The sequence below is a fragment of the Chelonoidis abingdonii genome, chromosome 1 (assembly GCF_003597395.2).
Source record: "Chelonoidis abingdonii isolate Lonesome George chromosome 1, CheloAbing_2.0, whole genome shotgun sequence".
In the NCBI taxonomy this organism is placed as follows: Eukaryota; Metazoa; Chordata; order Testudines; family Testudinidae; genus Chelonoidis; species Chelonoidis abingdonii.
Genome location: NC_133769.1, coordinates 109,813,044 through 109,956,516, shown reverse-complemented (window position 1 = coordinate 109,956,516; position 143,473 = coordinate 109,813,044). Strand labels below are relative to the sequence as shown.

At 44.9% G+C, this 143,473-nt stretch overlaps 3 protein-coding genes across 6 annotated transcripts in view; 2 read left to right on the top strand and 1 right to left on the bottom strand.

The window, feature by feature from the left end:
* Positions 1-18,408, top strand: part of DENND2A (DENN domain containing 2A) — a 95,207-nt gene extending 76,799 nt beyond the window's left edge. For both annotated transcript variants that reach the window (XM_032783173.2, XM_032783174.2), the window contains exons 14-20: positions 2,949-3,097; positions 10,944-11,121; positions 12,791-12,832; positions 14,400-14,517; positions 15,327-15,566; positions 16,737-16,823; positions 17,647-18,408. In XM_032783173.2, the coding sequence (XP_032639064.1) occupies positions 2,949-3,097; positions 10,944-11,121; positions 12,791-12,832; positions 14,400-14,517; positions 15,327-15,566; positions 16,737-16,823; positions 17,647-17,678 (846 nt within the window). In that variant the 3' untranslated portion in view covers positions 17,679-18,408. The remainder of the gene's footprint in view (positions 1-2,948; positions 3,098-10,943; positions 11,122-12,790; positions 12,833-14,399; positions 14,518-15,326; positions 15,567-16,736; positions 16,824-17,646) is intronic.
* Positions 18,409-29,060: 10,652 nt separating this feature from the next.
* LOC116826442 (uncharacterized) lies at positions 29,061-93,594 on the bottom strand. The gene is made up of 21 exons (XM_032783172.2): positions 93,451-93,594; positions 91,076-91,179; positions 89,976-90,090; positions 87,719-87,893; positions 85,506-85,617; positions 84,312-84,418; positions 82,720-82,846; positions 76,072-76,192; positions 75,170-75,255; positions 74,231-74,355; positions 72,700-72,759; positions 54,415-54,481; positions 52,205-52,299; positions 51,395-51,523; positions 48,343-48,457; positions 47,357-47,494; positions 45,799-45,965; positions 44,130-44,218; positions 39,090-39,261; positions 32,312-32,438; positions 29,061-29,182 (listed from the first exon to the last, which is right to left on the bottom strand). The coding sequence occupies exons 1-21, from the start codon at positions 93,579-93,581 to the stop codon at positions 29,142-29,144; spliced, it is 2,403 nt and encodes an 800-aa protein (XP_032639063.2). The 5' UTR covers positions 93,582-93,594; the 3' UTR covers positions 29,061-29,141.
* Positions 93,595-105,671: 12,077 nt separating this feature from the next.
* On the top strand, positions 105,672-134,513 carry MKRN1 (makorin ring finger protein 1). Of its 3 annotated transcripts, none has more exons than XM_032783164.2 (8): positions 105,672-105,858; positions 121,162-121,290; positions 123,123-123,349; positions 130,914-131,140; positions 131,637-131,851; positions 132,573-132,683; positions 133,163-133,301; positions 133,625-134,513. In XM_032783164.2, exons 1-8 carry the CDS (start codon positions 105,713-105,715, stop codon positions 133,835-133,837), a joined length of 1,407 nt encoding a protein of 468 aa, XP_032639055.2. In that variant the 5' UTR covers positions 105,672-105,712; the 3' UTR covers positions 133,838-134,513. The 3 variants fall into 3 exon arrangements, with proteins under 3 accessions (XP_032639055.2, XP_032639056.2, XP_032639057.2); XM_032783166.2 differs by having other exon boundaries at positions 105,673-105,858; positions 132,573-132,616; XM_032783165.2 differs by lacking the exon at positions 132,573-132,683.
* Positions 134,514-143,473: the final 8,960 nt, after the last annotated feature.

The following is a 143,473-nucleotide window of genomic DNA, read 5'->3' as shown; positions in this document are numbered from 1 at the left end:
CTTCCGTGGTTCTATCACAGTCTTCCTCAGCATCCCAGGCAGTCCTTAAGTCCGCTGCCCTCGCTAAGTAACTCCCTCACTGATGGAGATGGATAGTGCCAGATGGTCCTCAAGGTCATTGCCCAGATTGGGCCACTAATTCAGTGGCTGGTAGGGGAACCCAGGCCCACCCTCTACCCTGGGTTCCAGTCCAGGGGCCCTGTCTCTGGTGGCCAAGGTCTGTACTACCCCCAAACATTCCTACCTCTCTCTTGTACTACTTCCTACATTGCCTCTCCCAGGCTTTCATTCTCCACCCTTCTAGCCAAACCCTTTTTCCTCTGAGTCTGCTAGACAAACCCTTCCTCTGGGGTCTAAATCTCTTTCTCTTCCTTGTCCCATGAAGAGTGACTGAAACCCTCTTCCTGGCAGCACCCCCTTCTGCTCCCAGCTCCCTGGTTTTATAGAAGCCCGGCCTATTCCTGCACAGGTGAGCTTCCCTTAATTAGGGCTTTCCTCTCAGCTGAAATGTCCCCTAGTCTGCAGCCTAATACGTTAATTAGCCATCTGGCCTATGTTAACCCCTTTAGGGCAAATGGAGGAAGCACGCTCCATCACAGGTCCCTCCATGTGAGCTTGTTATCAGATATCACACCTAAGAATTTGTCCTTTTTCACTATATCTATCTACTGGTCATATATTTATATAATTTCTGAATCTTCCATGTTGTGCAGATCATTCATTTAGTTTTGTCAGTGGAGAACTTGAAGTCTCACCTGTTTCCCCATTCTGTACTCCTGCAAAGTGCATCGCTGATTCCTTTGGTGGCACGTCCAAGGTTTCTGCTTTTCGTCCCTATGGCCTGGTCACCAGCAAATCATGTGATGCCTATTCCTGCACTCATTTCCTTTAGAAGGTCATTTATCATGATTTTAAAAAGAGCTGGGCTAATGGCAATCCCCTGTAGAGTTCAATATATAGTAGAAAAGGCTTTCCCCACCCGGACCCATGTAGTTCTTTGTGCAGGAAATCCCTTGTCCATTTGTATATTCTTCCTACCATACCCATGGTTGCCACTTTATATAATAGTCACTCTCTCTGTAACACATTGCAGGTTTTCTCTATGTGCAGGAAGGTTACTCTCATGTATTCTTTCCTTCTCAAGCTTTTTTGTGTTTCTTTGTCTATTGGTGTCAGCTGCACCCCTGCTGTCTGAACCCACATTATGTTCCATCTGTGAGCCTATTTCCTTCTGAGTGTGCGGCTCATCTCTCCATCCCCAGTTTTTTCATGGTTTTGGCTAAACATGCTGTGAGGGCAATTGGTCTGTAGGCCTCAGGCCTAGAGTGCCTCTTGCTGAGTTTCCTCACTGAGGCACTAAGCACATGTTTCCAATTCCTAGATATTTCCCCTTTTCTCTGTACGCTATTCTGTCATTTTAGTATTACACTCAGGCTTTCATCGCCTAGGTATTGGAGCACTTCAAAGCTTACTAGCCCCCTTCTGCTACAAACTTCCTCTCTTTATGTTAGCCAGCCTGTTCCTGCCCAGTCCCGGGCTTCATGATCAGTTAAGCCTGGCTCTCCCTCCAGATGTAGCCTGCTATGTAAATTGGCCATTCAGGCACACATTAATCCATTCAGTGCCATGTGGAGTAGAGCCTTGCTGGGCCCTGAGGGTAAATTATGTGGCCTTAGGGTCTCTGGGAAACCCATATAGAATATCTGTAGTGGAGCATGCCCCAGCCACACCCTTGGACTGCTGCCTACACCAGAGAGCTTCACTGCACAGGGGTTATTCTTAAGGGACTGTTTCTGCTAAGGCCCTTTAAGCTGCCACAACAGCACATGAGGCCTTAGCCTACCTGAGAACTGGGTCCAAAGTCGAGGGTGGGTCATGTGACATGCTGTGGAAGAATGGGCAAGGTGCTTTGAAGCTGGTTGCACCAGAGAAAAGATGGTCTATCAGTTAGGGAGCTGGCCTGGGATATAGGTGACCTGGCTTGAATCCCCTGCTCTGTCACAGACTTCCTGTGTGACCTTGGGCATGTCACTTTGTGCCTCAGTTCCCCCTCTGTAACATGGGAATGATAATACTGCCCTATCTCACCGGGATGTTCTGAGGAGAAATACACTAATGGCAGTGAAGTGCTATGGTGAGGACTGTATGCGTAGGTAGAAGCAAAGGCAGTAGTCTGTGTTGTAATTGCTATCAGAGTGGATAGTCTACAAGTTAGACCTTGCTCCCCTCTCCTTCCCTTCCAGATTCTCATAGTGAAAGTGATCTTGGCTGTTTGAACTGACTGAAGAATTAGAAACATCCCCTGCCTCCATCCTTCCCCCTGTACCGTGCAGAGTGTTTCCCAGAATCCATTCCTGTTGGGAACAAAATTCCACTCCCTGGGACTGCCCCATGTCAAAAGACTAAGCATAAAAGTCTGTGTGGGCATCACACACATAGAGAGGGAGCTCCCTGTGCCTAATTCAGTGGGAGAAATCTGCACTGGATTTCTTCACTCACCTGGAATGGACTCTGCATAGAGCCCCTGGGAGAGAGCAATCTGAACTGTTCCTGTGGCCTACTAGAATATAGGCCCTTGCACAAACTGAACTCCAGGTTCTACTTGTTATTAGCCCAGTCTGCTGAACCTCATGTTGGGAGAACCTGTCCGTCTATGATAGCCACCTGCTTCAGACTGCCTCACCATCACTGCTCAAAGGGGTGGGAAAAATATGATGGGAAGCCAGTGCTGCCCTTCAGCTTCATCTGCAGGCTGCATTTGTGGGTCCTGTAGAAAGACTAAATCTTAAGGCTTGCCACTCACTAACATAAAGTCTCCTTTAGCTCCAGCAGCAATGCTGTTTCTTTTGGTTGAGAGGGTCCCTGGTTAAAGTCCTGGGGGAGTCTGGCCCCTTGCTTGTCAGTGCACTGATTGAGGCCGTGACCTGTGTTTTGCTTACTTCTGGCAGGTAATTGAGCTGCGGCGGCCTCTGGACTCGAGACTTGAGCATGTTGATTTTGAGTCCCTGTTCTCCTCTCTCAGCATCCGGCACCTGAGCCGAGTGTTTGCATCCCTGCTTCTGGAGAGAAGAGTGATCTTTATAGCAGACAAACTCAGGTACCCACCTTTGCATCTTTCTCTTGCATTCTTATAAACCAAATGTTAGTTAAGGAGAGACTGAGGAGTACTGGCCCCTCTGTGGTGTTCTTTTGTTCTTCTCTGTTATTTCCCATCAAGTACAACCGATGCTCCCCAAAGGGCAGGAGCTCTGACGAAGTGACATGCCCTCTACTGGACATGCTGCGACACCTCAGCCCAGCTCTGGAACTTGCAAAAACTGAGCTTCCTCTGGTGCACAAAGGAAACCAAGTTCCCTTTACTCAGAATCTCACCAAGGCAGAGCTTCTTGCAGTAAGGAAGCAGAGCCCTTCTTATTGCTTGGGAGGGGAACAGTGTTCCCTTCTCAGCAATGCTCTGGCACCCACAGGAACCAAGCCCCGGGGGGAGGAGAGAGGGAACTCAGTATCTCTTAGCCCTTTCACTGAGGTTCTCAGATTCTGTTGACTAATTTTTTAATATTGATTCTTGAGGCTTGGGGTTTAAACTGATTCACTCCCACAAGTTCAGCACAGGGGTCCAGGTCTCTTTAAGATTTTATGCAGCTGGTGCCTGGCAGCCATCCAGCCCTTAAGCACTTGAGGATTCAGAGAGAAGAGTTCTCAAAGCTCGGTGACGGAAAAGCTACAGATGAGTAATGACACTTCTGAGCGCGATCAGGTTTCAGCAGCGTACAATACCCCCAAGCTGTCTGTTTTCACAGATCCCAGCCAGCCGGGTTACAACCCTGGGACTGGGGGAGGGAAGGCAAGTGGAGAGGCCCCTTTTATAGGGGAGCAAAGGAACAAGGTGCCCTGCAGGGGTCCAGAGATTTGTAAGGGCAGAGCACATACAAATCCATCACACCAATGGGGAGGCTGGGTGGGTTGTAGCATACAGGCTGCAACTCCCCACTTTCACTCCTTTACTGCTGCTTTGGGTCAAGGAGGGGAGGATCTATTTGTTTACATTTGCTTGACATGTTACATACATAGATTTTTTTCATATCCTCTTAAAAGTGCATTAATATGCAAGGCATGAAAGCACCAATGCTGCCCTTAGCCTGAGACAATCCTATGTTTCCCTTGTCTAAACTACACAAATAATTTTGGTAATCTTTATAATGACAAGGTTTTCTCTGGGAGATTTTCCCTCCCATATAGGATAAGTGCAGCATTATGACTGGATTCATTAGGGACAGAGGCATAGATTAACCTTTACATGATGATAGCCAGTGAGAATATGTGATGCCATGCAAGGATTTTATTGGTGTAAGTTTGGAATCAGCACATTGTTAGGCAGCTCGTCCCCAGTGAGTGCCAGTAAAACCCTTATATCATATTGCACTGTCATGTGGCATATCCAGAATACGTGTGTTACAGAAAATATTGCAAAAATGTTTTCTATCAGTATTCTTCTGTCAGTAAAGCCAGGTGCCTTCGTACTGAGTCCCACTGTCCAGGACTTGAAAAAAGAGAGAAAGTATTACAAACTGTAGAACCCTCTAAAAATTATATACAATAGCTTTCCTATACGTAAAGGTTTTACGGTCCAGTTTCTATGAATCTACAAGAGCTAGAATCAAGTACTATGTGCCATGTTGCCAACGCTCATGATTTTATTGTGAATCTTGCAATATTTGGTATTTTTCTTAGCGCCCTAGCTCCTGGAGTCAGTTATTTCACGAGAATCTCAGCTTTCTTTTTTTACCATCAGCTTAAAATAAGTTTCTAATCCACATAGTTGTGGAGACGAGTTTGAAAACATGACCCAAGAGTACCTTAAAGGCTCAGAAACCAAAAGTCAAAGAAAATAACCCAAATGTAATATTAAAAACAAAAAATCCTTGATTTTTAAAGCCAAGCTCATGATTTTTGGGACCTGACTCATGATTTTGGAACACTGGGCATTGGCAACAATGTAGTGTATCATAATGAGAAGCTGAGAATCTTCTCCATCCTTTGATGGAAAGCTCCTGTTCCTATCAGTGATGGCTTTTGAGATATTGGACTTCAAATCTATCACTGATTCAAGGTTGACAGTCACTTGTCCTGGAACAGGGGACAAGGAAATTGTTAAGTATTAAATAGTGTTTACTTTGGGAATGGGAATTGCACGTTTTGGGTGAAAGAAAACAAACATTTTTATCTGGCAAATAGATTTTTTTAAAAAGTAGAAAAGACAGCTGTTTGAAGCTACTCAGGGGTTTGGAATGCTAGTAGGAGTCCAGGAGGGATGGATTAGTGGTCAGAGTGCAGGTGAAGTGGTGAAAAGTGTGTGATAAATTGCATTTATTGCACACCACTCTACTTTATCATGTGGATGTCATCACTGTGTTTATCTGTACGTGTACGTGTTTGTGAGGGTATGCATGTATATATTTAGAGAGAGAGAGAGAGAGAATGATATACACACAGTTTTTTTACGTGTTTTAATTGCTACAAAATCTGAAGTCTCTGTGAAAGGAAGTGGAAAGGACTCTTGCCAAGTACTGTGTGAATTATTAAATGTTTTCAAGCTGAGCCAAAAACACATCTAACAAGTATAAAGCAAGTGAAATGCTTTTGCCTTTTCCATCTTTGGAATGAATATTGAATGTTTTTTAAAAATCTGTCAATCCAAAGCTTGGCAGTGGACAAAGAGAGAATTTGGTTGTTAGTTGTATTCCCCCTGGCCATAGCAACAAGAGTAAACATTCCCTTTCAACCCAAAAAATGACTATCCCAAAAAATTGTTGATCTATTGAGATAATCTTTCTCCAGCTTTGCTCAGGCCTGTATAGGCCTTCATGTGGTCATGGTAAAACACCAGTATTTAAGGTCTGCTATGTGACACAAATGGATTAAACTATCTTTGTAGTGAGATTTTGTTTTCAAATCAAAGTGCCAGAGTGACAGTCCTGGACATTAAAGACCAAGATTTGCAAAAACAGATGTCTCAGAGTCAGACTCCTTAAACCCAACCTAAGTAGGTGGCCTGATTTCACCAAAGTGCTAAGAATGTGGCAGTTCCATTGGGCTGAGTGGAAGCTGCTGAGTACTCAGAACTTTAGAGATCAGAACACTTATCCAGGAGCCTAAATATGGATTTAGGAGCCTACCTTTAAGGTACCTATTTTTGAAAATCTTGGTCTAAAGTCCTGTGAGGGCCTGGAGGTCACCCTGGTGCACCCCATTATGGTCAGGCATGGCACTGTAGGTGCACCCCATCTCACGTCCCTTCAGCTGGGTTATAATCAAGTCAGAGGGATCTTTTTAATCAAAAAGCACCCTCCTTGCAAGGGTCTCATTTATTAGTGACAGCCACAAGCACAAGTAGAAGCTCATTCAGGTACACCCAGGGATATTCGTTGCCTTGAGCTTAGTCTAGCGAGCCGTCTCGGGCTCCTTCCTTCAGGAGACTCTTTATTCCTGTGCCTGAAAACAGCTTCTGGTCCAGCAACCCTTCTTGATTCATTCTGAGGGTTACCCCTTTTCAGTGCTTCCTTAAGCTGGAATCCCCAGCTCTTCTCCTGGGAACTGGGCTGTATGAGTTAATTCCATCCTTTCCTCTCACCTAGGAGCCTCACCAACTCTCCTCGCTGGAGATGGGTGGGCTCTGTTAGATTTTGTGGTCTTTCCTAAGCAGGATTCCTTAGCTCTCCTCTCTGGAATGGAGTCATGGATTAGCCAGCTGTGGGACCTTTACCAGCTTCACCCCCAGCTGGATCAGCTTTTCCCTGCTGGTGTCACCTACTGTCCACTCTGCTATGAGAAAGGAGGAAGCTTTTATGCTGTTCCCCTTCTTTCAGCTCATCCCAATTGGCTGGGGGAGAGGGGAGCCTTGCCCCTCTCTCTCTCTCTGAAAGGCTTCTGGCTCAATGTCCTTAAAGAAACAGTAATGGGATTTCATCCCAAATGCTTTTTACTCCTGGGACCACTTCCTCTCGCTGTGTCTCCCCCAAGTCCCTATATATAGAATCGGCCTTTTCACCCTCTTAAAGGGCCAAGCCATGTGATGGGGTGGGTTGACCATTAGGTACCACTACTCTTAAAGGACAGATTACCCCGTCACAAGTCCTATAGATCCCTGCCGGGGGCTGCAGCTGTGTCAACAATGCTTCAGGGTGAATAGTATCAAAGGCAGATCTAAAAGAATTAGCATGGACACTTGATTTTGATCATCATCAGTAGGAGATGACAAACCAACAAAAGCCGCACATGCTCCATGCTGTACCTAGGTCTAAAATCAGACGATCCGGGCCCAGGCGATCTGAGCACTCTGGAGTTGCTCTTCTCTCTTCTCCCTAACCTCAACCTGAAGGAGAAGATTAGAGAACAGATGATAACTAATAGAATTCCTAGCCTAGAGAGTATGTGCCTAAAAATCATTTCAGCATCACATGCCACTAATCTGCCATGCCAAAGGGAGGCATTGACAACCTCCACAAATAACGGACCCGTGTCTTCCTGCTAGATTTTAATCATTCTAAAGCTTCCATTTTGCAGTTGAAAGGCTGAAGTTCCCTGAATGCATCCAGCACCACAGCAAGCAATATTGGCTGAAACTCAAGCAGAGGAGACTCCACATTTGTATTCTCCTCCACGCCCCTGCTCCCCAAAGCAACTTCTGTGCACTCCCGGATGCTGATGGATCTGAAGCTAAGCAATCTGATCCACAAAGTAGATTGAAAACTCCGCAATGGGAGAAATGTTCCACAGTGAGCGCAGATGACCAGAATTAACCTGGGAGAGTTCTGGTGACCAGGATTTCAGAGAAGCTACGGTGAAAGGGAAGGAAACCTTCTTTGCTTCCTGTACAGTCACAGCATACAACTAAAAAAAAAAAAAATTGTCATAACCAATGCAACTGAGTCTCTGACTTCCACCAGCTGTCCTCTGGCTCCCAGGCATCTTCCCTCGCACTTCTGCTGTCACATGCCCTCTGTATTCCACTGTGACTCGCAAGCAGGGGAAGAGGGACTGGAGAGTCACTGTAATGCTGGTAGAGGACAAAATGTTTAATATCAGGTAGAGTAATGTTTTGGCTGCACAATGTCCTTCCTTAGAGCTGTCTGGAACCAGACCAATTAGTTTTGTTAGTCACTAAGGCCAACCTTTCACATCAGTTCCTATCCATGGATGGAGGAGCTGGCTGTACTACGAAAATGAAGGAGACAGAGGTTGGTTCACGACAAAGAAGTAACCTCTCCCCTTGCCACCTGCATCCCAACTCAAAAAAAAAGAGCTCCAATGCTAGCCTCAGAATAATGCCATAACACTACTGATAATTGGTGACAGTGCTTCCACACAAACGCTGCTAGTATTTCTGCAGGTTATAAAATTGGGGAGGTGAAAAATATGCTAGGAAATAAAGAAGAAGGAGGAGGAAACCCCTGCTTTTCAGTCTCTGATAATGTTGCCCCCAAAACGTGTGAGGAAAAGCAACATCTCCTTAAAGGAGACAGTTTTAAAGGGACACAGTCAGGCTAATGTTCACACGGCAGGCATACTTTTGTTACAAGTTTGCTGTAAATGAATGCAATCAAAGAACATTTATTTTCCACCTTGTTTGCCTTGTGCAATTGACAGGACTCTGTGGAGAGTCAGTATCAGTAGCTGTGGTTGGTGGAGGCCCTGCAAAAGGGGACTTGCTGGTGAGAGCAGAAGCAAAGTGCAAGTGGAGGTGAAGGGGCAGCAGGCTGGAATGTGCACAGAGAGCAAGAAGGGGGCAGGAACATGCTTTAGTGGTTAGGCTCCTGCACCCTTCTAAACATCAGCTGGGGAGTAGAGCCCTCTGCCCTTCTTTAAAAATCCAGGAGACGATATTTAAAGGGCACTCCATCAGAAATGTCAATTTTTTTTTACAGCTGTCAGTTAGAAACAAATCAAGTTGGTAGTGTCCCTTTAAGCAAGGAAATGAACATCTGGGCCTGTTTTATAAAGAGAGACTCCCTCCATGTGGAAGTCCCTTGAAGTAATTCCCTAGTATATTCTCTTCACCAGTTAGAGTCACTGTAAAGCCTAAAGAATAACAAAACCCTAGCACTTTTCATCAGTAGATCTCAAAGCACTTTACCACTATCCCCATGTTAAACTGAAGTCTTAAACGAATTCCTCTCTTTGCCTTTGGATCAGAATTCACTTATCCTCTGACTGCCATGAACTTCTGTATAAACCGTTCAGAGCGCTTCTTCACCTGGTTACTGTGATGTCCCAGCAACAGAAGTCACACTTTGCCAAATGGAATGTATCCAGTGAGAATAGGGTGCCCAGATGTCCCGATTTTATAGGGACAGTCCCAATATTTGGGACTTTTTTTCATATGGGCTCCTATTACCCCCCACCCCCTGTCCCGATATTTCACACTTGCTATCTGGTCACCCTAAGTGAAAAGCAGCCAAAACCTGTAGCCCAACCGTGATATTTTCCTAAACACACTCTGCTGTCATGCTGGAGGGACTTAAGTTTACCAGACTTGGAACAAAAAATCAGGCCTCTTACTTTCTGAGCAAGCACAAGACCACATCTACCAAACCCCCTTCTCTCTCTCTCTCAAGTCAGCAACAGCTGCCAGAGCCACACTTCTCACTGTAAATTCCCCCCATGGAGTTTAATACAAGCCAGCTGTGAGTGATTTCCTGGCCATGTGATTCCTTCAGGCCAAACTAGCCTTTCTCCCCTCCCCCATTCTTTCAAGAGCTGGCTGCTAGTAAAACCAAAATGATGTTATGTACACAGCTTGTTATGGCAAGCCTCCCCATCCCCTGACATGCACAAACACTTCCAAAGCCAGAACAGATGAGTAACCAATGTCCCGCAGCGTGCTCTGCATAGCCCCGTGAAACTGACCACATGCCCCGCCCACCTCTCCTTCCAGCCCTTGGAAGAGTTCTCTGGCCAAACCTTCTTGGAAGTCGTCCGTGAAGGAACTTTCAGCAGAGTCACTGGTGTCATTTGAATGGGAAAAGCATGAACTATCCCAGCTCCTCAGGGTATGTCTGTACTGCAATCAGGCGGGGTGATTTCAGCACTGTAGGCATCTAGATAGATCAAAGCTAGCTGGAGTAACAATAGCAGTGTAGCTGCGGCAGCATGGCATGGCCGGTCACTCGCGCATGTGCTCCAGGTCCTGGATGGCGTTGCATGCAGGAGGCTAGCCCATGCCACTGTCCGGCTGCCACAGTGACCCTGCTCTTGTTACTGAAGCTGGTTTTGATCCAGCTAGAAAAAGGCAACTCGAGTATGTCTACTCCGTATACAGTCAACCTCCCAACTGCAGTGTAGACATACTCGCAATCTAGTCCCTCCCCAACATCCTCTTGGGTCAGCCTGGCCTTTTGAGGCCCTGTCCTGAGCAGGACCGGTATGGTAGTATAGTATTTTGTCCTGGTTTCTGTTGAGTATTTAGTCTGTTTTCTCTGAACAGTTCATTATATGTGCATTGATACCCTTTTCCCCTGCAGCCTTGTTCTTCGCTGAGGTGTATGCCGAGTGTCAGAAAGAGAAGATGTTGTTAATTAAAAGAGTGTTATTGGGTTGGGAAAGAATTAAGCATCAGAACAAGCAGTGCCTTCAATACTGTAACTCTGTTCTCTAAATAAAGCAAAGTTGCACATTTAGCCATTTCTGTGTGTCCTATGCGCAGCAGCTACTAGAGGCAGTGGGAAACTGCCCCTTGTTATGTGACAAAGGAATAGCTTTCAGTAATCCTTATCCATTGCATGTGTCTTTAGACCAGGAAGTAGAGATTGGGGACAAGAGTTTTGAAAATGACTAGTGACTGTGGGCACCCAACTTGAGACACCTGAAGGGGGCCTGATTGTTGGGTGCTCAGTGCTTACCCTCTGCCTTGCCTCTACTGCTGTGTGCTTTGTGTTGTCTTCCAGCACCTTGTCAAAGTGTTGCCATGCCATGGTGGCTCTCCTCTACCCCTTCACCTGGCAGCACACCTATATCCCTGTGTTGCCGCCTTCCATGATTGACATTGTGTGCTCACCAACCCCCTTCCTGATTGGCCTGCTCACCAGCTCACTGCCTCGCCTCAAGGAGCTACCGGTGGAAGAGGTGAGCCATGAACTCAGATGAAATTGTTGTTTTTAAAAGCCACAGGCATTGGCTGCACTGTCTTCTCACCCAGAAGGGTTTGCTTCTTAGATTGTGTCACTGTTTTAAGGCAAGGTGGCATTATAATTACCTGTGGCTGCAGAAATACAGCTATCCCAGTTGTCAGTGAACTGCATCATGAATAGAACCCGTAACCTTTGGCTCCAAGACACACAGACTGCTACCTAGTGAGCAGGGACTTTGCTGCAGTTGATAGGGGGAACTGACATAATGACCTTCATTTTTCCTTCCTGTCCCACAGGGAGTTGGGAGAAGGGCTCCAGTGGTGATTTTGCTGGTGGAGTTTATTATTACAAGTTTTATTATAGCTGTAGTGCTGGCAGGACAGTGCATGCGGAGAGTCAATTGCTGAGTCTGTCATGTATGAATTGTTCTTTTTAGAGATTGTCCAGGGCCTTGGACGGTTGTAGTTAGTACAGACATCTGTCTGACTGGCTGTATCAATCTGTTGTCTCTTGTCTTATACTTATCCCTAGCCTCTGCTTGCCAGTAGCTGGGAATGAGCAACAGGGAATGGATCACTTGATGATTACCTGTTCTGTTCATTCTCTCTGAAGCACCTGGCACTGGCCACTGTCGGAAGACAGGATACTGGGCTAGATGGACCCTTGGTTAGACCCAGTATGGCCATTCTTATGTTCTTATGTAAATTACAAGCTCTTTGGAGCAGGGACTGTGTTTTAGTTCTGTTTGTACAGCAGCTAGCATAATGTGATCTGGTCTGTGACTAGGGCTTCTAGGTGCTCCCACATTACAAATAAATAATAATTATAGCAGGCCTGTAAATAAATGACTAACTCTGAACAGGACTGATGAGTGGTGTGCAAGGGCAAACACACACACACACACACAACGGTCATGCATCCAAAGTGTTCCTACACTCCAGTGCAGGAAAAGCCTTTGGGGAGGCTACAACCTTCTGCCCATTAGTGGCACTGATGGTAGTGAGGTGTTAAGAGAAATAATCTTTTAAAGACAAGCTTAGATCAGACACCCTGTTTTCCTCCCCACTTCACACCTGCTCTATAACTACCAACACTGTTCATTCAGATCTAATCTTTGCAGTCATACTAAACAATTACTTCCAATATTCCTGTGGCAACGAGGTCCACAGATTACATATGATATGTTAAAAAAAAATTTAAAGTTGCATTGCTTTGTTTTATGTGACAGAGTAAAAGGCGAAAGATTTATACGATCTGAAGAGAAACCAGAGTATTACTAAATAGGAGTTCATGATAAATCCCCATATTATTTTGGTCACTCACTCATCATTGACTGCGTAAAAGAGTCTGTGGCTTCTTTGTAAAGATTTTCGCTGAGACAATAGAGCTGATTGTGTTCTAGTCTAAGGGTTTGGGATGTGTGGAGGAGAGGCGAAGGCAGGAGGGTTCGGGGCTGCCAGCTTCTTTCAGTTCAAGCTGTCATTTTGTGGCTTGTGGCGAAGTGGTCAGAAAACCACAGGAGAAGCCCTGCTGTTGACCAGTGTTTTATATCTCCTGCTGCTGCTGTGGTTCTGTGAGAGGGGAGGAGTTTCCTGGAGAGCCAGGAAGGCTTGGGATAATCTCTGGTAACAGGAAATAACAATTCCCCGTTCTCTCATTGGTAGGTCCTTGTGGTTGACCTTGTTAATAACCGGTTCCTCAGACAGGTGAGTACAGCTGGCCCATGTGGGGCTTTTTTCTCCCACTTCCTCCATCTCCTTGCCTTGACCTGTCTTTGCTTATTCTGCTTGGCTGTCTGAGCCAGGAGCACCTGCCTTGACCCAGGCTGGGAGGCAACATTTGATGGCAGGTGTTGTTTAATAGTAATGTCACAGTACTTTGTGCTTAGGTAGCACCTTAAAGAATCTCAGAGCACTTTACAAACATTAAACCATCCATAATCCATGCGAAGTAGAGAAGCATTATCCCCTTTTAACAGATGGGAAACTGAGGCACAAGGCCTGCAGAAGTGTATTATCCAAAGTCACAGAGTGAGTCACAGGCAAAGCTGGGAATAGACTCGAATCTCAACACTCTCCTTCGCTGTAAGCACTGTCCACACTACCTTCTAAGGTAATATCTGCACCTGCCAGTGAAGAATGGTTTTAGTCGATCTTTCAGTTTCTGTCTTCATCGGTCCCTCTCCTGTTCCTCTCTGTCTAGTCTTTGCATTACCAGACCATAATGAGAAGACAATAAATGGGAATCTGGCCATCAGTTTGCAGACAAATATGCCTCTTCTGAGTCCCTTTGACCTGGAGCAGAAGAGCATGAATTTTGGGGTGTCCTGGAACATATTCCTAGACCTGGAAGCCAGGGATTGATTATCAGGTGGTTTTGTTTGTTTTCTAACCAGAATCCAACTCCTCTGAATCACAACCATAACCCACAGAATTCAGGCTAGGGCAGGAAATCAATCATCTGGTTAAGACATTGGACTGTTCCAGGAGCACTGGGGTCAACTCCCATCTCTGCCACAGACTCCTTGTGAGACCTTGGGCAAGTTTCTTAGTCTCTCGGGGCCACAGTTCCCCGTTTGTAAGTGGGGATAATAGCACTGCCCTCCCTCACAGGGGTGATATGAGGACAACGGCTGTTTCTTATCTTTCAATACAGTTTTTGTATGTCAGCTGCTCTGGCTATAGAGCCCTCTTGCAGTGGGCTTAGAGCACCCCCCTCCTTCTGACTCCCAACTCTGTTACTGCCCAATCCGTCTGTAGTGTCTCTGTGCCTCTCCCGCTGCTCCCTGCATGTCACGGTATGGGGCTGGCACGGGGGTGGGGGTGAAAAATCACTTAGCCATATGTAGGTCTTAACCTAGCTGCCATGCCTGCCTAGCTGCTTGCTGGCATTGTTTGGCCGACTCCTGCTCCTGATATTATCAGACCAACACCTTACCTCCAGCAAGGCAGTGGGGTCAGGGCTGGGCCACATGATCTCAGATCGAACAGCTGAAACAAAAGGTTACAAATCTGTCCAATGTGAGGTGGTAGCTGGGGGTGGGATACCCACTTTAGTGCTTGTAGAAGGGATGGACAGTCCAGAACAGAAGGCACTAGATAAGCACAGAGTATCGTTGTTATTGCTCTCCTGGTCTCATAACAGATAACTGTCCATGCCCTTGTCCCATCTCTCCCTCACTCCACGCAAGCAAGCTGAGGAGAAATGCAGGTCCTGGAGCCAGCACAAGCCCCACCCTGAGAAGGTCCCTGAGTGTGTGCTTGTGTTTTCTAGATGGAGGATGAGGACTCCATCCTGCCTCGGAAGCTGCAGGCAGCGCTCGAGCACATCCTGGAGCAGAGGAATGAGCTGGCTAGCGACAAGGAGGAGAGCTCTCTGAATGGCAGACACGGTACAACCTACAGCCTGTTTGCTCGTTTTCATCGGGTGGGCCCAGCAGCCCTTCAGTCACTTCCCCAAAAGGGGCGGTTTTCATCCCCTGGCCCAGGTTTGAATGGAAGATGCAGTTCAATGGCTAGAATTAGCTCAGGCTTTGCTAAACTCTCCAGCGCGCTGGTGACCTTTGCTATGTGACTGACTCCCGTGGGGTCTCTTTCAGCCTCTGCCCCATTTGTCCTGCCTATACACACACACACACACACACACCTTATCCACAGCCAGACTCCTTCTAGCCAAGGAGGTCGTTTTGGTGTCAGTCCTGAGAGTGAAGCCTTCCCCTCCAGCAGGGCAGAGCCTGCGCCCTCCACAGCACCCCCACCCTGGACAGGGGTGAATCAGCAAAGTGAGATAAGGCCTCCTGCTTAGCCGCTGGACTCAAACAGCACCTTGGAGTGGAGGTTGATGGAGGGGCCACACTAAGGTTCTGCACCTTGTGCATGCGCCACACTGGATCACCTGCCAGGGGCCTTCAACCTACGTAGTGCCCCTTGGAGCAGTGGTAGCCCACTCCCAGCCTTTTAGTGGAAAGTACATGTTGAGGTGTTCTCTCTCCACAGCTGCTTCTCAGTCTCAGACCTGTGCAGGGCACAGTTCCTAAAGAGGCCAGCAGGGCTGGTAAGGTGGTATGGAACCAAAGCCAGGAATGCAACTTCAAAGTAAACCAGAGTGTGACCCTTCCCGCCCAGTGCATCCTCGCAGTTCCACCTCCAGCACCACCGTCACCTCATGGCTTTCTCTGCTTCTCCCCCACCTCTTCCTTAGAGTCCAGCCCCTTGAACGAAGTGGTGTCTGAAGCCTTTGTTCGTTTCTTTGTGGAGATCATGGGCCACTACTCCCTGTTCCTGACCTCCAGTGAGCGAGAGGAGCGGACCCTACAGCGGGAGGCCTTCCGCAAGTCTGTCTCCTCCAAGAGCCTTCGACGCTTCCTGGAGGTCTTCATGGAAACCCAGATGTTTGGGGGATTCATTCAGGAACGGGAGCTGCGGAAACAGGGGGTCAAAGGTTAGGGGCTCTTCTTATTCCAGCTAGGCTTGTGGAATCTTTGTCATCAGTCCCCTGGGAGTGGTGGATGAGCAGCCAGCTTCATCCCCTGGAGCAGCACTGACTGTAGCTCTAGGATGAGGCCATGATGACCATGTGTATTTGAAAGATTGCAGTGATCCCATCCTTCTCTGAGAGAGGTGTGGCCTGAGTATAGACCCAGGCACCAATAACTCCTGGGTTCCATTCCTAGCCTCTATCTCTGGTCTTGGAAAAGTCACTTAAAGTCTCTCTGCCTCAGTTTCCTTATCTGTAAAGCTGGGGGAACTATTACTTACATCACAGGAGCGTTGTGAGGCTTAGTTCATGTTTGCAAAGTGTTTTGAAGTGATGAATTTATTAATGAATGCTGGGAAATAGTAGCAGTTTAGAGGTGCTTCTCTTAGCTTGTGAGCACCTTCTCATGATGTGCAGTTTCTGTCACATGTGGTTCCTCTTCTGTTCTATGTTGAGTTTTTGTCAGGGATTCTACAGAACTAGCATTAGCTCCAGTGTATTGATGTATAATGTATTTACTGTCGTAATGCCTCCTTCTGGGGATAGACATTTGAGAGAAGGGTGTTGAGAAGCTCTTAACTACTGTCCCGTGGCCTCTAAGGTTCCACTGATTTGAGGGGCCTGTCTCATCCAAATGGCTGGTCAGTGCTGGTTGAGCAAGCTCCTCAAAAGATCTAATGACCGGTGGACATTGGAAACAGCAGAGGGATCAAAGAGCTTTTCCTAGATGGTGAAAATGTGGCCCCCAAATGTTAATTCCTCAAATGACCTCACATTCTAATCTCAGCTCGCTCCCTGTCAGAGAGATCAAGAGAATTCTCTTGAAAAGATTCCTCCATTCCCTCCACGAAGCAAAGATGCTCAGTCTGGCTAGTCGTGCCTGCATGAGGAAGCAGTGTGGCCTAGTGGATAGAGTACTAGACTGTGGCTCTGGAGACCAGGTCTGCCAGTGGCCTGCTGGGTAACCTGGGGCAAGTCAATGTCTGCTCTGTGAGCTGCAATTTCCTCCTCTGTAAAAATGGAGATAGTGATACTCATCGCCTTAGTAAAGTGCGTCTAGCTGTACTAATGAAGAGATAGGTATTATTGTTATATATTTGGAACCAAAAGGATTGTGGATCTTTTTTGCCGCAGGTCTGTTTGAGGTACGTGCCCAAGAGTACCTGGAAACGCTCCCCAGTGGGGAGCAGAGTGGAGTTAATAAATTCCTGAAAGGACTCGGTAAGATGCAAGAGCAAACCATTGTCTTTTCATGGTGGTTGTGTTGCATGTTTCTCTTAACACCAGCTCAGTGATTTGGCAACAAAGATGCTATTTTAGGTAGCTCCACTCTCCCCAGGGTTGAATCTGCTTTTCCCTGGGGCCTTCAGTCAATGGTCAGGGTTGGGCCACATATTTACGCACATATATGTCAGTGGCCCTGGGAGCTGCATTGCCAAGGCCAGGGTGGGGGGTGTGTGTCAAAGTTTGGCCCCTGAGCTCATTACCTGACTCCCAAAGGAGGAAGGCTGGTCTTGTGGGCTAAGGCACTGGGATGGATTGGATCTCCACATGGGCAGTCAGCTAATCCCCCTGTGCTTCAGCCCCTTTCTGCTGAGACAGGGTGAGGAGATTACCTCCCAGCAGGGTTGTGAAGATACATCTATTAACAGCTGTAGGGCAGGCCATGTAAGTAGCTAGGGGGACAGAGAGAAAGAGGGCTGGAAGTCCTTTGAAAGCACAACTTTTAACTATTGCCTAAGGGGGAAGGAGGGGGAAGGCCGTATCTTGTGTCCCGTTCAAATCGCCACTGTCCGGCTGACACATGCAGTGCTATTGTGCCTAGCTCCAGCAGGAGCCAATTCCTTCCTTGGGGGGGAGGGAGGGGGAACTTGTTCTTGAACAAGACCCAGCATTGCTGGGGCGGGGAGGGGGTGATTCCAAGCCAGCAGCTCCCCCTCAGACCTTACTCCAGTTGGCTCTGGGGTTGAGAGATGGAGCTCAGACTTTCTCCACTGTATATGTTGCTATGTAATGGCTGTTTTCCTCACTTCATCTCCATCAGGTAGCAAAATGAAATTCCTCCACAAGAAATAAGAGGCACGAGCGCCATCATTCCATGGAATAGAAGGAGTTTACAATTCAGCAGAAACAAAATGAACTGTTACCCACCATTCCCACTTAGCCTGTTCCCAAGGGGGTGACAGCCCTGGGTGCTGAGCTCTGGAGGCAGAAAGGCCAGGGATTGCTCTTGTGTGTAAGTGGCCCCATGAGATGAACAGATGGCAGCAGAGCAGCCTGGAGAGGGCTCTGGACTCCTACAGTAACATGCACTGGACCAAGCACTCTAAACTCTGCAGTAGCATTTTGCAGATCTCCAAATGGATTTGATTTCTTAGTTATTATACTTTTTATTCTATTTATATTGGGGTTAGGAAAAATATTAACCATTGACACATGCCCTGCCTCCTTTCCGAGTGGCACTGTTGGATGTGATAATGGAGACTGGGGAGAAAGGGTCGCATTACCCAGGACTGAGAACAAAAGAGGACAGAAGAAGGGGAGAAATAGAGGAAACATATGAAAATAGGTCTTGACAGAAACGAGGACTCTGAGGACTGCAGGGATGCCGACAGACATGGGCAAGGTGTGCTTACAAATGAGGAAAGGAGGTGGAGGGGGAACCACTAAACCTACTGAGAACTTGATATGCCAGCCAACTAATCGACCACTATGCTCTGCAAGGCAGCTGTGTCACAGGCCTCGTGGAGAGGCCTTTCCTTGTATTGTCTAAGTTGAGAACCTTACACAATGTAATTAAAAGTGAGTGGCGTAAAAAGAAAATGAGTTGGGAATTATTGCTGAGAATTATAGATTTTTTTTTAACCCACTGCTTCATTTATAGATTTTTTTTTTAGCCTTCTAGGCAGACTGCAAAGAGCTACAAAAGGATCTCACAAAACTGGGTGACTGAGCAACAAAATGCCAGATGAAATTTAATGTTGATTAATGCAAAGTAATGCACATTGGAAAACATACTCCCAACTATACAATGATGGGATCTAAATTAGCTGTTATCACTCAAGCAGGGCCGTCATTACCCATATAGCAAAATATGCAGCTGCATTAGGGCACCAAATTTCCTGGTGCCGGGGGGTACCGCAGCTGCCTGCTGCTCCAGCCCCTGCTCTGCCATCTTCCCTAGGCCCTCGCTCTGTTCTGCCCCAGGCGGCCTCTTCCTGCCCCATCCCAGCCCACCCCACCCCCCCACTCAAAGTGCCTCCCAAAGTCCGCACCCCTGTTCTGGCCCCAAGCCCCACCCCCAATTCCCTTGAAGACTCCAGAGCAATGTGGCTGCACTCACTCGGTAAGTAGAGGTGATGAACCTGGCCCCAGAATCCTGCCTCCATATCCCCTGCCTCCCACCACGCTGCCAGTGAGTGCTGGTGTGTGGCTTTCCCCTGCACCCCAAGCCTGGGAGCCTGAGGGAGATGGAGCAGGCTGGGGCGAGTCACCACACTTCCCTCAGAGAGGGCCAGCTCCCCCCACCCCAGTGGAGCCTGGGACCAGCCCCGGTCCCCCACACCCGGAGGCCTGGAGTGGACCGCCACACAGCCCCCCCCGCAAAGGCCTGGGGCCCCAATGCCCCCTCTGTTGGGGGGGGGGGGACTGCCCTTAGGGCACCAAAATAGTTGGGAATGTTGGAGGCATGAAGAAAGAATAGATAATTAAGACAGAAAATATTAAATTGCTCTATATAAATCCATGGTACGCCCACACCTTGAACACTGCATGCAGATGTGGTCACCCCATCTCAGAAAAGATCTATTGGAATTGGAAAAGGGTCAGAAAAGGGCAACAAAAATGATTAGGGGTATAGAACAGCTTCCATATGAGGAGAGATTAATAAGACTGGAACTTTTTAGCTTGGAAAAGAAGCGACTAAGGAGGGATATGATAGAGGTCTATAAAATCATGAGTGGTATAGAGAAAGTGAATAAGGAAGTGTTATTTACTCCTTATCATAATACAAGAACAAACAGCCACCAAGTGAAATTCATAGGCGGCAGGTTTAAAACAAACATAAGAAAGTATTTTTTCATGCAACACACTGTCAACCTCTGGAACTTCTTGCCAGAAGGTGTTGCGAAGGCCAATAGTATAACAAGGTTCAAAAGGGAGCTAGATAGATTCATGGAGGATAGATCCATCAATGGCTATTAGCTAGGATGGGCAGGAATGGTGTCCCTAGCCTTTGTTTGCCAGAAGCTGAGATTGAGTGACAGGGCATGGATCACTTGATGATAACCTGTCCGTTCATTCCCTTTGGGGCACCTGTCATTGGCCACTGTCAGAGGACAGGATACTGGGCTTGATAGACTTTGGTCTGACCCACTATGGCTTTTCTTATGTTCTTATGGCCTTCTGCCTCATTTTGTATGTGGGTCAACAGAGCCATCTAGTGGTCAAATTGAATAGTCATTTATTCACCCACCCATCACATGCTGATGCTCAAGCACTCTTTCTGTTACAACTTTCTTGTGTCCCTCACTTTCATGTAACGCCGACTAAAGAGCTCTCCACGATGAGCCTGCCCAGCATCCAACCCTTGGAAACAGGCTTCCAGAAGTTCAAGTGGGTTTCCCTTTTCCAGACTTCAACTTTGACTGGGAATCAGCTCAGGCACAAAATATGGCAGCTCAGCCAATGCTAAAACCTTTCTGCTCTGACAAGACATGCAGTGTCTGTTGTAGTTAACTGATGAATTCCTGAATGGTTCTTGCATTTTACATGGGATCTGACTTCCATATTCTGTGTAAAGTTATCATTTTTAATGCAGGTGATTATTAAGTGTTATGCAGTGTTTGATTGGCAGTGGTGGCATGGCAGGACATGGCTGATGGCAAAGAAGGGGCACTGCCAATGGGTTCACCACCTCAGGCGCACCTAGAGAGAACAGCCAACTGTGTCCAAGGCAAATAAAAAGTTTTAGGACTCAGCCTTTGAAGGTAGGATGTTGTGGTGGTAGAATTTGTATTTCTTTATGTGGGTCACTGGCAAAACCAGTTTCATGACCCCTTGGTTCCTAGTCCACTAGAGTATAGCAACTTATTACTGATCCCAGCTAATGAGGTGGCTCCTTTTGTGGATGTGGCAGAGATCTGGGCTGCAACACTGAAGGTTCTCTGTGCAAACCCTGTGAGGCTACCCCATGCCAGCACTGTGTGGGGCTTTGCACATGCAGGGCTCAGCTCCTCCTGGCTAGCACCCCAGACCAGAGGGTCTTGGGCTTTCCCAGGGTGGCAGCCCAGCCACAGGCAGTGGGGAAAGGAAGGAGCCTGCTGGCCAGGCTGTTACTGAGCTCAGTACTCCGACCAGGGGCTGGTTCTCCGTACAGGGCTGGGAGTGGGATGCATGCCACCAGGGGGGAGGGGGAGGATATGGAGGTGCAGCAGGGGAGAGGGGGTGAAGGGGAAAAGCAGGGAGAGGACAACAAGAGGGGGAGCAAGTAAAAGGCAGATGGGTGGGCAGCAGAGGTGACACTTAGCTGGCTGCCGCCTGGCACCTACCTACACTCCCCAGTCACCACAGCTTGCAGCATGCAGCCAGTGCCGGCTGGAAAAAGGGTGGGGGGCGGGGTCCTGCTGGCCGAGAGCAGGGCTGCACTGATGGACCAGCAGGGGGAATGGCCAACCCCATGCACTACAGTTTGCCCTGGCACATCCTCCCACATCGTCAGCCACTGGACCCCTCCACTCACTGCTGGTGTGGGGGCAGCTGATGAGCAGGGATACAGCCAGCAGCAGGACCCACAGATACTGATGGGGTGGGAGGAGAGAGACAGAAAATACAGGACAATTTCTCTGTTTTTTAGAAAAAGTCATGACACCTGGAGGTTAATATGGGACTGTCCCTTTAAAAGTGGGACATCTGATCACCCTACTGATGACTCATGGGACTGGGGGTTTATTATGTCCCGCAGTTCCCTGTCAGAACCCTGGGGATCTCCTCACTGGTTCCTTGCACTTTACACCCTCCACCTATATGATCCCACATAAAACAGGCCCCGGTAGAATTCCCTCCAGAGCTTGCACGAGAGCAAGATACTGGATGGCTCAATGTGAAACACTCTTTCTGTGGGTGTTAGTCAGAGAGCTTCTGCAGCACTCTCACTGTCTGCTAGCCAAGGAAGCAAGAGTGTAGGCCCAGGAATCAAACCCAGGCCTCTAACATGGCAATATAGACCGTTAGGAGGACACTGTCAGGTTTAAAACCATATTTAAAAAAAAATTATTAGCAATGAAAGCAAATTATGAAAGTGGGAGGTATATTATAATCTAATTTGCTTTCACTATTTGTAGTGTTTATTTTCTGAATTAGGCTCAGTTTGAACAATGAAAATTGACAAGCCAGCTTCCCTTTTGCTTCGAGTGGGTTTTTGGTTAACTTCTCTTTTAGAGAAGAATGCTGCAATGTCGGACTGCAAACACTGCCAGGGCAAAGGCGATACTTTTTTGCAAATTGTTTTCATTGGCTATGTCTTATTTGATGCAAAATGTTTCTATTGTTTTTTCTTAAAAAGATCAGTTTTAAAAAAACCTACATTTGGGGTCTGATTTGACCCAAAGTGTCCCTTGAGCCATCAGCGTGATGTTTGAAAACTTACAAGCTCCAACTAGGGCCATCGAGGGAGAAAAAATAAAATCACTAACTCCACCTGCACTCGTTGGACTAGGAGAGCTCTTTGGTGGGACGGAGTGGGAGTGTTTGTACATGGCTCACATGACTGCTTTATTTCACCTGGAATTTTGGACCTGATTCCAAGTACCAGCCTAGCAGTTAAAAGAAAAAAAAAACGTTTAGCCTCACCACCACGAGGGGGTGCTGTGAAGAGTGGGCAGGAGCCTAGTTTCTGCTTCTCTCTCCTTTCCTGCTCTCCTGGTTCCAGCCAGCAGCTGTTTGCCTCCCCATCATCTGCTGAGCCATGCTCTGTCCTACCCTCTGTGTGTGTCTCTCTCAAGGTTCTGGGGGAGGGAAGCATAGGAGAATACAGGCATATAGCAAAGCAGATGTGCTGCTGGAAGTTCTTCCCTGGCTGGCATGAGAGTGCCCCTCTCCTGTTTCAATTGCCTTTTAACCCCTGCTCATGAAGACACCCAGATGGGGAAGTCCTGAAGCTCACCTGCTCCCTGGAGAGACCAGATGGGAGGAGGCCCAAACCTTCCTCTCTGGAAAGAGGAGAGAAGCCCCACATCCACCCTCTGTGAGAAAAAGGGTGAGTGGAGATGTCTCCTGAGGATGCACACAGGTAAGAGGAGTTTTAGGGTTGGTAGTGTTTGGGGAAGGTGGATTATGGGGGAGTGGGCCATCCCTAGAGTCAGAAAAGCATCCACAGTCCTGGATATTCATCTGACACCCCTCCCCCAGACCATGGAAGGGCCTTGATCATTCATATATTCAGCTTAAGAGCAGCCTACATTTCACCAGAGTCATGCATATGGAACTCCCCTCTCAGCACCTGGGGGGCTGATGGCCTTTGATCCTTGTGTTTTGGAGAGCTGTGCCTGCAAAATTTCTTCAGATGTTGGCACCTCTCTTAGAAGGAGCTGTGGTGGGTGCAAAGAGTGAGTGGGTGAGTGAGTGGTGGGCAGGGTGAACACATGCCTTTCAAAGAGATGGGTGAGTGTTAATTAGCTAATGTCTGTATGGTGTTTAGCAATTTATATATTCTTTATGCATGTGTGTAGCATAACTAGGCCTCCTTCCTTGTTTGCCTCTGGGCAGTACCCCAGTATAAATGTGAGATAATCATAATATACAAGTATGATTATTATGGGGTCAGTAGTAAATAGACAAATTTCATTCCGGTCCTAAGAGCTGCACAGTGGAACCCTGGATGTCAGGAAGGGCTAGAGCAGCAGCAAAACAGGGCAAAACCAGCTGATTCTCAGCTGGACCTTTAAGACCCCCAAAGAGCCTTCACCTGGGAGACTGAGTTTGCAGCTGTAGTTTAGTAACACTAAATATATCCAAAGTTATTGACTTTTTACCAAACTTGGTACAATACTATTTCATTTATCGGGGTGTCTCTCTCAAAATGCTTTACTGAGTTAGATGAGAAGTGGAAGACAGAAATTGAAGCAAGCATAAGGGATGTGTTTTCAGATGGTATAAAACGAGAGAGCATTGAGGCCACAGAGAAACTGTTCCAAGCAGTAGGAGCTGCGGAGGAGAAGGTTCTTGCATCAAATGCAGTAGGAATGTGAGGGGGTTGTTGCTAGGTATGAGAAGGGAACAGGGCAGAGAACAGGTCCCTGAGGTAGTGTGGTAATCTAGCCTCCCAGTCCCAGACCTGAACTTTAGCATCCACAATCTGGTCCTGTCCCAAACCTGGACTTTTGCATCCAAAAGTCTGGGGGCTTTACCTGGAAACATCCCAAGCTCTACCGCTTGAATTCTCGCTGCCACCAGATCAGGAATTTGGGGCCTATCCCCCCCTTCTCCTCTCTCTGGGTGTCCCCAACCATCCCTTGTGGGACACCCAGATTCCAAATGCCGTGATGCTAAAAGCGGGGAGAAATCCGCTCCTCTCCCCTTCCTTCCCGGGCCTTGCCGAAGAAACCGGTTCTTTGCTTTCTTCTCACGAGATAAGCGTGTTCTCTGCCTCAGGCATTGCGAGATAGTGCAAATACCAAACAGCTTGCTTTGCTCTTTCCCGTGCCTGCCTTCCCGTAGGGAACGATACCTGATACAGACGGTGATTTCTGTTTCTCTTCCCCGTAGCTGCTCTTTCCGGGAACGCCAGGTAGGAAAATAGCCACACCTGGCTGTTCCTTCCTTGCCTCCCTAGGAAAATGAAACTTCCACACGTTATATAAAGAAATGTTGTTATATAAAAAAGAAGAAAATATAAAACAATAATCTTGCATAAGAAACTCATATACAGGGCTCTTCTTGCTTATAAGAAAATAGGAAGAAACAGTCTGCATTAAAAGATAGCCCGTTAAACCAGTCCAACCATCCACTCCATTGTTGTTAAAAAAAATACAACCCAAACTCCTCTAAGCCGAATTGCTTGGGGGTTCCTTGTACTCACAGATGTGTAGGAGAACTTGCGAGATAAAGCATTAGGAGGAAGCTTGTTAACTCACAGCCGAGAAAACACAAAGACACAGCCATCCACATCTATTTCCGTACAACCCAAAGCTCCTCATAGCCGGACTTGCTTTGGGGTGCCTTTGACTCACAGGACTTTTGGTTAATATGTGAAATAAGAGTTAGGAGGGAAACCGTTGCTTTACTCACAGCCGAGAAAACAAAAAAGACCGAGTAATCCAAATTCCCGCCCCTGACTTTTAAACAATCCAGTTCTCTGATTGGTCCTCTGGTCAGGTGTTTGGTTACCCTTTCCAGGTAAAAGAAACTTAACCCTTACCTTACCTATCTACTTATGACAGGTAGTCTGAAGCAAGACTGTGGGGGATTTAAAAACAAGGCAGGCGGTTTTGAAGGGAATAGTGAGCCTGTGGGATTGTTTGAGGATGGGCATGATGTGCCTCTGCTTTGTTGTTCGTGTGAGAAGACTGGCATCAGCCTTCCGCATACAGTGGAATGGGAAGAGCTGGAATTTGAAGCCACAGAGCCTGCAGTCCAGGCTCAAAGTTGCTAGAGGCTTATCATCTTAATCACCCCCTCTGCTTTCAGTGCTGCTGTTTTAGGGTATCCAAGTTGGGACTCTCAGCACCTGGCTCTCAGAAGTACTGTACACTCCGCTTAAACTCAATGCGACTTAATTTCTAGTTTTCCACAGAAGCCAATAGTGGCATCCACAAAAAATCAGTGGGGCCCACTGCATAATGTAAAGTTAATTATGTATAGATGTTTTTTTTTTTTAAATACTCGTTTCCTTCCATCAGTTACAAATTAAATTGAATGTGCTTTGTTCTAGAAGCAGGTAGAGAGGAGAACCCAACTGATCTTCTTTTCCATGTTATTTTACCCATCTCAGTCATGTAACAGCCCAGTTTCCAGTGGTCAAGTGCCAACATCACAAACCCCACCAACCATTTGTGGTTTGTTGGCTGCCTTGTCAGTAGCCTCAGCAGATAGGCTGATGAGGGCCAAATGAGAATGGAGATTTGAACTCCCCATTCTCTGCTAGGTGCTGTTCCTCCAGAACAGAGTTGAATCAATATTAACTGCTGCTGTCTCTGATCTGGGGATAATTTCTGTTTCTAGAGCTGTCAGCGTAGCACAGGGATCGGCAACCTTTGGCATGTGGCCCACCAGGGTAAGCACCCTGGTGGGCCAGGCCAGTTTGTTTACCTGCCACTTCCGCAGGTTTGGCTGATTGCAGCTCCCACTGGCTGCGGTTCGCTGCTCCAGGCCAGTGGGGGGTGCAGGAAGCGGCGTGGGCCGAGGTATATGCTGGCCGCGCTTCCTGCAGCCCCCATTGTCCTGGAGCAGCGAACCGTGGCCAGTGGGAGCCGCAATCAGCCGAACCTGTGGATGCGGCAGGTAAACAAACCGGCCCAGCCCGCCAGGGTCCTTACTCTGGCGGGCCACGTGCCAAAGCCTGTGGATCTGTGGCTTAGGACCTTTCACCAGCATTAAATTCACTTAATTAATGTAAAATAAATACAGCAAGTGGCATTTACCATTTTGCTTTATTTAGAAGCTTTCCCATTGACCTGCACAAATCCATGCCCTTGGTCTTCATGTCAGATTCCACTTCCAAGTATTGTCACTTTCAATCATTCTGTATAGGGCAGATAAGTCCCATATCTTCCACCTGCCACTTGAAAATCAATGACATTTGCAAGCAGTGACTTCTAGTGCGTTAGATAAATGGCTCAGTTGAAGTCACTGTTTTTGTTCTATATTGCAAGAGCTGTGCACATAATGCAATCAAACAAATAATCAGGAGGAAAAAAGTTAGACACAACTGTTGGCTATAACATCATTTGAAAAGGCCTGAAAAGAGTCCCCTGTTCATTGTAAACCAAAGAAACCAAGCGTTCTTGGGACTGTTTACAGTGCACTAATTTCTAGAGTCAACTACAGGGAGACCTCAACCATTTTAGTCCAAACATCTTGAAACCTTATGTGTGTGAACAGGAGGGGGGATGGGCTCAGAATCCAGATCTGTAATCCAAGTGTGTGACTACTGCAAGGACTTGACAGATATTAGCAATGTGTGAACATAAACACACAAAGCACAGATGAAGCACTAGGAGTCCAATCCACTGTCTGCTCAAGTCGGTTGGAAGACTCTGACTTACTTCAGTGCGATTGGATCAAGACTATGGGCCTTCTTCAGCCCTATCAACTCTGTGATTCTGTGACTTGTAAAGAGTAGTTTCTGCAGCTACCAAAAATCTTGGTGGACTCCCGCTGTGGTGATTTCCATGGGACAGTTTATCCTCACTAACCTAAAGCTGTTCCTTTATATTTAAAAAAAAGGGTCAGGGAAATGTAATGATAGATAAATGGGGAGAAACTAGTGTTACAGGCCCCAGGTCAGCCAAACACTTAACCATGTGCTTTACTGCATCTGTAACCCACACCTGTGCAGTGTAGTGTTCTGTTCCCCTCTAGGGGTGTCTGGGCCACATACAGAGGTTGATGAACATGCTTGGGCATTGGTGAACAAATCTGGGTCTCTTAGCGCACGTAATAGAGGCTCATGCTGTTAGAACCCGAGGTCTCAAGTTATGTTTCCGCTCCCAGTGATGCACTCAGAGTTGCTGCTACACATCACAAATGCTTAGCTAAGTAAAGCACATCTGAAGTCAGCAGGACATAAGCACGGGCTTGGGTACTTTGCTGTATTGGAGCCAGAGTTGGGGAAGAACCAGGAAAGTTTCCAGACATGTTCAAAATGCTAACTGCCTTCTAAATTCATGTTTATTTTGCATGTGGACATGCTGAAACTGGTGGTGTGAACTAGGCAGCTTTTAGTGAAACACCCCTGATAGTAGCCACAATAAAACAGGCCATAATTCACTCCTGAGGGAATTCTGCATGACTGCACACCTGCAGAAAATGGAAGGGAAGCCGCATGGAGGGTGGGGGTGGGAAACCCAGGGGCATAGGGTTTTTGGGGGGGGGAGGTTGCCCCCCCCAACAGAGGTGAGCCATGGTGGAGGCACACAGGATTACGTGCCACTGCCCCCCTCATTTCTGCTAGCACAGAGCTGTCCAGCTGAAGGAGACTGCCTCTCCACTCTGCTGACTCTGCAGCTGAACGCTGCCTCCTGGGTCCTAGTGCCAGTTGGGCTCCCGTTCTGTGTGGTGGGACTTGGGAGCCTTCCAATTTTCTCTGCAACAGTGATTGTCTGTGGAGGGGGTGGGGGAAAAGAGAGAGAGGCGGGTGAGGTGGTGGGTGGAAGAGGCAGTGGGGAAGGAAAGGGGTGGAATAGGGTAGAGGGAGGGAGGGGAATGTGGGAGTGAAGGGAGGGGAATAGAGAAGAAAAGGGGATAGAGGAATTGCTGGGGAAAGTGGGAGGCTCGCATGCAGCATCTCCTTGGCAGCCGTTGGGGCTCCCCCATTAAGCAGGCCCATCAAACCCTTACCTTGACAAGCCCCACTGCCTTACACCCGGACCCCTCCAATGAGCCTTCCCCACCCGAACCCCTACCCCACTAAGCCCCAACCAGCTGCACCTGGACCCCCACCACATCAAGCCCCACTCTCCCAGCACCTGCAGCCCCCAACTGAGCCCCCCACACCCAGCCCCCTCTGCTGAGCCCCAACCATCTTCACATTGATCCCCTGCAGAGTTCCATTGTGCCTGGACCTGGAAACCCCCAATGAGCCCTTGTGCATCCAGATCTCCCACTGAGCCACCCGCACCCAGATTGCCCCACACAGAACCCTCTCGTCCCACACCTGGAGTCCCCCACACACAGCCCCTCCACACTTGGATTCTGCTCGGTTGAGCCTGCCCACCCACATCTGGTGCACCTGGCGCAGAGAGGCTGAGCCCCAGTGTGTTTCTGGGGCAGGCCTAGCCCTTTCACTCTCAGGATCAGGCGAAGCTTCACAGCCAAATTCCCATATCAGGGCAGGTGGTGGCTTTAGGGTGATCTCCCACCTCAATGTAGCCACTGGCCTGTGCTCCCCACTGCCATGCTGGAGCCACATTTATTTATTGGCAAACAGAATTTTGCAGAAATGTAAAATATTGTGCACATAATTTTTAGGTGCAGAATTCCCTCAGGAGTAATAATTACAGCCATATTCCTCTGATTTTGTGGCCTATGTTTAGTAAGACTAATGCAAATGTGCTCCTCAAGCCCAGAGGCTCAGTAGCTACTGAAATAGTTGCATTGCTAGTCTTAAGGAAAGAGCAATTCAAATCTATGTACCATATGGAATGTTAAAGACTAAAAAGCAAGACTGTGAAACTGTTTCTTGTATGGAATTCTTACATCTTTGAAGTTTTTAGTTCAACATTTAAAATGAGCTATGAAAAAATACAAAAAGTCTGGGGCTGTAGGCTGCAGTACGACTTTTCCAGCTTGATATCATGCTGTGTCATTCAGCGGTTAGCAGGATCAAGTACCTCTGGTGCTGTGTACGCTTTGGTAGAATCCATCTACAGAGAAAAAACACAAAGAAATAAGTGTGATGAGAGATTGATTAGCTATAATCTGTTGTATTCTTCCTTCAGACTTGGGGCTTGTATTGATTTGTTTAGTGCTAACGGAGATACAGAGCAGGCAATGTGTAAATAAGTTAAAATTTAAAAAATGAGCTCTAGTAACATCTGTCCTTAATTAAACACCTATAGCAAATTCATACAGACAACATTGTTTGCCTGTGTGTTCGTAACACTCAGCATTTCTATAATGCTTTCCATCCCCTAATGTCAATTTGCTTTACAATCAGTAATTAATTAAGCTTCCTGCTATGCAGTAAGGCAGGTTTTATGTTCATTATACAAATGAGGAAGCTGATGCACAGAGAGGTTTCTCAAGTTCACACAAGACACCTGTGCAGATCTGGGACTAGAGCCAAAGTCTCCTGACTGCTATTCCAGTGTGTAAACCTCAAGACCATCATTCCTCCTCATCTTGCTTACACTGACATGCTTAGCATCTTGTGATGGGATGGAGGGTCAGAGGACAAATCTGAGATCTTATTACAAATCTAAGGAAAGCAGCAGTATCTTTCCACTGATCTTTTTTTAAAAATTGATTTATATGGCACTATGAATGTCGGGGTGCTTACAGAATATATATGTGCTTTGCAGGTCCGTGCCTGTGACAGGCTATGCAGCCCTGGTCCAGGGGTTGACAGGGAAGGGGTTTCATGTTAAATAAAGGATTGCAGTTCTGCTGCTTCGAGTGTAGACACTTGCAAGGCAAGCAGGGTTGAGCCAGCTCTGGGGAATTAATCAATTCCCTCGCTACCCTTTAATAAGGATATGCTGTGGGAAATTGAGTTTGCTGGTGAGAGTCAGGCTGTTTAGAGAGGCTGGGGGCTTAGATCAGATCATGTCCTCATCCTCTCTCTGGAACTTGACTGAAAGGAGCTGGACTTTAGATCTTTCTTTGGACTTGGTTGCAGCAAGCCAGGCCTTATGCCATCAATTTAGCTGAGGAAACCCCTGGTTTTGTGTTTGGCCTTCAAAGGGACAGGACACTCTTTACATTTACTTTTCTGTTTTTCAATAAAGCACCACCACAAGGCTGTGCACACTCCATCTAGCCAGGCGGAGTCTTACTCTGCTCTGAAAGTATGTCTACACTTGGAGCGGGGGTGTGGGTGTTTCCCAGCTTGAGGAGACATACTTGCGCTAGCTCTGATCAAGCTAAGCTACCATACTAAAAATAGCATGGCCGCAGGCAGTGCAAGTGGTGGGATGGGCTAGCTGCCCTAAGTACTTACGCATCCAAGATGATAGGAATGTATTTGGGGTGGCTGCCTTTTGCGCCGCTGCAGCTATGCTCTATTTTTAGCGCGCTGGCTATCACCAGTATGTCTCCCCAAACTCCAAGTGTAGATTTACCCTGACCTGTCAGATTGCCCCCAAAAGACTGCCCTCTAAAGGCACAAGTCAGGATTGCACCATACACAACACTAAATTGGGTGAGGACTCAATAGTTTGAATAATCCAAGTTAAAGTCTTAAATGCAGCTACTTGGGGCTTGCCTGCATGGGAAAGTTTTGCCATAGCATAGTAATATTAGTATAAACTCCTGTGTGTGGACACTTTTATTTCAATATAGGAATGTCTTTTTGCTGTTTAGCTTAATCCCCTTTCTACGCATCATAAAGAAAAACTGAAAAAAGGTGCTCTTATGCTAGAATAAGACTATCCACATGGTGGTGGGGTGGGGGATGTTATGTCCATGTAACTATATTGGTTTAAATTTACACCTTAGGTTACACAGAAAAATTGTTCCCACACAGAAAACGTTTCAGAATATCCACATTTTATTATGACAGTAGACAGATATGCTGTTTAATGTCTCCTGATGTTGTTCCTATGACTTCACAAAGAACACATACAGGGGATTCTGTCGATCTTCTGATAGTCTGGACTAGAGTGTCCACACAGGGTTTTGCACTGGTTTAATTAAATCTGTTTAAAATCACTCCTATGGCTTGTCTACACTACAGATGCTACAACAGCACAGCTATGGTGCTGCCACTGTAGCACCATAGCGTAGACATTTGCTACAGCAATAGGACGGTTTTTTCCTCGTCACTGTGATTAATCCACTCTTAAGAGGTGGTAGCTAAGGTATTGGAAGAATTCTTCTGGCAAGCTAACAGTGTCTGTTACAGGGCTTAGGCTGGTTTATCTATGTCTGTTGGGGATGGATTTTTCCCAACCCTGAGTGACATAGCTGGGTTGACCTAAGTTTTAGGTGTAGACCAGGCCTTAGTATATTTTTTTAGAGCGTAAACCAGGCTCAGGAAAAATCTGTTTGATTGGAGTTTTTTCGTTTTGTTTTACTTACCTCAGGGTGACTAACCCCATTTGAAATTAGCAGCTAAAGCTAAGCTAGATGCAGTGTAACACATTTACAATCATGTGTTGCAGTCAGCCTGAGGGAAAAAACTAGTATGTGATCCTACTCAGGGGCGGCTCCAGACACCAGCACGCCAAGTGCGTGCTGGGGCAGCAAGCCCTGGGGGGCGCTCTGCCGGTTGCCGCAGGGCGGCAGACAGGTTGCCTTCACCGGCATGCCTGTGGAGGGTCCTCTGGTCCCGCGGCTTCGGCGGACCTCCCGCAGGTGCGCCGCCAAATCCATGGGACTGGGGACCTCCTGCAGGTAAGCTGCCAAAGACAGCCTGCCTGCCGTGCTTGGGGCGGCAAAATACCTAGAGCCGCCCCTGATCCTACTTAAAAGCTGTATCTTAGTGCATATATGCTCAAGTGGGCTTAGTGGTGGTTGCACACGCAAGCTTAATTCTGGTATTTTCTAACTTGAGTGTTTAACTTTGCAACCCAAATCACTCAGGGTTTGTCTTCAATACAGAGTTAACGGAGGCTAGCTAGTGCCCCATTACTGCCCTGCCTGTAGCTCACTTGTTGAAACTTGAAGGAGTTGTTATGTGCAACACAGAGAGGTTTTGAAAAAGTTCAGTGTGGCATTTTGGTGTTGGGTTTTTTAAGTGACATATGTATAGCCCCTACCGTTTGACCATCTGTAATGGGCCCCGATGCATTCATTGCTGCATTGGGCTGGCTGACATGGGAGTTGTGCAGTACCTGTTTTCCTGGAAACAGCTTTCAAACCACACTTCCCTCTAGGCAGTTTGCAGGTGTAGAGACCAAAGCAGCCATCACAGTCTGAGGGTTTCTGGCAGGTCTTAGACTGAATCCCGGGACAGGAGTACTGGAAGGAGAAAGAGAGAGAGAGGCTGTCATACCAACACACTCCCTCTGCAACCAACTAACTCCCAGCCCAAGTAATCCCCACGCCCTAAAACTATACTGAACTTTAATTCAGGTTTCTAGTGGTTACACTAGTAAATGCACTGAATTTCCCACAGTTGAGGGGAGGGTTATCTGTAAACATAAACATTTAGTTTCTGCATAGGCCTTTTCCCATGAACGTTTGGATCCTGATCTAAATTTCATTTCCTCCTTCTACCTCCAGTATTTGGATCTGGCGGTTTGGTTTGGCTTGGCTTGCTCTAGCACTGAGGAACAGCCATGACATCGGGATCTAGGGTCCAATTTCGAAGCTCCCTTCAGTCCAAAGTTTGGGGTTTCCACAGTTGGAGGTTTAGTTAAGGCCCATCTCTGCACTTCAGGTTAATATTCAAACATTGTGAGGTGGGACTGAGCCCCTGATTCCTCCCTCCTTCCTCTTGGTGGTGCTCACTTTCTTCTAAAACTCTCTAAAGTTACAGGGTGAGGATTTCAGAGTCCTTAAAATCTGGATTGATCTGGGCCAGGACTGTCTTTTTGTTAAGTGTGCACAGTGCCTAGCACTGTGGGGCCTCTTGGAACTAAAGCAGTGCAAATAATGATCCATCCAAATAAAGTTCTCCTCTTCTCTAGGCATAGCTGCAAATCAATCATAGGGACTAATAAGGCTAGCTCCACAGGGACTTCCTGTTTTTAATTTAGCAAATTATATAACAGCTCTATCTTGTGTAGGCGGCTTAGCAACAACCACATTTAATTACTTGCTTCAGGGCTGAAACATGACAGCAGCTTCTCTTAAAGCTAACTACTTTCCTAGCAGAGGTGCATGGCAGAGGCAAAAGCATAGACTTTTCACAGCCATTAAGGGCAGGTAGGCACCTAATTGCCATTTGTGCCTTTAAAAAAATCGACCCCAAAGCCACTAAAAGGAGCTTCTGTGTAAAGCTGTACAGCTACTGTGCCATTACTAATTGTGGCTGGCTTCTAAACTGAGCTGCAAAAAGCCATTTAGTTCATTGTTCAGTTTTATCTGTGTCAGTCAGTCAATCTCAGGGATTGCACTTGTCATGTGCCATTGTCTCCAGCTTGCAAATTGAAAGCAATAGGATGTTTGGAAATTAGATGAGCTCAGAAGATCCACTTAATCTCTCCCAGACAGTTGGAGGAATCTTTAATGAATCCAGGAGAAAATGAAGCCAAGTTGCAAAGTTGACTATGAAGTAATGTGATGAGCATTTGCTGCCTGTTCTGGGCTCCTCACTACATTTTTCTTAAATGGTCTGGATGTACAATCTACATTAGCTAGACCTTGGCTCTATTTAGAGACAGAAAATGGTAGATTACCAGGATCTAGAAAGGTCCGGAGGCTTCAGTTCCCATTTTTACAAACATAACAAGCAAAAAAAAAAAAATCCTAAAAACATAAATCATAAATCAACTGAGACTGAAGGAAGGACCATGGTGCTAAATCCCTGCTCTCTCCAGGTGGCGTAGCTCTCTTCCATCAATACTGTGCCTCCCAGTGCACCTGGGTATCTAGTACAGCCACACACCTTGTGCTGTGGTGTTGCTTACTGTGATAAAACAGTGTGTCTATAGAGAGAAGTTATAATTTTCTCTCTCTTTCGCTCTGGCTATGTGCATATATATAAAATCTCCTCATCCATTTGAAATTTGCTGGAATGAATCTGCAGGAAGAAACCACCCATTTCTCTATAGAGTTGAGCTCCAATGTAGAGAGCTAGGAGGAAGAGGTCTGAGTAGGTCTGGATGAACCGAAAATAGTACATGTGGACAGCCAGTGCAAGGACATGGACAATGAGCTGGGTTTTATTAGATAAGAACCAGTCCCTTCCAGAAAGAAGGACATGCAATTGTGGGAGAAGTTGTTGACCAGCTCTCTCCTGGATACCTGCCATTGAACTAGGGAGGGCGAAGGGGGAAAAAGCAAAGGATGCAGACAGGGGACTCTGGCTTGTACAGTTACTTCTACCACCCTTTAGTTTTTGCAATTACAATCCATTGCAGCTGGGTTTGTGCAGTCATTACTTAAAGACAAAGTTCAGGAAGATGCTTTTCTTTATTGGATTTCTTGGTTTATCCATTTCTTCGTTCTCTTAAACAATATCCTGTTTAAATACAACTCTAATTTGACTTTGACTGTTAATACTGAGTAGGATAAGTTTGATCTATTGACAGACAACAGAGCCTATGTGTCACTGGCGCCTCCTCCTGGTCGTGCTGGGAATTAGCTCAAGACCAATGCCCCCGTCCGTGGTGTGCACACTGTCTCTGCTCCTGCCTATGGCTCCTCTCTCAGCTCCCAGAACCGCAGTGTCATCTTCTCAATTCAGCCCCCCAATTAGGTTGCCATCCACCTTTTCCCCCTTGCGAGGTGTTGGGGGAAGGATATCTCTGTCCAATGGTCCTGCCACTTCCCCACTGGTGAGTGGGGGGGACCCAGGCCCGCCTACTACTCCAAGCCCCAACCCTGGGACCCCATAAATAGTAGCCTCTTGTTGCTTCTCTGTAACCTTGGTCAATGCTGCTCTATTTCCCTTGGCCACTTCTCATGGCCCCAGCCCCTAATCTCAGGGCCTCAACTCTTCAGTCCCAGGAACTAGTCACTGCTCTGTCCAAGGTGCTTACAGTTCACTCAGCCCTCCAGGAACACGGTCCTTGTTCCCTGGGCTCCCAGCAACAACTGCCTCTACCCTGCAACTCCCTTTTATATGGACCCTCTGGGCCCTGATTGGCTGTTCCTCCCAGTCCCTCTCCTATTGGCCAGCTTCACACACAGAAGAAAATTTGTGTTTTTTGTCTTGTTTTGGCAAGGGAACACTAGAGAAAAAAAAACTCGTTTTGGTTTAATAACAGACCCAGATCTTTGGCGACACCACTTTAAGTCCTGCAGACAGAGTAGCTAGACTGGATCACAAAACTGTATGCGTGCATACCACACAGACTAGCTGGTTGTTAGGCAGGCACAGAGACCCCACCAAGAACTCTTTCGTTCTGACTCTCCCATACAAACCCTCAGTATGCCAGCTCCTTCAGGATGGGATGGCTGGGGGAAGAGAACATTCTCTGTTGTCTCCCCAAACCTTAATAATTGGATTTTATTTCACCTTCTGATAAGATGAACCAGGGTCACTTCCCCACCACCCCAGAGGCAGCTGTTAGGCAGGGACAAGGTCTGAGGTGGAAGCAAGGCGGAGGGCAATGCTGTGGCATTATACTCACAGTGTCAGTATTGAATTTTCCATGGCCTTCCAAGTGGTTGCTGGATCCTGGGCTCTTTCTCTTGGGGGGCTGCAGCTGGGGGCTCTGCTGCTTGCTAGTGCCCTTCTGTTTACTGCTTTCTCGCTGTGGCTTGCTCAGCAGTTTGCTGTGGGACCTTGCTCCAACTCCAGCTTCTCCTGCCGCCTTCTGCACTCTGGCAGCAGGCTGACACCTCACTGAGCTGCCTTCTGGCGCTTTCTCTCCTCCATCTGATGGCTGAAGTGCTTTTCTCGCTCTCTCAGCTCCCACCTGCCTCTCTGGAGCTACCAACCCTTTCCCATACCCAGCCTGAACCAGGAAAGAGAGCTGCACCAAGAGGACAGCAATAGTGGTCACTGCATAAACCTTCATCCTTGGGCTCTGGCTTCTTCCCAGCTACTGTGTGTTCCTGTGCCCAGCCCAGGTGCTTGTAGGGAAGATCAGAGCTGCCTCTTCCTCAGTTTTGGCAGCTGAAACCCTTTTATAAAGCAGAGCTCTCCCTCCACCCCAGCCCTCTTTCTGGGTGTCAATGACACTGAAATTCTAGCTTTTGTCTTATACCTGCAAACCTGGCTGCTACTGCTGGGAAACTCCCCCTCCCCCAAACTCTTTCTCAGCCCTCCCACTAGCAACACCCCCCCGCCCTCTTTCCAAAGGTATCTGTGCATGTCTAGTGTACTCTTTCCCAGTTGTGATCATGGAATATTTTGGCTAAACTATTTGCAGGCAGATTTGAGATAAATAAATAGATCTGCAGGCAAACTGTGCACATCAGGTGCAGGGAGGAGCATGAGAGGAAGGGGTTAATTTGGTCTCAAAGGCATCTTTTACAACCATACATTTTTAAATACCTTAGATGACTAATTATGCACTTTCAGCATTGGGATATTGGGGGTGCCTGTTTCTTTCGCTGGTTTCAATGGAAAGACCCTTGGTCCGCCCACTCTGGTTAGGCTGAGGTTGCCCCGAGTACACAAAGGTGGTGGGGAAAGGTGTTAGCTCGATGGGAGCTGGTGCAAGTATGTGTACACAAGTAGGGAATCACACCCCCAGCTCATAGTGTAGACATAGTCTTAGTGAAAAATTAATATCCCTGAGACTGTATAACAGGCAGAGAAGATTCCTGCTTTGTTTTCTGTGGTGCAAAGCGCAACTTCCAGTGCTCAGAGGTGAGAGAAAAGTTAATCATCCACCTTAGCTGGCCTTGCTGCTGAATTTAGCCAATGAATTGCTGACACCACCTGCTGATTTTGAAGGAGGAAGGTTGGGCCACTATAATACTGGAGGGCTAATGCTGCACACATACACCTCACGACAGCTCTCCATCAATAAGGGCACCAGTGAAGGAGGTTTAATTGCACAGACAACCACCAGTCCATTGAACTCTGAAGCTGAAAATTGAATAACCCCAAGGAGCAGTGCTCAAAGTTGCAAGGTTGGGAGTTAGAGACCCAGTAAGGGAAAAACTGAGCTGGATCACTCGCGCGCGCACACACACACAGGCTTTAAGCACTGTCTTACCACAGCTGCTGCTCCAGCTTACGTGAAACCTCCCACTTTTTTAAGACTACTTTAAGCACTGCCAGCAAGTTCAGGCTGAAACAGTAACAGGATGTTTCGCTAACCATATACTTCCATCTAACTTGTAAAACCCCATGGATGTCTTCTGAGCATTTGGAACTGCAAACACATGGACTTGCATAGTGACTTTTGTGAGGTGAGCTAGGAATTGGGTTAAAATCATTGTCACTTGTGACCTGAAAATGGTTTGAGTGGTGATACTTAGCCCCAGGTCCGCCGAGGTATTTAGGCTCCTGTGACACAGCGGCCCAGCGGTAGTTCACTACTGTGCCTCGGTGACTCTTGTCAGGCCTGACAACCTCATACACCTCTCACACCAGTTATATTTATATAAAAGGTGACATGTAATATACTGTTGGAAATCTACTAACACGCTGGTCATTAATGTCACTGTGAAATGTTTGTAACAGCACTCTTAAGGGCTGGTCTACACTACAGGATAAAATCGATTTTAGATATGCAATTTCAGCTATGTGAATAACGTAGCTGAAGTCGAATATCTAAAATCGATTTACTCACCCGTCTTCACCGCGCAGGATCGATGTCCGCGGCTCACCATGTCGATTCCGGAACTCCGTTGGGGTTGGTGGAGTTCTGGAATCGATATAAGCGCGCTCAGGGATCGATATATCCTGTCTAGATTAGACGCGATATATCGATCCCAGAGCAATCGATTTTAACGCGCTGATACGGCGCGTAGTCTAGACGTACCCTCATCAGTGAGATTATAGAGCCTCTGATACTATGTCTTGGAGACTGAACGGACAAAGGAGACAAAACAGAACTTTTTTCCAAATGCAGGGAACAGAATATGGTGGCAGAAGTCTCATCCAGGAAAGGGGGTCTGACTTGTTGCCTCCAGGTGAGCCAGTGGCTAACCCTCCTGCAGCTTTATAAGGGGGGCAGATGTGACCCTAAGAGCACCCCAATGCCAGATGGAATAAAGCTACTTCTCACAGGTTTGTTCGCTCAGTGGTCAGAGGATTAGCAACTTGCTAGAAGCTGAAGGACTGTATCTAACTTGTATTAATGGAGCAAATTGTTACTGCCCTCAGTAATAAAAAGTTGGATGCCAGAAAAGCCATAGGTAGAAGGATGGTCTTGTGGTTAAGCACTGGGCTGGGAACTGGTAAATCTTGGTTCCGTTCCCAGCTGTGCTATAGACTCACTGTGACCTTGGGAAAGTCACTTAATCTCTGTGCCTCCATCCCCCATTTGTAATACAAGAATGGTGCTTGCCCACCTCAGTGAGGAGATGCAAGGTTATGTTCATATGTGTTTTGGAAGCACTTGGACATTGCAGAGGGGCTATAGAAGTTTCTAGATATTTAAGTCACAGCATACAATGCTCTACTTTGATCACTGGGCCATGGTCTAGAACTGTGTGCCAGTGGGCTGCTGTTCGGCCAGCGCATATATAATAAGCATATTGTCTGAGCTATCCATTGTTTTGCCGAAGTGATGGCTGAGCAGGGCTGTTCAAAGGAGTTTGGTTCAACTCTCTGGGCTGGAGAAACAGTTGACTACGCTACGAATATGGGAGGAAGAAATACAAGCTTTTTCAGGAAGGTGCAACCCAAGCTGTTTAGGCACCCTGATTTTTTGCTTTCTGGGAGGTGCAGTACCAGATATTGGCTGTGTGGCATTGGGGGACTGACAGTGGGGGGTAGAAATCTGAAGTCATGTTGCGCTTCAGGTGTGGTTGGAATGGCGAGGTAACATCTGCTAGAGCTCTAGAGCACAAGCTCTAATTCATCTTCCACATCTTCACCTCTGGCCAGCTCCTAGCCCTGACCTGTTCCAGGTTCACGCTGACAGTACTGATCTCCTGGGAGATGGGCTCGTATGAACGGAGGGAGAGGCAGGCAGCGAGCAGGCCCATCCGGACGCAGGTATCTGTGTCATGCCCAGCAAGTAGCCCAGCGATTATCCCTGACATTAAACTGGAAAGAGAAAGAAAAGACAGTTTTGGACACTGAGGCATGGTTTTGATTCTGCAGACCTTGCCATCCCAAAGAGAGACTAAAGTGTCTCTACTCACAAAACAAAGCTAAGAGCCAAGAGTTCCTACAGCAAATCAACCTACAAGCAACAGAAACTGGGATGGGGGAGATGAGGGTCTAACAAGGGGTTTGGGTGTCTGTAAGGAAGACTGAAAGTCCCCTCTCGTCGTGTCCCACAGACATTATCCTTTTAATGGAGAAGGGTATCATATCCTGGAGATGTTCCTTCTTAGGGTCAAGACAAGACTTTAAAACAGTGAGTGTCCCCTCATTTTATACTGTCCCAGCATGCCACTGGGTTTGGAAATAGAGATGCCAACCCTCCAGGATTGTCCTGGAGTCTCCAGAAATTAAGGAGTAACCTTTAATTAAAGATTATATCATGAGATGAAACCCCCAGGAATAGGTCCAACCAAAATTGGCAGCCCTATTTGGGAGATTAGTCTGTGCTGCATGCTACTCAGTGCAGTCATGACCATTACAGCTCAAAATATGTAGCACAGATGCCAAAACTGGGGGTGCTAATGCACCCCCTGGCTTGAAGTGGTTTCCATCACGTACAGGATTTACAGTTTGGTTCAGTGTCTCTCAGCACCCCCAATATACAAATTTTTCCAGCACCCCTGATATGTAGCTCACTATTAAGCATCAGTGTGTTGTACTCAAAGTACTATACGGGATCTTTTCAGGGGGATTAAGGCAAAACGCCACATTTATTAGTAATACAGATATTAATTAATACTCTATCATATGCATATGATATATTACAGTCATGCATTCACACACACACACACACACACACACACACTCCGTCTTGCTGTTGTTACCAACTAGTTGCTCCCCTTAACTGCACTGGCCAGGTGAGTTAGATGGGGGAGGGGTGGAGCCGGGCTTCTGCCGATCCGGATCGATGCTCCGATGGTGACAAGACGAGACCCAGGGTCCTTCTGCAAGACACCTTGTATTTATAGCAGCTTCCCTCTTATGCAAATCCAGACCAGATTCAAAATCTGGGTCTGTGTCCGTTGGTCTTTGTGCTGCTTTTTTTCTGGGTGTTGTCCCAATGCTGCTCAAAGAGGGCGTTTTCTAAAGAAGGTGCTTGCTTCTAATCCCTGAGGTCGTCAATATGTCTGCTTTTCTTTATTGGGCCCACTTGACAAGTTGTATTGTCCTTTGCTCTGGCTTCCATTCCCTCTTCAACTGTTGTAGCTGTCTGGAGGTGGGTGTCTTCCAAGCCTCACTCATTCACACCTCATTCAGTCAATGGGGCAATTGATTACAGAGTGGGGGGGGGGGGGAGATCTTATTCTACTTCTAGCAAAAAGGCACATGTTTCTTTCACTTTAACTATACTATCCTTAGGGGCTATAACATTTGATACAAAGTTTTCTACCAATTTTCTAATACAAAGTTGTATGAGAGAGGCACAATGCCAAGTCATATGAAATACAAAATTAAACAGTGAACAGAAGTTACAATGCAGGCAAGTGTAGTGAATGGTGAACAGAACTTACATTAATAAAGTGAATAATTGAAAACAATTTCATTTATCAGTTCTACAAGTGCCTTAATTTAAGTACCACTGGGATGTGAAAAAGAGAGACAGAATTTCCTTTTAGAGACTCTGAGTGATTTTTCTTACCATAACAGAGGAGTTAACAGGAGAAATTCCTTCCTTTGTCATGCGCACAACTGGCTACTCCCAGTCTCCTGGGGCAGAGTCCACTGCCTCTGAGATGTTTGTGAAATTGTTTTTAATTTTCTGAGACAAGGTGGGTGAGGTAATATCTTTTATTGGACCAACCTTGGTTTGTGAGAGAGAGAAGCTTTGGAGTTACATAGAGCTCTTCTTTAGATCTGGGAAAGGTACTCCCAGCATCACAGCTAAGTACAAGGTGGAACAGACTGTTTAGTGTAAGGAGTTACCACATGTTGCAAGAGACCATGCAAGATCTTTTCCCCCATAAGCATTTAACAATGGGGGTGGGGAATAGTTAGGGTAAAGGTAAGGAATTGTTGGAGTTGGATGATGGGGGATGGGAGTATGAGCTTCTAAGCTGCTGACTTGGTGGTGGCTGGTTCTACTGACTTCTGCCGCTGCATGTGGGGCATTCTGTGTGATGTATTTAAGTTCTATCAAGGGCATCTAGGTATATGGATAGAAGCCTCTTTCTAGCAGTTGTACACGTCTAAATAAATAAGTACCGAGACAGAGGAAACAGCAGTGAAGACGAGTCAGAAGAGGAAGAAGGGGAAAAGGAAAGATGAGGAAGAGAGAAGGTGATGGAAATCATAAGAGGAGAAAAGGGGTGGTGATGTGAAAGAGATAGAGAGTGGGGAAGATGAATGGGAAGTCCTAGGAGAATAGAGGAGATAGTACTAATATCAGGGGAAGCGCTTAGGGCTCTAAAACAGAGCTCCCATGTTGGCTGGGGGAGGGAGTCCTCTACAGATAAAAGAGTCTGTCAGCTTTCAGCCAGTGGTTCATCTAAGGTCTCTGCAGGCCTCATCTGCCTAGTAAAGGCAACAGGAGGTGCAGGTGGCATGTAGTGCTAGAGCCTCATCGGGTCTGGGGAACTGCACTTAGAGTGCTTGCCTGCACAGGGCAAGGGTAGCTATGGGCCAGTAGAGATTTACACTCAATACCAGCATGGCCTTCCACTCTGGAGAGTGACTACTGCTAAGAGCTTCCAGGTGCTTCTCACTACATCCTAGGGGATGGGAAGAAAAAACTTCCATTGCTTACTTAGATAAATTACCTCAGTTTCTGTTTAACAAAAGGCACAGAACTTTGTGGTTTGTAATGACCTTTCAATCTCTCAACAGCTCCTGAGACTTGGAATAAATATTTGGGGGGGATTATTCCTCTGCAGTGCTGTGTACATGCACGCACTGTTATGTTGTCACAGCAACCAGGGTGCAGGGAACAAACAGCTTCCACAGACTGACAAGGGACCCAGCCATCTGGGCAGGATTCCAAGAGAACTATAAGATACAAATGACCTGCACGCTCCTCTTGAGCCAGTGTCCCTACCTACACCATTCCCTCCAGTGCCTCCTGCTGGGAGAGACTGAGACTGGAGTAGTTCTGAGCACCTTCCCCAGGTCAGAGCTTTGGCACCATTAACTACAGCACAGTGAACCTTGCTGGATCTCAGCACAGAATTTAGAAGGTGAAACTAACTGAGACATGAATGTGTTGGCTACTTCTGGTTAGATTCCATTGTTCAGTCCCTTGAAACTTCTCACCGCCACCCTGTACGTTGGGGGTTTATACAGCTTTGGTTTCTCAGCACATGTAGCCTGTGTGAGCATTGGTCTTAAAGGCCTGGCAACAAAGAGTCTGTTCTTGCACCCAGCACTGTATGGAACAGGATTTCTGCAGAGCAAAGGAACAGCCATTAGACAGCAGGAGAAGGAAATTACCATAGAAACTAGAAGATTCTGAGGAATGCCAAATGGACTCAGAAAAACTGAGCTTCATGAGAGCAGATCAATTTAACTTTAATAGGACTACAGTAATACAGATACTAATGGGCCTGAACTTTCAGAGTCCTCTAGGAAGAAAAAGTTAGGTGTCATCAGACATATCATGGACAATATCTGGCAGGGGAGTAGCTTAAAGCAAATAGAAAGCTTAGGTAAATTTTAAAAGAGAGCAAATGATAAGATATTAGGCTACTTATAACAATTATTCTGGAGGAGGTTAGGTCATTGTTCAACGTATCGTGCCCAGTTGTGGCCACCCCTCCTTCAAGATGTGGCTGAGATTGAAAAAGTCTAGCAAAATGCAGTGCAGAGGGATAGAGATATGGCAGGAGTTACATATGAGGAGTGATCAGAAACACTGTGATTTAGTCTGGAAAGGAGAAAATAGAGGAGAGTTGACTGAAGTACTCAGAATTACTAAGGTTCCCATGAAACTAACCAGTCCCTTTTTATGCTGTCCTCCAGCATGAGAAAGCAGGAGGCTAATCACTCCTTTAAATTAGTGGCAAATAAATGTGGAAAAATCTGCCTCAGACAGACTTCCTAGACAGTTCACTGCAGTAAACTATCAGTTGTTGCAGTTTATGAAAAAAGGTCTGGATAATTGACTGTATCACATGTAGTTATACAAGACGAGGATAATAAAGATGTACGTTGATCACTATGGGGTCAGTAAGTAATGTCTGTCCTCTCCAACCCCAATGTACAGCATTGCATCAATGATTAGGTAAGGTATGGTGAGAACTCGAAGCATAAGGTACCAGCTACTCCCACAGGCAGAAAACTGGACTTGAACTGAACTTGTACGGCAACTCCTGCCTTTAAGGCACTTCCTGGCTCTGGTGGATCCCACTTTTAGCAAACCTTACAACGAAGGCTAAGTCTCACTTCCATTGAAGAGAAACGGATTCAGCTTTGTCTTAAGGTTGTTTACTTTATTTTGACTACTGCCATGGTACTTCAGTAGCCAATAAACTTCAAGAAGTTTGGCAGCCAAGCCTAGAGTAATTCAGAATTTGTAGCTATACTGCTGGGATCTAGGATGCTGTAGCATATGTTCAAGCCAGTTCTGGGAAAAGGAGGATGAGTGGCCAGACTAGCTTCAATAGACATGAAGCTGTTATGGGAAAATTCTTAGTACATGTTGTGGGGAATTATGTTCCTTACTCCTTATTGGGTGGATGTAGTGTTTAATTCCCAAGTATCACAGTGAAATCAGTCTTCACGGTAGTGTTAAAAATTCCAGATTGGAATTCAGCTGCAGAAAATAAAGGAATCCCATAACTGCATCTTTTTTCTCTGGGTAATTAGTAATATACCTGTCACCCGCTCCTGAGACATTCACTATCTCTTCCCTGGAGATGGGGATTGCTGGGTAGTGGGTGGCACAGAGCTCGCCTGCAGCATTCTGTAGAGAGAGAGAGGAGGAGTGACATTACTGGCAACTCACTGAAGTCTAGAAGCAATATTTTGACCTGGCTGGTCTTGCCCACAGCTGCCTTAATACTTAGAGTCCAAATAATATTTCTTTACATTTTGAATCACATTTATTTTGCCTATGTTTGCACCCTTTTCGGGTTCGCTTTCCACCACGATTTGTGCAACTGAGTTTTACTAGCATGTAGGTCCATGGACAGTGTGTTTTAAACTTGCATTCTTAATTACTGAGGGGAAAGCACATTTTAAATGATCACTTTCTGTGATCACTCCACAGATATGAATCACTGTATGATAGGATGGCCCTTCCTGGAGTGCCCTTCTATGGCAAGCTACAGCATGACTGAGGCACCTGCCTCAGTTTCCCTTTCAGAATCCCCAGTAACTCCTTGCAAACTTACCCTCCAGTCCTTTGATGTGGTTTATTATCAAAAACATATTTTAAATAATCCAAAACAAAAGTACCAAACATAGTCCATTTCTCACGTCCCAGTATATAGAGTCTTTAAAAATCCAACGACATGACACCCCAAATACTACACTCCAGAATTTTCCACCACACCTAGACTTCTTGTCAGTCCTCTTCTGTCCTTCTGCCAAGACAGCCACCCCAGTCCTTCCAGCAAGAGTAAGCCCTACTCTCCCCAGCAGGAACCCCCAGAGCCTTACCAGGGGAGCATCCCTCACTCCCCCTGGCCCTCTTGCTGCTTCCCTGAGGCCAGTTCTTCAGTGTGGAAGGGGGTAAGTCCTGCTGTTATTTCCATCTTCAGCCTTCTCCAGCCCTGGGCTGCAACTTAGACTTCAGCAGGCAACTCCCACCGTTGCTTTCTGGCCTCCAGCCTTGGTCCTCTGGCTTAGGGACATGTGCCAGCCACCAAACCCTTCTTGCTGATCTCCTGTCTTTAGCCTTTTCCCAAAAACCAACTACAGCTTCCTTCCAGGACCGTCCACCATCTCCCTGGTGTGTGGAAGCTCTCACCTGCCCTTTTCCTGACTGACTCAGTCTGTGCTCTAAGACCGCTTTCACTCACCGAGTTTCTTTCCTCTTTCAGATTCTCCTTGATCCTTTATAGTTAGGGTCCTACCAAATTCATGGTCAATTTCATGGTCATAGGATTTAAAAAATTGTAAGTTTCATGATTTCAGCTACTTAAATCTGAAATTTCACAATGTTGTAATTGTAGGGATCAAGGAGCTGAGGGGGAGGGGGGCCACAAGGTTATTGTAGGGTGGGTTGCGGTACTGCTACCCTTACTTCTGCACTGCTGCTGGTGGGGCACTGCCTTCAGAGCTGGGTGCTTGGCCAACAGCCGGTACTCTCCAGCCACTCAGCTCTGAAGGCAGCGCAGAAGTAAGGGTGGCAATGCTATGACCACCCCTAAAATAACCTTGCAACCTCCTGCAGCTCCCCTTTGGACAAGACCCCCAGTTTGAGCACGCTGGTCTCCCCTGTGAAATCTGCATAGTATAGAGTCACTACTATGCCGGTGCTCCCAGACACAAGGGAATGAGAACTCCTTGCCACTCAGTTGGTCTTCTTGAGCCCCCTACCTGTTTGCCAGTTCCAGGGCACAGCGAGACACTCCCTTCCACTCTTCTGCCACACAAGAGGACTCCATGCATGCCGAGTGTCACCACCACACAATGCAGTTGTGTCAGCAAGGGGTGGGTTAGGGTCATCGCAGTCCTGACAACATCCTCCAGCCTGCATGGCAGCTCTTTAGACAGCAATGGAAGAAAAGCTGCAGCGTCACTTCAGACCACAAAACTACTGACTTGAGCTTTCCATGTCATGGGATGTTGGCCTATTTGTGAGTGGTTTTCAAAGTCTAGCCTGGAGTTTACAATGCTCACGGAAAATGCTGACAGCATGGACCAGAGGCAGCCTCAGAGCTGACATACTGTGCAAAATTCCCATTCACAGCTCCGCCGTGTGCTTCTCACTCCTGACCTGCAACCCTCCCCATACCTGCTATTCCAATCCTGGGCTTCCACGTAGCCCCTCCAGTGCACCTCCATTCTGAAATGAGGGTACCACTTCTAATGAGTTTACACCTGTGTATGTGCACAGGGGCACAAAATAACTGTCATGTTGTTGGTATCTTAACGCCATTGTGTTGGTGTCAGCGTAGGGCGATGTTTCATCTCCTATAGAGACAGCATCGCAGTCTGAAGACAAATACCATCATACTGTGATGCTTCATTGGGGCATCTGAAATAAACTAGTGATCCTCTTTGCTTGGTTGGGCTTGTAGCATGCATGACAAAAACAGTGACTCAAACTCTAGGATATGTAGCCAGGGCCAGCTCCAGGCACCAGCCCAGCAAGCAGGTACTAGGGGCAGCATGTCCAGCTCTTTGGCAGCAATTTGGCGGCGGGTCCCTCACTCCCTCTCAGAGCGAAGGACCAGCCACAAAATTGCTGCCAAAGACTGAAGCGGCGGCGGTAGTGCCGCAGATCGCGATCACAGCTTTTTTTTTTTTCTTTTTGCTGCATGGGGCGACAAAAACCTTGGAGCCAGCCCTGTATGTAGCAGCCCCAAACCTGCAGCACTCTCTGCTGGACTAGTGTTTTGCCTTATCTGAATCAAGTTTTAGAACTTGTGGAGATTTTGTGAGGTGGTCTAGGTGCCTCATTAGTTAACCAGGGTCTTTAGGTTCAGTGTATTTGTTTTAACACACACAAAAAACAAAAAGGGACTAAAATAGAAATTAATTAAAATACAAGTCTGTGTACTAATCCTGGAAAATCCATGTTCTTTCAAAACACACACAGTGGTCACCAGCTCCTCTGCTTCAGTGAACTGCAGCTTCTACGCTAGTTCATCACTCCCCTGCCCAAAGCTGGCCTTCCCTGATTCTTCGGCTTTGTAAAATCTCCAGCTGCTGTAGCTGTTTTGGTAACCAACCTTAACTCTTCTGGAGGCAGTACTATGACAAACAGCTCTGCTGCTTCTAGAAGTGCTGATTCAGCACAGCGAGGGACTTGCGGTCAGTGGGAGCAGTCAGTCTGAAATGGCGGTGGGAGTGGGGAAAACCCAGCTCCCGATGCTGTGTCTAGGTTAATCTGAAAGTATTTGTCTCTTGCTACCACTTCACTGTACTGTACCTGCTGGCACAGGGTGCCCGAGGGTCCGATTTATTGCCCTTAGTTCTCGCAGATTTGGGGAGATGTAGGTCAGCGCTTTCCAGCTGTCTGAAAGGAATGGCTTAGAAGCCTTGTTCTCATCTGTTGGCTCATAGCACACTTCAAAAAAACATTGTAGTTGGTTAGCTGGTGTAACAATCTCTCTGCTTCAGGACAGACAGCTATTTGGAATGCTCATTGTGATTTTTACAATGTTTGGCATCTACACTTTATTATAGCTCAGAAAGGATAGACTATCTTCAATCTCCCTTTCTACTGCAACAGTAATGATTAAACTGCTTCTGGCTCTGGGGTGATGCGATGAGAGGCACAGTCAGGAATGGGCATTTAGTTCAATAGAGAGGCCAGTGAGTCAGCCAGCCAGCAGGAGCTATCTTTGTAGTCGCTGCTCATTGGCTGAGTCTAGAGAACTGTCTCCCCCTGCAAAGCTTACTTCTGAAGACGGTGGGGGAACAATTCTGAAGTCTTAAGATGGGTTGTGAAGAGTCTTCAGCAAACCAAGATTTTCACAGGGAGCTGGGGTGGGGGGGGGGGCAGAATTGTTTTTAAAAACAGGTAAGTTAAAATGTATTGCTTTGCTGAATGCCACAAACCATGGGAGGCATATAGCGTACAAGTCTGTTCCTGCCTCAGCTTTCAGCTTAGCATTTCAGTTCACCTTTAACCTTTGCTGGTTTTCTGTCACTGCTAGGGGTTGTAGATGTTACCCTGATAGAAATCTGACATAATTGCAGAATAAGAAAAACTAAGAATATATGAAAAATGTTTTTAAAAAAACTTGGGGAAAGAGGGGAATAACTTGAGATGCAAGATAGTGTTGGTGCCTTCAACTCTCAGTCTCTCACTGAAGTTAGCAGGAGCAGAGGATGCTCAGCATCTTGCAGGCCATGTTTCAGAACATGCAGGATTATGCCCCAAGGGGTCGGCTTGCAGTGAGTTCTCCTTACCGGGTATCTGGTGCTCTGTAGCAATTTCACAGACGTACTGAATGGTGGCAACTGGCACGTTCCCATCAATACATACCAGTGGGGCCAAGCACAGACTCTCCTTGAACCTGGACACCTAGTGAAAATGCAGAACACAGAACAGGGGCAGCTTGATCCAGCTTGACTCAACTGGACAAGAATGAAATATGCGAACCTAGCACATCTTGCTGATTGACTCAGGTAGCTAGGATGTATTTGCAATATCAATTTTTGTGGAAACTATTAGACACAGGCTTGACGTGAATCAAGAAGAGCATTTTCCTAGATAAAGCGGGTCTTACAGGTTCTCAATTTTTTAACTTCTATTTCCCATTCTCCAGGATCAAGCCTTGTACCAGACCAGCCTGTCCTCACAGAGGAAGGTTGCTGGTGGCTCCCACTTAAGATCTTTACTGCTGCTCCTATATCAACTGAAGGTCTCTAGTGAGCAAAATGAGATGCTTCCTCCTCTTGGATTTCCAGTAGGGTGCCTCTACAGAGCTCCCAATCTCAGCTAGACCAGAGAGCAGGGACCAAATCTCATTCTCAGATCCCCATGTGTCAGTCCATTGCAATACCAACACTAAATTGCAGGACCATCTTGGAGAGGAGCCATTAAAATTTACAACATGTCTCATGGTCAAGCCAGAATGATTAGAGAGGGCAGTTTATTCAGACCCTTGAAAATATTTTATTTCAATGGCAGCTAGACACCTAAATATCTTTTGAGATCTGGCCCTCTTCAAACAACTGTTCTAAACCAAAACAATAGAAATAACAGGCCACATTCAGACTTGATATAAACAAATGCACCAGGTCTGAATTCAGCCCAACATATTTTCCTCATCTCTCTGAAATCTTGTGAAGGTATAAATAGAAGATATGAGTACAAAGGTGACAAAAGACTGATTTGAGTTAGGAGAGGACATCCCAACGTATAATGGTAACAGAGCCATCAGTCTAGCACCAAATTCCTTTATCATAATGAGTACCTGCCACCCAAGAAATCCTACCAATGTACTACCTGCATATGAAGCCTGTGCTGAAATTCAGAAGGAAAAGAGGTTCACATTCAACCCATCTGGGGAGAAGAGCTAGCTAGAAATTGCCTGCACACTATGAAGGCCAAGAAGAAACCATCAACACCAGACCAACTTTCTAGCCAAGACTTTCAGAAGTGGGGTGCCTAAAGTTAGGTTCCAAATGCCATATTTAGCTAATGGGAGCCTCTGGGTGCTCACTACCTTGGAAAATCAGACCACTTTTTAGGAGCATAAATATAGACACAGGAGTCTAGTTTTAAGCACTATCTTAAGCCTTTGAGCTCCTCTGTGTTTTGCACTGAACATATCCTACTCACAGGCCTTCAGACTCCCATATTCATACTTAACTCTCTATATTCCTGGGTCTTCAAATCATTCCCCTTCTCTCTGTGTTTGTGTCTGTTACTCCATTTGCAAGCCTTCAGATGCCCCCAATTTTTTATTGTTAACTGGCCTTTAAACATCCATTCAGGGAATCGTATTTCCCCTCTGCCTTTATCTCTCAGGTCTGAGGCCTCACCTCAGTGCAGTCTTTCCCTCCAGTGAGAACAGAATTGAGATTCTCTTCAGCATGCATCATCTCTGCTGCTCTCTAATTACCCAAAGGGATCACAGGTGTGAGATCAAGATTTCCCTCTGCCAGGGGCTGAAGATACTGTCTCTATGGTACTTCCAGATCCTGACCACCTCGGGGGTGAATGGCAGCAGAGAGCAGAGGGACTGATCACTTAAGTAAGCAGCCCAGCATTTCTTGTTACTTTTTATTGTTAACTGGCCTTTAAACATCCATTCAGGGAATCGAAATATTAAGGTACAACATTTTCACAAACGCTTCCTATCACAGGAAGCCATCTCCCACAACCCTGGCATACCTGAGGCAGACGTACAGAATTCAGAGACACTGCGGGAATGTGTGTCCCACTCCTGCTGTGGCTCTTTCTGGCTGGCGTGACAACACATTGCACAAATGGCTGCCATAGACTTCCGTCCCTACTCCAGTAGTCTCTCTCTCACACGTCTCTGCTAAATTTCCTTGACGTAAACATCACCACAATGCAGCTTTCATCAGTAGCTAGGTTCAGAGTTTCCATTGGTTATTTTGCAAAGCTCATGAGGATTAACCCATCATATAAAGGTTTTGTTTTCCTGTCTGATGGAAAGGGGTAGGGAGGGGAAGGGTGGAGATGGAAGTGGGAGCAATGACCACTTTCCTCCCCCCCACCCCCAGGAATTCTGAACATCCTGGGGGTCCTGCTGATAAGTAAATTACACTTGCCTTCCAAATCACCATCAGTTGTTAAGTACAGGCTCTTGTTTTGTCAATAGTAGAATTAGTGGGGGAAGCAGGTAGGGCTGTGGGGGTTTGTTTGAATCAACATCACTTCCATTAGTGTCCTGAAACCTTCCCTAACCACCAGGCTGAGAAGCAGAATCCGTTTAGCTGTGTTTAAATAGCTCAGCATGTAGAAACAAAGAGGACAGGGGAGTAGAGAGAAGGTGATGGGACAGGAAAATGGGCTTTTGGGGCTCTCTCCATGCTACCTATTTTGGTTTCCAAAGGAGAAACACCATCTCCAGGTTGGTGGGCATGAAGTTACTGGGGGCTCAAAGGGGCCTAGAGAAATAGGCTGCCTTAAATTAGTTTTCGAGACGTCTGTGGCATAGATGTTGTAGCTAGGGCAGCATTGATGACCCTCAGTTGGGAAAAGAGTATTTTCTGTTTCCATCTGGCTAGCTGGAAATAAGTAGCTTTGGCTGGCCAGCAGCTTGCTGCAGTGCCATTTCACTGAGCCAAGTTTGAGGCTACCCTTAGGCTTCCACTGTTGATGCTGCTTTCAGTATGCTGCCACTTGCAATGTATAATGATGTTATCTAGGCATCCTCCACACACACACACATTATCTCGCACCCTTGCACTAGATGCTTGCTGCTGTCACACATCCAGCCTTCCCCTCATGAATGAAGGAGTATAGGTCAGAGGGCATCCTTACGTATTGCTCTGTTATCTGCTGGTGGATGTCCATGTCTCCCATGCCAAGGCTGAGCTCCCCGCTGCCTGTAATCACTGCACAGTAGGTAGCTGTACTGTGCCCTGCAAGCTGAAGGACTCCTGCCATGTCCTAAAACAGGAGGAAAAGTCATAAATGGAGTAAATTTCCCATCTCTGCCACACTCAGCTGACTTCAGGTTTCTCTTCCCCCAACAGACAGCTTCGTGGCAGCCCACCTATCTGTTCTTGGTTTCACATCCTCCCTATCTTGAGCTGAGCAACATCAGTGAGGAATCCCATAATAGCCAATGTGAACAGTATTGGTTGGTGGTTTGTTTTTCATGGGTGTAAGGCACCCAGGCTCCATGGAGATGGGTGCCTAATACATTATTTAGCAAAGGACGTGACAGATCTCTCCAACAGAGTTTGGTAGAGCCCTGCTCCCACCCCTTTCTGATGCTCTTCCTGAGGAAGAAAGGGGGTCTCTGACTTCTGGTATTTATATGGATGATGAGCCAGATACATCCCAGTGATGCACAATACAGTTAGCGGGTTGAAGAAAGCCAGCTAGTTCCCTCCCAGTCCTGGCAGTTTTGGTCCAATGTTCTAAATGCAAGCAAGTACCGCTAAACTATTATCCCAGGTAGATTTGTTCTGCCTGCATTCAGGAGAATGATGACACAGGTTAGAGAGCTGTATACATTTGGATGAGGGTAGGGGATTATACACATGCAACTCTGGGGTTTCTGTATACCAACGAAGTTCAATTATCATCTCTCTTCCTCTGGGGAACTGTCATTGCATGACCTACCATGTGACGACAGTAATGCAAGATGGACTCTGAATGTTCATCCTTCCCCAGAGCTGAGATAAAGAGAGGGGTCTTCCCAAGACGGCTTAAACAATCTATAAAAACAAATGGCAAAGGAGCAAGATTATAATCCCAGCAGAGGACTGCACGCTTGAGCGCAAATTCCAACCTGCAAATCTTTGAGCATTTGTAGGAAGGTCCTTCTTGGAAAAACTGGTGCCGTTCTCCACACCCACCAGTCCCTTGCTAGTATGTCTTCAGCAGAACTTTCTATCAGGGCTTCCTGTGGCTGCCCATCAGTCTGTCTGGCATGGGAAAAAGACAAGTTGATATGCTGGTCTTCTGCCACAGAAACTACTGGCTGTGTGGCTAGTTTGAATTGGTAATGGGGAAAGTGGAGAGGTGGGCAAGGGAAGAAACGCCCCCAAACAATACCTTTCTTCTTTGGGATCCCACCTGCAGAAGTGCAACCCAGAGTTCCCTCCTATCATTTCTATGTATGGACTCTGTGAATATGTCTACACTCCAAGCCTGGGTCGACAGACTCAGAATAGTGCTCTAAAAATGGCTGTGTAGACAGTACTTTGTGGCTTGGATTCTGAAGTCTATAGAAGGGGATGGGCTTCAGAACCCGAGTTCCAGCCTGAGCTGCACTTTCAGAGCACCATCTATACAGCTATTTTTAGAGCACTAGCGCAAGCCCCGCTAACCTGAATCTATCAACTCAGACTGGGAGACTTGCTCCAAAATGCTGTGTAGACATACTCTACAACTGCTAGACTTCTCACTCCACTGCTCCAGCTGTACCAGCTAGTCCAAACTAGAACTGACTTCTAGAGGAGAATGAGTTTCCCAAGCTATCACAAATATTTCACTGGTATGGAAGGGTTTTTTTAAGCCAATCCGTTCCTTGCTCTGAGGTGATGGCAGATTCACGTTAGCATGATTTGGGGACTGACTGCAAAGCTTAAATTTCAGGGTTCACAGATTCTAAGGCCAGAAGGAACCACTGAGATCATCTAGTCTGACCTCCAGTATAACACAGGCCAGAGAACTTCTCCAAAATAATTCCTAGAGTAGATCTTTTAGAAAAACATCCAATCTTGATTACGGTCTGTAAGCACCTATGTGGGGAACAAATATTTGGTAATGGGCTCTTCAATCTAGCAGAGAAAGGTCTGACAGGATCCAATGGTCGGAAGTTGAAATAGACAAATTCGGACTGGAAATAAGGCATAAATGCTTAGCAGAGAGGGTAATTAACAATTGGAACAACTTACCAAAGGTTATGGTGGATTCTCCACCATTGACAATTTTTAAATCAAGTCACCCCTTAACCTTCTCTTTGATAAGCTAAATAGATTGAGCTTATTGAGTCTATCACTATAAGGCACATTTTCTAATCCTTTAATCATTCACGTGTCTCTTCTCTGAACTGTCTCCAATTTATCAACATCCTTCTTGAATTATGGACGCTAGAACTTTGGACATAGTATTCCAGCAGCAGTCAAACCAATGCCAAATACAGAGGTGAAATAACTTCTCTGCTCCTACATCAGATACATTAGGTTTTTTTTCTTTAAACCTTCTCTCCTTTCCCCAAATAAACAAAATATCAAGCTCTGAACATTATGGCACTGGTAATTCCAATAATCTAAACTTGAACTACTGGAGTGGTGCCAAGGACTTCACAGCACATATCTTATTATGTCACCTAATGATCACAGCCTTGACGGTCCCTTTGTCTGCTTCTCCCACAGATATTTCCATGCTTGCCCGTTATGTTTGGAATGTCCTCCCTGAGTTAATTTCTAAAGCTACTGTGGCTCCTGTAGGAAGTCAGCTAACTAATGCTGATTAGGTTTGCAGCAGTTATCAGGGAAGACTGATGTTTGTTGGCTTAATTCTGATTTTGGAGCCATTGCACTGTGAAATAGTTACTGCATGTAATTGCAAGACCTTATTTTCATTACCCTTGCCTGACTTCCAGCCCTCCCCTTCTATTTCTTGTAACATCCATTTGTTGCGTCTGGTTTCCTGATAGATTGTAAGCTCTTCAGGGCATGGACTGTGTCCACTTGTGGGTTTGTACAGTGTCTAGCACTGTGGGGCTCTGATCGTGACTGGGGCTTAGTCACTCCTGCAATACAAACAATACACAACAAACCACTATTTGACTGCCCCCACAAACAAAACCCACCACTAAGCACCTGCCAGGTTTCTCCCCACACCTCCGAAAGATTGGCTCACTTGCCCAGCGTTTGTCTGTCCGCCAGCCTGCAAGAGTAAATTGCAAGTTAGTAGAGTTGGGAAAACTGAATAGAACAGAGAGAATTTCTCTGAATATGTTTAAATTGCTTCTGAAACGATAGGCTTGACACAGCTGTGGAGACTGATGTCCTCTAGCTTCAGAACAGAAAACTGTGCACACTTTCTTATCCTACCCACCTGCTTCAACTCTGAGCAGAAAGGATCACTCCTGGGGTAGATCAGAGGGCAGTTCGTGCTTTTAGTTCAGCGTTTCCCAAACTGTGTTCTGCGGAGCACTGAGGTTCCGCATGAAGTGAATAAGTGTTCCGTGAAAGAATCATAATTAGAAAAAAGGGTCTTTACGGTTTTTTTTAAATTCTAAATTTGGTGTATTTGAAACATAGTTTAGAACTCTTTTTGAATGACTATAGTTTAACATAAAACTCTTTTTCCGGTTATTGATAAATCTCATATTGAATATCATGGCGTAAAGAGAACGTGGCATGCAAGCATGTTGACGTCTACCCCTTTCGGGCACGTTTCAGTTAGTGACATCGTACCCTTTCCGCTCAGGGCTGCGTGAACTGCAGTGGTATGCACACACCATTCTCTTTACGCCATGTTGAATATAACATATTCACTCAACACGTTCAAACCTGTAGGTCTTTACCGTATGTGCGATAAGTACAACTCAACTAGCTTCGCTTGAAACAATATAAATATTTGTGACAAACAAAATTTGACAAAAATCAGTATTTCTAAATATTGTTACTAAACTTAATCACCATGGATTTGTGGCTAAAAGAAGGAACTTTGAAATGAAAAGCAAGTTCTTCTGGTACTCCAACTGTGGCCGAAATGAACAAGCAAAATATTATGACACTTCAAAGTGAGGATGAACAATCCCAGTCTTTTGTTGCTGAAAAATCTGTTAGTACTAGTGAGTTATCCAAGGTGAAAGAATTTCCACCGAAGTATATCAAAAAACAAGAAGAAGCAGGTGTTAAAAGACCAAAACAAAAGTATGATGAAAGTTGTTTGTCTTTTGGTTTTACGTGTGTTGGAAATAAAGATGTTCCTGAAGAGCAGTGCATCATGTGCAACAAAATACTAGCAAACAATTCATTGGCTCCTGCTAAACTTCGTAGGCATTTGGAAACCAAGCATGCTGAATACAAAGATATAAGTTTTTTCAAGAGGAAGCGTGACTCACTTGGAAACTGTAAACTTTTGATGATTAAAATTGCTAAAACAGACAACAAAAGTGCAACAGAGGCATCTTATTGAGTAAGTTACCATATAGCGCTTACACTATTGCAGAAACGCTTATCAAGCCTTGTGCAAAAGATATTGTAATGTGCATGTTGAGTGAGCAGTCTGGTAAAAAAATTGATGCTGTACAGTTGTCAAATAATACTGTTGCACACAGTATTAAAGATCTTGCCGATGACATAGAAAAAGAGCTAGTTTGCCGACTAAAAATTTGCCATGAGTATTCATTGCAACTAGATGAGTCCATTTCAGGACTTGCTGTGCTACTAGTATTTGTCCAATATAGTGTGACAGACCCAGACCAGTGGGGTACAGGAGTCTGGTAGAGGGCAAATATACTGATCACTGGCTGGAGTATTTTCTGTTCCCTCAGTGACCAGAGCAGGGCTGCACTAGAGTAATCAGAAACCTGCTAGAACCAATTAAGACAGACAGCTGATTAGATCACCTGCAGCCAATCAAGGCAGGCTAATCAGGACACGGGGTTAAAAGGAGCTCACTCCAGTCTGGTGAGGAGGAGCCAGAGGAGAGGAAGTTGTGTGAGGACTGGGAGCAAGAGGCACAAGGAGCTGAGAGTGAGAAGGTGTGCTGCTAGGAGAACTAAAGATAACAAGTTTTATCAGACACCAGGAGGAAGGTCCTGTGGTGAGGATAAAGAAGTGTTTGGAGGAGGCTTGGGGAAGTAGCTCAAAGAGATTGTAGCTGTCATGCAGCTGTTACAGGAGGCACTATAGACAGCTGCAATCACAGGGCCCTGGGCTGGAACCCGGAGTAGAGAGCGGCCCGGTTCCCCCAAACCTCCCAACTCCTGATCAGACACAGGAGGAGTTGATCTAGACTGTGAGGAAGATCACTGAGGTGAGCAAATCTGCCAATAAGCGCAGGACCCACCAAGTAGAGGAGGAACTTTGTCACAACTGGTGTCAGAAGTGGGATTTGATGTGCACAGCGCGGCAGAAGAAGGAGGGTGATTTAAAAATTTAAAAAAAAAAAAAAAAAGATGGAGGGGTTTTTTTTCCACCACAATGGATGATGTAGTACGGGCATTGATATAAGCTACGGCGGCCTAGCAGGAGGCTACCCGTGTCCAGGTAGCTGCCCAAACAGGAGGCAGTGCGGCTGCAGCAAGAGACTAATCGCCTGCTGATGGACCAGGCTTCTCAAGACCAGGCTATGTGTGGGAACTGGTAAACCAGGTAAAGACCTTACAGAGCTGAATCGTGGCCATGATGGGACACAGCTCATACGGGCCAGCCATTGGCTGCAGAAAATGACACGGGAGGATGATGCAGAGGCCACCTTCTGGCCTTTGAGAGGACAGCCCATACGGGGGCCTGGCCTCGAGATCAGTGGTCTGGCATCCTTGCCCCATTCCTGTGTGGGGAGGCCCAGAAGGCTTACTATGATCTGCCTGAAGAGGCTGCCGCAGAATACCCCCAGCTGAAAGCAGAGATCCTGCCAGATCTGAGGTAACGACCGCAGTGCGAGCGCCAACGATATCACAAGTGGAGTACCAGGAAAACAAACTCCGTGCTCCAATTGTATGACCTCATCCATCTCACACGAAAGTGGTTGCGAACAGAGTCCCAGAGTCCGAAAGAGATACTAGAGGTTCTGGTCATCGACCGATACATGAGGGGACTACCGCCAGACCTTCGTGCCTGGGTACGCCAGAACGAAACCCTCCACCTATGATGAGATTGTTGCACTGGTAGAGAGGTGAAGATGGCGAAGGAGCTGACTCGACCAGTTAAGGAAGAGGCACCCGGCTTAAACTAGCAGCACCAAGCCCTAGAGCTCAGGTGACTGGGCACCAGGAGGGCCCAGGTGCAAAAAGAGAGGGCTGAAGGCCACCAGAGCCACAAAGAGTGAAGCACGGAGGGAGAAGAGAGGATCATGATGTTAGATTGCCCAAACAAGAGACCGGGAATGCCTAGGGCTCCATACAGATGTATGCCTGCGGGGATGGGGATATATAGCTGCACAGTGTCCCAGTGCTGAGGAGCCGATGCCGTAACCTGGGGAACTGGGCAGACCCATGCTCCCTAATCCACCTTGTGGGGGTCTCACTAACCCCACATATGTACACCAGACCAGTGAAACTAAATGGGGTAGAGACCGTGGCACGGTTGATTCGGGGAGTGCTATCACGCTTGTCTCGGGGAAGCTCATCAAGTGTAGTCAGCTGCTGCGGCTAAGTGTACAGGGATAACATGCGTCCATGGGACAGTTGGTTATTACCCCACCATCCCAGTAAAACTCAAGATTCAGGACCACTACTGAGGTAGCAGCAGGTGTAGTCCCTAAACTCCCATACCTGGTGCTCATAGGGAGGGACTTCCCAGGGTTGGAAACTTACTCTCAGTAGGAGGATTGGAGAAAAGAGAACCCTGAAGTTAGTGAGGCATCCACAGTAGACTGTCAACCCTAGTCTTCTCTGAAATATCCCAGATTTTTTTTCCCATTTCCAGACAAGGTAGAAAGTCAAAAAGGAAAGGAGGGCAGCTAAGGCCTTGGAACCCGAATACTGACTCAAAGCCAGAGGGTAGCTCTCGTAGGTAGGCGGACCCAAGCAGCTGAAAAGGAGGGCACCCAGGGAGGGAGAAGCACCCAAGTCTGACCCCACCCTAACACTTTCTGAACCAGTAGAGCAACAGAGACTGGGCCCCTAGATCTTGGGCAGATTAGCTCCGGGAGAGGAAATTTTGGATGGGACCAAGCTGAAGACCCAAGGTACGACAACATTAGGAAGGAGGTGACTGAAATAGATGGGTCCCCGTGGAAGGGAAAACCCAGGGACCAGGACCCTACTTCATAATGAAGGAGAATCTCTTGTACCAGGTTGCACCAGTACAAGGGCAGAAGGTACAGAAGATCCGTAAATATTATAGGAATCGCTTATGTTAACTTAAAGTATGCAAAGTTTTTGTATTTGGACTAGCAGTTTCGGAACTATTTTCTGAGTGAGCGAATAGAAGGGGTGGCACTAAAAAGGGAGAATTGTTTTAAATGTAATTTAGACTTAATCTACCACTTATCTACTAGGTTGCAAAAACTTTGAACCTAGTTATCTGAGACTTAATTAATCAAAATTTTACATTAAACAAAAATTCTGGGACGATCTTAGCAGGTAGAATGTGTAAAAGGCACCAGTCATTCAGTTTCACCAGCCTTACAGTCACCAGTTACACAGCATAATTTATTTACATCTGGGATCTATCGGCCTAGAGTATCTGCAGGTCCCAGACGCATATTAAAGAAGAAGAAATGAACTGCAAAAAGAATTTATGGCCCGCTTGGCGGTTTATAGCTCTGTTCTTAAGATTCTCTGTTGGTGGCAAACAAGAAACGCCAGATTATTGTTGAAAGTGCTTTATCCAGTTAATGTTTTTTCTTCCTGATTCTCAGTTTATAATGCTATATGACTTCAAAAGACATGAAAAGTGATCATTTAGAAGATACAATCCCCAAGTCCGAAAAATGACATCAAGATTAATGAAATGCACTATCCAACATTACAGTTAAAATGCATTTATTTCTCTGTTGCAGAATTATACTTTTTTTTTGAGTTTATTCTGTGCAAAGATTTGATCTTTTTAGTGGAGAGATGTCCGTCACTATCAGGTCCTGTGGATTTGCCAGTGCATCTCAGTCTTATTCCTTGCAGTTCTTCCTTGAGTTTCTTTTAAGTAGAACTCTAAAGTGTTGGTCGTTTCCTCATAATTTTGAATTGCTATGATGCTTAAAGATTCAAATATTGTTGCTTTATCTTTGGATATATATGTGATGCTAAGCGGTGTATCTTACCTTGCTGGACTGAGTCTGATCATTCATGAGGTTATTAGCCCGGCTATGAGCAGTGAAAATACTCCATTGTACTCCATCATGTACAGTTATAGGTTTACTATAGAAGTATTTTGAAATAGGTACTTGAATTTGAAAGCCATTTCTGTTCCTCTGTGGTTTGGGATCACCAAGACACCACTTAGATCTAGGGTATCTATGGCACAAAGACAGCAATTTGCTAAGTAAACTCAATGCTAAGCAGAAAGAGGAATACTTAGCTCTGAACAGGTGCCTGCAGCTTCTGCACAGCCATATTCCACCCTTTCCCTGTCAAAACAATTATCCCTCCAGTAAAGCAGCCCATCTTATAGGCTGACAGGGCTTGGATATCACAAATCTCCTCTCTTACTCCCACAAATTCAAGAGATTCTGAGCTGCCATTGACTTGATACCAGCTATCTCATCATTACGCTCAGGTCCGGATACGGCCATCCCACAATTCTGGGAGATATTACCTCCTGCGGATCCTACAGAATGGAATATTTGCATTATAGGAATGGGTGAATTCCTTATGTTTTGGAGCCCTCTAGTGGGCCTTCCTATTTTAATTGCAGAAGCCTCAGAACCCTGCCAGAGAGCAGTGTGTACAGATTTGAAGACCTTGTTTTTCGTATAGTTAGTAACTTGTTATTTGGAACCAGCTTACAGTGAGCCTTCGTATTATGTTATGAAGAGAGCAAAAGAGTGACAAATGTAACTTCTGGCAAGACTCCCCGCTCCCAAAAGTTCAACAATGCGAATATGAAGCTGAATATGATTCTGGCTTGGGCATCACGCAGAAGAAGGAATGCGCGAAAAGTCACATTAAAGATCTCTCTATGTGCGTATTAATGCAGTCCTAGGAAACAACTGGCCTAAGCTTACTAGAGTTTAGAGAGGAAACTGCTGAAGAGCATGAAAGCTTGAATGGCCTTGTTCGCAGCTGCTGTATAAGTGGGTGCAGTGCCCTCCTTCCAGCAATCAAGAGGATTTTTAAGTAACATGTGGATAATGGATGTCAACCACCAGCTAGTTCGTGATTTTGCGTGGCGAGAGAACCGTCTGGCATCCATCTGGGAATCTGAAAGAAACTTGCTGTCCGGGCTATCCTGTGGATTTTTGTGGATGGTGGAGGTGCTACAAAGGAGATGTTGAGCTGAAAATTTTTTGCTTTGCATGTAAATGTAGCTAACTTCTCTTGGGAGGATCTTCAGGGATAGATGGAGGTAGGTCCATCTTGCTTTCAGTTTGTTAGTTTTTCCAAGAACTGTGAAAGATAGGACTTCTTTTTTTTCCCATGAAAGTGAGTCTCATTGCATCCAGAATGTCTGTGATCTGGGCTTTAAGAAAAACAGCGAATCACAAGGGTATGTAATCATAGGTTTGCATTGTGGATGCATTAAACAAAGAGTTTAGTGTATACCAAACAAGGACTGCTCTCATGAGTTTTGAACTTGATAATTTATTTGTGATCTTCTAAATCCTTGGATATTGCAGATTCCGAGATTATGTTTGGTTTGGAAATCTGATACCATGGCCTATTCCTTTCCAATTGCTAAAATGTCAAGCGTCGATACTGTAAGTCTCCCTGCAAGGGACAGGGAGGGATAGGTTAGTGGTTTTGAGCATTGGCCTTGCTAAACCAGGGTTGTGAGTTCAATTTCTTGAGGCCTGGGGCTCTGGACAAAAATTCCAGTACTTAGTATGCTAAGTGGAAGCAGGCTTGATCCATGACCCTTTTCAGGGTCCTTCCCAGTTCTAGGCAATACGGATATATACTCAATTTTATATAATGTTTCCTGATGATTATATAAATCGTTCGTCAAAAGAGTAGAGAAGTGTGTGTGTGTGATGGAGCAATAATGGAGCAAGGAGGCACAAGGAGCGTTGAGAGTGAGAAGATGTGCTGCGGAGGACTTAAGGAAGTACAAGCGTTATCAGACACCAGGAGAAGGTCCGTGTTGAGGAGGTAAAAGAAGATGTGTTGTGGAGTAAGGGCCATGGGAATACGCCCAGGGAGTTGTAGCTGTCATGCAGCTGTTATAAGAGGCACTATAGACAGCTGCAATCCACAGGGCCCTGGGCTGGAACCCGGAGTAGAGAGTGGGCCCGGGTTCCCCCCCAAACCTCCCAACTCCTGATCAGACACAGGAGGAGTTGATCCAGACTGTGAGGAAGATCACTGAGGTGAGCAAATCTGCCAATAAGCGCAGGACCCACCAAGGTAGAGGAGGAACGTTGTCACAATAGATTTAATAATATTATTGAAAAGGACCTGCTCTTATGTGAATCTCTGCAGTGCAACACAACTGGAGAAGAAATATTCAACTGGATCAATAATTTTATCAGAAAGCATGAAATTAGTTGGGGAAAATGTATTCATGTATGTACTGGCGATGCTCGGGCAACGATCGGTAAGATGAAGGGAGCTGTAACAGAATCATAAGTGTGGCACCAGAAGGCACTAAGAGCCATTGTGTTTTACACAGACCAGCACTTGCAGTTAAAAAAATACCAGCATATCTGAAAATTGTGCTCCATGAAGCAGTGCAAATCATCAATTTTGTCAAATCTCGACCATTTTAATCCAGGTTAATTAAAATTTTGTGTGAGGAAATGGGTAGTCAGCACAAAGCGCTTCTTTTACATATGGAAATGAGGTGGCTATCCAGAGGAAAAGTGCTTGTGAGGTTTTTTGAGCTTCGTAGTGAACTACCGGTATTCTTCACTTCAGATAATTCAGGACGAAAATTTAATGACTGACAAATTCCGCATGGCTATTGAGACTTGCATATCTTGCAGATATTTTTGCAAAATTAAATGAAATTAATCTGTCACTGCAAGGAAAGAATGTGACCATTTTTACTACAATGGATAAAATTTCGTTGTTAAAAAATAAACTGGAATTCTGGGCATCTTCTGTAGAACAGAATAACTTCGACTGGTTCCCTACAGTACATGAATTTCTGACTGAAATAAATTCTACAGTCCATGAAGAAGTTTCCAGCACCATTTTACAGCACTTCTGTGACTTGCAGGCCTCTTTATTAGAATATTTTCCCACAACTACTGATGATAATGCTTAGGTTCGAAATCCATTTGTAATTACAGCCAAACCAATTGGCTTTACTGCGCACAATTATGAAAGCCTAATTGACTTAATGTCTGACTCTGATTTGAAACAAAAGTTTAAGGATCTTTTGCTGAATAATTTCTGGAGCAGCCTAATAGAAGAGTACCCTAATGTGGCTAAACGTGAAGTTCGAGTGCTCCTTCCTTTTGCTACAACTTATTTCTGTGAGACGGGATTTTCGTGCTATACTGCAACAAAAACCAAATATAGGAATAGACTTGATGCTGCGCCTGACATGAGGATTCAACTTTCCAGCATTATTCCTAATATTAAGCGCTTTTGTGCTAGAAAAACACAGAAACACCAATCCCATTAAATCCAAATTTGTATTTCTGTTTATAAAAATAGATTTTCCTAGTAAAAATCTAATTTGTTTGATGTTCGTGTATATATAAAAACAGGTTTTTTTAAGTAGAACGCTGTTTTTAATTTTGACTCTTGCACTTGATTTTTGTACTACTTTATACACGCTTTCCAGTTAGAAATTGTTAGTTCAAGTTATTTTAAATTTGTATTTTTCCTTTGTTTTATAAAATAAAATATATTTGAGCATAAATAACGAAATTTTTTATTTGAGAACCAAACGACTACAAAATGTGTTCTGTGGCCAAAAAAGTTTGGGAAATGCTATTCTAGTTCATTGAATATATTGGCCTTATGTGCTGAGATTACTTATAATATACAATTATAGTGTTTTATGTGATCTGAACAGTTCTGTGCTAAGACAGTGACCAACTCAGACTGGACTGGAACCACTGGCCCTTGGGCAAAAGGCTCTGTATTCCATTACCAGCCTCCAACCCATTCAGTCCCTTATTTAAGCAATGTAGGAATATCCTTCTTAAATCATTTAATAGATCGTGTCGGATTAATCCTCTGCTTTGCAATGTCTGCCTGTGCTGTGCATCCTTCCCTCTGTCCCCAGAAGTGTCTGCTTCACTATCTATATATCCTTTCCCCCTCCATTCTCTCCCCAAATGTCTCCGTCCTCATGAATGCCCTTCTGTTCCATCTGTCTGGCTGCTGCTTTCTCTCTCCTCCTGCCCATTCCTTCAACTTTCTCTTGCTTTCTTTAAAGTGCTCTGTCAGTCTGTCACACACATTGTCAGATTCTGGGCTGTGGAACAAATTCTGCTTTCCCCCACCAGTATGTTACCTCACCTGGCTCCTGCTGAGATGAGCAGCAGCCCCAAATCCTCCAGCTAGAAACAGGACAGGCTACTTGCCTCACCCCACCTGGCGAGTGAAAAATCTTTCTCAATATAGTTGGGGTGTCATCGCTTATTATCAACAGGTCTTAGCGCTCTTAGTGCATGAACCAGAGAAACATGTGTCATAAATATACACAGGGCAGCTGTACGGAATTGCCTTACCTGTAAGGGGTTAATCAGTTCAATTAACCTAGTTGGCACCTCACCAGAAGGACCAATGGGGAAAGAAGATACTTTCAAATGGGGGTGGGGCAGGGGAAGTTTTGCTTGTGCTCTCTTTGGTTGTTCCCTCTCTGGACGGAGAGAGGGTCCAGGCAGGAAAACCATCTCCTGGAAACAAACCTGAAATGAGCATCTAAGATTACAAAAACTGTAAGTAAGGCAAGGAAATGTGTTAGATTATCTTTTGTTTTAGTTCGTGAATTTTCCCTGTGCTAAGAGGTAATTTCATTCCTGTTTTGTAACTGGAAAGCAGAGTCAGAGGGGAATCCTCTGTGTTTTAAATCTTTTTACTTACCCTGTAAAGTTTCCTTCTATCTTGATTTTGCAGGTATGATTCTTTTACTTTTGTTATAAATAAAATTATTCTTTTAAGAACCTGATTGATTTTCAGTGTCCTAAAAACCAAGGGGGTTGGTTTGTGCTCACATTGTAACCAATTGGTTGGTATACTATTTTCAAGCCTCCCCCGGAAAAGGGGATGAATGGGCTTGGTGGAATATTTTGGGGAAACAGGGACTCCAAGTGGCCCTTTTTCCTGAATTTGTGTCTAAATCACTTGGTGATGGTAGCAATACCATCCAAGAACAAGGAAAGGATTTGTGCCCTGGGGAAGTTTTAACTTAAGCTGGTAAAAATAAGCTTAGGGGGGTCTTTCATGCAGGTCTCCACATCTGTACCCTAGAGTTCAGTGTGAGGAGGGAACCCTGACATGGTGGCAGCACGGTGGGATCATTTTGAACCAGAAGCACAGACCTCAGGATTTTAAAAGGACACATTTTTTCCTTTTGGCTGCTTGAAAGGGAGCACCTTAAATTCATACAGCCCCTTATGGGTGATGAAGGCTGACCTTTCCTTGGCAGGTTCATGTAGCGGTACTTGCCAGTACCCCTTGGTTAAGTGTAAGGTAGAGATAAACTGGGTACGTCCCAGTTTCTCCAAGAGCTCATCTATGCGTGGCATTGGAAAGTTGTAAAATGCACCCGCCACCTTCCAGGAAAGGATTTGTGCCTTGGGTGCATTTTAATTAAGCTGGTAAAAATAAGCTTAGGGGATCTGTCATGGTACAATTCCCCACTCTGAACCTTAGCGTCCAAAAGATGGGGTACCAGCATGAATTCCTCTAAGCTCAATTACCAGCTTAGAACCTGTAGCGTCGCCACCAACCAGGAATTCCAGTGCCTGGTACACTCTGGTCCCCCCCAAACGTGCCTGGGAACCCCAAGACAGACCCTCTGGATCTTAACACAAGGAAAGAAAATCCTTTCCCCACCGTTGCTCTCCCAGGCTTCCCCTCCCTGGTTACCTGGATAATCACTGTGATCAAACCTCCTTGAACTCAAAAATAGAGAGGACAATTCACTTCCTCCATCCTCAACTTTCCCCCTCCCAGACTCTCCCTGAGAGAGACGTCATCTGACAGCACGAGAGAATAGTAGCTCTCTCCCCCATTTCCCTCCTTTTCTCGCCACCAATTCCTGGTGATCCAGACCAGTCCTTGGGTTCATCAGAATAAGAAAACATCAGGTTTTAAACAAGAAACTTTTACTTAAAGAGATAAAAAACAAACGTAAAAATATACTTGTAAAGTTAAATGGATACACAGGTTTATTAGCTATTAGCATGGGAATACTCTGCCCAGCCTAAGTATTCAAGTACAATTAAAATCCGTTCAGCAAAATACAATTTGAACTCCTTCAGCCAATGCACATTTGCAAATAAAGAAAACAAACATCCTGGCTCCTGATTGGTCCTCTGGTCAGGTGACAGCCAGGCTTACTGAACTTGTTAACCCTTTACAGTCAAAGAGATATAAAGTACTTCTGTGCTATTAACTTCTACTATCTGTTTATGACAGGATCTTTCATGCGGGTCCCCACATCTGTACCCTAAAGTTCAAAATGATGAGGGAACTCTAACAATACGTTTTCCTGTTCTTTCAGGGGAGGTCGTGAGGATTATCATTGCTCTGGAAATCCCAGAGATTTCAAGGAGGGGAGGAATATTTTCTAAGCATACGTTTAAACACGGGTGCCGAGGACTAAAATGCATCCCCAGCCAGCCCCCTGTAGGTGCCGGAGATGGGGGCAAAAGGGCCACTGCTCCCACCCCTTTTTAAAAACTTGAAATGCTCATGGTCAAGAGCACAATTTAGGTGGAAGGGCAGTTGCCCCCTATCCAGGGATCCTGCATCCTGGGGAGCCCTGGCTGAGGTGCAGTGTAGCTTCCCTGGGTTGCAAATGAACGCATCCCTTTCCCCCTGAGCCGGGATGCCTGGCTGCAGTTGATGAGCTAAGCTAACCCCAGGGTTGCTCCAGAACCCTGCCCTCACCCAGAGAGCCACGAATGACCTCCCCACGCTGAACCCCATGTGTCTGCAGCATCTGCAATCATTTGAATGTCTGACTTAACAGAACAAACTAGTAGGGTCATCCTTTCATAAATATTTCAACCAACTGTACTGTAGATCTAAGTGGGGAAACGCTGTCTGCAAAGGCTCAGACAAAGAGGATGAACTGAAGGACCAACAGACTTTATGCAGCCCACAATGATGCAGAGACAGGCAGTTTGCTGCATATAGAAGTGAAATGAGCAATCGAGTTCCAGAGTCCTGTAGAAGATACACAGTCATCTTCATACCACTGGGTCTTTGCCACCTTAGAGAGAATTCGGCTACATAGCTGTTATCACTAACCAAATGAACTCATACAGCCTCCCAGTGGCTGCTAGAGATGTTTGCAGCCAGAGAAGTTACTAGACACATTTTTTGGCATGGCCATTGGAACCAAACTTTCTGATGTCACACAAATAGCCTGAAAAATACCTTTGTAACAGTCCTCACATTGGGTCATGTGCATGGACTGAATCTGGAGCATCAGCACCAAAAGCCAGGCCCCTACCACATGAGCTAAACATGTAATGCCATTAGCTGGTATTACAAGTAGGCTTTTCTCTTGTAAATGCCTATTACTGCTACCAACTACCAGATTTACTCATTTAACTGGTAGAGGAGCAGTAGACTCATCCTCTATGTGGAGCAGCCATTAGAGAGGGACAAAACATAGCCAGTGTGTTATACCTTTAACATGTGGTTTAATACAAATCCAACTTACTGTATTCAGGGAAATATTTCCAAATACAGCATGTAATATTATGGAGTATTTCCCATTGCAGAATGCCACCTATTCACAATAGCAACAGTCGTTGTTGAGAAATGTATCGCTATGCTATAGCTCACAAAAGAATCTTATGATTTAAGGTGAGACTAGACAACATACAAGGAAAAGTGGGCTTTAGAAAAAGCTACTACTCACAACATATAATTTCAAACTGAAATACAGACACAGAATAATTCCAGCCTTCCAGGAAAAATATCCCAACAGAAATCAAGGCCCCATTGTACTACAAACTAAACAGGAGAGACAGAAAGGCAGGAAGAAAGAATTACCATTATCCTCATTTTAGATACAGGGAAATAAGCACAGAGAAATTAAATTTGTGTCAGACTCAAGGAATTAAACTCTTATCTCCTGATGTCTAGGCCAATGCTGTAATCACAAGGCTATCCTACCTTCCCAAGTTTTCAGTCACCTGCATTTCTGCCTGCTGCTTGTTTACCAGTCCATGCTCTATTGCACTATGCACACTGGAAGCTGGAAAAAAGCCAGTAACAATAAATTGTTAATACTCTGGGGTTACTACCTGTTCTCATCATTTAGTTGTGTAACTGCCTGTATAGTCTGTGAATCTAACAGCTTTCACAGTTGTGTACTATCCCTTAATATACACACAAACAGTTATTTAAAAGGAAAGAAACTCTTGTGTTGTCCATAGCATATACCAAACAGCAAATGCTCATTTTGCCTAGCTGCAGTGACCAACCCAGCAATGACCTAATCCTTTGGCATCTATTACATCTTTGTATCTTTTTTTATATTTTGACCCCATTTTTAAATAAAACTGTTTTATAGTACTTTAAAAGAAAGTGCTGGCACTTCACTCCTGCAGGGAAAGGGTGTCAGAATGCACGGCCCATCAACAACTTTTTCAGTTGTTCTGGGCCTAGTCTAAAAGTGTTGCTCATTTCCTCTGCCCCTCTCTCCCACCACGTATAAGGCTGAGATGTAAAAGTATTGTCCCTGAGAGCACAGCATCAGATCTGGCAAACAGTCAAAACTTCACATATTCACAAGTATGTATGAATGCTGTCCCAGAGATCAGAGAGCCTTATGTAAGGGGACTCTTATCCCCTAACTAAAACTCGGGGGTATTTTGGTTGGCTAGCTCCCAGTACCAAAAGAAAGGGGAAGGACTGATGTGAAATCAGGACCCTGAGACTGACAGTCCCCAGGGACAATGGGGAGAGGCCAAAGCTCCAAGTTAGCCGCACTCACAGGCCAGGCAGTGTAATGAGGGAGTCACCAGGCCAGGGGGTCCATCCTCCATGTGAGCTAGAATTGCCTGGGACAGACAGAGTGGGGCCGAGCTAAGGAGAAAGCAGGGGCCCAAGCTCAGCTGGGGAGCAGAGCCGTGCCAGATCGAGAGGGGCCAGAAAAGTAGCCCAGGAAGCAGGTTGGTGCTGGGAGCAGAGTCACAGAATCAGCTCACAGAGCAGACCTGTGCTGGGAACAGAGCTGCAGCAACCAGAGAAGCAGCCCAGGTTGCTGGAGACAGAGCAGCAGCTGTGCTGAGGCAGAGAGCTGGAGCTGGAGCAGAGGCAGAGTGAAGCTGGAGTTAGAGCCGGAGCATTCCAGAGCCGGGTGCGGTGAACAGCTGGGGAGTACGAGGGGGACCCTGGGCAATGGGCCCAGCGCAGGGAGATGCCCCCAGCCAAGAGGCCTTGCTGGCCAGACTTGAAGGGGGATCGTAACCGCGACGGGGTGGGGAGATGTTTGGAAGAAGGGTCCTGCCACCTAGAGCCTGAGAGCATGTGGCCACCGCCAGAGCAAGTGTCCAACCTGGAGCATCCCTGCAGCACAGCTAGGGCGTGGGTCGGAGGTCTGGGATGTGTGAGGAACAGACTGAACTTCCCTTACATTCCAGAGATGCTGGTTGTTATGTCCCTGTGCCACAGAGCAGGGTGACGTGTTTTCCTTTAACCTTTCCCATTTTTTCCTTATTTTTTTAAATTGATTGTTTAATCACTTGTATTTGCTTCGAACTGTATGTAATGATCAGCGTGTCAGGAAAACTTCCAGTGCACAGAGAGTACCCCGGAGTGGGGATACCCTAACCCCTGTCCTAGGTGACCACAGCAGGGTTGGGGATCGAGCCCCCCCAGGAATCCTGGGCCGAGCCTTGTTGGGGTTACGAGGAATCTGCCAGACAGGAGAGTGGAAGGGGAGTCCTGAAGGGCAGGGAGGCCTCTGGGTAAAGGAAGTGGGAGTGAGGACTCAGATTCTTTCGTTAGCCTACTTCACTGGGGTAGTGTATAAGCCAGGAAAGTTTCCCCACAGTAGCGGGACCATTCCACCACTCACACTTAGCTGGTTAAACACAGAACTGAGTCAAATAAAAATGGAAACATTTTATAATAAAGCACCTGGGTATCCCTTCAGTCTTTCTCCCCTCACCATTGACTGTTGCCTGTCGCCTGTCATTTATTATTGCCTCTAGCCTTCATCCACTTGGCCCATCGATTAAATTTGTCAGTGGTACTTTTGAATTCCTGCTTGCTTTCAGTACTACCAGGAGTAAAGAATTTCCTCTTCTACTTTCCCTAAGTGGTTGCGTATATGAATGCTGCAAGGTTTACATAGCTCCATCTGACTGCAGCAGATTTTCAAAGCACTGAGCGTGGCTATTTTAACTCTGACACCCACTGTCAGCAATAGATGTAGCCTCAAAAAATCCCACCAAGGAGCTAAAAGCCAGGATGCTTGTCTGAGTGAGTCAAGGGCACTGCTTTGAAAACTCATCCCTATGTTCATGTTAAAGCAACCTGCTCACAGTGTGAGTCCACTGAAAAACAAATAATCCATTTTCCAGCAATCCCAGTTACACAGATTTCAAAACTGGCTCCAGTAAGAATATTGAAAGGTGCTCACATGCCCAATTCTTCAGTCCCTATTTCATTCTTCCCATCACAGCAAACCCTGCAAATTCCTTGTATTGTTCAGTCTCCTGAAACAGAGTGCAGCCACTACAATTCTTTTACCATCGCTTTGTGCATAGATCAGAGCATGTGAAGCTTTGTCACCCCCCTAAGGTTGATCAGGCTTATAGCAGCGGAGAGAAATTAAACAGAACATCTTTTTAAAGCAGCAGGTGATTACTGTTATGGAAAAACTAGCAACCTGCTTTCACAGCAAAAACAGACGACTCCATGTGGAACAGGTTCTGGATCTCCTTGGACAATTATGAGGGTGATACTCAGCTCTCTCTCCCTGTTTTTTGCTGAGCCCTGACAGAGCCTGTTTCCTTTTGTTTTTCTAAGATAGGAATTGGATGAAAACCTGCTCACTTGAGCTTATTCAAGACAAGACAGAGGTGATGCTTGCTGGCAGGAGAAAGCATTTGGAGGAACTAAATAGGGACTATGATTTCATTGTTATTGAGGGCCTTTATCCACCTCTTGTCAAGGTGGTGTGCATTCTAGGGGAAAAGAATAGACTCTTCTCTGCTTCTGGATTTCCACATACCATGGTAGCTGCATTGCCTCCCCTTGCATCTTTATCTGGCTAAAAAAATGTGGCCATTCTGCCGCAGGCTAGATTACTTTCCTTTTCAAGCACTCTATTTTGGGCTACCCTTGAGAGTCACTCAGAAGCTACAACCAGTACAGAATGCAGCTGTCTTCTTGTTAAAAGGGACAGCATGATGAGAGTGCATCACACCCATGCTCTGATATGAATAGGCAATGCAGAACAATGAGAACTCTTTTAAAAATCTGGCCCTAAAAGCCTAAATAGACTAGGGATCTTGTATTTTACAGTTGGCTTCTTCCTCTGTGCCCTGTCACAGCTGCTGTCACTAAGGCTATTTCTGATGTCAGTTCCCAGATAAAACTCCTGGGGACCAGCAACAGGGTGTTCTCAGCTCTAGAATTCACTCTCAGTGATCTGGCATGGGCCACATCTTATTACTTTTGTGTGCAATATAACTTCTTTGTTCATGTTCCCTAGCTATGAATGCTGGATTCCTCCAGCAATTACTCCCCTACACAGGTGCAGAGAGCAGGATACCATATTCGAGAGCAGGATTTTGCCCCTAGTCCCTAATTCAGCAATCAGTGCATTGTAATTTAAGCCAGGCCAACCAGGAGTATCACTCAACCTCACATAAATGCATAAAGCATTATTCTGTACTGTACACTACCTCCCATCAGAAAACAAAAAAATAAAAAATACAGATACATTTTAAAGGCAAGCAGACATGCTTTGAAATGGAGATGACACAGTTCTTTTCCAGACAAAACTCTTGAGACACCAAATAGATTTTAAAAGATACTTCCTTAAAAAAAAAAGTGAGAGAATTACTTGTTGGTGACATTTACAATTTCATTTTTTTTTAAACTAAAAGTGATTTCCCATCCAAATCCAAGTTAGTTAAGCAGATTTGCTGTCCCTGGAATACCACGGCTTTTGTGAAAGACTTCTTAAGATTTGTTTCTGTGCAGATAGGAGTTCCCCCTACGTAAATGTTCTCTACCCATACACACATGCTTCGTGTACACACCCCCAGAACTGTATTATACACTTACTCGCCAAACTATAGTCTGTGCAGTTTGACACACTGATATGCGCTATACACACAAATAAAAATAAACCTACCCTCACTACTCTGCATACAGACATTGGACCAGATTTTGGCTCCTACTCTGTTTGGTTTGCATTGCTATGGTTTGGCAACAAAAAGGACAAAAAAACTTCCTCCTGGGAAGTGCCAGTGTATAAGGGTTATCCTAGGGTGCTGCAGAAGTAGCATAGCTGTTCCATAGCCTCATTTCCAGCATCTGGTACCGGGGATGTGACTGGAGAAAATGGGAGCCTGGCAGGCAGCTCTGTGCACCAGCTGTTCTGCTAGAACAGCCCCTTGGGCTTGGGAGCAGCTGGATGTAAATTTGAGCTGCCTTAACTTACACAGCTGGGTCAGAGCAGTCTCCAGAAGACAGCCTCTGAACATGAGGTTCACAAAGGTGGTATATTGCCACTTTTGTGCCTCCTCTCCTGCCATGAAATGCACTGAGATCAGCTTGGATGCAGGTCAGATTAGGCTATGATGTGTGCCCACATACACATATTACACCAGAGGTAGTCAATTATCTTTTGTCAAGGTCCCAATGTCTTGGTCAAGGTATAGTCAATGTCTAGACTTGAGAAAATAATTAAAACAAAAAAACAATGATGATAATAAGTTAATAAAAATATTCCAGGGTCCATTCAAAAGCATCTGGTGGTCTGTATTTGACCCACAGTCCACCTACTGACCACCCTGGTATTACAACAATACATGACGCTGTACCCTCCCCATATATAAAGGCACATTAGGCACCCACTCTGCACTTCCATATTCAGATACATGCTTGGAACTCGCATGAAAGTGGTTGAGAATGGTAGTGTCTACGCATGCTTTAGATACAGTACCTGTATGGTGGTATTCCTCGCCTTGGCTATGAAGTCCACATTGATGCCTCCAATCACCACCTTAATAAGAGGGGTAGGGGAGATTGGAGGAAAAAATTGGCCAGAAGAAGTGCTGAGTTTTGTTTGCTTTTCTCAAGCCAGCTGCAGAAGAATAAATTGCTTGAGGCATGCAGGGTATTAGACGCACACACAGCACCAAAAATACAAAGTTTTGTTGGCATAGCTATGTTGGTTATGAGTGTGGAAAAAATAATTACCCCCCCCCCCAAACAAATAGTGTAAATGCAGCTAGGCTGACAGAAGAGTGCTTCTGTCAGCCTAGCTAATGTTGTTTGTGGAAGGGGTGTAGCTATGCCAGCGGAATAACTCTTTCTGCAAGTTTACACTGTGCCTACACTAGGGGGCTCTGCCAGCATAGCTATATTGGCCAAGGCTCTATATCCGGGGTCTCAAACACGCGGCCTATTTCCTACGGCCCACCATAGGCACTGATTCCACCAGCAGCCAAGCTCCCCTCACCTCCCAGCCGAGCGTGCCACATCCCTGCTCCTCCACCTATCTCCCAGCACTTCCCGCCGCAAACAGCTGTTTGCCTGTTGGTGGCACTTAGGATTTTCCAGGAGGGAGTGGGGAGGAGCAGGGACACAGCACACTCAGGGGAGGAGGCAAAGAAGATGTGAGGTCGGGACCAGGATTTGGAATAGGAGCAGAGAGGGGGCAGAGATGGGGCAGGGACTTTGGGGAAGAGGTTGGAATGGGGGCGGGGAAGGGTGGGGCCTCATGGAAGGGGTAGAGTGGAGGCGGGGCCGAGGGCAGAGGTGGGGGCTTTAACCGAAGTAATTCTAAAAGTAAATGCATGTTTTGTCCTTTGAATGAGGTGCATTACTGAGTGTTTATATTTTATTAAAACCCTTCTTTGCATTACCATTTTTAAAAAGTGAATACATTGCCTTTTAATAGCATACTATATTACTCTTCAGTTTTTTCATTTTTGACTATCTGTTTGTATCATTGTGTGAAAAGGTGTCAGTGATGCAGCCCTCGGGCCAATGCACTAGTCCTCATGTGGCCCCCGTGGTGATTTGAGTTTGAGACCCCTGCTCTATAGTGCAGACATGACCTTACCTTGCATTGACAACTAAGTTGATGTGTGTGTTGGGAAAGGTTATCTATGTGGGGGGAAGGGAGGAAATGTGAAAACAAGATAGGACCTTAAAGACATTTGTAGGAAACCCAAGCTGAATGTGCTAGAGGTCCACTTTGATTACTAAGGCCAATGCCAGTGCTAATCACTGAAGCCTCTGGCTCACAGAAGCATTTAGAAAGGGGGAATAAAAATAAAGAGTGAAGAGCATTTAAAAAGCACCTGAGGGAATTAAAGAGAGTGAACATTGATTCTCCAACTGTTTACAGCAGAACGAATGGTCCTTGCCCCACAGTGAAGAGTCACCATGTTTCGGACACTGGCTGTGAACTTATCTATAATGCTATTTGTAGATAGGCACTATACATGGAAGAGCAGAGAACTCACAGGCCTAAGTGCAGTTACTTTCTCACACCGAAGCAGGTTGCCCTTCCCTGTGGCAGTTTGGATCTTGCTCAGGGCCACAGCTATGCGGCTGCCCACTCTGGCATTGTTCTGGATCAGAGCAATGTCTGAATGGAAATTCTTTTTTAAAGAAATAAACAGCAAGAACCTGGCCTGGGAGAAGCCTGTGTAGGAACTTCCCTTCCCTAAGGGGAAGAGAACAGGAAGTGGAGGCTGGGACAGCAACACAGGGGGACCTCTTGGTCCTGATTCACTCCACTCTAGTTATTGTACATATGCCAGATTCCCCTACTGCGTGGAAACCTCACAATCTTTAAAGGCATTTATCTTTACCACACACCTCGGACTCAGGGAAACGCTATCAGATGGGGAGTCTAACAGTTAGGTGCCTAAATACCTTTGAGGATCTGGCCCTACCTGACTTGCCTAAGATCACACAGGAAGTCTGTAGAGGACTAGGGAATTGAATCCCTGTCTCCCAAGTGCACTCCCTCACTGCTGGGCCATCCTTTTTCTCCCCAAATGCAGGGTGGTTGATCATACTCCAGCACGCTCAAGCACAAATGCTACTCAAGTGACATATAATAATGATGCCCAGAGTCTTCTCTCTAAGACAGAGGGAGCCTGGTAGCTTGGGTGCTTGGTGTACTGCCTGTCCTGAAAATTGCAGGAGAGCCTTGGCTTTAGAGCACCTCCTCTCCTTGCCAGTCACCAGTTTTTACAGCAGAAATTGAGGGAGACAGAGTGTTATTAACAAGTTTAACAACTGTTTCTGTGCATTCAGCCATTTTGAAATGCTACAGTATTTGCCCTTTCAAGTTTCCAGATTAGCAACAGTGACAGTATTTTGTGGTCAACCTGTCCAATTAAATTTTTTCAGGGGGGATTGTGGAATATTTTTTTTCTTTAGTAAAAGGATACTGGAGTCCAGCGATTTTCCACTAGTCAATTCATTCACCTTCTGTAGCATAAAGGGAGTCAGCTCTTTTCCTGTGATCCCTTTCGACCTGCAAACAAAAAGAAAATGCCTTTTGATAAGAAGTGAGCTAGCAGGGCATCAGAGTGGACGCACTGGATACTAACAGATAATCTAGCTATATAACTGCATGCCATCTAAGGCCCAGTAAACAAGCCTCAGTACACAGTACATAGAACTATAGTGAAAATCATATCAAGGAGTCACCCAGACCTGAGATTAAGGACATAGTCTGCACTACAGCCTTGTTGCAGTATAGGTTAGAAAAATGATCACAGCAAGAGTAATCTGGGGCCCCTGAAATCTGCAACATAATCTAAGTATAGATTTTAAATTACTACTCATTTTTCAATGCAAATAGTTAGAAAAATATTTCCTCCTTTTACTTAGCTGTTAAAAATTGTGTTCTGGGTTTCCCTCACCTCCAAATAACAGTATTTTTCTGCACTTCCTTAGCTTGCCTTATGAGTTATTACTGATATGGAGTGAAATTCACCTCTCTGCAGAAGAGGGTTCAAGTAGTACATAGATCTTGTTTTGGCCATCTGCACAAGGGTGAATTTCACACACAATGAATAGTTGCAGGGGAAAGTGAAAGGGGGAGCTAATTTTCAAATCATTTTTGTTTTGAAATATAAATGTATTTACAATTTCTATCTCTGCCCAAAAATTCTGATTTAGGAAAGGAGATGAGAATATTTAATTTTTTTAAGGCAATGCTGTTCTCTTTTAAAATGCCCATCCTTGGTCTGTGCCAAGGAGTTGAGTACTTATGATAAGCACTGAAGCCCCTTATGTGGTCACAACCACAGAGTAAATGAAGGACAAAGTTTGGAGTGTTTCTCACCGGGCGTTGCTCAGAGCTTCTTGGATGGCATCTTCAATGACCTGTCCTGAAGCAGCGTCCTCCTTAGGGCAGGGCACTGCGATCAACACTCCACTGCCCAGGCCCAGTGCCAATGTACTGGCTAAGAGAGGAGAGACAGCTGTTAGTTGTGTCTGTGTGAGCTGAATAATCCAATCAAACTGTGAAACACCAAGGCATAGGAGAGAGAGCGCGCGCACATAAGTGTGATGGAATGTTCCCTGACATCAAGGATTGAACCAACGATCTCCAGAGCTGAAAGCACAAGTCTCTGCAGACTGAGCTAAGAAGAATCAGGCCTCATAGCAGGGGGCTATAACACACACATTCTTTGTGGATTAGGCACAGCTGGGAACACATAAATTACACGAGTCTGTAGGTTGTATGTGTAAACTCTGATGCGGGGCGGGGAGGTCTGTGTATATGTCAGGTGTATGTGTGAGGAAAGCAGAGACATGAAGACAACATTTTAAGAAGAGGCTCCCTTGTTGTCTAGACCTGCTTTGAGCAGGGTTAGACGAGTGGGTGGTGGTAACACCTGTGCGTCTGTGGTCTGTCTACACTAGTGCTCCTACTGTTGCTGCCAATGGTGGTGCTGCAGCAGTGGGAGATTTCCTAAAAATGGCTAGTTTAGACTTATTGCCTAAGCAGTTCCCTTGCCTGGCAGCTGGTCCTCACATTGGCAATGCTGGCAGACCAGATTTCCTGTGGCCTTGATTGTGGGATGGTTGAGTGGGTGGATAGCAGTTCTCTGCTGGCAGTGGTCTGGGTAGTCAGTGTCACGGAGTCCGCGGGCGATGCTCTGGAACTGCTCCCCACAAAGCCAGGCAGGACTTTGGGAGCCTCCTCTCCCTCGGAGCAGACTTGTTCAGGGCAAGAAGCTCACACGTCTTCACCTCCTGGGTCTCTCCTTGGAGCATTCAGCATCCTCTGCCCCTCCGGTGCGCTTCCCACAGCGAGCCTCCACCCAGGCGGGGGTCCTGGGGAGCCAGCCACAGGTCCTGCACCCCCACTTTGCAGTCAGACGTGACTCTCAGCCAGCAAACAGAGGTTTATTCGATGACAGGAACAGGGTCTAAACAGAGCTTGTAATACAGCGAACAGACCCCTCGGCCGGGTCCATTCTGGGGGGCAGTGAGCCCTAGACCCCTAGGTCTGCACTTCACTCCTTATCCCCAGGTAGCTCCAGACTAACCAACCCCTCCAGCCCCTCCTCTCTGCTCAGCTCCTTTCCGGGCCAGGAGGTCACCTGATCCCTTTGTCTCCAACACCTTCAGTTGGCACCTTTGCAGAGGAGGAGGGGCCCAGGCCATCAGTTGCTAGGATACAGAGTGCCAGGCATTAGGTGCACTGGCCCTTCCTCTGTAGCAATCTGCCAGATACTTAAGAACTGCCTAGGGGACACTGAGGCACCAACACAGTATTCAGAGCAAACATTAGGAACAGTCCCAGTTCGTCACATCTCTCCCCCCTTCGAGACCGAACTGAGCCAGGTCACTCCAGCCAGTGACCTGGGGAAGTTCGAACCACCAACGTTCCCCATGGATGCCCCAGCATCTCTCCAATTCCTTGGTGTGATTACACCAGGCCCTCCAGTTTTGTGTGCCCTCTCTTGCTTGAGTGTGCTTGATGGCACTTGCAGGCCGCATGTGGGAAGGTTTATGCGGCCTGTACCCTTTGCCACCCCAATACTCCTGGGTTTAAACTGGGACAGGGTCTTCTCCCAGCACTCTGGGCTGCAATTCGGGCTCTCTTGGTTAAGAGCCCCCATCTTGGCCTTGGCCAGCTCTGGGCTTGGGCAGCCCGCTCCCCACCTTGTGGCCCAGATACAACACCTCTGCCATCCCCATCTTATACTTTCCAACTTTTACCATCAGTCCCACCTCCTTGAGGCAGCCCAGCCCCCTCTTCACCTGGGGACACCTGTTCCTCCCAGGTCTGGCTAAAGATGCACAAGTTATCAGTGTCTGCCAGGGCAAGTTCTCCATCCCCTCTGCTGGTCTAGAATCTCCCCAGGCCTAGGCATGGGGCGGCATCGGACACTGTGATGGCTTTAAGCTTCTGATAGCCCCCATAAACGAGACCATCCTGTCTCCCCTTGGGGATCAGCCCCACGGATGAGGCCCATGGGCTGTAAAACGGCTGGATCCCATCTAAAGCCAGCATGTCCTTGACCTCTCTCTCCAGGATCTGGGTTGCTTTCCCAGTGACTCTGAATGGGAACACCTGATGGGGAGATTGGCTCCCACCTCAGGGAAGAGATCCACCAGGGGGTCTTTTCCCTTCTCCTCCCAATCCTCCCCTTTCCGGTCAGGGGTCCCCTCACTCTCCTCCCATCCAGCAGCTTGAGAGGGAAGAACCCTGTGGATTCCTGGGGCACACCAGCTGCCTCCTGATTCCCCTCAGTTCTACTTCCTCTTGGGGAGTCCCATTCCCGGGACAGGAATCCCTTCCCCCACAGGACTCTGTCCCTGCAGCCTTCCCCAAGGGGTTTGCAGCGCTGTGACCAGCAAGTTCCTCAGCTTCTCCAAGGAGGGATCTCTCTGCAGCTCGGTCTGGGATTCAGCTGCTGGGGCAGGGAGTGGGACCTGCTCCCTCTCACTGGCTGGGCCTGGGGTCACAGCCTCCCTGAGCCTTGTCCCTGGTAGCTCCCTCCCTGCTGTATAATCATTTCCCAGCAGCACGTCTGGACCAGGCAAACCTGGTTGGCAGCTGACCTGCCCTTGCCTGGGTGTCCCCCACTCAGCGGGGTCTCAGCTCCCCCCGTGCTCAGCGCTGCCCTGGCTGTCCCAGTGGGGGCAGGCAGCGAGCTCCTCTGCTCTGGTCTCAGCATCAGAGCCAGCGTGAGCCCCTCTCCGGTGTGCAGGGGGCGGGGGAGCATCTCTCCCTCCCCGGAGGGGGTCAGTCCCAGGGGGGCTGGTTACAGGTAGGCAGGTATCCTGAGTCCAGCAGCCCCTCCCACTGCCAGCAAGGTCTTTGCATTTTCACTGACCATTTCCATCCCAGCCAATTGGTTCCCTGGATTTAAATTCAAACGCCTCGGCAGTTACAGGAAGCAGGCCTGGATCCTGTCCCAAAGGGAGACAGTCACCCCAACAAGGGCCTCCAGCCGATATCCTGGAGAACCCCAATGACCAGCCAGTCCCGACCCCTCCTGCGTCTGCACAGGGATCCGGGCCCATAGGCAGGGCGAGGGGCTTCACCCCAGGGACCTTCACCCAGGTCCCACAGTCCCTCAGCATCTGCGGCTGCACCACCACAGTTCCCTCTGTCCCAGGGCCTCGCCCCTGCAGGCGTGTTTCCCCACTGACCCCTGGGCAGCCCCCTATGTCTCTCCACTCCACCATCACCAGTCCGTGCTGCTGCTGCTTCTCCTGCAGCTTTTCCACAGCCTCTTGCTCTCTCTCATGGTCCTCTCGCTCTCTCAGGCTCTGCTCCAATCCCATCCGTCTCCGATCCCCTGATGGGGAACCAATCGTGAGAGACCCTTGTCTGGTTGGGGACCAGACTCCTCGCAGGGATGCCTGCTGCTGCTCAGCTGCTCCCAGATCCTCTTGTAAGCCCCATCTGGTCAGGAAATCTGCTCCTCAGAGCGGCCCTCCTCGCTCCAAACTGCACGATTAACTGTGCCTTGGTGAACTTCCCCGATGCGTGCAAACTCTCTCTTTGTAGTTCACAGGATCACAATGTCCTTCTTAAGGAGCTGGTGACAGGCCATCACTTCACCGTTCCCAAGTGGCTCTGGACTCACAGGCCTGTGTGCTCTTGGCTCCCCCCCATGGTTTCCAGGAAGAACCCTGGTGTGCCAGCCTTTCTCGTGATCACCACCTCTTTGCCAGGGTTACGAGCTGCAGACTCCTCTGCCCCGGGACTGCTCCTGCAATCCCAGGGGAACCCTGCTACTGCAAAAATCCTTCTCTCTCTCCCAGGGTCGAGCGGCAAGCTCCCTCCGCCCCTGAGACTGCTCAAATGCAGTCCTTAGGGGGACCCTGTTACTCCAACAGTCCTCTCGCTGGTCACACACTTCCAGAGGTTAACTGCCCCCTGAAACCGTCCTCTCTCGCCTTCAGCACGCCTGGTCCTCATTATCCCTCCTCTGTTTTACTGCTCCCCAGTCACTTACTGCAGGAAGCGCCATCCACGGGGTGCAGTATCTCCCTCCGCTGCCACCAGTTGTCACGGAGTCCGCGGGGCGATGCTCTGGAACTGCTCCCCACAAAGCCAGTTCAGGACTTTGGGAGCCTCCTCTCCTCGGAGCAGACTTGTTCAGGGCAAGAAGCTCACACGTCTTCACCTCCTGGGTCTCTCCTTGGAGCATTCAGCATCCTCTGCCCCTCCGTGCGCTTCCAACAGCGAGCCCACCCAGGCGGGGTCCTGGGGAAGCCACAGGGTCCTGCACCCCCACTTTGCAGTCAGACGTGACTCTCAGCCAGCAAAACAGAGGTTTATTCGATGACAGGAACAGGGTCTAAACAGAGCTTTGTAGATACAGCGAACCAGACCCCTCGGCCGGGTCCATTCTGGGGGGCAGTGAGCCAGACCCCTAGGTCTGCACTTCACTCTTTATCCCCAGGTAGCTCCAGACTAACCAACCCCTCCAGCCCCTCCTCTCTGCTCAGCTCCTTTCCCGGGCCAGGAGGCACCTGATCCCTTTGTCTCCAACACCTTCAGTTGGCACCTTTGCAGAGGAGGGGCCCAGGCCATCAGTTGCTAGGATACAGAGTGCCAGGCATTAGGTGCACTGGCCCTTTGCTCTGCCAGATACTTAAGAACTGCCTAGGGGACACTGAGGCACCAACACAGTATTCAGAGCAAACATTAGGAACAGTCCCAGTTCGTCACAGTAGTCAGTTGGGGAGTAAGTTCCTTTTGGTTCTTAAGGTGGGCAGGTCTCCCCTGGCCACTGGAGGTCCCTCCTAGCTGGTTTGGATGTAAGCAAGACGGTCTCCCCAATATGGTGAAGTATGAGGATGAGTGGGAGAATGTAGCTCCACACTCCCTCCTAATACCAGCTCTTCTGACTTCAGGCTGGGGCTGGGCAGACACACAATCTCTGGCCAGAATAGTAGGTTGCTGTGGCCACAAGACTCCCACACAATGCTATAGCAGCTTGGTCCTGTCTCCTCATCCACTGTCAGGGATGGTCTAGAAAATGCTTGGTCCTGCCTTGAGTGCAGGGACTAGATGACCTCTTGAGATCTCTTCCAATCCTATGATTCTGTGACTGCTGGTGGAAGTTTGGAGGGGCTGCAGGGACCATGTGGGTTCTCCTCCATGACAGGGGACATAAGGAGAGAATTCCCTTTGCAGTAGCTGCAGCCATCGCAGCAATTCAGAGAGGGCTGAAGAGTTTAACGAGCAGAGCCAGCTTCATGTTCCTGGGCAGGTTGCAAAACAATTTCTTGTCCCCCTATCTGTAACCAGTTTCTTTCCACAATTATACCATGCACGGGGCTGCACTGAGGATTTTGAGGGAGAGTTCGAGAGATGCTTCTTCAGGATATACCCAAACTAAACTCCAGAGCTGTGCTGGACCCAGATTTTTCATTCCAGAGGGAGTTTCACAATTTCAAAATTGTTTCATTCCAGAAGGGATTGAAAACAAAAAACACTCCCTACAAACAAATATTCCAATAAAAGAAAAAAAGTGTTTTGGGTCAACTGAACTGTTTGTTTTGACAAAGTAAAATAGTTTGGTTCTGATTTTGACTTTTTTATGACTTTTTGTTTCAATTTTTTTATTTTCTATTAGATTTCATAAGACAAAATGAAAAAATTGAAACAAAAACTCATTTTGAAACAGCAGATCAAAACATTCTGTTCTGAAAAAAATCAAAATGGCATGTTTCAACCTTATTGAAATGCTTTTTTTCTATTTTTGTCTCAAAACTGATTTTCATCAAAGGTGACATGATGCATTTCTGCAAAACATTTTGCTTTTCAGCAAATCAATGAGAAAACATTCCACTGGAAAATTTCCAAAGCCTCCTCCAGAAGTGGAGACCAGCTGCACAGTCCCTTCAGTCCTAGCAATCAGTTTGCATCAGCTTACGTTTTCAAGTCCATCTTTGCAATGAAAAGGGATAGAAACTACTTCTTCCTTTTTTTTTTTTTTTAAGATAGCTGTGATTCTTCTTCCTGAGGTCCAGAGGCCAGCTTTGTTAACAAGGGGCTCACCTGAAACCCCTCCAGATCCTCAGAGCAGGCAAACTGCATGTATGTGAGAGTGCCAGGGTGTTGCAAATGATTCTGTGCAACTCAGAGCACAGATGCTGGAACTGGGGCTGCTGGGGGTGCTGCCACACCCCCTGGATTGAAGTGGTTTCCATCATACACAGGGTTTACAGTTTGGTTCAGTGGGTCTCAGCACTCCCACTATACAAATTGTTCCAGAACCCTTGACTCAGGGCATATATAACTTCTGCTTAGTTGGTACCATCTAAAGGCTGACCCTTTTCTCCTCTGCTTCCAAAGCAAAGGGACAGAAAAGGCGTTCTTCTGGACAGCCACCTCCTCAGGTGAAATTAACACAGAAAGAACATCATTAAAACACAACAATCTGTGTGAACCTCTGCCTCCTGATCCAAATCTGAACTTCACAGCTTGGGTCTTTCTCCACTGCAAACTCACCAATAAGTTTGGCAGCCTCCTCCTCATTCTGCACCTGACACGGTGCTTGGAAACCACTCTGACGGGAGAAGAAGGCAGGGAATTCCCTTGAGTCTCCAAAGGCAGCCACGCAGACACCCTGAGTCTCCTGCAACAGTGAAGATGAGATGAACAAATAATCAGCAGATGGAATGAAGAGCCACCAACAGTGGCTACTTTCCCACCTACTCAGCTAAGAGTTGCCACACCGTAGAATAGAATTTGGTTAGTTTTACACATCTTCTTTTCTACTCTAGATATTGCACAGTAATTTTTCAAAGCAAGGAATTAGATACATAACTGTGGAGGCAAATGTGATGACCTTAGAACAGGGGTCGGAAACCTTTCAGAAGTGGTGTGCCGAGTATTCATTTATTCATTCGGTTCTAATTTAAGGTTTCGCGTGTCGGTAATACATTTTAATGTTTTTTAGAAGGTCTCTCTCTATAAGTCTATATATTATATAACTAAACTAGTGTTGTATTGTAAAATAAACAAGGTTTTCAAAATGTTTAAGAAGTTTCATTTAAAATGAAATTAAAATGTTGATTTTACGCTGCTGGCCCACTCAGCCCGCTGCTGGTCTGGGGTTCTGTTCACCTAGGCCAGCAGCGGGCTGAGCGAGGCCTGGGCTGGGACCCCCGCTGCAAGGGTCAGCAGCCAGAACCCCGACCCAGCAGCTAGGCTGGGCAGGCAGCGGGAGACCCAGAGGGCTGGGGACAGGACTAGAGTCAGGTTGGGGGCTGGGAGGTGTCGGGCAGGGGGGGCTAGGTATGGTGGGGTAACCAGAGTCCTAGGCTGGTTGTGTGTGTGTGGGGGAATGAAGGAGTCTAAGCAGAAGGGCTGGGTGGTATGAGGGAGGTACAGGCTCAGTGCAGGGGGCCTTGGGAGGTGTGGAGGCTCAGGCAGAGGGCGTGGCTTGTGTTGTGGGGCAGGGCGGGTAAGGCTCAGGGAGAGGTTGGTGCTGGCCCCTAAGACTCCAACCCTGCGCCCGCCGACTACCCCCCCTCCTCCAACCCACCCTGCTCTATGTCCCCTGACTGCCCCCACCCGTTATCCAACCCCCCCCAGCCCTGGACCCTTTACCTTGAGGCTCCACGCAGAGCCAGACACGCTGCCCTGCGGGAGTGCGCAGCCCCGACCCCCAGAGCGCTGCACGCAGCGGCAGGGCTCCAGGGGAGGGGAGAAGGCAGGGGAGGGGCCAGAAGCTTGCTGCACTCAGCCCGGGAGCGCGGACCCCATGGCTTGCCATGCCGGGAGAGTGGGGCTATTTGCTCACCCCGTGTGCACGGCTATGCTTCTGCTCCCTACCCCCGCAGGGGCGGGGAGGGGAGAGCGGGCAGGGCTGGGCAGGATTTTTAGTGGCATGCTGGAGTCCTGGCAGGCTCTAGCGTGCCATTAAAAATTGGCTTGCGTGCCGTCTTTGGCACGCGTGTCATAGGTTGCCGACCCCTGGCCTTAGAACCTGGTTTAGTGAGACAATGTTAACAAGAACAATAGGGCTATCGGGGGTTGACTGGTTCTCTTCTCTGCCCTCATTTTCAGCAGCCCACACAACAACTTGTACTACCTACCAGATATTCCAGCGTCCTACCAATGTCCAGAATAGACTTAACGCCTGCGGAAACCACAGCAACTGCAGTGCGTCCTAGTTCGGTCAGGTCAGCACTCACATCCATAGCTGTTAAGGGAAAAGTAGTCTTTGTGTTAGTGACAGAGTTGCATTCCTAATTGTTATGCTCTCCTCACTTGCTGGGGAGATGGAAGTGAAGAAGAATGTTGTGTCCAATTAAAATTGCAGGGCAAATTTTACATAAGAGGAATATAATTTGCTAAATTTGGACATTGGCCAGAATACGATGAGTCATACCCCCTCACTTGCAAAATGTGCTGTGGGATCTTTCTTGATCACAAGGGATCATGGTCTTGGTTTTACATCTCATCCGAAAGGCAGCCCTTTCAGCAGCACAGTGCCTCCAACACTATGCTGGAGCATTTGGTTCAGTACTGATTCAGAAGGAAGAATGCCACTAAAAAGTCATGTTCCTACAGCATTCTAGGTTGTCCTTTATGGGTCATCCATCCTAAGCAGTGACCAGGGCCCAATTCTGGTCACTTGCAAGAGAGTCTCACCTGAGTACAGAGAGCCAAGCATATTTATCCGTATTCGCAATAACTTCAGCTCCCCTGGTAGTCTGTATCAGCATAGCTTGCTACTACAAAGGGTGCAGCCTGCTCCCATTGGACTGAATTACTGGCTAGCAAGCAACATCAAATGGTATACACACTATTCTGTGGATGGGAGAAAAGTCAAGACAAGCTTCCACCTCTCTTGGGGAATATAGGTGTCCCAGAGAAAGAAGTTGAGCCTTGTGGAGAGAAAGAATGGGAAAGAAAGGCAGGTGAAATATCAGAGGTCCTGACGACACTCATGCTGAAACCATGCCAGCATCAACTATGTCTACAGGCCTGTTCCTGATAGGGTTCTTGTATGATTTCCCTGGCCAGTGTAGTCAGGGATATTTTTCTGAGAAGTGTGCCAATTAAACTTTGTGCTATAGATACCAAGCACTGTGGTATCTTAGTGTAGATTTATCCCCATCTTTGGAATAAGGCTGAGGGTGATTGTTTTACTCTTCCCAGCAGGAGAATACGGTGGACCTATACAGACTAATCAGAAAAGAGGGAAAAGGTGGATGTAAACAAATAAAACTGTAACATTTAATTCAACAACAAAGAGACAATATGAAGTGCAATGCTCCTCTTACTCTTCTCTCCTTCGCGATGGACCCCTCCGATCCCTCCTGTCACAAACACGGGGATTCCTGCTTTGTGTGCCACAATCATTGTCCCTGACACAGTGGTACCGCCAGACAAACCCTGTAATGGAACAGTCAGTCATAATCCACATACTATGTGACATGGGGAACTGTATGTTCGTGGACAAACTACCAGCAGTTGCAAAACATTCTGCTGTGCCCAGTTTGCAGGTAACAGAGAACTGCTACAGTATTCTTTTTAACAAATCCTCAGGGAAAACCAAAAACATTCCTTTGCAATCCATACTCAGAGATGGTGTCATACTTTAAATTCCCTTACGCAGCCTGACTCCTAAGGGCACTCAAATAGTACAGAGAGTGCGTGCGTGTGCATGTGTGTGCGCGCAATATAAGAACTGTGATGGAAAAGTAAGTGCTGAGGAACTTATTCTGATGTAACTGATACACTGCAGAGTGTCTTTAACTTCCACATTCTTGCACCTTGATGGATGTTGCTTTTCTTGCTATAGCCCTCTCTTTTATATAGCCAGTTATACTATTGTATCTACTGAGAGGCCAGAAGATACAGTATGTGAATTACATTAACTTGGGCTCCCTAACATATCGGTAAGTGGGTGTAAGTAGGTCTGAGGAAGTCTAACTGAGTGTAAGAGAGTCTTGTCTTATGCCATCTTACATTTGGCACACAGTACAAAACACAAGATGCTGAGCCGCAAAGATAGGGTAACTAATGCAGCCTGGCTCTTGCCATTTTTCAGTGGAGTGGGTGGTATAATAGGACTATGGAGGCGGTGGTTTAATAGAACTTTTCCATGTCTAACTTCTGTGAGGGATGTATCTGCTACTATGTTCATGACATATTCATTATTATTATAAGGTAAGCTTGTGCTCTGGATAGCAGTAGTGATTACCTGGTTAATAAAAAGGTTAATGAGGCATGATTCATACAAGAAAAGGAATGATTGTGACTGGTGTGAGATAAGACACTGTTAGATATTGCTGATAAGATGTGGAGTAATGAAATGTTGTGGCTCCCAAAGGATAGCGTTACATGTCTGCTGTTGCCAGAGGTATCAGGCCAAATGGAATCAATGGGGCTGTGTCCATTTACACCAGCAGAGAATTTGACCCATCATTTCTCTATCAGGCATCCTTTCTTGTCAGTATTGCTATTCACGGGTACTATGGTCTCTAGATGCTCATGCAGGCAGACACATTGACGTTGGGCTCCAGAGGTCAGCACTAGACACATGAGCCATAATAACACCAGGAAGAGAAAGGAGTCTCTCATCATGAGTGGAGATGAAGTCTCTTGAATCTTCCTGTATAGACTATTCAAATGGAGCATCTGTGTCACAAATCTTTGTCCAAGCTATTGGGAAGGAAGACAAGCAAGAAGCCCCAAATTCATGAGGTTGTACTGTAAATATTTGTTTAAAAAATCCTAGTAATGGCTCGTCACCAAACTGAATCCAATCCAGACAAATAACAACCTAAAGTCATTGCTGTCTTATTGCTGTTCATTGGCCTATGCAAAATGAGCAGATGGTCTCAGTCTAATTCCTAGTGGACAGTCATCCACATCATTAAAAAACAAAACAAAAACCCCACCATAATTGGCACCTTGTTAATAATCCCAGCAGAGGGGGCAAAGAAGGAACTCCCCTTCATTCCTGGAAGTGTTCCTATTATACCAGGATTAAGGCACGTTGGCAAGTCTATGTGAGGAGTCTGGTACTGCTGCCATTTTTTGCCATGCATGCTTTGCCGATAAACAGAAGATTTTAGGCACCAGGGCTTTCAAATTGGCAATTCTCCTGAGTAGTTAAAATCACTTTAACAGTTGTGTGCATGTTTAAAGTGTATGGCCTATCATTGTTGTTGCATTGACCATCATTTGCAACACACCAGTTCTTTTTCACTATAATGTGTATGCCCTAAGCCAAGCCTCACTTTTCATGCTCTGAACCAGCACAGAATGATTTCCTTGGGGAAATGGCTATCAAATTGTGGTTTCCCAGCTCTACTAGTGTGGAATCTAGTTAGGAACATGTTTTGTGAACATGTCATCTTAATAATAGAAAATTGTATATGACATCTTCAGGACAATGAGAAGTACTTTTCCCACCTGGGTTTAGGCTGGGGCAGCATAACATTGCTATAAAGAAAACTTGATGGCAATGAAGATCTACATACAGTACCTGGCTGAGAACGTAGGGAAGGTCCCTCCGAGATACTTTAACTAAATTTTTGCTCTTTGCCAGAAACCGAAGTTCCTCATCATTGAGGCCGATGTGGATCCTGCCATTTAAAATGCCCACGGTTGCAGGTACTGACCCATTTGTCCTTACAATCTCTTCCACCTCTCTGGCCATGCTGGAGTAATACAGACAGAGCAACAAAAAATAAAACAGAAAAATGATAAGGTGGGAAATATTTTCAGATCTCTCTGCCACCATGTTCCAGTTCCTGCTCTATAACATTCCCTCAACTTCTGCTAAATCTGATTCCTCTCCTGCACCTTACAACTAGCAGAAGTCTTTGGATCTCATTGCCAGAGGTGCAGATCTTCCCACAGCTCCCATTGCCACGTTGCCAATGCTCAGTAGCTCTGAAAATTGGGCCCTTTATATATTTAGTTTCCAGCGGGTGTCTGAAGGTCTGACCTGCCTGTCTGTGTTGCATAGATTAGAGGAGATATGATTTGTGGTGGTGATGTTTAATTATAGTCTTCCCTAATATGCACCCAGGTCTATTCTGTGGCCAGTGAAGAAAAAAGTACTATATGTCCCGAGTCACTTATCAGTTCTGACTTCATCCTAAAAGGTAAACCAGGGCAGGTGTGGGTGGAAGAGACTGAGAACTCTTCCTAAATTGTGCCATAGATTATTTATGTAAAAGTGGCTTTCCACGTCACAGAGCAAACAGGTGTGGATGGGATTTGTTTCCATTAACTTGATTTACTGTACCATGCCAGCTTTTCTCTCCACCGAACAGCTGAAGGTGAATATCATGGAGAACCGAAGGGTAATGATTTGGTATCTTAAGGAAGCAATTACACATAATCTGGCATGTGCTTATATTTGGTACCTCCATACCTGTTTTGTAAGACATGAAGATGTAGGCCAGGGGCTCTCAAACTGGGGGTCGGGACCCCTCAGAGGGTGGCAAGGGCATTACATGGGGGATCATGAGCTATCAGTCTCCACCTCAAACCCCACTTTGCCTCTAGCATTTATAATGGTGTTAAATATATGCAAAAGTTTTTTTTAATTTATAAGAGGGGTCGCACTCAGAGGCTTCTATATAAAAGAGGTCACCTGTACAAACGTTTAAGAACTACTGATGTAGGCCAAGTGCTGTCAGCTCCCTGAAATGTGAGGGTATTTAGTGTAAATGATCCTCTTGAAGAATGGGATTGTTTTTTATAAAACATATTGTATTAACTGGCTAATGAATCACAACTCATACACCTTTACTGGATAGCCACCTATTCCAAGTCTTCATTAGACACTCAAATTCCTCCTCTCATAGTGCTGACTTTGGATATGGACAGTGAAAGGCATGGGATACTGAAATGCTGCAAGTTGGGGCTTCCTCGTCTTTGCAGGCTTTTTATTTACTAATTTGTGAGACTACTTCATTTCTTGTTGAGCAGAATGCAGATTTGGCAGGTCCTTCTGCCCCTGGGGCTTCTGTACCTGTCCTAGGCTGCCTTCTCACTAAAACAGAACTCACTGCATTCTGATCTCTAAGGAACAGCACCAGAGGAAAATAATGGCTGTATAAGAAACTAATAGAAAATTCAGTACAGTAACCTTCCTCTGCCATGGCTCAGTAGCTAAGCAAAAGTATGGGAGATTGCTTACATGTTTGGCACTGTCCCTCAGAGGAATACTTATATAGAGGGTACGCACAAGTAGAGAGTTGGTTGCAGAGATGGGGTTCCTTGGCACAGTGCTGCCTTAGCGTAGGCCAACAAGAGAGTCCAGGAGAACATTGCAGTGGCATTTACAGCCAATGTTCTTACAGGTACAGATGAGCAGAGGTCATCACTCTATTCCAGTAACTTTTACATTATAAAAGATGTAGCCAAAGAAACTGATGAGTACTTGCAAGGTCTCCACAAGCCATACAGCCACAAATGCCTGAGCTCTCTATCCAGATGGGGCAACGTCGTCATTTGCTGCCACTTTGTGAAGAGACCCAGGGATTTGATGCTACAGATGGATATGTATAGTACATGTAAATCTAGGGTTTATCATACAGTTCTGCTGTCTTTGGAAGCCCAGATGCAGCTGTTTTGTAACCAAAGTCATATTCTGCATGCTTACCACACCCTCCGTTCCCATTAATTGTAGTGGCAGCTTTGGGTGAACCACAAATACAGAAACAGGCCCACAGATTATCAGACACAACCGTACAATTTTGCTGCACTAGGGTCATCAAATCTACAACCTCAAATTCTGGGGATAGGGCATGCCATGTGTAATGATGGTGCTCTCCAAGGCTACGATCGGTCTCCCATCAGCCAGAGCTTCCTCCACAGAAGATGAAACCCTGAAATGAGTTCCTAGGAATAAAATATAGGAAAATCATTTATATTTTAAGGTGACAATAGACTTTTTGATTTATCAAACTGATCTACATTAGGCAGCGTGGGGATAGCTGAATAGGGATATGGAGGATCAAACTGAGATGAGCACACAACCTAATTTTTATGGGACAGTCCCAATTTTTGTGAATCTGTCCTGTGTCCTGCAAAGCCATGCGAAAGCAAAACCTGCTTGAAATATTAAATCATTTGGGTAAGGAAATTTAGAAATTATTCAGACTTTTCAAGTAAATATATTACTTAGTGCCACAAACCAGAAAAGAATTCATCATTTTGAGACCAATTTTAGAGGAAATTTTGAGAAGAGAAAGCTATGAACTTATTCTGTATCAGCTCAGCACCTACAGTATTCACCATAGGCAGGAATTCAGATAGCCCAAGATCAGATCTATGCCCAAGGTGCCATGAAATTTAGACAAACAATTTTATTAGGAGTAATGTAGAGCTTGAAGAGTGATTAGGATCCTTTTAATCCGAGGATTATTCTTTATTATTTTTTGTATTGCACTAGCATCAAAGGGTCCCAGTCATGCTTCTCCTGAAATCTGAACTGTGAAGTCAATTGTCAATCAATTTCATACTGAACATTATAGGCCTCATTATCCTCTCCCACCAATTTTACAGCTGTGTAACTCCAGAGACTTCAGTGAAGCTAATCCCAATTTACACTGGTGTAAGTGAGAGGAGAACTGGGCTTTGCAAGCCTGCCATGATTTGAGAAGGGTGTGGTAAAAATACCACCACAGCCAAGACATTACAGTATCATGCACTGAAATTCCCTTGCCCCATACTTTTCCCTATAAATGCCATAAAACAGAAGCTCTCTGTGAAATGAGTTTTAAAAGGCCTCAGGCTACCTTGAGTGAGCTGCCTCTGCATTGTTCCCAGACAGGATCCTGGGTGCATTCCGCTCACAGGGACTTTTTCAGAGGACACTACTCACCATGTAGGAATCTTCTCATCTGGATGATCCTAGGAGCCACAGCACCTGTTTGTCTTCCCAAGGTACAGGCCAGATTTCCAATCATGCTGTGTGCAGGGATGGCACTGTCAGGAGAGCAATGCCATGTCAAATGAAAGTACTATAGAAGGCAGTGACCTTACTGTTTCCCAAACTGCTTATTAATCATTAACTGCAGCCCGGCTCCCTGTGATCTCCAGATTGAGAAAACAAGTTGTATGTGTTGTAGAGGATGGGCTAACAGATGGAAAAATCCTATGTATAGATGAACTCGGGTTTTGGGTGCCTTAGACAAAGTGGTAAGCAGTATGGTAAAATGTGCAAAGAAAGAAACCTGCAGACAAAGAGAAAGCCAGATGGCAGCACAGTCGGTGCAAGGAAGTTTTGCGCTCTAGGCAAAACTTCCACCTTGCGTCCCCCTAGCCCTGCAGCAGCTCCCCTCTGCCCTGAGGCGCCCCCCCACCACGGCAGCTCCTCGCCCCCTGCAGCAGCTCCCAACCCCCAGGCCCGGGGAGCCCTGCGGTACCTCCCCACCCTAGCTCACCTCTGCTCCGTGTCCTCTCCCAGCATGCTGTCCTGCTCTAATTCTGCTCTCAGGCTTGCGGCGCCAAACAGCTGATTGGCGCCGCAAGCCTGGAAGGCGGGAGAAGCGAAGCAGTGACTGCACGGTGGAACCCCCAAGCTGCCGGCGGCGGCGCGCTAACCCCAGAGAACCCTCAGGCTGCTGGCAGCGGCGCGCTGACCCCAGGGAACCCTCAGGCTGCCGGCGGCGGCGTGCTGACCCAGGGGAACCCCTGGGTTGCCAGCGGCAGCTCAGACTCCCTCTCCCTCCCAGGGCAGTGGCCGCTCAAACACTTAAAAAAAAAAATTGGAGGGCACCGCTTTGTGGCGCCCCCAAATCCTGGTGCCCTAGGCAACCGCCTAGTCTGCCTAAATGGTAGCACCAGCCCTGGATGGCAGATAGTAAATACAGAGAGACAGACTAGCTTCCCCAGAAACAAGAGGGCTGAATAATCTCTTACTTTATGTAATCACTACATAAAAAGGTACAAAGGGCTGGAAATGGGGAGTTTCAGTTCAACTCTAACAATAGTTCTTTCAGTCCTTCTCCAGAAGCTATTCTTTTCTCTGAACAACTTCTGTTAATGTCTGAAACTATTCCTTCATTCTAAAAAAATTATATATCTAAATAGAAAGCTAATTCCATAGAAAGAGATGGGCTTGTGGTGAAGGCAATGGACTAGGAGTCAGGAGCAATTCTTGGCTCCTTCACAGACTTCCTGTGTGAACCAGGGCAAGTCTCTTAATCCTCTGGGTCTCGGTTTTCCAGCTGTGAAATGGGATAATACTTCCTTTGTCTGTCTTGTTCAGTGAGACTGTAAACTCTTCAGGACAGGAAGTGTCTTTTTACTATGGGTTCACGCAGTGGCTAGCACAGTGAGGCCCTGTTCTCAGTTGGGACCTCTAGGCACTACTATAATAGAAATAATTAATAATAATTAATATATGCACACTCAGTAGGTGATTTTTGATAGAATCTCAGAAATCCACCTGTAAGGAAGGAATGGGTCTGTTTGATATAACAGGAGGAATAGTTCTTACAGATATTCTCTCTCAAGCCACCAAACATCAGTTGCCAAGAGAGATGAGACCCTCCTGACCTAAACAGTGGGCCAAATCCAGATGTCAATAATCCTCTTTTAATCTGTCCTTACTAAAAAAACCCTTCATTTCATTAAATGTTTGGAATCAGATATGATCTCTGGGGAGCAAAATCCCCCTTCTATATATGTGCTCTTTATTAGGTCTGTGCTAAACTCCAACAGTTTGGGATCCCCAAGGGTTCACACAAACTTTCTAGTTTTGAGTTGTGAGCCTGCCGCCCGCAGGCCAAATTCAGCCCTCGTGTAACTTCTTTGAAGATAGCTGGATATCAGGTCACTCCAGTTTTGTGCTGAGTTTCCAGTTTTAAATAAGCCCCCAAACTGAATGTGAAACATCAGCTGAAATTGCCAAGTTGCACCTGTTTGGGAATCAAAACCAACTTGTTTCCACTCAAAACCCTACATTACCTCAGGTTTACTAGAAACTATTCAGCCAACATTCACTTAATATTCAGACTAGGTTTACTGAGAGATTTTTGAACTTGGCAGACATTTTAGCAAACCCTGCCTGAACTTTTGGTTTATAACAAAAGATATGAAGTTTCATTACAAAAGTTTCACACAGTTCTAGTTTAAACTAGCTTTTCCCCAAGTAACCCTCCCCCAAACCCTCCCAGCCAGAAGCTCTTTGTTATGTACCATCAGCATTTTGATTTCATTAAGTGGCGGACTGGTATGTTGTCAGTCTCTTACCTCTGGGTTTCTGTCTGACATCCATGGGCTGTTGTCTGCACTAAATTGTCACTCAAGCAGCTCTGCAGGGAGGTGGGACTAGTGGGGCTTGCAGCAGAATTGGCTTGAGCTGTTGTGCATTCCAGCCGCATGCTCCACGCTGAGATAGTCTATCATTAACAGCCTAAGCAGCTGGGGCTCTGGAACTGGTCCCTGCATAGGGGATAGGAGAGAATTTCACAACTGAATAGGGATTTCTTTTGCTAACTTGGTGCCAAATATTTTCCCCTCTTTTCACATCACTTTTTTTTTTTTCACTTTTCATGTTCCTTTGTTCTTTGTACTAGGTTTTAAACATGAACTTAGTGCTGGTGAAAGTCACTAAATGGAGAGCCCTGGGGATTTAAGTTCTACTTATTTATCCACAGACAGTACAGAAAGTAGCAATACAAGCTTCCTTTACAACATGGGAGGTGTTAAACCCACCTTTGGAGGAGAGCAGGTAGTTCACTCTAAATGCCCGTTCAGTCCTTGAATGCTCCGCAAGGAATGCCGCTGGAGTTAGTGCCAGGTTTGGTTATACTCAGAGGTGAAAGTAAGCCAGTACGGTCTGGTATGGTGTACCGGCAAGAGCCAGTACGCTGTGCTGGACCGCATCAACTTCCACAGCTGGGATTGAAAGGGCTCTGGGCTGCCCACAGCTGCAGGCAGCCCAGAGCCCTTTGAATCCTGGCCACGGCTCAGGCGGCCAGGCCGGGGCTGGGATTTAAAGGGCTCAAAGCTCCCCGTGGCTGTGGGCAGCCTAGAGCCCTTTAAATCCCGGCCGCGGCTCCAGTGGTAGGGCTGGGGCCGGGATTTAAAGGGCTCAGAGCTCCCCGCGGCTGTGGCAGCCCAGAGTTCTTTGAATCCCGCCATGGCTCTGGCGGCCGGGCTGGGGCCAGGATTTAAAGGGCTCCGGGCTTCCCTCAGTGGCAGGAGCTCTGGGCCCTTTAAATCCCTGCCCCAGCCCCGCAAAGCTTGGAGTTCCCCTGGTGGCCAGAGCCTCGGGTCCTTTAATTTGCCCCTTAGGCTCCCAGTCACCTCTATAGCTGGGAGCCCCTGGTTGATTTAAAGGCTCTGGGTCTCCCAGCCACAGCTGGTTCCCCAGGGCCTTTAAATCTTGAGAGGACACACCTCTTCCACATGAGGCCACGCCCCCTCAGGACTCCGGCAGTACCGGTAAGTCCTGTAAGTTGCTTTCACCCCTGGTTATACTTTTTCTGACATGCATACCTGTCCCCTGGGACATTTACAGAGAACACAAGCTCATTTCACAAAAGCCACTGGATAGCTCTCAAACTGTAATTACTTTCAGACCCTACAGATCTGAGCTGGATTCAGACTTGGAACTAGAATTGAAATGGTCTTTATCTCCTTTCCAAAACAAAAGCTTACATGTAGCTATCTAAAACACAGTGTTTGTTTAGATGAATCAAATAAAAACCTCTAGAAAGAACTAAACAATTAAAATAAACAATATGTCATATTTTCAAGAGATTATATCAAATATAAGGTCAGGGTGGATCTCATAACTTTTACAAATGTCTCCAGGTGACCTCTAAGTTGATCAGAAATATGTCTTTTTATGCATCCTTTCTTCCCTTAATCCATTCTGACACTGAAGGGGCAGATTTTTTTTCTTTCATCTCCTTTGTCTTGCTAAAGACAAAAGGCATAGTTAATGTTAGTCCCAGTGTCACTGGCCACCTGTTGCATTTTCAGGCTGATAGTTCATCCATTTAATGTTGGTTTTTGTGTTAAAAGATTGTTTAAATCCGCCCAGAAGATGCTGAAAACTTTAAAATTCAGTGGAAATTTAAAATCCTGTCATAATCAGGCCTAGCTCCAATTCATTTCAAGTGGAGTTGCATCTACTTACGCTAGGAATTAGTTTGCCACACATATCTCACAATCTAAGGCCCTGATCCTATCCTGAGCTCTGTATGGGTGACTGTGTGCATGGAGCCCCACTGAAATCGACTGGGCTCTGTACAGGCAGAGGAGTCCACCCATGTAGTGCTCAGTGAAGGATCAGGGCCTATATATGGATATGATAAAACAAGTGCAGTCACAAACAAAGTGTGCGAAAGAGAAGTCATCCTTTAAGGGGATATAATAGTTTCTCAAACACCATGAATTTTAGTCTGGAAATTCCAATCTAAATTTAAATCTACTTTAAATTCCACGTTAAAGTTCCACTTTACAAAACAAGCAGACAAATAAAATCGAAAGCTTTGGGAAGATACAAATATACAGAGTCACACACACAAATTCTGCCCTATGGTACCTTCCTGAGCACAATGAGTCACTCTAAGTCAACCTTATTCATCTATATCACAGGTTCTTCTTATTAGTGACCATCAAAAGGACCTTACCAGAGTCCCCTGTGATCATTGATCCAATCCCAAGCTCTTAGGCTGGAGGAGGTTCTACACAAGCTGCCTTATCACTGGACCCATCTTTTTCTTCTGTGTACTTTTTTTCTGAAGGGGATGCTAGTCTTCAGCCTAGGGTTAAACACATGTTACTATCCATTACTTTCATTGGCAATCCTTTTATCGGGCATGAATTATGATGTCATGGGATCCATCCAGTACAGCCACAACCTTTCTGTGCAACTTCCATACAGAACATAAAAGTAACTAAAGTAATCAGTAGCCTATTATTTCTATACCACAGTAAGCCGTAATATGTAACTGATTCCATTGAAACTCCATAATCAGTAAATCCTAGAAGATTAATTTGGAAAGTAACATATATGCCTTGCAGCTACCCTTTCCAAATAGAGCTTTCTACAATTTTGCTAATGATAGCAGTAGTGTTTTCTTCTCCCTCAACTGTTTCAATAAAACACCTCAAGAAAACTGCATGCAAAAATATGTACATGATCCAATTCTGACTTGTACACACTGCAAGGGAATTTAACTGCAGGGAAAGATAGGATGTGCCCACAAATACAGTAACTGGACATTGCACATTTCTTGAATTAGTCATCTTTTGTGGGGAGTATACATAGTTCATATGCTTTATTTCACATTCAGGAAGGTCTTCTTGGAAACACTACATACTGTAGAAACTTAGCTGGGCTATCACTTTATTTTTTAGAGACACCAGGTGGAGGTAATATCTTTTATTGGACCAACTTTTATTGGTGAAACAGACACGCGTTCAAGCTTACACAAAGCTCTTTTTCAGGTCTGGGAAAGGTACTCAGAGTGTCACAGCCTAAATCTTTGCAGGCTACCATACAAATCAATTTGGAAATCAAGCTGCATAACCAGTTGTTGACCCCTGTTCTAGTAAATTGACACTTTTGCCAAGGCTGTTCTCATTCAATGTGACCTCAGCATGCAGTTCATCATATCAGGAAATCCAAGTGTAACAGTTCTGAAGAAAATGCAGCCTTCCATGTATGTTTTCTTCTGTTATTTTTCTCCCCAAACCAAATGAAAACCATTCTCTCTGTGGGTGTCAGGATTGCAGCTCAGCTCTGCAACTTAGCCATGTAGAGCACAGGTTTCACTATACTACCTTGGTCATGTGCTGGTAATCTTACACTTCTTGTAACCTTACACCTCAGATATCTGGAGTACATATTTTAGGTTTGCCATAACGAACAGATGAACTTTCATGAACAATACTCCGAGCACAGTTCTTCCCTCAGTTCAATTTAAAGCCGTTAGGCTTCATAATCAGTGAAACAGAATAAATGACTTTGATACTGAATACTCCCACATATAAGAGGCAGACTGGCAGCAATGTTCTAGAGAGAACAGAAGCTTCTGGGATGGGGAATACAGTGAATAATGTCAGAAGGACCAGAGACAGGGGCAGGAATGGGGTGGAGAATCTAAAAGACAGTGACAGCTGGAGTCAGTCAAAGAGAGGAAAACTGACCATCAGTTGGGAGCCAGCAGATCAAACTCTAAACTGAAGTAAGTTGTTTCCCAAAGCCCTAAGGAAAAGGAGTTTGCAGCTAGAACTGATTGGGAATTTTCTGAGGTATTCATTGGAAAATGACAATTCATTGAAAGCAAAATGTTTCACAGAAATTAGGGCTGTCAAGCGATTAAAATGATTAATTGCATGATTAATCGAACATTTAAACAATAATAGAATACCATTTACTTAAATATTTTTGGATGTTTTCTACATTTTCAAATATATTGATTTCAGTTACAACACAGAATACAAAGTATACAGTGCTCACTTAATATTTATTTTTGATTACAAGTATTTGCACTGTAAAAAAACAAAAAAAATAGTATTTTGCAATTCACCTAATACAACTACTGTAGTACAATGTCTTTATCATGAAAGTTGAACTTACAAATGTAGAATTATGTACAAAATAAACTGCATTCAAAAATAAAACAATGTAAAATTTTAGAGCCTGAAAGTCCACTCAGTTCTACTTCTAGTTCAGACAAACAAGTTTGTTTACATTTTAGAGGAGAAAATGCTGCTCTTCTTGCTTACAATGTCACTTGAAAGTGAGAACAGGCATTCTCATGGCACTGTTGTGGCTGCTGTTGCAAGATATTTACGTGCCAGATGTGCTAAAGATTCATATGTCCCTTCATGCTTCAACCTCCATTCCAGGGGACATGCGTCCATGCTGATGACAAGTTTTGCTCGATAATAATCCAAAGCAGTGTGCGCTGACACATGTTCATTTTTATTATCTCGGTCAGATGCCACTAGCAGAAGGTTGATATTCTTTTTTGGTGGTTCTGCTGTTTTTATAATTTCCGCATTGGAGTGTTACTCTTTTAAGACTTCTGAAAGCAAACTCCACATCTCATCCCTCTCAGATTTTGGAAGGCACTTGAGATTCTTAAAACTTGTGTCAAGTGCTGTAGCTATCTTTAGAAATCTCACACTGGTACCTTCTTTGCATTCTGTCAAATCTGCAGTGAAAGTGTTCCTAAAATGAACCACATGTTCTGGGTCATCATCCGAGACTGCTGTAACATGAAATATATGGCAGAATGCAGATAAAACAGTGCATGGGACATACAATTCTCCCCCAAGGAGATCAGTCACAAATTTAATTAACACATAATTTTTTTAATGAGCGTCATCAGCATGGAAGCATGTCCTCTAGAATGATGGCCAAAGCACAAAGGGGGAAACGAATGTTTAGCATATTTGGAACGTAAATACCTTGCAATGCTGGCTACAAAAGTAGGAGCGTTGCCAGCAGATCGAGGGAAGTGATTATTGCCCTCTATTCAGCACTGGTGAGGCCACATCTGGAATATTATATCCAGTTTTGGGCCCTCACTATAGAAAGGATGTAGAGAAATTGGAGAGTCCAGCAGAGGGCAACAAAAATGATTAGGGGGCTGGGGCACATGACTTATGAGGAGAGGCTGAGGGAACTGGGCTTATTTAGTCTCCAGAAAAGATGAGTGAGTGGAGATTTGATAGCAGCCTTCAACTACCTGAAGGGTGGGTGTGATGTTATTGACATGAACTGTGACCATATAGATCATTGTTGTAACCAAAGTCATATAGTTGCACCAAATCTTGTACAAAAGAGGTCAAGTAAGGTGTCTATGAAAAGGTTATGATTTGCTGGTTATGATTTTGCTATCTCTATGAATGTATCATTTTTGTATTTAAAGTTGTAAGTATTGGCTCTATACTGTCTGTATTTCAAACTTGTGCTATGCTTCTGGGTGACACCTCAGACAATTTGGCATCAGCACTGCCTAGCCTGTTTGCTGGCCCATTAAAGACCATCAGCTATACAACTGACCCATTGAGAGAGGGCAGATACACCTTGTTACTCAGCAAAGCATGCAGGGACATGCCTATGGACAGAACTCTAAAGTTTTTCCATGCCATGTGCTAGGTAGCTTTTGTTTGGAACAAAGGAAGCACAAGCCATATGGCAAAAGGACTATAAAAATCAGCTGCATCATCTCCATTTTGTCTTCAGTCCTGCTTCTTACCTCTGGAGGAACATTGCTACACTGAAGCTCTGAACAAAGGACTGAATGACCCATCCAAGCTGTGGATTTGAGTCTGCAGTTTATTCCATCACTGCTACAAGCCTGAACCGAGAACTTTGCCATTGCTGTATGTAATTGATTACTTTGACCATTGTTTGCTTTCATCTATATTTCTTTTTTTGAACAAACTTTTAGATTTTAGATTTTAAAGGATTGGCATAAGCGTGATTTATGGGTAAGATCTGACTCAGAGATGAAAGTAACTTACACGACTTACCAATACTGCTGGAGTCCTGAGGGGGCGTGGCCTCAACTGGAGGAGTCGGGGCTTCTCAAGATTTAAAGGCCCTGGGGCACCGGCTGTGGCTGGGAGCCCCAGGGCCTTTAAATCAACCCGGGGCTCCCAGCTGCACAGATGGCTGGGAGCCCCCGGGGCTCAGGGGCAAATTAAAGAACCCGAGGCTCCAGCCCCTTTAAATCCCCACCACAGCTCCGGCAGCCGGAGCCGCAGGCAGGATATAAAGGACTCTGGGCTGACCGCAGCCGTGGTAGCCCAGAGCCCTTTAAATCCAGCCCCAACTCGGCCGCCAGAGCCGCGGCAGTGTGTGTGGGGGTGTTAAAGGGCTTTGGGCTGACCGCAGCTGCAGTAGCCCAGAGCCCTTTAAATCTGGCCCCAGTCCGGCCGCTGGAGCCACAGGTGGGGAGTTTAAGGGCTCTGGGCTGTCTGCAGCCATGGCAGCCCAGAGCCCTTTAAATCCGACCCCAGCACAACTGCCTGAGCCGCAAGCGGGATTCTAAGGGCTCTGGGCTGCCCGCAGCCACGGGGGGCTCTGAGCCCTTTACATCCCCCCCCATGGAAGCCGATGCAGTCTGGCATGGTGCACTGGCTCTTGCCAGTATGCTGTACCGGACCGTACCAGCTTATTTTCACCTCTGATCTGACTTGTATATTGTCCTGGGTCTGCGGCTTGGTCTTTTGGGATCGGGAGATCCTTTTTTCTTTTACTTGGGTATTGGTTTTCATAACCATTCATCCCCATAAGGAGCGGTGCTAGTGGTGATAAAGGGAACAGAAGTATCTGAGGGAATTGCTTGTATGACTTCTGATTAGCCAGTGGAGTAAAACCAAAGTCCTCTCTGTTTGGCTGGTTTGGCATGCCTTAATAGTAAAGGAACTCCAGCTTTGGGCTGTAACTGCCCTGCTCTAAGCAATTTGTCCTGAACAAGGAGCAGTGGTCTCAAGTTGCAGTGGGGGAGGTCTAGGTTGGATATTAGGAAAAACTATTTCACTAGGAGGGTGGTGAAGCACTGGAATGGGTTACCTAGGGAGGTGGTGGAATCTCCATCCTTAGCGGTTTTAAAGGGCCCGCTTGACAAAGCCCTGGCTGGGATGATTTAGTTGGGGTTGGTCCAGCTTTGAGCAGGGAGTTGGACTAGATGACCTCCTGAGGTCTCTTCCAACCCTAATCTTCTATGATTCTAAGAAGAGGGCAGCATTATCTCCTGTAAATGTAAACAAACTTGTTTGTTTTAGCGATTGGCTGAGCAAGGAGGAGGACTGAGTGGACTTGTAGGCTCTGAAGTTTTACTTTGTTTTGTTTTTGTACACTTTTTGATTTCAGTTACAGCACAGAATACAATATATATGAAAATGTAGAAAAACATCCAAAATATTTAATAAATTTCAATTGTATTCTATTGTATTCAATAGTATTCTATTGTTTAACAGCGTGACTAAAACTGCGATTGTGATTAATTTTTTTAATTTCAATTAATTTTTTTTAAGTTAATCACGTGAGTTAACTGCAATTAATTGAAAGCCCTAACACAAGCGTTTTGATTAACTTCTGACGAAACACATGGAGCTGTCCATAGGTTTCCCTCCAGTTCACAAGGGCGTCCAGGTGTGCAGCTCCAGGGCACCCTGCTTTGCAGGCTGCCCCAAGGTCAGAGATCCCTGTGACGCCAGAGCTTCAGGGTTCCCATTTCTGTGACAGAGAATCTGGAAACCCAGGGAACCCCAGCTCCCAAGTTCTGAGGCTCCTGGTTCAGGCATGGCTCACTGGGCTTCTAGGCTTCCAGCTCCTCATCAGTCCATGCTGCCAGGGAGCTGGGAACTCAGAAGCCCCTTAAGCCACGACTGAGCAAGGAGCCTCAGAACTTGGGCTCCCTGGCTCAATTTTGTTTCAAAACTTTTGAAATGGAAAGTTTCTAACATTGCTAAACGATTTTTTTCAGACTTTCCCTTCCACAAGAAATTCTGAAAATTCTACTTTTGGTTCAAAAGAGGACCGGATCTTTCTGCAGAATTTCCTACAGAATGTAAGTTCCAACTTTCAATGACCTCCAATAACAGGAAAAAACTATTTTTAAAAGTATGTCTTGCATGACTATTTTACCTATAATTGTAGGTAGGCCTATCTTAACCCAGATTTCTAATCTCTGGGGTTTGGGTCTCAGCAAGTTCCCCAACAGTCTCTGTTTCCCCCAACCACCCCCCATCTCCGTGCCCTGAGGCAGGGCTGGCTCTAGCAATTTCGCCGACCCAAGCATGGCAGAACGCCGTGGGGAGCGCTCTGTCGCTTGCCGGTCCCGCGGCTCCGGTGGACCTCCCGCAGGCTTCCCTGTGGGTGGTCCTGTGGTCCTGCGGCTGCGGTGGACCTCCCGCAGGCGTGCCTGCGGATGCTCCACTGGAGCCGCGGGACCAGCGGATCCTCTGCAGGCACACCTGCGGGAGGTCCACCGGAGCCACCTGCCGCCCTCCCAGCAACTGACAGAGTGCCCCCCACGGCATGCCGCCCCAAGCACGCGCTTGGCGCGCTGTGGCCTGGAGCGGGCCCTGCCCTGAGGGACTCCTTTGGAATCCATTATGAGTCCTTTTTTCTCCTGTGTTTTCCGAGCCTGGTTAAACCAGTCAGGTGAGTCAGTGGGGTGTTGGAGTAGCAAAATTAAAGTCAATCATCCTGGGACTTCATTGAGATGCTGTTAGCTATTGTCCTCCTTCCTACCTGTGTTTCCTGACCAATGTGCTATGGCACTGACTCTATATATGCATACAGCAGACATCACAATAACCCACTCAACACGTAACATTGATAAATCATTACAGTCAATTCCAGATCTGTCACACACTCCACATTCATTTCCCTCTCCGGCTCAAAACTGGCTACCTTATTTTTTAAAATATTCATTACCTAATGGACCTTGTATTTTTTTGTATCCTCCTCTGCTCATTCAGCAGTAAACTGTTCTCTTCCCCTGTGGACAATCTCACACTGTTGATGCAAGAGCCTTTCCTCTGCAGCTCCTGCTATCTGGAACATTTTTCCATCTCACTAACTCCTCTTTTTTCAAATCTAATTTCAACATGTTTTCTCCCTTGACTGTACCTCTTCATTTCTCCTGTTATTGCTATGTAACTTTGTAACTGAATTGTTTTAACTCTGTACATGCTTTGAGATACAGCTTGCATGAAAGAAACTATAAAAATAAAGTAGCATGGTACTGTATTATCATCAAATGACTAAAATAGAAAGCCTGGGTTAGAGGCCAGTTAATCTGTCGTTGTTCTGAGGGAGTAAAATTAAATTTGATGCCCTCCCAGTGCCAGATGGAGTATAAATCAGAGGTGGACAACTCAGCACAAATTGTAAATGAACTTCTCCACAGAGTAACTACAACCTGGCCCTGAACAAGATATTTGACAGGAAGATTAAATGAACAGTATTGCCAACGCTAATTAATAAAAAATCATTGGTCAGGTGCCAAAAAATCATGAGGCTTAAACCAAAGAATACATGTGGCGTGGTTATTCCCCTCCTCCCTTTTTTTGAGGCCCTTAAGATACACTTGGGTCACATGTTTGAGCTTCTCACCACATGTTTGAGCTTTTCACCACAGCTGTGAGGGCTAGAAACTTGGGGTGGTGGGGTGTTAATGAAAGCTGAGCTTCTCCAATATTCATTTGTCTCCAGGAGCTGTAGCTTTTAAGTAAACCAACAATTACTGTGAGATTCATAATAAAATTGCAAAGTTGGCAACACTCACGTGGATGATGTACATCTTCAATTACTGCATTAGGGAAAGGGCTTAAAAGAAAAAAAATAAGAGTTTGAATAGAAGTTGGCTGCTAGTGTGCTGAGAGTACTGCTTATCATGCTGAATAATATTGTATCATTGTTTTCATGTACTCCCCCTGTTGATCTGTCTATATCCATTTCTTTTCTCGTCTTATACGTAGATTGTAAGTTTTTTGGAGCAGGGATTGTCTTTTTGTTCTGTGCACCTAGCACAATAGGGCTGTGGTCCATGACTAGGGCTTCCGTGCGCTATGATGAAAGAAATAATAAATAATACTAAGACATGGATTAGGTAGAAAGGTTTAATTAGCAGCCACTCAGATTCTCTCTGGTATGGCTAATTTGCAAAGCATAATTGAGGTAAAAGAATTTATCTTCCCTGATTTAAGTATTTTCCCTCTTGCAGCTGCATCTTTTTCAAATTATGAAATCTTTTCATGCACATAAACAAAGTGCCCACATAACTGTATTGTTATAACCCACATCCTTCTTCACCCTGTCCCTTCTGGTTTGTTACCTGGACTTTTGAGGTTGCATCACGGCAAACTCTTTGTCAGGTGGACCATGCTTTCTTGTATCGTCTGTGAAGGATTTAGCACACATTTGGGCACTATAAATCAATCATAGATTATAAGATTACTTCTGTGGTCTTAAATGAATGTGCTTATGGATGTCTGTGGAAACAGAATTGCCAATGCACATCTCAAAAATAAAACTTGGAAGTAAATGGGCTCAGTAAATTTAACATATTTATTACAGACAGGAATTGGCATCCCCTGTATTTCAGCCTCTCCTGGAAAAAAAAAAAAAGCCTGTGGATTAAAATATCAATAATGTATCTGAAAATAGCAAATGCCATTAAATTATTGAACTTCTATTCAAGCTTTTCTTTTAAGCCATTTCAGACATTTGACATATCCAATTACTTATGTAATATAAAAGGTCAAAGAAGGGTTCTGAAGCAGAACCATTCAGTTCCTAGGAATGTCAGGCAAATCCTCTTGCTGTTGTGAAGAGATTTGCCCAAGTTTCTGAATCTGCATAGATGAGGGGAGGGGTCAGGAAGCCTGTACATCACATGAGCTAACTTGAAGAGCACGTCTATAAATCTTGAAAAAATGAAGATATCCGTTGTTGCTGTGCGCATTTCAGGTATGTGAGAGACAGATTGAGAACATTTCAGGTGTGTCTTGCGTATGTGGACATTTTGTGTGTGACCCTGAATGTTTCACTGTGTGCAGGAATTATTGCTCATGACAGCTTTATTGGCTTGCCAGCCCTGAAGGCCTCCATTTATGCCCAGAGCAGGTACAGCATGGGCAGCATCCGTGGGCTTCCCAAGTGGCTGGCCAGTGTGCCTCCCCAATCCTAGCGTGAGAGGTTTGTGATGCTTCTGTGCTAGGGTGACTAGGCATCCTGATATTTAGGTGTTTGTCTCGCAATTTCTCTCTGCCGGCAACACTTGGCTTTTTTTTTTTCTCTGCCAGCAGACCCCCCCCCCCCACGTGACCCAATATTTTCTCCCTCTCATCTGGTCACCCTATTCTGTGCACATTGAAGCCGTGGCTTCTCTGATGCTGCAGACAGGGTGAGGTCCCTGTCTGGCTGCTGCACCTGTGTGCCTGACACTGTGGTGTACAGCACTGTGCACAGGGCTGACACATTGGAACCCCTCCCCAGGGGTGCTAGCGCCGCTGGGGCCCCAGCAAACATGATGTGCTGTGCCTCAAACTGCCCTGCAGCTCCTGAGCCCAGCCTCTGCCACTGGGGCCACTGCCCTGGGGTCGGGTCAGGCAGCCACAGCCAGCCAGGCAGTGAGAAGGCGGCGGTGAGCAGGCTACGGAGATCGCCGAACCCTTTCGCTCCCCTGTTCCCGCGGCTTCCATTCTACGGGCGAGTGGGCGTGGCCAAATGGTTCCAAGCGCCCCGCCCACCGAGCTCGTGACCGCACCCCTCCCAGCCTGTCACGTCGCGCCCCTGAGTGGGCGTTACTAATGCGCCGATCCACCAATCAGCGTTGTCCTTCCGAGTGGGCGGTTCCACGGTTCCACGCCTGCCTGCCGCCCCCCCAGCAAAACAAAGGGGCGGGGCCACAGGGGTCCCCTGAGGCCCTCCAGACTCGTCCCCTCGGCCTCCCTCCCCCGCCTGACCGGAAGGATGTGCTTCCGGAAGTTCCGGTGCCGTCGCTGTGTGGGATAAACAGTAATGGCGGAGGCTGCGGCTCCGGGAACAACAGCGGCAACACCGGGAGCAGCGGCCACGGCCTCCAGCCCCACAGCCGCGCCCCCCGCGCCGCCGGCTGCAGCGGGGTCGGGAGGCAGCGGCGGCTGGACCAAGCAGGTCACCTGCAGGTAACGCGCTGCCGGGGGAGCGGAGTGGCACCGGGGGCCCCTCGGGGCTGCTGCACTTTCCCCACCTGAGTCTCCGGCTGCTGCAGCCAGGCTGGTTCCTTCCCAATTCCTGCCCCCGCCTCGCCTCTGTCTGGGCCCCCGGGGCAGCGGTCCCGCTAGGGAGGCATCGTCTCTGTGTAGCCTTGCACCCCCGTGACTGCCTAGGATGGGCCCCCGCCAGACCGGGCTCTACCTCTAATCCAGCAGTTCCCCACCATCCCGGCGCCGGCCCGGGCCGCTGTACAATTGTTCAAACTTCTTATGTTGTTGTGAAGAAGCTGGAGCTGCTTGCTCTCTGGGCTCTGCCGTGTAAACGAGAGCGAGGAATCGGATCTGCTTTCTGAGGCGGAGGGAGGGAGATTTTTTTTTAAATGTCTCCCTCCCCTCCAACATCTCAGTGACCCAAATTTGCCAAAGCGACTAGAGATTTCGCTGATCCAATTGGAGATCTCTTAAAGAGGTCTGTTTTTTCAGAAAATGTTGGGTGTGCTTGCAGTCTAAACATCAGGCTCTTTTAAGGTATCTCAAATTGGACACCCAAAAATCAAAATAATACAAATGGTTCGATGTGATGAAAAATCCAGTGTGTTTGGGTTTTGTTTGTTTGTTTATTTAAATCAGAGGCAGACCTTATCCTATCTCATTCAAGTTGGAATGGTGGGAGAAAAGTAGGTATTGCCCAAGAAGAAAATACCAGCTCATGTAAGATGCATTTAATTTCAGCGTCTTCCAAGTGGAAAATGCTGAAAGGTGGAACTTGCTGCAGCAGATGGGTGAGGAAGGGTTGACAGGGTGTTCTTCCTGGCTGCTGGTTTACCTGGTTCAGCTGTGGGAATGACCTATTCTGATTATCTCTTTAAAGTGTCTAGGCAGGTAGTTACATGGAGAAATGACTACAGTTGAGCCAATTGGCTGTTCTTGGTTCGACAGCCGGAGCTGTTTCTTTATGTGGGATTATGTCCCACCAATGATGGATGCACATAGCTGTCAGAACACAATGTGGAAGACCCACAGTGATGATCTAAAGATGATGATAAATGTAGGAAGTGTAAAATGTGGGAGCATTACATTCTCAGTTCCAGATATAAATAATGTAGATTTACTAAAATATTGGATTTATGGCTGACCTGCGCAAAGCTTGACATTTAATAAACAATGACACAGGAGAAAGCTACAAAAAAGTAGAGAAATTTCTCATTTTGCAGTATATTATGTCGATCTTTGGCACACTGTATGATTCTTTTATATAATTTTGCTCCCTTCAAGCTTATTTTATTTCTGCAGGACCATCAGAAATACAGAGATTTGACACATTCTGCTGAGACTATCTCAGTGTACAGAAATCTGCAAATCATAAACTCTACAGAGCAAGATTGGCAGAATGGGCTGCTTTTGAACCATCTATTGTAGGGATGCTTGCAAGTAGAAATAACTGTGAAATATTGCTGTTTTGGTAATTCACAATAATTAAGGTAAAAATCAGGTCATACTGCAGTCTGCAATAATTCAAATACTACAATATATACAGCAAAATGAAAATTCAAGCTAATAGCTGGGCTCATTCTTCTAATTTCTTGGCATATAAATACGTTGGACATTGCAAAGGTAAAAAAAAGTATCCCTCTCTTGGATTAAGAAGTAGATCGTGTCATTCTGCAATACCATATTCCTTGTTGCTTTGTACAACAATTAAACAAAAGAGCCCATTCTCTAAGTTAGAAGACGTGCAACATTGCAATTGCTATCAGAGAGTGTAGCTTGGAGTGTTTTGCCCATTAATGACAATAGTTCTGTAAGTGTACATAGAGCTGTGCAAACCACGAAGATGCTTCAGGTTCCTGACCTGAAAATTTCATAATCACTTTCTGATAATAAGGTACGCAGGATGACAGTCCAGTCATGAGCAGGTCTATGAAAATTTTCCTGTGATCTTTAATCCTTAATATTTTGTTCTAATAATCAGAACTGATATGAGTGAATGTTGTTGTAGTTCTAACTCTTATTCTGAGAGGAGAGACAGGAGAGAAATGTATTTCATTTCACAAGCTAATTTTTTAGCTTTGCTGACTTTAAAATCTAATTCTAAGTGGAACATACAACACTTATTTCATTAAAGTAGGGATGTGACAATTTGACATATCACACTTTACTGTCACTTCTTTAACTATAAGTGGGATTACCAAAAAAAACACAGAGAAAACTGAAGAGTATTTTGACAGCGACAAATAATTTCCTGTCTTGAAAGTCAACTGCTGACTCTACTAGAAAACATTAACTAATGATATCAGACTTTTAGCAATTAGCAAGAGAAACACTGTCGAGTTTGATCTAAACATTTTAAATAAAATCAGTTGTTTAGAAAGTAAAAATGTCAAGTTATATAGAAGCATAATTAAGGAACTGCTCAGCTTGTGGGCAAAGTCTGTGCTGAATTGCAATTAAAATGGGCATATTTAATATACTATAGTAAAAATATTCCACAACCACATGGGGAGGTAAAATAGAGAACTATTCTTGGGAGGGAAGTATAAAGAACAAATTCTAGCTTTGAATCGCATACCATCTGTCTCTTCTCCTGTATATTCTTCTAGTAGAGCGAATGCACCCTCAAAACTATTATCTGAAAATAATACAATAGAACCTCAGAGTTAAAGATCTCCTGAATGGAGGTTGTGCATCACTCTGAAATGTTCGTAACTCTGAACAAAGCACTATGGTTGGTCTTTCAAAAGTTTCCAACTGAACATTGACATGATATAGCTTTGAAACTTTACTATGCAGAAGAAAAAGGCTGCTTTTAATCATCTTAATTTAATTGAAACAAGCACAGAAATGGTTTCCTTACCATGTCAAATCTTTTTTTTTTTAAACTTTCCCTTTATTTTTTTAGTACTGTACAGTACTTGCTTTTTTTTGTCGCTGCTGCTGCTGATTGCATACTTCTGGTTGCAAAATGAGATTTGTGACTGACCGGTCAGTTTGTAACTCTGATGCTTGTAACTCTGTGGTACTACTGTAAGAAGCTAGCTAGGAAGCTGGCTGACCATGTTTCAGATGTTTGCTCTTTTAAAAGTGGCCTGGAGAGTCTACAGCCTGCTATTATAAATGGTGTTGATATTTAGGATTGGATATCTCCATTCTGAGTGATGGCAGCTGTAAAACGATGTGACTACTTGGACAAGGAAAGCTAGGTCCTGTAAGAGAACTAGAAAACTGATCTGTTTAAAATAATGTGAGCCATGGCCATGTCTGACTCCTTGGAAGGTAAGAGGTTGTCTCATTTGTGCTATTAGTGTAGATATTTTGGGGTACCTCTAATGGAAGGAATCTCAGATCTGATAAGATTACATAGTGGGAAAACAAACGTTGAATTTTGAGGGAGTGTTGAGGGCTGGCTTGTACATTTTTGTAAGTGTGCTCTTAGCATAGACTATTGGGTCTACTCTACTCTGTTCACAAGTGAAACTCCCATTAATCTCAAAGGCAGTTGAACATGCTTATAGACTGAGTGCGGAACTGTTGAATGTGAAGCAGCAGGAGGAGAAATGGCAGAGAACTGTGCCTAGTTATGTACTAAGTGGACTGGAAGAGAAGGAAACAGTTTGTCTTCAATATACAGAATGTAGCCTATTAATTTCTGAAGGCCAAGCTGGTTATATGAAATTAAATAAACTAGTGATCTGGTGTGTGTTTGTTCTTGTTTGCAATTTGCTCAGATGAATGGATGAGTTATCTAGTCATGTCATTTTGAAAGCACCTGCTGCCATGGTACATAAGTATCACACCTATCAGTGTCAATATTGCCCAGCCTAATGACCATACATAATTACTTGTATATAAAAGTATTCAAGCCCACAGAATTTTGTTGAGTGTAATAGAAATAGACCTGGAATTATATGGTTTATCAGACGCATGCAGCCACAAGTTAATAGTAGGCTATCAAAAGTTGCTCTTTGATAACTGCTAACCTGATGTGCTCTAATGCAAGCTTTGCAGAAAAACTGTGATATTAGCTGTGGATGAATGATGATGCAAAGAGTGATGGGGCAGAATTCATTCGGATTCAGTAACTTTCTAGTGACCTGATTTATTTATTTATTTTTCCTGGTGAATTTCTTGATTTTTAAAGCTAAATGTATGTTGCACTTCCGAGTTTTTGTGAACGTATGAAAAAAAATAGTTTGCCTAAGCTCAATTTGCTAATAGGGTTCAGTAGTAGAGAATTTTTGTTGCCATTGTTTTGAGGTTTTTATTGTACCTTCTTAGTTGGGGTAAAAAGGCTTGGTTCTTGCTCTGAAATTTTATTTTAGTTCTAGTAAAACAAGCCTGAATCTTACCATGAAATGTGACAGGACATAATAGTCTTCCTAAACAAAGATGATTACTGACTTGTCTGAAGAAGCAGTTTCTTTGATCTTAAATACTCATGAGAGAGGCTTCTCTTACCCTAAAGAAGTCCAGAGCAAGTAGTTCACTCTGACAGATGTTTTAATCTCTTGCATCATGTTGAAGAGCTTAACCTCAGATGGATATCAGCTGTTCTCAATCCCTGGTACAAAATGTAATGTTGAAACAAAGACTGGAAGATTCTTAAGGTTTGAATATTTTGAGGTTAGGGAGCAGGAGGAGGAAGAAACAAGACTGAAATATTCTAGATAACTGTTCTAGATGAGTTGTGATGTTGTCAGCAACACTTCAGTACTGTGTGAAACTTTGGGATGGTTAGCCACAGAGATTCAAGACTTGTGTATAGGGAACTCACCCTCTGCTTTACAGCTTGTGGTAAAAGTTTTTAGTTGTTGCTTTGGAATTTTATAGTGGAACTGCATCTATCTTAATACTTTCTCTATGTAAGACCATATGCCGTGTAGATTTGTGTTCTTTTTGATGTTGGGTAGTCACTGAAATGCGTACTGGTGGAAATGAAAGGAGTAATGGTTACTGTTATAAACATACAGCTAAGGGTAGCATAAAATCCCTCTTTACCTTGTAAAGAGTTAAATTTCTCTTTTACCTGTAAAGGGTTAAGAAGCTCAGGTAACCTGGGTGACACCTGACCAATAAGGGGAGAAGATACTTTCAAATCTGTGGGGGGAGGTTTTAGTCTGTCTCTCTCAAGCCAGCCAAGAAACCAGGCAGGAAAATTACATCATCTTAAGTATATCTGAACTAAACATCTAGTCTTGCAGAAATAGTAAGTAATAGCAGAAAAGAAATGTGTTAGTTTACCTTTTAGTTGAGTTTGTGAATTTTCCCTGTACTATAAGAGGGAGGTTTATCCCTGTTTTTGTAGCTTTAAGATTTTGCCTGGAGGGGAAATCTTCTGTGTTCTTGAGTCTTTTGTTATTCAGTAAAGTACTTACCATCCTGATCTTACAGAGGTGATTCTTTTACCTTTTCTTTAATTAAAATTCTTCTTTTAAGAACCTGATTGAATTTTTTTCATTGTTCTTAAGATCTGTGTTGGGTCTGTGTTCACCTGTACCAATTGTTGAGGATATTATTCTCAAGCCTCCCCAGGAAAGGGGGTGTAGGGCTTGGGGGGATATTTGAGGAAGGTAGGGCTCCAAGTGGCCCTCCCTAAATGTTCGTTTAAATCACTTGGTGTTAGCAGTGATTACTAAGTCTAGAAAGGAATTTGTGCTTTGGGGAAGTTTTAACCTAAGCTGGTAAAAATAAGCTTGGGGGGTCTTTCATGTGGGTCCCCACATCTGTACCCTAGAGTTCAGAGTGGGGAAGGAATCCTGACAGTTACCATGACACACTGTACCTCAGAATGACACCCTGTAACCCCTATATTCATCATTCATATATGGTTGTGATATTTCATACAAAGCATGCCATGTGAGTTGTCATATGAAAGGTCATAATCTGCTGAAACCTGTTGTCTTGTCTAAATATATTTATCACTAGTATGTATACAATTATGAGATTGTGCTGTATTGTTACTGAAATACGCTGTAAGTTTGCTAGTGGCAGACAAAGAATCCTTGGCCAGGTGGGTGTTGACCGCCCATTACAACTGGGAGTGGATGGGTCATTACACAAAGTAAAAACTATTTCCCCATGCTAATTTTTCCCCTACTGTTACTCTCACCTTCTTGTCAGCTATTGGAAATGGGCCATCCTGATTATCACTACAAAAGTTTTTTTTCTCCTGCTGATAATAGCTCACCTTAATTGATTAGTGTCATTATAGTTGGTATGGCAACACCCATTTTTTCAAGTTCTGTGTGTATATATCTTCCTATTGTATTTTCCACTGCATACATCTGATGAAGTGGGTTTTAGCCCACGAAAGCTTATGCCCAAATAAATTTGTTAGTCTCTAAGGTGCCACAAGTATTCCTTGTTCTCATTACAACTCTATGACTCAACTGTGCAAACACCACATAAGGGGAACTGCAGTGTGACCTGGGGGCTGCTTGTTTACTGTAATTCACCAAAGCCCATCAGGACATGTGTGGGCCAGTGTCTGCCAGGCACATGGGCCAAGGGTATCATGTCTGACGAAGTGGGTATTCACCCACGAAAGCTCACGCTCCAAAACGTCTGTTAGTCTGTAAGGTGCCACAGGATTCTCTGCTGCTTTTACTGATCCAGACTAACACGGCTACCCCTCTGATACTAAATAAGGAACAGTTGCAGCATGAGAGGGCCTTTGTCCTTGCCCACCTACACTGGAAACAATAGGGAAGCTGAGAAGACGAAGATCATCTGAGGAGACAGGTCCAGGCTTCCGGAGGGAAGGCTGTACATTAGGGACTTTAACATCTAGTGGGGCTGAGAACATTGCTTGATCTAAATACTGTCTGGTGTGATAAGGTTTAAGATTTAGATTGTGCACTTATTTTTATTTTCTTTGGTAACCATCTCTGTCCTTTCATATGTACCACTTGTAGTTAATGAACCTGTTTGATATTTTACGAGAAACAGTGTCTTTTGCTTGAAGTGCTTGGGAAACCTTTGCTCAGCGTACAAAAACTGGTGCATGTCCTCTCCACACTGAGAGGGGGGTGGACTGGGTAATAAACTTACACTGGTGAGGCTTCAGACCAACGCAGGACCGTACAGCTCTAGGGTCCTAGGCTGAGGAGCTGTGTGAATTGGCTGGAGCCTCTCTATTGTTGGTTCATGAGTGGCTGGAAGAAGTATTCATATATCTCAGCTGGGTGTGTCCGTGCCTGTGGATGACTCTGTGAGTGCAGGACCTGGAGCAGTTTGCAGCTTGTCACGCATCACAGTGTGAGAGGAGCCCAGGTTGGGAGGACAAAGGGCTCAGCGGTCCCACCCTGGGGATCCCGCCACAGTTGCACTTCAAGTTTTGTTGGCTAATCAGCTGCACCCAACTCATTCTAGAGGGGGAGTGTCACAGCAATTTTGTCCTGGAAGAGATTGAACTGTGTGCACATCAGTACTGTTTGATATGCCATCAGCAGCCAGGGGCTTGTTCTTCCTTGCAAGATGCTCAGTTCTCTGGCCTCAGTCACAATACAGTTAAGTACCTGCTTAACTCTAAGCATGAAACTAATTCATCTTGCAGGATCAAGCCCTAGATCACAAGTGAGATACAATTTTTTTTTAAATACATAAAATAAATTTTAGTTGGATGCATGCCTTTCATAAGCAACTCAGTGTTTGTCTCAGAGAGAATTTAAATTACCTCTTAGGCGCTCCAAGAAAAACTGGTCTACCACTTGACTAGAACTAATCAAATAGAGGATATTTTAGACATGCTCCCATCCTTTGAAGTTTTCAGTAAAATCTTCCCTTAGCTATAGAATATTTCTTCAAACCCAAGTATTTTGAGCTACTTCCTTTCTTAGTAATAGTGTGACTCTGTCTCCCAACAAATATTCTGCTTGAATTCTTGTATGTTTTTAAAGCGGGTTCTATTGTAGTACCTTTTGCTGATTTTTTTTTTTTTTTTTTTTTTTTTGAGGGGAGCAGTTAAAGCCTCTAGTATAGGTTCTTCATACCTATGGCTAGATAGGGAATTCCCTAACTGTAAATGATATTGTTTTATCCAAACAGGTGGAAAGTGCCTAGAATGGTGAACAAAAAATTCATGTCACTCATCTGAGTTTTCAGCTCTCCCTTGAATGTATGATTTGTTAATCTGTTGATTACTCAGCCATGGTATGTTACAAATACGGTGTCCATTAGATGATTGGGGGAGGGGGGAGGAGGACGACAAGGTGAACAGAATGAAGAACCTTAGTTTGTCCCTTTTGTTCCATTTTTGAGGCTCTTCCACTTGTGTATTTCTGGAACCAAAACTGAAGGGGTTAAAATTATGTATTAACTGATGCTTTGACCAATTATCAGAAACTTACTGTGGGTTTTCTTCTTGTTGATAATAATGCTACAAGCAGTGCACCATAAATCTAGGGATACTTTTTGTGCACTCAGCTAAAAAGTAGAATTTCTTAATGAGTCCCATGAAATGTTTCTCTTAATCTCAGTTTACAAGAAATATGGCAGAGTCTGTCAAACCATATGATAGAAATATAGAAACAAATATTGTTAACTGTACTAAGAGCTATTGTCACGTAAACGATTCCATTTTTCTTATTCTGGAAAACTACCACCATCTGTTAATACACTTCTACTCCAATATAACGCTGGGGGCCAAAAAATCTGACTGCGTTATAGGTGAAACCACACTATATTGACCTTGGTTTGATCCTCCAGAGTGCGCAGCCGCACCCACCCGGAGCACTGCTTTACCGTGTTATATCCGAATTCGTGTTCTATCGAGTGATGTTATATCGGGGTAGAGGTGTCTCTTCCAACACTTTCACAGTGCAATATGAATGTTGGTTCTCTTGCCCTTTTTCTTTTGAGGCATCCCCTACTTAATCTTTAGATAAGGATCTGTATTAGTGTCCTTTTTTCCATCAGCAGACTGGAGGATTTGAATGAAACTGATATGATGGCTTGCTAGATCACTATCAGTACTCTGTACAAAGTGTTCTGTATGTTAAATACAAACAATTTTCCATTTCTACGTGAAATAAATTCTTGCATACATGTTGGAAGATGGTAGTTCTTAAAGGGAATGAAATAGAACAAATCTAACATTCATTCTTTTTAATAACAGCAGTATTAACAGGTGTTTGGCTGCTTCCTTAGACAGTGTAAGACTTGCAGAAGAATGACAACTTTTTTGGGGGGAAAACAGATGAACAATGGCTAGGTGAATGACTTGGTATCTTGGTAATAAATTATAATATCTAGTTTTTGTCTGTTACGTACAGAGCAGTGCGAGGGGGGCAGGCAAGTGGGGCAATTTTCCCTGGGCCCTGCAGGGGCCCTGGCCCGGCGGTGGTCTGTATCTTTGATGGCATTTCAGCGGCGGGGGGCCCTTCAGTGCTGCCGAAGACACGGAGCGACTGAAGGGCCCCCTGCCGCCGTAATGCCGCCAAAGACCGAGACTGCTGCCGGGTGAGTACAAGCACCCGTCTTGCCCCAGGATTCCTGAATCCTCTGGGTGGCCCTGGTTACATATCTGTATTTGAATATAGTCTTATTTTTCTTTGTAAATAACATATAACCCTCCCATTTAGGAATTAATTGTAGCTTCTGAATAAAGAGCACTCATGAAACAATTGTGTTTTGAAAGACTGTTTAGTTTTTACTGAGTATTCTGATCCTTCCATGAAATGCTGTCTTCTTGAAAGGAGAATACTAGTCTTTATTAAACTCACTGTGTTATCCTTCTAAAAATAGAAGGAAAACTCTTTCCAGGAGAATGTGTGTTTGAATGACTATAGTAGATTTCTCTCCAATTGACCTAGATTCTCTGATTTAGGAATTGTAATGTTAATTTCAGATGTTTTTGTGTGTTCTCACACTTCTGTATTGTTCTCTTCTCCTCCCCCCGCCCCCATGGACTACTAACTCAATTTCTTTGATCCTAGTGAAGTCTTATATTGCTACCTATAAAAATTATATGAACTGGCTGATAACATCTTTTGAATCATCTGTATACACATATACCCACTTCTCAATTCACCATCTTTGCTGAAAACTTAGACCGTTTATCTACGCTCTAGAAGCAGCTGCCTAACCAGCAGAGGGAACTCAAACTAATGAATTCTGTCCCTGGTATCTATTACTGGAGTACAATGAAGTGGCCATGGAGCCTCGTTAGCTTGTTAACTTAATCTGAAATAAATAGAAAAATATATCTTTTTCAGGTGGATAAGAAAAAAGAAAGGAAGAAAAATATTTGTTAAAACATAGATGGTATGTTCAGAAATAAAATGGGAGATTTTGTTTTTAGTTCATAACAAGCATGCAAGTTTCTTTGAGTCTCAGGACACTAAACAAATACAAACGAGCATGATCTGACAGATGTGTGGCTTTCTGAATTTAAAGATTGGCACAGTCCCCAGGCAGCACCTTAAAATGTCAAAAGGTACTAATAACAATTGTATACATATTTTCTCCTTAGTTGGCATTTGGGACTGAAGAGGGACTAGATCCATTTTCACAGGGCTCACATAGAGGTCAACGTCACTGAATTGAAAAGGGTGGAGGCAGTGGCTGAAAAAACAAAATGGAGCTACTTGGAGACAGAATGAAGAACCCTAAATTCAGAACTGATACTTGAACAGACAAATCTATTAAAAAGACCTTCCAAATCCATGGAAAGGAAATGTTGCGTGTTGACTTGACTAATAGTTGTACTATTGATAAGACATTTGATGTATAACAGGAGCTACTGGAAAAGCAAATACAAACTTGTAATTCAAGACTGACTATCTGCACTCAAATGTAGAGGTGACCACTTTTTGGAATAATTGGTTACAAATATACTTGTTCTCTTCTCAGGTGCGCTTTAAGTTATAGTTAAAGTTGTAAATAATTCTATTAAGTGAAAATCTTCAGTAGGATACTTAGTCTTATATCCAGGCAATTCACAGTTGGTTACACTTAAAATTTAAAAAATTAAAAATGGAAGTAGAGTACAAATAGGAATGATAGAGTAGGTCATCTTGGTGAAGAGGTCATGCTGCTAAAGCAGTGGCAGTATGTTTTAAAAAAAGGAAGGGGGATCAAGATTAAAATCTTAAATGACTCAAACTGTACCATAGAATCTCAGTGTATAGAAATTCCATGCTTGAATAATAAGATTATAGCAGTAGGATTATACTACAGCTCATCTGATCAGGATGATGGCATTGGTTGTGAAATGCTAAGGGAGGTTAAAGAGGCCACAAAACCAGAAAACAATATAATGGTGATTTCAACTATCCTCATATTGACTGACAGTCACCTCAGGGCGCAATGCAGAGATAAAATTTCTAGACGCCATAAATGACTGCTTCTTGGAGCAACTAGTCCTATAACTCACAAAGGGAGAGGCAATTCTTGATTTAGTCCTAAGTGAAGCATAGGGTCTAGTTCAAGAGGTAGCTGTAGCTGAATGGCTCAGTAATAGTGACCATAATATAATTAAATTTTGTTTAGCATCCTTTTTGGGGGGCGGAGTACCAAAAAACCTCACCACAATGACATTTAACTTTACAAGGGGCAACTGCACAAGTATGAGGACACTAGATAGACAAATTAAAAAGAGCAATGACAAGAATAAAATGCCTACAAGCAGCATGGAGACTACTTTAAATGCATAATACAGGCTCAGATTAAATGTATACCCCAAATCAAAAAGATGGCAGGAGGACCAAAAGAATGTCACCATGGCTAAACAGCTGCATAATGGAGGCCATTAGAGGCAAAAAAAATCCTTTAAAATTCAGAAGTCAGATTCTAGTGAGAATAATAACATTCACAAACTCTGGCAGGTTAAGTGTAAATATAATAAGGCAGGCCAGTAAAGAACTTGAGAAGCATCTTGCCAAAGACACACAAACTGACAGTAAGAAATTATTTTTTATGTACTTCAGAAGCAGGAAGCCTGGCAAACAGGCACTGGGGCCACTAGATGACCAAAGTGTTGTGGGAGCGCTCAAAGAAAACAAGGCCATTGCAAAGAAGCTACATGAATTCTTTGCTTCAGTCTCCACTGCAGAGGGTATGAGGAAGATACCCAGATAGATTTGTCACCCAGAAAAGGATAGCTCTAAAATGCTGTCCAACAATGATGTGCCAATTTTAAAACAAATTGATAAATTTAAAAAGTAATAAGTCATCAAGAACAGATGGTATTCACCCAAGAGTTCTGAAGGATCTCAAATATGGAGTTGCAGCACTACTAACTGTAGTCTGTAATCTATCGCTGAAACAAGCTTCTGGAACAGATGACTGGAAGGGAACCAATGCAATGTCGGTGAGGTGATCCTGATAATTACAGGACAGTGAGCCTAACTTCAGTACCAGACAAATTGGTGAGGCATGATTTCCTTTTACAAAAGTCATGTTGACTCTTCCCCCAACAATTTGAGTTTATGTATGTGTCTGATAATTCTTTTCTTTACTATAGTTTCAACCAATCTATTAGTATTATTTTGAGGGAGTTAGCAAGTATGTGGATAAAGGTGACCTACATTCAAAAACCGGTAGAACACTTCAACCTCTCTAATCACTCAGTGACAGACGTTAAGGTGGCAATTTTGCAACAGAAAAGCTTCAAAAACAGACTCCAGCGAGAAGCTGCTGAACTTAAATTAATATGCAAACTAGATACTATTAACTTAAGTTTGAACAGAGGCTGGGAATGGCTTGGTCATTACACTAATTGAATCTATTTCCCCATGTTAACGTAGCCTTCGTGTCAACTGTCCGAAATTGGCCATCTTGATTACCACTTCAAAAATTTTTCTCCCCTGCTGATAATAGCTTCTCTTAATTAATTAGCCTCTTACAGTTGGTATGGGTACTTCCACCTTTTCATGTTCTCTTTATGTATAAATATCTTCTTACTGTATGTTCCATTCTATGCATCCGATGAAGTGGGCTGTAGCCCATGAAAGCTTATGCTCAAATAAATTTGTTAGTTTCTAAGGCGCCACAAGTACTCCTGTTCTTTCTACTTGATGTAGTGTACTTGAATTTTCAGAAAGCCTTTGACAAGGTACCTCCATTGAAGGTTTTTAAGGAAACTTAATCACCAGGTGATAGAGGGAAAGTCCTTTCATGGATCAGTAACTAGTTAAAAGATAGGAAACAAAGGATAAGAATAAACAGTCAGCTCTCACAATGCAGAGAGGTGAACAGTGTGATCCACCCAAGGCTCTGTACTTGGATATGTGCTGTTCAACATGTTCATTAATGACCTAGAAAAAAGACCGAACAGTGAAGGAGCAAAATTTGCAGACAGTACAAAATTATTGAAGATTGGTAAGTCCAAAGCAGATGGCAAGGAGTTACAGGGGGATCTCACAAAACAGTGACTGACTGGACAAGAAAATGGCAGATGAAATTAGTGTTGATAAATTCAAAGTAATGCACACTTGAAGGCATAATCCCAACTATACATATACAATGATGAGTTCAAAGTTAGCTATTACCACTAAAGAAAGAGATCTTGGCATCTCCGTGGATAGTTCTCAGAAAAACTTCTACTGTACAGCTGCAGTCAAAAAAGGCTAACACTATGAGATTTCCCACAAACCTCTGTAATATGTTTCATAAAACAGTTAAAACTTGAAAGGACACCAAGAATCTGTATTTGAATCATGTTACAACCAAATTAATTAGTTCTCCATGTATGTGCAATTCCAACCCTTCAGAAATAGCTGTTGCTGCAAGGCAGTGTGTCATTAGGACTAACTTAGAATTCAGGGGCACCCTAGGTAAAAGGACTAAAATGGTCTTTGCTGAAGGATCGTATGAGGGTTCATTGCTATAAACCAACCTGTATATTTTGATCCTGAGATGGTAAATTGGGAGTGGGGTGTGTTGTCTCAAATTTACACCCTCTTGAACATTTCTAGTTTATTGACTTTCTAAAAAATATTGAAAATATTGAAATCAGTATAGTTGTCAAGAGTTTCTGATAGTTAAACTTTTCTGATAGCTAAATTTGAGAAGCGACTTTACTTATAAAATAGAAGTTTGTGTTGCTACTTTTTCTAGTTCCGTCTCTCAGGATGTAATAGTGTGTTCTGTTTAGCTTATTGCTTCCAGCTAAATTTAAAGATTATCTTGCCTTAATATAAATTTATAAATGCTCACTCTGGAATCTGAACACTTGTGTCATGACTCAGTTTCTAGTATCTTGAATATGAATCTATACTTGTGTTTACAGTTTGAGCCATAATGTTCTCAAGCGGCCTTTCAGGGACATATGTAGGCATAAGTAAGCACCGTATATGGTATTCTAAAATATGTCCAATGTGACTGTTATGCAGTCAGAACTTTGAATTTCCTGACTTTTGAATCTCAAGAACAATGTTGCGTTAAGTTTATTTATAATCATAATATTCAAGTGAATTTTGTTTACAATATTTAAGCTAACTTTGAACATTATCTTTAAAGGTTGAATGAAGGGCTTCACTATCTATATGGGGTAGGAAACTCAGTTTCTTCCAAATCATCCAGTAAGGAGCAGGATTGCCAGGGAGTTCAGCCATCTGAATTCACTGATGGCCCCAAATTGGTGCTGATTTCATGACGCTTGCCAGCAGCAGAAGCATACTATTGAGGCAAAGTACCCCTGCAAGGTTCCCTTGGATCCTGACTTCACTATGGCAGCTTAGCTCCTTCAGAAACTTTGCTGATGTGGTCTTGTCAGTGACAGCATTGCAGGCCTCAGTGATAGAGGTTGCATTATTAGAGGTGATGTTACAGCTGGTTGAACAAACAGTATCTTTCAGGTAGATTTCAGCCCTCTGGCTTTTCCCTGCCCCAGAGCCATCAGTGGGCTTCTGTGGTACCTGGGTCAAAGTGATAGAATAAACTGCTACTCTCCTCACAGAATAGGTGTTCTAATGTCCTTCTCCTGGGTTTTGCTACCCTCTGCACCAGTGTATCGGGGCAGCATGTGGCTCACTGGCTTTTTTTTCCTCTTGGCAGTCTAACAACATAATCTTAAATTTAAAAGTACAACCCAAGTGCATTTAAAATGGGGTACCTCTCACCATGATTTACTCTTTACCACCTTCATTTAAACTTTATTTATAGCCTTAGAGTGGCATGTGGTCCAAGAGCTCATCGCTCTTTATTACTGAAGTTCTTATTAATTCAACATTGCTTTCATTTCATTTACATTTACTTGTATGGTAATATATCTGAAAATCCTAATCTGCACAGTTCTCTTCCATTGGTTCACTTCTGTAATCTTTTGTGTTGCAGGTATTTCATGCATGGGGTTTGCAAGGAAGGGAACAACTGCCGTTACTCCCATGATCTCTCCACAAGTCAGTCTGCTATGGTGTGCAGGTATTATCAGCGAGGATGCTGTGCTTACGGAGATCGTTGCCGGTAAGGAAATATTGCTGAATGTTATTTCTTTGAAAGAAGGACTTTCATCCTCAAGTTCCAGTGTGGAAGACTCAGCGGAGGTTGTTTGTTAATGGGAGAAAATAAGAGATAAAACGAAACTTGAGCAATATTTTCCTATATTCCATTGAAACTGCCAAATTGTTTTAATAAGAATCTCTCCTTCGCAGCCCACCTCCTCCCTTTTGCTGAGTCCCACAGTGACATCTCAAATGTATTGCGTGCTTCACAGCAGGAATAAACAGGCACAGGGAGGGGGGAGACCATTGTTCAGACACAAGCAGAATTCAGATCTAACAATTGCATAATTAGATATATTTGTCAAAATCTAGATAACTTTCAAACTGACTGGGCTGGTTAGATAATCAGTTACACTTGGTAAGTGGGTTGTTTTCAGAAATAACTGATTCCCCTTTCGGCAGTGCTTCTCATTGTACTCATAGCTGTTGAAAAGTGAGCATGTGACACTTTTGAGGCCCTTTCTAGGGAATATAACTTTGAAGTATAGTAGTAAGGCATCTAAAGCATTGTCTGTGCAAACAGATGTGAACTTGCTCATGCAAACTTAACCTTACTTTAAAACCAGAGTCCTGTAACTCTCCGACAAGAGGAGTGTGCATGCGAAGGATTTTGAAATTGTCCTGTGTGGGCCAGGTTTAGCAAGGCTAAACAGTCATAAATTAAATAAACTTCAAAGACTACTCTTAGGTCTCTGTTTTAAGTTTTTGAAACCTGCATATAGTCAAATATTTATAGCATGATTGTGTACAGTTGCACATTGCAGAAACACTAATGTTAATTAATAAAACCTAGTACAAAATCTAATCTTTTTTTCTCTCTTATGGATAGTGGAATTACTGTTATATGAATGTAAACCTGGGGAAATCTCTGAACAGCTGTTTTTATATGCTGGCCTGTATCACTTAGTCATCATCCATTTGAAGATGTGTGAAGGCTTAAGATTCTTAATTGAAAGAGCAAGGGAACCATGCTGAGAGGCATGATTGACTTCCCTTTGAGAATGTTACTGATTTACACAGAACTAGGACACCCTTTCCAGTCAAACTGAGCACTTCTCCACTTTTTATGTTTTAACAATTGTATCTTCTTCATAAACTGTTCCCATCAATGTAAAAATCTTTGGCAAATATCTCTGAAATATTAACAGAAAAATAAATCTTAGATCTGTGAATGAAACTAATTTTCTAGTCTCTGGAGCCTGAGGGCTGGCAGGACTTGGACTTCTAAGGAAGCAACATTTTCAGTCTCTTAGTGGATAGGGGATTAAGGGCTCTCATTAGTAAATAGTGACACCTTTTGTGTTCATCATGGATGTAAGGCCGGGGAGTTTGGATGGGGAGGGCGAAAGTATGTTTAATGAGTCAAAGTAACTGTTTGGTTTTTAATGTCTGAAGTTAGACAGAAGGCTATCTGAATGAGGCACAGTGATGAAATGTTGATCAAGTAGGAAGTATTCAATAATGGCATATCTGCATATGCTTTGAAAGGGCCAGCTTCAGATATGGTTGAAATAAGCAGTTGTAAGAAGCACACAGGCAAATTTGCTGTGGATTGCTTCATCTCCTGCAAAATCACCAATAGCTACTGTCCCCTTAAACAGTGCTGGTAGGTTTTAAAGTAAACTGTGTCTATGTAAAGGATCACTTTTCTAATCTAGCTCTGGGATATCTAGGGCACCTCTGGTATTATGCCTCAGTGACACCATCTCCCTGTGCTTGCATATCAGTCCTTTGTACAAGGCTATTGTATGGGTGACTTCTTACTGAGTTCACAATCAGCATTTAATTTGTTAGATATGAACATACCAAGCCATTGAAGCGGGAAGAAGTGACTACTGTGAATCCAGCTGCAAAATCTTATCCATCAGCATCTTCAGACCTCCCGTCTCTCCCTGAAGAACTTGAAGCAAGCACTGGTGAGACTGACCTTGAAGATACAGATCTGGCAGCTACAGGAGCAGGTGCTGAAGACTGGGTGAATGCTGTAGAATTTGTCCCTGGGCAGCCATATTGTGGACGTGGTAAGCTGATCATGGGATAACGGTAATTTTCTTTTGTGGGTTCACAAATTACATGCAGTGTGCAAACTACTTGTTCAGTGTTTTGTCATCTTAAGCCATCTGTAATGAGTGTGAATGTTTGTATTTTTAAAGTGGAATATATTCTTCTTTGTTTTTAATTGATCCCCCTCTTTTGAAGTTGGCTCGCACACTCTTGCATGGCCAATGCAGTGATTCCACAGCAATTACTGGGGACAATGTTGCACCTGGGGCACAGACCCAGATGTTCTAGAACCTATATAATGAAGGACTCACCTTGTAGTTCCTCAGTTCCTTTTTTCCCCCTGGTCTAAGTAGGTTGCAGAACCTTCTCCTTCAGGTTCCCCCTCTCTCCCCTTAGAGAAGGGGTGCATGTGTGTGTTGTACATATACAGTTTTTTAATATTAAACACTAGAAAGAAAAGAATCTATCTTTTTGTAATTGACTTTTTGTAGGACACCATGGATGATGGTGGCAAGAAATCAGATTTCAAGAGGGTGCTCTTGTTACCAAAATATATGTGATCGGTACATCTGTTGTCTGGTCTGCCCTGGAGAATCTTTGTGTTGCCATTATTCCCAGGCCCAGGAGGAAACAAGCTGGCTGAAAATGCTTACTTAGAAGAGGTTTTGCTGCCTGGCCATATAGCATCCGTGAATCAGTGCAACAAATACTTCAAATAAGACCTTGGAGCATGAGTAGCTGTTACCACCACACCATTATGGCTGAGGTGGAGGGAACTTTGGAGTTGACCCATTATAGTTCTGAGATTTTTTTAGACCTGTTCCGTTCCTGCAGCAACCCTTGATGCCCTCATATCTGCATACTGAGTCCACCATCTACCTCTACTGTTAATGTGAACAGGGAATAATTTCACAGTTGAGACTTCAAGGAAAGAGCAGCTTTTGGTGCTGTTTGATTTGAAGGCAGTCATCTTGCAGGGTGAATTCCGTTCTGGAGGTATCAGAATTGGTAACTGCAGATAATCATTTGGTCCATGTAGCGTGGATGTTCTGGTAGGTCCACAGGAATAAAGACCCACCTGTTTTCCCTTACAGTGCTTCTTATCTATAGTGACAGTATGCTGATCTCTGTTTTCACTTGGGCAAAGGGGCACATAGTTTAAAAAAAAACAAAAAGAAACCTGCTTGTAAAATCAGTTGAATACTGGATCTGAGAGCAGAGCTGTGTGTTTTGATGTTTCTTCTTCTTCTTCTTCAGTCCCTTGACATTTAGGAACGCTGTCTGGCCAACATTCTTAACCTGCTTGGTCTTACTGAGGTTGGATCCTCTCCATGCTTGGTCAGGGACACAGTTTATGGAGACTCAGGGTCACCAGAGCATGAGTCTAACAAAGCTGAGAGGCATTATCAATACAGAGGATGATACTGAAAGAACTGGATGACTTTGAGGACTGGAGTAATAGAAATTGAATTAAAATTAATAGTATAAAGTGCAGGGTCGTGCATTTAGGGACTAACAAGAATTTTTGCTATGAACTGGGGTGGTGTCAGGTTAGGGGACCAGATGTCCCATTTTTAAAGGGACAGTTCTGTATTTAAGCCCTCCTGCAGGTGTCCCAACTTTTTCTTAGAAGATATGGGACAATTTGCCCATTTTTATCTCCCCCCGCATGCCCCATAAGTACTGACAGGTCCTCCTGCTGACTGGAAGGGTGCGGGGTTTAGTGGCCATCAGTGGAGATGGGAGTGCGTGTGAAAGGCTAACGGCGGGGGCAAAGATGCAGTGTGTGGGGCTGGCTCCTCCCCCTGCTGTGTGCCGGCTCTTGGCCAGCAGGGCCCCGTCCCGTTTCCTGCCAGTGCTGGCTGTGCGCTGTGGTGGCTGGTGAGTGTGGGTAAGCGCCAGGCGGCAGCCGGTTACATGTCACCTCTTCTGCCCACCTATCAGCCCTTTTTGCGTTCCCCCTCTTGCTGTCCTCTCCCTGCTTTGCACCCCAACCCCTGGTCAAAGCACTCAGCTCACCAACAGCCTGGCTGTGGGGCTCTTTCCTTTCCCCACTGCCTCTGGCTGGGCCGGTGCTGCAGGAAAGCCCAAGACCCTCTGGCCCAGGGCACTGGCCAGGAGGAACCAAGCCCTGCATGTGCCAAAGCCCCGCACAGCGCTGGCATGGGGCAGCCTCTCCGCCCCTCAGCTAAGCTCTGGAGTGGTGGGGGAAAGCGATTTTCAGCCTGTTCACACCCTGAACCTGCAGACTCCACAGCAATCCCCAGGGCAGGGACTTAGCACCCTCTTCACCTGCCCTTCCCCCCACCCTGGGTCCTGCCCCCAGGGAGCATGGGGCTGCTCCGTCCCCTAGGCTCCCTCCCCTGCTGAGCCACCTCTCTGGCTGGATTTGCTGAAGCCCCTGCAGTCAGGATCCCTGGTGCACAATGCATCCTTAGGGCTTAACCCCTTCCTGCCCACGCTGTAGTCAAAGGTGGCTGGGTTATGTCGGTGGCCAGCAGCAGCCTGGAGTTGTTAGCTGCCTTTCGACTCTGTGTGGGCAGGAAGGGACAAGCTGCTTCCAGCCACACAGGGTGGGTGGGGGGAGAAGAGATGAGCTCTGCAGACTCTACAGATCAACTCTTCCCCACCACCACCTCACCCTGTGGCTGGAAGGAGCTCCCGTGCCTTCCTTCCGCACAGTGCCAGAAGGCTGCTGCTGGCCATATTCTGCTGTGAACCCTGGCAGAAATCTGGCGAGGGAAGCATGTTACCCTGCATGCCTCCCCACTTGTTGCCTCAGGAAGACGCGGCACCAGGTACTAGGTGAGGCAGGTCTGTGCCGGAGGCCCAGCCTGGCAAGGAGGGTGGAGAGCGCTGGGTTGGGTTGGTTGGTCACACCCTCTGTGTGTGAGAGGTGTACGGGTCACTACTCCCCATGTGAACCTTAAAGATAAGAAGGTAAATAAAAAGAAGCCAGATATGCAGGATTTCTTTTTAACAGGGGCTCAGTCAAGTTATTGTTTAATTTGAATGTTTGTACTGCATAGTTCTGATTGATTGCTGTTGAACTTGCTTGAATACCAGTAATTTTACCAAGTGTCCCGTATTCAGCATAGGGAAATATAGTTACCCTACATCAGGTGGAAATGATAGAAAGACTTGAGTGTATTAGTCAGTCACACGATGACTGAGCCATCGGTGTGATGTGGTGGTGAAAAAGGCAAATGCAATCCTAGGATTGCATCAGGCAAGGTATTTCCAGTAGAGAAGAGAAATATTAGAGGCAATGGTAAAACCTTATCTGTACTATGTACAATTTTGGTCATCTATGGTTTTTTTTGAGAGAGAAAATTGATAGAGGTGCAGAGGAGGGCTACCAGGATGAGCAGAGGAATGGAGAACCTAACTTATGAGGGGAGACCAGAAGAGCATGGCTTGCTTAGCCTAAAAGAATTAAGGCTGAGAAGGGTTATGATTGTCTGTAAATACATTGCAAGGGTTGGGGGAGTTAAACAGCAGAAGAGCTATTTAAGCTAAAGGATAATGTTGACATAAGAACAAATGGATAGTTCTGCCCATGAATTCAGGCTGGAAATTAGAATGTGATTTTTTAGCCATCTGAAGAGTGATGTTCTGGAACAGCCTTCCAGTAGGGAGCTAACAATGGGGACTAACAACCTAACTAGTTTTAAGATGGAGGTTGATAAATTTCTGAATGCAATTACAGTAACTCCTCACTTAACGTTGTAGTTATGTTCCTGAAAAATGCAACTTTAAGTGAACCAATGTTAAAAGAATCCAATTTTCCCATAAGATTTAATGTAAATATGGGGAGTTAGGTTCCAAGGAAAATTTTGGGGGGCAGACAAAAGGCATTATATACTGTACAGTACTGAACAGTGGTGGGGAGGTGCCCCTGGCTTACCCCCTGGGGCTCAGGACTGGGGGTGCTGGATCTGGGAGGGAGTTAGGGTGTGGGAGGGCGCTCAAGGTGGGGGTGCAGGAGGAGACTCAGGGCTGGGGCAGGCAGGAGGTGCAGAGCACTTACCTGGGGCAGCTGCTGTTTGCTGCAGGGGGTGTGCAAATGGCTCTGCACAGCACTGCTCCCATGATCACGATTCTGGGAGCTATCTCCACCCACCCACCCCACCCCCAGCAGGCAGGGCTACCCTTCCATGTTGCATGAGGAATATATCCCAGCTTCTTCCTGTTTTAATACATGCCAGTGATACTAGCCTCTTGGGAACTTTTTGTATATGCAATTCAGGAAAAGACAAAATCTTTAGTATGTTGAGAGATTTTTAAAGGTATCCAGCACATGAAGCTGCGGATGAGCATCTACTGGGATTTTCAAAGAGGACTATCTGCATTTTTAGGTGCCAGGATAGCTTTAAAAGATAGCTAGCTTTAAAAATCTAGCCTTGGGAATCAAGAGAGGGAAATATTAGTGTGCCTTATGGCATCTACAAAAAAGCTTCTGTTGCAGCTAGCCATTTGTTTCAGTAGCAAAGAACCTTTTTCAGGCCCGCAAGAACTTGCCTGACTCCAGGTTCTCAACTGGTTTTGACAGCCATTATTTGGACAAGAAGATCAGGTCTTCCAAGGCTGTAAGATCAGCACCTCTGGAAAATTAATTCGAGGACACTAGGTCAAATGGATAAGAGCCAATGGAGGTGTGTTCTTTTGTTGGTTCTTAATGAAGATTGCCATTTATCAGAGTGTTAAAGCAAAATTATGATTTGCACCTTTAGTCCAACCTCCTGCCCTTCTTGGAATATTATTGTTAACCAAGAGAAATGAAAGCTGTTACTTGGGAATGTCAGGAAACTGCTAAAGATAATGTTGTGTGCTGCTAACAATATATCTCATACATGTGATGTTCTGAAAGTGACCTTAAGAAGACATCTGTATCTCAGAGCTTCCAGGTTGTATCTGTAAAGTTCAGATTCAAGCTTTCTTGGAAAATTATGCACAATAACTTGAAAAGCAAAAATGCTTTTCCTCAAGATTGGTCTGGAAGCCTTGGTCTTTCAGTTGTATGCTTCATGAATGTTTGGAGTAGCAAACACCCAGGAAATACTCTTGAGGTTCAAGCTTGGCAGTTCACTTCCAGCACTTAGGCATATCACCGTAACCCAGTGTTTCCTAATCGGTGAGGCAAGCCATGCTGGGGGCACCAGACTAGTCTGTGGAGTAGCTGAGAAGAACAGCCAAGCAGTGTGGAGGGGAAAACTTAATGATCCAGGATCTACCCCATTTCTCCATTGTAAACATCTTGAAAGCTGCTTCCTTCCCCTGATGCAGATGAAAGAATAGCTTGCAGGCTCACTCAACAGCCTGCTGGACCAAATTTCTTTTTGCTCACCGAGGAGAGTTACATGTACTCTGGTAACCAGAGACATCAACGGAGGTCCCTTCATCCCAATGTAGTATCATGATGCATGGAGGATTGATGAAGGGGAGCAACTGGAGAGCTGCTCTTTGTTAAAAAGCAATTCCTTGGGATTAGTGAGTTGAGAATTAAGTCATTCTTTTGTCTTTCACTTGCCTAGGGCAAAAAAAAATCCATAGCAAACAAGCTGAGCCAGGATCAATATGACTGATCTTTAAAGTAAGCCATTTGTGCTTCAATTTACCTTGAAGTGGGGGCATCCAGAAATACTTATTTGCTTCTGCAGAGAATACCAAATGCCTGACAATTTGCACAAAAGCAGTGATGCCTGCCCCATACTTTTTTGCTCTGTGGTGGTGGAGACCTTAGTTTTTTTTCCCCTCTTTTGCCTGTGGTTCTTAAAGAGGAGATGCAAGAGGCAACATGCAATTCTTGTAGTACCAGATTATAAAGTAGTTCTGGTTCTAGGTCTCATCCTGGCAGAGGAGCAACAGGTGATTCTTCTCTACTTTTCCAGACCTGTTATCTCACAAGGGAAGATTGAACCTGCACCCAGATCCATAATTCCTTCCTCTGGCATTTTTACATCTTGGAGTTTAGTAGATGAAGATTGCTCTTGGAAGAAGTCCAGCAAATTACATTAGAATCTTATAAGCCGTCCATTGGAAATCTTATGCCCTAAGGTGGAAATGTTTCTCATTCCTTTAAGGAAAGAGCCTCCGGATCCTGCCCTCTTTGTTTTATATTGGATTGTTTTCTCTTTCCCATACCAAATCTTAGATTATCTTTCTCCACAGTTAAAGTGGCATCTCAGTTGTCATTTAAACTGAACCATTGTCTTTTCTTGTCTCATGACTGAGTTGGTGAGGTTATTCCATAATTTGGATGATAAAGGGAAATTCAGTTATACCACTTCACAAATCATCCTGTAGGTTCCTGGCATAAAGGGAGAAATCGCAAGAGAAATCCATCTCTGCCCAGAGAGAGTAGACAAATGGATAAGGTTTTCAGCTCAATTTATGACCAGGCAGGAATCCTGCTAATCAAAAGCTCTTGAGACTCCTTTTACTAGGCTTGCTGCAACACTGCCAATTTAATTTAGTCTGTAGAACTATCTAGGAACTTGGAGAGAATTTTCTTTAAATTTTTAATTCACAAGCTTACTCAGTGCTGTTCTCTTGATGACCAGGACAAATCATATGGCTGTTTAGGAACAAAAGTCCTTCAGTCCTTTAATCACTGTTTCAGCTAGTTCCTGAGGGACTAATGCTGCTAGTTCTTCTCCCCAGAATGAAGAACAGCCGAGGCAATTTATGAAGAGGAAACAAAGATTACTTACCTGTGATCAGAATTCTCTGCAGGTATGATCTCAACAAATCCATGCTCATTATCCCTCCTTACACTTCAGAAGGGGGATTTGAGATTTGCCACAGTAGTAAGAGACTTGGGCAGGGTTCTTATATCCTCTCTTCTAGAACATTCTTATGAGTCCAGCAGTGAAAGCCGCTCCAGCAACTAACTGCTTAAGAACTGCAGCCTGTGCAACAGCATGCTAACTAACCTGACTTATTAGCATAAGAATCTGTCGAGGCAGTATTTTTGGAGCTCCAAGTTAGTCCTCCTGGTAAGTATCCTTCCTCTTCTACAGGGCCTACGTGTTGGCTGTATAGGGACAAAATTCCATTTTTAGTGGTTGAAGCACAAGAGTTTAACCACCATGTACTGAAGCTTGTTTCAGCCCATGTAAATCATGTTTGAACTGGTTCAAAAAGCAAGAGGGACAGGGTTTTTAACCTACTTTCAGCATGATTTAATTCAGTTCTTACTTGAACCAAACCTTGTTACAAGCATGGTTGACCCACAAGAGTATTTACCCACTTTCAGAATTGGTCAGTTTTCTTAGTATTGACCTTGTCCTGTTGGATAAAGTTGAATCTCACCACTAATGCACTGATTGTCTTGCCTTGCTTATACTAAAAGCTGAGAGAATCAGATCTGAAACTGTTTCCTTCTGGGATGAAGAAATTGCTAAATCATTTCAGGGTGAGGTTTTGAGGGATTTATTGACACAAGCCTTGTGCATTTTCTGTTACTTTCCTTGGATAAACTGAGTTGGTTTACCCAAAGTTTTTATAGCTGAAAAGCATGTATTGCAAACCCTCGCCCTCAAATGTAACACATTTACCATCTCTAACTTCCCCCTGCAGCTGCCCCTTCCTGCATCGAAACACCCTTGCAGGGAATGGTAATTGAGGAAGAGTATGAAAAGCAGCAAGCAAATGTGGAGATGAAGAAGCAACTGTGCCCCTACGCTGCAGTAGGAGAATGTCGTTATGGAGAGAACTGCGTGTATATCCATGGGGATGTGTGTGACATGTGTGGGTTGCAGGTCCTACATCCAGTTGATGCTGCCCAGAGATCCCAACACATAAAGGTAAGCATATGAATGGCTTGTGTTGAATAGCTTCAAGTTACTCCCTTGCCTTGTGCAATCACTGGTCATTCATTCCCTTTCTTCTGAAGTTGACTGCGTACAAGTCAGTCAGTTAACAAGAAGGTTCACATTGCAAACTGAACTATTTCCTGGTCAAGGCTGTTTTCAAAGCAGCCTTGTTTAAAAGAACCTGGACCCTGTCTGCATTGAGGATAAAGTCTGTATAACTGTACTAATACTCACTTAGGTCACTTTTTGTGAAGTTTTAGTTCAGCTATTTCTGCCTGGGCTCTTGGAAAAGAGCCTGAACTTGACATTGACCATTGCCTCCTATTATCTAAAAGACTGTTTGTTTTTTGAGAACCTGAACCTCCCAGGTGGTTTGTTCTTTTTAGTTTAGAATGTGGGGAGAATAAACTTAAGATGAAACTAGTGAGTTAAAACCTATTAAATAGTGCACAAGATTACAGGCTGGTTTTCTCTCTCTCCTCTTCAGTCTTGCATTGAGGCTCATGAGAAGGACATGGAGCTCTCATTTGCCGTCCAGCGTAGTAAAGACATGGTGTGTGGGATCTGCATGGAGGTGGTATATGAAAAAGCCAACCCCAGCGAACGCCGCTTTGGGATCCTCTCCAACTGCAACCATACTTACTGTCTCAAATGCATCCGCAAGTGGAGGAGCGCTAAACAATTTGAGAGCAAGATTATAAAGTGAGGCACTTCCCCATCTTGATTGAGCTTTGTTACATGGGAAGAATTTAGTGTCTTGTGACAACTTGCAACAAAATCCCCCCACAAAGACTGCATTTAATGCATCCTAACTAACGTTAATCCAGAATTGAAGTCATCTTCCAGGGGTAGCATTTTGTTTGTATTTACACTCTGACCTAGTTAATCTAGATTAGTTTGCAAAATCCACTTATTTGGATGAAAGTCATGTTTTGTCTTCAGTTAGTTACTATTTAAAGGTTTCAGGCACCCAGATTAGATGGTGAAAACAGATTAACCAGTTCTGAATGTATGTTTCCTATCTTTTCACTGCCCTGATTAATTAGCCAGCCAGCGACCCATACCCTCTTTAAGGTGTTCTAAAGAAACCCAAACAAACAAATACAAAAACCAAACAAAACTACAAAAAATAAATTTATCTAAATCTAAAGAAAAAGGAGTCTGTGTGAAATGTTTTTTCCCCCCAAGTTCTATGGAGACAAAATGATCAGCTGCTGAGTTGAGTTCTGAAAGAAGAGGAAGAGTTTAGGGTGTCTTCTGCAAAAGAGAACATAAATTGAAAAAATATAAAGTCCTGGCAGTAAGTGCCCAGGCGCAATAGGATACATCTTTAAAGATGGGATATGTACCGTGCTATGTTTTATAATAGAACAGAGCGCCCCTGTAATGTGGAATTTTGCAGTGCAGTCTCTTCATTCCCCAGGTCCTGCCCAGAATGTCGGATCACATCTAACTTTGTCATTCCAAGTGAGTACTGGGTGGAGGAGAAGGAAGAGAAGCAGAAACTCATTCAGAAATACAAGGAGGCAATGAGGTACGAGCGCTGCAGCCTTTTGTCAAGTTAAGACTGCAGAGATAAGGGCACACCTGGAGAACAAGGGTGTTTATCTAAAGCCCTCTCATACCTCCTTTCCACCCCCACACATGTGAAGCGCATCCTTACTTATCCATCCGCAGATGCATGCATCCACACAGTCACGTAGCTTTCCTATGTACTTACTGACCTCACAAGCTTTTCCTTACCCACCCAATACATAATTGATACAGCCATAAGGTAGTAAACTTGTGCACTGAGAGTCATCAGCTTCCCTATGCATGCATCTACCCACGTGCACATCTGTTGGGTATGCATCTAGTGTAATACATCATTTCTGTGTATGTATTTTTATTGATAAAATGGCGTCAGCGGCAAATGGTGCATATTTAAAGAGACCCCCTGGACCATAAGCAAATGCAATACTGAATTCTGAGTGGCTCTGCTGTGAGTAAGGGTTGCGATATTTTCCTTTCCAGCAACAAGCCATGCAGGTATTTTGATGAAGGCCGTGGGAGCTGTCCATTTGGAGGGAACTGTTTTTACAAACATGCATATCCTGATGGTCGCCGAGAGGAGCCACAGAGACAGAAAGTGGGAACATCGAGTAGATATCGGGTAAGTCTCACTGCTTTTAGACTTTTTTGGAAGAGGGAAGGAAAAGGTGTGAATGCCTGAGATTTGCTTATGTAGTAAAACGTACATAGTGGATTGGAGGGGAGAGTGGTCCAAAGAATGGAAGTGATGGAGGGGAGACTGTAGAAGAGAGACATTTCTTAATGTCACCTGTATCTTGAAGGAATGTTGGTGGTCAGCTATAATAGGAGTAAATGCAGATCCCATTGTGAAGCATGACTAGCTGCATGTTATATACCTGGGAGCTGAACATATGTATCTTGTATCTTTTGGTCACATGAGCAATAACTGTGTTCCCTTTGCAGGCCCAGCGAAGGAATCGGTTCTGGGAATTCATTGAGGAGAGGGAGAGCAGCGATCCCTTCGAGAACGATGAGGATGAGGTTGTGACCTTTGAGCTCGGCGAGATGTTGCTCATGCTTTTGGCAGCAGGAGGTGATGATGAGTTGACAGACTCCGAGGACGAGTGGGACTTGTTTCATGATGAGCTGGAAGATTATTATGACTTGGATCTATAGCACCTGTCAGCGGAGTTTGGACTGTCTGCTCGGAATCAGGCAGTAGCTCTTTCCTGTGGTGTTGTGGCAGTGCCTGTGTTTCTCCTAGGCAGGCCTATCAATTCCAGGTGCTGTTGTAATAACTTTTACCTAGGGTCTGTCTCCTCCCCTTGCCCCAGGAGTGTTTGTTTTTCTCTGTTTAAACAAATAACAATAAATCTTTAAAACCTTAGTTTTTGTAAAATGAATTAACTGTCAAACAGTTAGCTTAGGTTTGTTGCTTCATCTGTGTTCCCGACAGGATTCACCCAGTTCCAGGGTTAAAGTGTTTACAGGACTTCCACACTCATCTTGAAGAGCCCAGATACAAAAATGAGAGCAGTGGCCATGCAGTGGGGGATATAAATTGGCCAGTGGCCTTTTTCTGCTGTGGACGTCAAATCAATACTTCCGATTTTAGGCCAGACACATGTACTTCTTGCTGGCTTCAGCTCTGTTCCAGCCCCCTCATGTACACATCTTCATTTGTGGTTTTGGTCTCTTGTTTACTTGCACATTACTATTACTACTGTGTAACCAGAACCAGGTGCGAATGTTCCAGGTTTTTACTGTGTTTAGCATGAAAGGAAAATGTGTTTGTACGTGAAAGGAGAACTTTCAATGTGTATAAACAAATAAATGCAGAGTTGGATCTCAAGGGCTGGGAGACTCTGTATATGTTTAAAAAACCAAAAACTAACTCTCCTCCCCTTTTGGTGCATGAATTGTAGTCTCCAATTGAACACAAAACTGGTTTAGTGGTCTCAGCCCAGTCTGTGGCAATGGTCTTAACCATCAGGTATAACTTGGCACTCCTTAGTACACCAGCTCTCTCTGATGTATATTATAGGGACTGACTAAAAGTAGGAACCTGGTGAGCCAGAGGAGGGTTCTCACCATATTGTTATCCAGTAGAACATCAAGTCAGGATCCCTTAATTGCATTGCTCACATAGTTTTATACCATCGATAACCACTCAAGCCATGAGCTTATCCAGGAAATCACTATACTACTTAGTTGGTTCAAGGCTCTCCTGGCTCATAGCCCATCTGAATTATGCCGGTTGCTTGAAAGAGCTGCGAACTTGTGAGTTATTGGGTTACCTAGAAAAGAACTAGCAGTCATGCAATAGCGAGATAGAATTCCATTGATAAAGAGCTCATATCTTGCCACCAAAGCTCCAATGCAGGAATTTTCACCTTGCATTAAATTATTGCTGCTCTTTTAATGACTCGTGGATGCCCCATGATCTGTTCTTCTGCTTCTCTTGCCCTGAGACAGGCTCTCCTTTCACTTTTAAAATGGAATAAGAAGTTGTTGCTGAGCTCTATGATGTATTGTTTTGCAGCTGCCTTTTGTAAGAAGCACTTTTCCGAAATAAAAAACAAACAAACAATTAAACAACAAGTCTGTTCTTTCTTTAAGCTGAGAATCTCTAGATCTCAGCCTCTCTTTGTATGCCATTAGCGTAAACTAGTCTGGTTACTACTAATTACTGAGTCCTCTGCAATGCCGTAGTCATGTTGCAGCATTAATACACAGTTGTATCTTGTCAACATCCTTATGCAAAACAGGAAATTCTATAATATATAAAGAGAGAACATTTTATGAACAAAGACAGCTGAGACCACCAAACTGTGAAAGTGCTTGGGATTACCACTGAGTGATAACAGAGGTGGTTTTCCTTCTCAGAGTTGAGTTCTAAGACTGGCTCAATTCTGTCAGTTTGTTCTGGGCTGTACATTTTATAACATGCACATCTAATATTGCTTGTGGTGTCAGTGGGTAATAAACGCCTGCTATAATACTTTGTACTTAGTACTGTTTATCCAGAGAACTCAAAGCACTACTGTACGCTAACTACTTCCTGGTAGACCACATGTTCCTTTACGGGCCACTGTGTATATTACATTGTAAACCACCTTTGTCACTGGGAATCAGGAGATACTTAAGTAAACAGCTGTGAAAATGTTTTCAAACTGACTGTGGGGGCAGGGGTGAAGGAAGAGGTGAGTACCGTTGAAACTGGTCTGAGACCAGGGGTTCTCAAACTGGGGGTCGGGACCTCTCGGGGTTGCAAGGTCATTACATGAGGGGTTGTGAGCTGTCAACCTCCACCCCAAACCGCACTTGCCTCCAGCATTTATGATGTTAAATATTTTAAAAGGGTGTTTATTAGGGGGGGTCACACTCGGAGGCTTGCGATGTGAAAGGGGTCGCAAGTAAAAAAAAAAAAAGTTTGAGACCCACTGTCTTAGACTATCCAGATACCTTATCCTGCACCCAGACATTATGAGGTGGCTAGTAGAGTGCACAGATCCCAAATGGGGGGGAAAGTGTGGGGGTGGTAGAGGCCAGGCAGCATAGAGGAAAAGGATACAGAGCTAGGTCAGTGAGATGAAAGCATAGGAGAAATAGGGAAGGATGCAGCAAAAGAGTAACAACAGTTTTGGAAGGAAATGAGAGAGGAGGAAAAAAAGATTTAATGAAGAGAAAGCAGAACCAAACATGGACAAATTAACTTTCCTTTAGAAAGCTAGGTGCCAAATCATTTACAGATGTGCACATACAGTTATTTTAACAATAAAAAAATGACTAGGATGTGTTGTGGGAGAGGAGGAATGGTTGAGAGGGAAGGCAGGGAGGTAGCAGACTTGGCTGTGCAAAGGAAAGGAACGAGGGAGCCCAATGTTCTCTGCAGGGGTTAGGGATAGAATAGTATGCTTTTATCTTCATTGAGAATAAGATGTGTGCACTGAAAGATGTTGATTTTGGCTTTTAAATAGTCTCATGCACCATTTTGTTTCTGCATCTCACATCAGATGCAATCGGGCACTTGGGTTATTTTGGGTGCTCGTTCATTGGTATATCAACAGAATCTAGCTGGCCACAGACAGGTTCTCCTAGTACAGAATTCCAGTTCAATACAAGATAGGCACTTCCTTTCTCTGATTTTTTTTCTTGTGAAATGTTCCTAATTTTTTTAAAATGCAAGCAATTGTACCTGTTTTATTTTCCCAAGGGGAGGTGCCTTCCTGTATCATTGCACAGCCTCTCCACTTGAACTTGGCTGGCTATGGGTCTGATTATTAATAAATAACCAGACTTGTTTATAATCAACTCTGATTCTGACTGAATTCTGATGGGGCCAGCAATGCAACAGATTCAGTCTTCAAGAAGAGGCTAAGAGGATATGTGAGCAGTATACAAAAAATACATGGTATAATCAGTCATTGGCTTCTATGTACGCTTTCTCAGCATACAAGAGTAAGAGGAAGTTCGATAAGATTGAAAGGCAACAGATTTTGAAATGGTAAGCGGAAACGTTTGTAAACAAAATTGATCTGTGAAATGTGCTCCTACAGTGCAGGGTTTTTTGTGTGTTTTTGTTTGTTTTTTTTAGAAAGCTGTACATTCAGAAATAGATGAGACTAATAACATCCACAATAATTCAGGATAAAAATGTATAAACTCTCATGCTTCATGGCATAATCTTGCCAATGAAAATTTGGAATTAGAAAAACTTCTCTCTCAGCCATGTTCCTTCTTCTAACATCTTGAATTAGCCCTTGCTAAATTTCACCTCTGCTAAATAATTATGGGATGGAAATTTACATTGGTTCACTTGACACAACCCTTCCCACATAGTATAAAGTTGTTCGTATGTGGGTAAATATTCCAGCATAGGTCCTGGCGCAGTGTTCCTTCTCATTTATGTCCATGTGCGGAATGAATTTTGTTATGTGCACCAATATGGAGGTGATGTGTGGTAGGGGTGGGGCCAAGGGGTTTGGAGTGTGGGAAGGGGCTCAGGGCTAGGGTTGGGGTGTGGGGGGATGAGGGCTCTAGATGAGGATGCAGGCTCTGGGGTGGGGCTAGGGATGAAGTGTTTGGGGTGCAGGAGGGAGTTCAGGGCTGGGGCAGAGGGTTGGGTGCAGGGGGTGAGGGCTCGGATGGGGCTGGAGATGAGAGGTTCGGGGGATGGGGCTCAAGGCTGGGGCAGAGGGTTGGAGTGGGGGGGTGCGAGCTTGGGTGGGGCTGAGGGGTTTGAGGTGTAGGCAGGGGGAGAGAACTCCCCACAGCCCTCTCTCACCACAGCAGCTCAGGCCCAGGTGAGAGAGTCCTCTCCCTGGTTGCTGCAGCTCCGGTAGGGTGGGGCTGGGCTGGGGAAGGGGGTCCTCTTCCCAGCCACTGCAGCTCTGGTGGGTGGGGCTCCGCCAAGGAAGGGGCTCCTCTCCCCGGAAGCTCTGGCAGGCCAGCGCTGGGCTGGGCCAGAGGACGGGGGTGCTTCTCCTCGCCCGTGTGGCCCTTGCTAGCCTGCTGGCTGCATGACCATACAGCTTACAGAAAATTTAGATCCTGGGAGCAGGATGATTTGCCATAGCAAACCACAGTGGGACAGATGCTATATATTTTGTTAAATAGCATTTTAACATGTTAACATATCATACATTTTGTAAAATGAAATGATATTGCATAGCAATATCCAGTGCTTCTATATCGTGGCCAACTTTTCCCAACCTAGCGCTAAAAATTTCCCAAATCTTCTCACCAGCCTTTGTTAGATAAAAAATGGAAAGAAATCTCTGAAATAATGGAATGCATTAATTAGTATAATCTATATTTCAATTTATATTTAAATGGAAGGGAACACATTATTACCTAACACCGTAGGCAAAGATATTTAATATTTGCCTGGAGGAAGGTGCTGTTACAAATTTATGAACAGCTGAATGCTCTGGTCCACATTCTCTGTGCAACTGCAAGCATGAAAGACAAAATTTTAGAGATTTAATGACCAAGAAACGAATCATAATCAGTAAATATTGCAATATATTTAACTATTGGAAGAAACCTTACCGATAAATTTGATAACCATCTCCTCATTACCCACCAGCCAGCTTGTTGCTGAGGTTGGTTTGTTCTGAGTGCATGTGTGCTCTTGTCACTTCACTTGTGCGGTCATGATATAGTACATGGAAGCACCACCAACAGGAGAGCAGCACAGGCCAATTATGAAAATCACGTGACAAATATTCACCAATGGAAGAATGTATTTTGAGGGAAATTTAAAAGAAGTGCAAATATTTTACTTTTTATGAAAACTTCCCAGGATTTTTGAGATTTGGAGAATCTTTTACTTTCTATGAAATTTTCCCAGGATTATTTAGGTTTTGAATGAAAATTCCAAATTTCCCAAGTTGAAACATTTTACTCAGAAATTCCTAGATTTTGGGAAGTTTCCCAGGATATAGAAGTACTGGCAATATCTTTTTTCTTTTTAAGCAATAATCCTTAAATGGGTATGAGTTTTCTTTTATAAGTAGCAATGCATACATACAATAATCAGCACTGCAATAGCTCAAACCTGGAAAAATCATCAGAATGGGAGTAAAGGCAAAGAGTAGTGACTCCAGAGATTGCTGGAGTCTTGTGGGATTGTGCTGTAAGGATCACTTGCAACTGCAATGCCCATTCTTTCAGTCTAATTGCATTAGAATGGTGTAGTGACCTCAAGCATGTACATAATTGTGGTGAATCTTCTTCCAAGCAAGTAAAATTGCAACAGGGATGGTACAGCTTGTGCATCGTGGTAATCTGTTTTGTGTGTGAACACAAGCTGAATTACGCTCAATTCCCGGAATACTCTGCAGTAAACTAATCTTAATTCTGGACCAAGGTCCCTAGATATTTTTTTTTCCCCACTTTTGGTGTGGCAGCTATATTTAATTTTTTTTTTTTAAAAAAAAAAACCACTGACTGCATTGTCAATTTTGTTTAAGTCACTAGGGCCTTGGCTTGCTGAACATAGTTTGTCCTTTGGACACCGAACCCAGATTGACTGCTATCAGTAATGGTTCAGTTTCATACTATAGACAATGTTGATGCAGGCAGGTGTAAAGGAGTACAGCCTTAATTTACAGCTACCTTGTAAACACTTCTTCCAGGAAGTAGCTAATATTGCTATTTTAAATCTCATTATAGGTAGCATTTACTCTTTTTATACCATGTTTTATAAAAACCATATTACTGCCTAGTAACGTCAGATTAAAATATTGACTTCCAGTAAGATTTAGGCTCCTAAATTCCTTTTTAAAAAGGAAATTAAGATCCTAATTCACTTATGTGCCTTTGGAAAAAAAAAATGTTCCCTTAGGCTCTCCTAAGGGGAACTTTCTACCCAGTTTTAAACCAGCTCAGTTAAAACAGAGCAGTTTTATAGAACTGGGTTTTGGTGGCCTAACCTGTTTTTACTGAAAATTTCAAGAGTGATGATGCTCTACGCTACAGGTGTAACCAGTTTGTTAATTGCCCAGTGTAAACAGACCCTAAAAGCTCGAGGCCCCTGTCTGTATGGGGATATAGAAGTGTTTGTCGTTATTCCACGCAGAACCTTTTAAAGCATGATTCTGGGTAACATTTGAACTCTCCTGTTGACTGGTCTGACCTGACTCTTGCAGTTGGAAAAACAGTTGCAGTATTTCTAAGTCTTGTAATATTTTATGTTTGACAGCCCCAGCTCCTACAGTGAGTACATGAGACTCTCAGCTTTCATTATAAACCCCACCTCAAAATAAGTTCTGTCCCTCATTGTTGTGGAAAATTTTTTTTGAAAACATGAGCGTACCCTAAACATTCAAAAGCCAGCAGGCAAGTAAAAAGACCCTCCATTTAATACTTGTGGCTTTTAAGCCAATCATGATATTTTGAGGGCCCTGACTCACTTTTAAGGGCTCAGGATTGGCCATACTGCAGTTGCCGTGTTATGGACACCACTGATAACCATAGGTTTGTCTCAAACAGTCTCAGCTGACACCAGTGTAAAAGTCTGATGTTAGTGAGTGTAACAGTCACTTGAAACTAGTTTTCTGGGATTTTAAAGGTGGTTTTTAACAAAATTAGGCTCTGTCCATCTTTTCAGTAGCTAAGAGGACTTTTAACTAGAGGACATGAAATACCAGCAAGCTTGTGAAATGGCACCATGAATATCTAACCTCATTTTCTACCCGCTTGTTAATGGAAATGTTAAACACAATACATTTACAGATGGTAGGAGTGGGAAGTGGAACAAATACAAAGAATCCCAGAGCAGTTTAAAAGAAAAATCACCTTGCCTTGGCCCAGGCTATATACCCATGTGCTTTTTAGGGAGACACGTGCTAAATAAGAGTTACATTGTTCTAATTTGGCAGATAGATACATATTTTTCCTCTGCTGGGTGCCATTTTGTGTTCCAGAATCTAAGCTTCCATTTTCAATAAAGTTTCTCAGTGTTATGGCTTAATTTATACCGGAAAATACTCTCTGTAATCATTAATAGTGCCCAGTAGGGCTTGTGCATTAGGAATCCTATTGCACTTTATTACATTGCTGTATGTGAATGCACAGAAAAGTGTTGTTAAACGCATTGCCCATTGGGCTCTGACCCAGCATGATTACTTTAGTCAAGAGCTTGGGAGAGATTTCAAAAGGGAGTCTGAGTAGAGGGTTCAGTGGAATTGTGGGAGATGGGATCAAACTCCTGAAATTCCCAGGGAAGAGTAGCCTTTTCCTTAATATCATCCCAAAATGGAGGCTAAGCTGAATCCTCAGGGGTAGGATTATTTGCTTGAGCTACTGAAGAATTGCCAGGCGTCCCCCAACAGGAGATGGCATCCACTCACTTCATGCAAAAAGGCTCTGCTCCCTCCTCTACAAGGTAGAGGGAAGGGGACCTGTGCCAGGTGAAACAACAACTGCAGACCAGTGAGTGGTCTTCACACGGTGCACAGAACAATGCTGCAGAACCTCTTGATGAGAAGCGAGACCACCCTTGTCAGGTTTATTCCCTCAGGCAAAGCGAGTAGCATTAGCACTGTGGAAGCTGCCTACACCAGACAAATTACTGGTTAGTGGAATATCAGGTTGGGGAAGTCACAATAGGTCCAGTGGTGCTAGAGGTATGCAGGGACATGTAATTAACCTAGCAAATTGACTGACAAGCATTGAGGGGGTTCTCTAACAAACAGTCCTGCAGCCTTTGTTGGTAGGTACCTAGTCTCCAGCCACTCTGTCAGCACAAGAGAAGTATTAGGAAAGGCTACTCATCGTGGTAACTTTTGTGGACTGGCTCATTAGTCTTGGCTATCGAAAGAGAGGCCAGATAAAGTGCACAAGGGTAAATGGTCTCTGGTTGTTTTTATTTTATTAAGGCTGTTTTACAAGGAAAGTTGCACAAAGATGTAAGTGGACTCTCACATAAGTGGGACTTGATTTGCATGCAGAGCATGGGGGAATGCTTTCAACAACAGAAAAAAAAAACACTACAGCCCCTGCCTTTACACTGTTAAGTAATATCAGATGAGCAAGCATTGATCACTGTACCAGCCCCAAAACGTGAGTGATTTTTGGATTGTTAAAACACCACATTACAGCAGAAGGAGCAGCACTACCTCTCTTTTCAACTAAGACTGCATTTGAGCTTAGGCCCCTAATCACTAGGAAGTTAAATAGGAGGGAATGGTAAAGAGGAATACATGAATAAAGGGACTGGATAGGCTGATTGAAGGAGCATATTTGGTGTAACTAATAACAACCAACATAGGCTATAACTTTCCATTAGGTCTACCCAGCCAGGGGGAATAGAATTATGCAGAGAAGTATTAGGCTGACAAGGTAAATGTAGGCTAAATAGCAGGTGGTAAATGTGAGTGCTCTGTCTGTAGCCAGTAGTGGGAATCCCCCATTACTTCAGCTCTTAGTTCATAGAGCAGCACGATGGCTAATATTAGGCATGGTAACTGCTATGTTTAACAAAACACGAGAAGAAACTGGGCCAGAGGAAGTTTCACTGTGTTTAAATATATGCCCAACAAACCACAAGCCTTCAATCTAAAAGTCAATGTTTAACATTCTTTGTGCTTGATCAGACAAGCCTTTTCATAAAGGAGAGATTCTGCCACCTGTTATTCAAAAGCAGGTAAGAAAATGTGAACCTTAAGATACCAAAGGCAGGCAGTTTACCAAACCTGACATACCTAATCCTTGGGCTCCTGTGCGTTATGACTACGTCTGTATTTTATTGTAATAAAGTGGGAATTCTAGCTTGTAATTCACCAGTGACAGCATAACTAAAGAGGCATTTGAGTAGAGTATAGAGGGACACAGCCAAGGTTTTTTAGGGCCATGGTTTGAGTATCCTTTGGGCAATCTTCTCAGAAAGGGTTAAACTGGTATTATTTCACCTCCCCCAACCCCTAGTTAGAAATTATGGAGTTAAGGAACAGTATCCTGGAGTCTTCCAATAAACTGAGTAGGAGACCTATGTTAGCAGAAGCTTCTTTGTCAGGAATGGTAGAAATGTGTCCACTGTTAACACAACTGACCATTTTAGCAGCTCTCCCCTCAAATTTCTCATTAGAAATCTCCCAAAGCAGTGAAGAAATTCTGAGTTTAGAGAGAATCAATTTGCAAAGCATACTTCTGAAAGGTCATGACAGGAAACACATACCCCCTTGCTGAAGATAAGCTTCACAATACAAAACTTTGATTGAAACCAGTATTGCGGCCACCAAAAGCTGGCCAATGTCTTACTGAAAAATGCAACCCAATAGCAGTACTAAGGGCATCCCTATCCTG

Bases quoted from the DNA above. Each gene is read 5' to 3' on its own strand.
- LOC116826442 (XM_032783172.2), bottom strand. From the start codon at position 93,581: ATGCGGCTGGAATGCACAACAGCTCAAGCCAATTCTGCTGCAAGCCCC. The intron at 91,180-93,450 runs GTAAGAGACTGA...CTCTCCTGACAG, and splicing joins TGTCAGACAGAAACCCAGAG to TGCCATCCCTGCACACAGCA. The intron at 82,847-84,311 runs GTAGGTAGTACA...TCACTGTTGCAG, and splicing joins GTAGGACGCTGGAATATCTG to GAGACTCAGGGTGTCTGCGT.
- MKRN1 (XM_032783164.2), top strand. From the start codon at position 105,713: ATGGCGGAGGCTGCGGCTCCGGGAACAACAGCGGCAACACCGGGAGCA. The intron at 131,141-131,636 runs GTAAGCATATGA...TCTCCTCTTCAG, and splicing joins AGAGATCCCAACACATAAAG to TCTTGCATTGAGGCTCATGA. The intron at 131,852-132,572 runs GTGAGGCACTTC...TTCATTCCCCAG, and splicing joins TTTGAGAGCAAGATTATAAA to GTCCTGCCCAGAATGTCGGA.